Source organism: Triticum urartu, chromosome 6A (assembly GCF_056163025.1).
Source record: "Triticum urartu cultivar PI428250 chromosome 6A, HENAU_Tu73, whole genome shotgun sequence".
Lineage (NCBI taxonomy): Eukaryota > Viridiplantae > Streptophyta > Magnoliopsida > Poales > Poaceae > Triticum > Triticum urartu.
In genome coordinates, this window is record NC_141878.1 from 154,885,534 (window position 1) to 155,029,712 (window position 144,179).

Genomic DNA, 144,179 nt, shown 5'->3' on the forward strand with positions numbered 1-144,179 from the left:
ACTATATAAATTTTTCCTTACCAAATTCCACCTACCAAAGGCGCTTCACTCCCCGGCAACGGCGCCAGAAAAGAGTCTTGATTACCCACAAGTATAGGGGATCTATCGTAGTCCTTTCGATAAGTAAGAGTGTCGGACCCAACGAGGAGCAGAAGGAAATGATAAGCAGTTTTCAGTAAGGTATTCTCTGCAAGCAATGAAATTATCGGTAACAGGTAGTTTTGTGATAAGGTAATTTATAATGGGTATAAAGTAATAAAAGTAAATAAGGTGCAGCAAGATGGCCCAATCCTTTTTGTAGCAAAGGAAAAGCCTGGACAAACTCTTATATAAAAGAAAGAGCCCCCAAGGACACATGGGAATTATCGTCAAGCTAGTTTTCATCACGTTCATATGATTCGCGTTCGATACTTTGATAATTTGATATGTGGGTGGACCGGTGCTTGGGTACTGCCCTTCCTTGGAAAAGTATCCCACTTATGATTAACCCCCCTTGCAAGCATCCGCAACTACAAAAGAAGTATTAAGGTAAATGTAACCATAGCATGAAACATATGGATCCAAATCAGCCCCTTACGAAGCAACTCATAAACTAGGGTTTAAGCTTCTGTCACTCTAGCAACCCATCATCTACTTATTACTTCCCAATGCCTTACCCTAGGCCCAAACAATGGTGAAGTGTCATGTAGTCGATGTTCACATGACACCACTAGAGGAGAGACAACATACATCTCATCAAAATATCGAACGAGTACCAAATTCACATGACTACTTATAGCAAGACTTCTCCCATGTCCTCAGGAACAAACGTAACAACTCACAAATCATATTCATGTTCATAATCAGAGGGGTATTAATATGCATAAAGGATCTGAACATATGATCTTCCACCGAATAAACCAACTAGCATCAACTACAAGGAGTAACCAACACTACTAGCAACCCACGGGTACCAATCTGAGGTTTTGAGACAAAGATTGGATACAAGAGATGAACTAGGGTTTGAGATGAGACAGTGCTGGTGAAGATGTTAATGGAGATTGACCCCATCCTGATGAGAGGATCGATGGTGATGACGATGGTGATGATTTCCCTCTCCAAAAGGGATGTTTCCCTGGCAGAACAGCTCCGCCGGAGCCCTAGATTAGTTCCGCAAAGGTTCCGCCTCGTGGCGGCGGAGTTTCATCCTGTAAGCTTCCTTATGATTTTTTCTTGGACGAAAGACTTCATATAGCAGAAGATGGGCACCGGGGGCCTGCCAGAGGGCCCACGAGACAGGGGGCGCGCCCAGGGGGTAGGGCGTGCCCCCACCCTCGTGGCCAGGGTGTGGGCCCCCTCTGGTAACTTCTTTCGCCGGCATTTTTTATATATTCCAAAACGTGCTCCCGTGAAGTTTCAGGACTTTTGGAGTTGTGCAGAATAGGTCTCTAATATTTGCTCCTTTTCAAGCCCAGAATTCCAACTGCCGGCATTCTCCCTCTTCATGTAAACCTTGTAAAATAAGAGAGAATAGGCATAAGTATTGTGACATAATGTGTAATAACAGCCCATAAAGCAATAATTATCGATATAAAAGCATGATGCAAAATGGACGTATCAACTCCTCCAAGCTTAGACCTCGCTTGTCCTCAAGCGGAAGCTAATATCGAAAAATATGTCCACATGTTTATAGATAGAGGTGTCGATAAAACAAAATACAGACATGAGGGCATCATGATCATTCTTAGAACAGCAATATATATATTGTCATATGATTTCTTATGCTAAAAGAACAATTCATTCACAATTTCAAGTATGAATCAGAAACCTCATTGAAAACTAACAAACTCTAATCTCAATCATTGAAGCAATTGCAATTTATCATAACATCGGAAAGAGTCAATATAAGATCTTTTCAGCAAGTCCACATACTCAACTATCATTTAGTCTTTCACAATTGCTAACACTCACGCAATATTTATGGGTATGAAGTTTCAATCGGACACAGAGAAAGATAGGGGCTTATAGTTTGCCTCCCAACCTTTTACCTCAAGGGTAATGTCAACAATAATAGTTCATGAAAGCTTACATCCAATTAGCTATATATATCAGGATCTTTCCACCACATTGTGCTTCCCAAAGGATAAAATGTAAAAAGGAAAGGTGAAGATCACCATGACTCTTGTATGAAGTATACGACAAGAATAAAAGATGGGCCCTTCGCAGAGGGAAGCAGAGGTTGTCATGTGCTTTTATGGTTGGATGCACGAAATCTTAATGCAAAAGAACGTCACTTTATATTGCCACTTGTGATATGGACCTTTATTATGCAGTCCGTCGCTTTTATTTCTTCCACATCACAAGATCGTATAAAGCTTATTTTCTCCACACTAATAAATCATACATATTTAGAGAGCAATTTTTATTGCTTGCGACAATGACAACTTACTTGAAGGATCTTACTCAATCCATAGGTAGATATGGTGGACTCTCATGGCAAAACTGGGTTTTAGGATATTTGGAAGCACAAGTAGTATCTCTACTTGGTGCAAAGAATTTGGCTAGCATGAGGGGGAAAGGCAAGCTCAACATGTTGGATGATCCATGACAATATAATTTATTTCAGATGTAAGAAATCATAACCCATTACGTTGTCTTCCTTGTCCAGCATCAACTTTTTAGCATGTCATATTTTAATGAGTGCTCACAATCATAAAAGATGTCCAAGATAGTATATTTATATGTAAAAACCTCTCTTTCTTTATTACTTCATATTAATTGCAACGATGACCAAAACTATGTTTGTCAACTCTCAACAACTTTTATTCATCATACTCTTTATATGTGAAGTCATTACTCTCCATAAGATCCATATGATCTCTTTAATTCTTTTTATTCTTTCTCTTCTCTTTTATTTTTATTCCCTCCAGATCATGGCAAAATAATCAGGCCCTTGACTCATAACTAATCTTTATTATATATAGCTCACGGACTCGATTACATAGAAGGATCATAAAGCAAAACTCAAAACTAGATCATACTAAAACTATATTCTACTAGATCAAGATATTATCAAAAGGATCGAACTAAGAAAAACGGTAAAGATAAAAGTGTGATGGTCATATGATACCGGGGCACTCCCCCAAGCTTGGCAGTTGCCAAGGGGAGTGCCCATACTAGATACTCAGTTCTCCTTTGCTGGTGAAGAAGATGGTGGTGATGATGGACCGTCACACATCGAGCGTAGGAGATCCTCCAATTTGCGGATAATGCCCTTGAGTGCGGTGATATGCTCCTTCAACAAAATATTTTCACGCGTGAGATACTTATTTTGTATGCGAGCTATCTCAATCATCTTGAAAGCTTCAATCTCCGTTGGGGTAAGAAGATTGTGATGAGGTTGAAGGATGTCTTCGTCTTCTGCTGCCGGAACTTGATCCTCCATGGCCTTCTTGATCGCATCATCCTTGTTGATCTCCCCGGGTTCTTCTCTTTTTAGCTCTATCTTCATTAGCTAAGCATCGTTGCCCTCATTGTTGGAGTAGGGGGACGACATAATGCCTAACCTTGACAACTCTGGCAGAAAACAGCTCGAAACAAAAATAGAGGATATTTGCGTGGTACGGTGGTCAAAATCTTCGGGAGATTATATAATGAATTTTTACCAACCAAAAGAAGTATCATGCAAGAAAACAGAGTCCGGAGAGCACACGAGGTGCCCATGAGGCAGGGGGCGCGCCCTCCACCCTTGTGGAAGCCTTGTGTCCTTCCCGTACTGCTTCTTATTTTCCTATTTTCTTAAATATTCCAAAACGGAGAAAAAATGCTTTTAGAACTGTTTTGGAGTCGGTTTACTTACCGTACCACATACCTCTTCCTTTCCGGAGTCTGAAACGTTTTGGAAAGTGTCACTTATGTATTCCTTCGGGGTTACGGTTTCAATAACATTAGTTTCAACATTTATGAGATTACCTGAGATATAATGTTTGATTCTTTGACCGTTCACCACCCTCGGATTTGTGCCTTCGAAGTTGTTGATTTTTATGGCACTAGAACGATAAACCTCCTCGATAACGTAAGGACCTTCCCATTTAGAGAGGAGTTTTCCTGCAAAAAATCTTAAACGAGAGTTGTATAACAATACATAATCACCTACATTAAACTCACGTTTTTGTATCCTTTTGTCATGCCATCTTTTAACTTTTTCTTTAAACAGTTTGGCATTCTCATAGGCCCGGGTTCTCCATTCATCAGGTGAGCTAATGTCAAATAGTCTCTTCTCACCGGCAAGTTTGAAGTCATAGTTGAGCTCTTTAATGGCCCAACATGCCTTATGTTCTAGTTCAAGAGGTAAGTGACATGCTTTTCCATAAACCATTTTATATGGAGACATACCCATAGGATTTTTGTATGCAGTTCTATAGGCCCACAATGCTTCATCAAGTTTCCTGGATCAGTTCTTTCTAGATCTATTAACAGTCTTTTGCAAAATTAATTCAAGCTCTCTATTACTCAGTTCTACTTGACCACTAGACTGTGGATGATATGGAGATGCAATTCTATGATTAACATCATACTTAGCAAGCATTTTAGAAAAGCACCGTGAATAAAATGCGAACCACCATCAGTCATTAAATATCTAGGGACTCCAAACCTCAGAAAAATAACTTCTTTAAGCATCTTAATAGAGGTGTTATGATCAGCACTACTAGTTGGAATAGCTTCTACCCACTTAGTAACGTAATCAACAACAACTAGAATATGTGTATACCCATTAGAGGAAGGAAACAGTCCCATATAATCAAAGCCCCAAACATCAAATGGTTCAATAACAAGTGAATGATTCATGGGAATTTCTTGATGTCTACTAATATTACCAATTCTTTGACATTCATCACAAGACAAGACAAACTTACAGGCATCTTTGAAGAGAGTAGGCCAATAAAAACCAGATTGCAATACCTTATGCATAGTTCCGTCTCCAGCATGGTGTCCTCCATAAGCCTCGGAGTGACACCTCTGTAGGATATGTTCCTGTTCATGCTCAGGTACACAACGTCTAATAACACCATCTACTCCTTTATAAACTTGTGGGTCATCCCAGAAGTAATGTCTTAAATCACAGAAAACCTTTTTCTTTTGCTGGTATGTGAAACTAGGTGGTATAAATTTAGCAACAATATAATTAGCATAATCAGCAACCATGGAGCAGTATGAGAAGCATTTATGACAGCTAATTTTTCATCAGCGAAGCTATCATCAATAGGTAGTGGGTCATCAAGAACATTCTCTAACCTAGACAAGTTGTCTGCAACGGGGTTCTCAGCTCCCTTTCTATCAAATAATATGCAAATCAAATTCTTGTAACAAGAGAACCCATCTAATAAGTCTAGGTTTAGCATCTTTCTTTTCCATAAGATGTTTAATAGCAGCATGATTAGTGTGAACAGTTACTTTAGAATCAACAATATAAGGTCTAAACTTATCACAAGCAAATACAACTGCTAAAAATTCATTTTCAGTAGTAGCATAATTTCTTTGGGCACTGTCGAGAGTTTTACTAGCATATTGGATAACATTTAATTTCTTATCAACCCTTTGTCCTAGAACAACACCTAAAGCATAACCACTAGCATCACACATAATTTCAAATGGTAAATTCCAATTAGGAGGCTGAACAATGGGTGCAGAAATCAAGGCTTTCTTAAGTATTTCAAATGCTTCTACACAATCATCATCAAATACAAAAGGAACATATTTTGGTAAAAGATTAGTCAGAGGCCTGAATTTTTTTGAGAAGTCTTTAATGAACCTCCTATAAAAACCGGCATGACCAAGGAAACTTCTTATACCTTTAATGTCCTTAGGACATGGCATCTTTCAATAGCATCAACTTTAGCTTTATCAACTTCAATACCTCTTTCAGAAATTTTATGCCCCAAGACAATACCTTCATTAACCATAAAGTGGCACTTCTCCCAATTCAAGACAAGATTAGTTTCTTCACATCTCTGCAAAACTCGATCAAGGTTGCTTAAGCAATCATCAAAAGAAGTTCCATATACGGAGAAATCATCCATGAAAACCTCAACAATCTTTTCACAAAAGTCAGAGAATATAGCAGTCATACATCTTTGAAAGGTCGCAGGTGCATTACATAAACCAAAAGGGATACGTCTATAAGAAAAGGTACCGAAAGGGCAAGTAAAAGTTGTCTTTTCTTGATCTTCTTTTGACACAGGAATTTGAGAGAAACCAGAATAACCATCTAGAAAGCCGAAATGTGTATGTTTAGATAACCTTTCTAGTATTTGATCAATAAAAGGAAAAGGGTAATGATCCTTTTTAGTAGCTTTATTTAATTTGCGGAAATCAATTACCATTCTATAACCTGTAACAATTCTTTGTGGGATAAATTCATTATCATTAGGAACGACAGTAATACCTCCCTTCTTAGGGACACAATGGACAGGACTTACCCACTGACTATTGATGTCTACTACACAACCTTCTTCTTGTAGACATTGTTGGGCCTCCAAGTGCAGAGGTTTGTAGGACAGTAGAAAATTTCCCTCAAGTGGATGACCTAAGGTTTATCAATCCGTAGGAGGTGTAGGATGAAAATGGTCTCTCTCAAGCAACCCTGTAACCAAATAACAAAGAGTCTCTTGTGTCCCCAACACACCCAATACAATGGTAAATTGTATAGGTGCACTAGTTCGGCGAAGAGATGGTGATACAAGTGCAATATGGATGGTAGATAATAGCTTTTGTAATCTGAAAATATAAAAACAGCAAGGTAACCAATGATAAAAGTGAGCATAAACGGTATTGCAATGATAGGAAATAAGGCCTAGGGTTCATACTTTCACTAGTGCAAGTCCTCTCAACAATAATAACATAATTGGATCACATAACCATCCCTCAACATGCAACAAAGAGTCACTCCAAAGTCACTAATAGCAGAGAACAAACGAAGAGATTATGGTAGGGTACGAAACCACCTCAAAGTTATTCTTTCCAATCAATCCGTTGGGCTCTTCCTATAAGTGTCACAAACAGCCCTAGAGTTCGTACTAGAATAACACCTTAAGACACAAATCAACCAAAACCCTAATGTCACCTAGATACTCCAATGTCACCTCAAGTATCCATGGGTACGATTATACGATATGCATCACACAATCTTAGATTCATCTATTCAACCAACACATAGAACCTCAAAGAGTGCCCCAAAGTTTCTACCGGAGAATCACGACGAAAACGTGTGCCAACCCCTATGCATAGGTTCATGGGCGGAACCCGCAAGTTGATCACCAAAACATACATCAAATGAATCACATGATATCCCATTGTCACCACAGATATGCACGGCAAGACATACATCAAGTGCTCTCAAATCTTTAAAGACTCAATCCAATAAGATAACTTCAAAGGGGAAACTCAATCCATTACAAGAGAGTATAGGGGGATAGAAACATCATAGGATCCAAATATAATAGCAAAGCTCGTGATACATCAAGATCGTATCATCTCAAGAACACGAGAGAGAGATCAAACACATAGCTACTGGTACATACCCTCAGCCCCGAGGGAGAACTACACCCTCCTCGTCATGGAGAGCACCGGGATGATGAAGATAGCCATTGGAGAGGGATTGCCCCCTCCGGCAGGGTGCCGGAACGGGTCTAGATTGGCTTTCGGTGGCTACGAAGGCTTCTAGCGGCGGAACTCCCGATCTATTGTGCTCCCGGATGTTTTTAGGGTATATGGAGATATATAGGCAAAAGAAGTACGTCAGGGGAGCCACGAGGGCCCACGAGGATGGAGGGCGCGCCCCCTACCTCGTGGCCTCCTTGAAGTTTCCTTGACGTGGACTCCAAGTCTCACGGGTTGCTTTCCTTCCAAAAATAGGTTCCATGAACTTTCAGGTCAATTGGACTCCGTTTGATTTTCCTTTTCTGCGATACTCTAAAACAAGGAAAAAACAGAAACTGGCACTGGGCTCTGGGTTAATAGGTTAGTCCCAAAAATCATATAAAATAGCATATAAATGCATATAAAACATCCAAGGTTGATAATATAATAGCATGGAACAATCAAAAATTATAGATACGTTGGAGACGTATCAGCATCCCCTAGCTTAATTCCTGCTCGTCCTCTAGTAGGTAAATGATAAAAACAGAATTTTTGACGTGGAATGCTACCTAACATATTTCTCTAAGTAATGAATGTTTAGATCCATAAGATTCAAGACAAAAGTTTAATATTGACATAAAAACAATAATACTTCAAGCATACTAACTAAGCAATCATGTCTTCTCAAAGTAACATGGCCAAAGAAAGTTATCCCTGCAAAATCATATAGTCTGGCTATGCTCTATCTTCACCACACAAAATATTTAAATCATGCACAACCTCGATGACAAGACAAGCAATTGTTTCATACTTTTGATGTTCTCAAACCTTTTCAATCTTCACGCAATACATGAGCGTGAGCCATGGACATAGCACTATAGGTGGAATAGAATGGTGGTTGTGGAGAAGACAAAAAGGAGAAGATAGTCTCACATCAACTAGGCGTATCAACGGGCTATGGAGATGCCCATTAATAGATATCAATGTGAGTGAGTAGGGATTGCCATGCAACGGATGCACTAGAGCTATAAATTTATAAAATCTCAACAAAAGAAACTAGTGGGTGTGCATCCAACTCGCTTGCTCACGAAGACCTAGGGCACTTTGAGGAAGCCCATCATTGGAATGTAAAAGCCAATTTCTATAATGAAAATTTCACACTAGTATATGAAAGTGACAACATAGGAGACTCTCTATCATGAAGATCATGGTGCTACTTTGAACCACAAGTGTGGTAAAAGGATAGTTGCATTGTCCCTTCTCTCTTTTTCTCTCATTTTTTTTATTTTTTTAGGCCTTCTCTTTTTTTATGGCCTCTTATTTTATTTGGGCTTCTTTGGCCTCTCTTTTTTCGTCCGAAGTCTCATCCCGACTTGTGGGGGAATCATAGTCTCCATCATCCTTTCCTCACTGGGACAATGCTCTAATAATGATGATCATCACACTTTTATTTAGTTACAACTCAAGAATTACAACTTGATACTTAGAACAAGATATGACTCTATATGAATGCCTCCGGCGGTGTACCGGGATGTGCAATGATGCATGAGTGACATGTATGAGAGAATTATGAGAGGTGGCTTTCACTACTAAAAAATACACTTCCGTGATGATACGTGTTTGTCACAGTAGGTCGCGTTTTTTGTCATGCATGTACATCCATGACAAATTTATGACAGAATCAAGATGGTCATACATGTGCTGTCATAGAAGTGTTCCATGACATTACAAAAATTACCATCACGGAAGTGTCCACTTCCATGATGATAAATCACGCATCACAGAAGTGCTGTCATCAAGGGTGACCGACACGTGGCATCCACCGTAACGGAACGCCGTTAAGCTATCGGGTCGGGTTTTGGATCTCATAACCCGTTAATAGCCCCGACCAATGGAGATTTTCCACGTTAAAATCATCATTGGCTGGAGGAGACACGTGTCAGGTCCACATTGGCACAGGTGTCACTCATCCAATGGGCGAGACGCACCTACGATGTGTTGACACGTGGACCAGCCCATCAAGTTTAAATGGGCCGGCCACCTGAAGGCCCACAAGATTTTGCGGACCATAATTGGTCGGCCCAGCTAAAGGCCCACGAGATTTTGCAGACCATAATGGGCTGGCCCAGCTAAAGGCCCACAAGATTTTGCGGGCTATAATGGGACGGCCCAGGTAAAGGCCCACAAGATTTTTGTGTGCCATAATGGGCCGGCCCAAGTAAAGGCCCACAAGATTTTTGCGGGTCATAATGGGCCGTTCCAGCTAAAGGCCCACGAGATTTCGCCAACATTAATGGGCCAGCACAGCTGTAGGCCCACAAGATTTTGAGGACCCTAGTAGGCCGGCGCATTAACTGGCTGCCATGTTTTGGGCCAAATGCCGGCCCATATTTGATCCGGTCCATTAATGGTCTCCCACACTCCGGGCCTAATAGTGGCCCATATGAGATCCGGCCCCTTAAAAGCCTACCACGTTCTGGGCCAAGTTACAGCCCAGATCAGGTCCGACCCTTTAAGAGGCTTTGGGCTCAATTATGGCTCATATCAGATTCGGCTCGTCATCTGGACACTATGCTTTTGGGCCCACTTGCTAAAGGCCCACTTAGTAATTCGGCCTGGTATTAGTTTTGGACTGTTAAGGGCCCGTTTAACATTTCGGCACTATATTAATTTCGTCCTGTTAAAGGCCCGTCATATAGTTGGGCCTAACTACGGCCCGGTTTGCATCCGGCCTGCTCGCAGCCGATATTTGATTGGGCCAAACAAGGACCGAGACAATTTTGGCATGTTAAAAGCCCGTGATTTGATTCGCACAATCATGGGCCGGGGTTCATTTCGGGCTGCTGCCGACTCGTGAGCTGTTCGGCACGTTTCAGGCCCAACCTACATCATGATTGCATGACGGCCCGATTATGTACATTAATTTTACGGTTTGGCCGGTTTACTACAAAGACAGGATATATATACTGTAAAATAACTGCAGCATCGTGAATAAGAAAAAACCTAGACTATACAATAAAGAAATTACGGCATATTACATCCACTAGGCATCAAAGTTCGCCACTATGATAATAAAGCACAAGCATACAGCATATTACATACACGGGGCATCAAAGATCGCCACCAGTGCAAATAAACACGCCGACAAAATAATATACAAAACCGATAGCACTTCAATAGAGTTCAAGAAAGGTTAGCCCTGCTGGGGAGCTGCAGCGCAAGAAGCTAAGCAAGATGATGAGACTGCGCTTGTTCAACACTTATATCTTCCTCACTCTGAAAGATAAACAAGCAGACAAATGACAGGTTTTGCATATAAAAGTATCAATGCTGACAATTCATCACATTTCTTACTGACGAATAAAGTGACACAGTTTAAAATTGCATTAACACAATATGATTTTGTTCAGGTCAAGACATGGCAGGAAATGACATTGTGAAGGAGTTGGCAGCTTCACAACACCACTGGATTACAGATCAATAACTCATAAGTATCAATGGTTAGTGTGCTGTCAATTTATACCATTTCAGATTGGCAAATAAAGAGACAATTTAAATAATAGTAGAATGATATGACATTGTTCATAGTTAAGACATTGCAGAATATGACATTGTGCTGTAGTGGGTACGTTCACCACACCACTGGATTACGGATGAAGAACAGAAGCATACATGCAGTGCAAAAGAAGATCACTTACTCTGTATAGTTTAATTTACATGATATGAAGAAGGAACTTGGTTGTACAACTGAAAACTTAAATTGAGAAAGGACAAACTTTTGTTTATGAACTACATAATAAACTTTAAACAAGCAATTTAATGCAAACACCAAATATAAACAGCTGTTGCAGTCATGCCTAACCAAATATATACAACAAAGTTTGAAGTCTTGAGATGGACAAACTTACATTATTGGTGAAGACGGGCTCTATAAAGGCCTTGTCCATGCTGATGGGGGGGGGGGCAATTCAAGAAGTTTACCACAGAATCTTCTTCAAAAGCATTGCCTTTATTCTACATTTTGTTAAGAGTAAATATAGATGTGATAATATACAAAAAAATGGAGAATATTTAAGATAAGATGAAGAGTGATGCTACATAACCAAGTAGCTATAAATGTAAGTGAAGCGATATAGGCAAAAGGTACAGCCAAGAGCAATGCATAGCTAAACTTCTTCAGTACCAACTTTATGGTGTAAGTGCATCTAGTGCCACCCCTAGTTGGTTTTGGAGTATTGACGACAAACCTAGTTGAGGGACTAATGTGTTTGTGAGAATTGCAGGAAAACACAGGTAGAAGTCCCTCATTGATTCGGTTTTACTACCAGAGATGACCCCTAAAAAGGTATGAAGACATTGAAGACAAAGGTGGTACATGAAGATATTCACTTTGAAGACTATGACAAAAGAAGACACGTTATGAAGCATATGGAGCTCGAAGACTTAGATCTTTCGTAGTTCTTTTTCTTTTGTGCTGAGTCATAGGAACCACCGTACTGTTAAGTGGGCTCCAGGAGAACTAGTCAGAATGACTGAAGTGATGCCTAAATCAAAAACCTGTGTCTTCGAGTGAAGACAATGAGAGCGGATCTTGTCCAGAGCCGGACAAGTCAGCTTTGCTTGTAGCCCAAGTAAAGTTGCCATGAGAGTTCGAAATCTGACCGTTGAGACACGTGTCAGTTCCTTAGTGACCCAGGGTCATTTCGGACAAATCAGGTCGGGTTGCCAAGTGGCTATAAATAGCCCACCCCCTACAACCATAAACAGTCGGCTGCTCAGATTTCAGTGCACGGCTTTTGTCATTTGAGAGCAACCCACCTCGAAGCCTTTGAGAGAAAATTCCTAGCGAGGAGAAAATCCCTAACCACCCAGAGCCAGAGTAAATTGGGCATCACTTAAGTCTTCTTGTCTGTGTGATCTGAAGACTTATTATACTTGAGGACTGTGAATCCTCCAGACGGTTAGGCGTCGCGTTCAGAGCATCCAAGAGACATTGTGGACTGCCAGTGAACGAAGTTTGTGAAGGTTTGGGAGTCTACCTTGAAGACTTACCAGAGTGATTGGGCGAGGACTAAGTGACCTTAGCTCAAGGAGAATACGGTGAGGACTTGGTGTCCTGAACTGTGTGTTCAGGACTGGGTGTCCGGGACTGTGTGTCCAAAGGTTTAAATACCTAGCCGCTCCAACCAGACGTACAGTTGTCACAGCAACTGGAACTGGTCCAACATATCATTGTCTTCAACGAGTCACTGGTTTCATCTTCACTTCCTTTTCTTACTGTTACTCATTGTGAAGCCATTGCATGCTTGCTTTATCTATTGTCTTCACAACGTGAATGTATGATTTGTTCGGCTTCATAACTTCTTCCTACCTGATCCTTATTACACTGAAGCTGTTTGTCATTGTGCTTTCGCTCTATTGAATACATGACCATGGCTGGCCTAGTGTAATCTAACTTCCGCTGCATAGTAATAGGCATAATCTTCGCTGTTTGTCTTCATAACTCTCACGTTTTGAAGACTTTCATAAAAATCGCCTATTCACCCCCCCTCTAGTCGATATAACACACTTTCAATTGGTATCAGAGCAAGATGCTCCCTTGTTCTGTGTGATTCGGTTTAACCACCTGGAGTTTTAGCTATGTCAACTGCAGGGATAATCAAAGTCTCCGCTGCGTGCCCCATCTTCGATGGAACTGAATATCCCTACTGGAAGAATAAGATGCGCATGCATCTTGAAGCCATTGACGTCGATCTATGGTATGTCGTCGAGAATGGCGTTCCCAAGGCTGGAGAAGGTGTCACTGCTGCTGATGTCAAGAAGTTCACTCAACTGGACTCTACTGATAAAAATATCATCTGTGGTCATCTGACAAAAGGACAGTATGGCCGTGTGAGTGCCTTGAAGACATCCAAGCTGGTCTGGGACTGGCTCTCCAAAGTCAATGAAGGCGTCTCAACCCAGAGAGATCAAAGAATCAGTGTTCTTCGCAACCTCTTCAACCGCTTCAAGCGAAATGACAATGAGAATGTCCAGCACACATTTGACCGGCTCACTGACATCACAAATGAGCTTCAAGCCCTCGGCGCCACTGAGATCACCAAACATGAAATCGTCAAGACGCTGCTGAGATCACTTGATAGTTCGTTTGACATCCTGGCCCTAATGATTCAAGAACGTCCTGATTTCAAGACACTCGATCCGTCTGACATACTTGAGAGGCTCAACACACATGAGTTTCAGCTTTCTGAGAAAAGAGATATCTACGGTCCAAACTATGGGTGAACTCGTGCCTTGAAGGCAAAAGCTGTTTCCTCATATGAAGAAGAATCTGACTGCAGTTCTGATGATCCTGAAGACATTGGAAGAGAACTTGCAATGCTAGTGAAGAAGTTCCTAAAATTCACCAAGAAGAAAGGCTTCAGAAAATCTTCACGATCAAGCTCAAGGAATGATGAAGCTTCTGCTCATGACTACAAGAAGAAAACATGTCACAAGTGCAAGAAAACTGGACACTTCATCTCTGAGTGTCCACAGTGGGACAATGAGAATAGAAGGAAGAAGAAGGGCAAGGAATATGATTCTGACGAGAAGAAGAAGAAGAAATACTCAAAGTCTTCTTCCAAGTCTTCCTCAAAGTCTTCATCACACAAGAAGAGCTCATCTGGTAAGGCACGTGCGTTTGTTGGCAAGGAGATGGATTCAGAGGAGGAGTCCGCATCTGAGGAGGCAGAGGTGGAGTCTAAGGAGGAGTCTGATTCTGGCATTGCGAGTCTGGCTACAGCATACGTCGCCAAGTCCATCTTCAACACTGAAGACAATGACTGCATCACCGACACCGACGCAAATGACAAGAACGACTCCACTCCTACCTATTGCTTCATGGCACGCGGTGCCAAGGTAAACACATGCACTACTCGCTATCAAACATCTAGTGACGATGACTCTGACTGTGATTCAAAGCCCATCTACAAAACACTTGCTAAAATTGCAACTGAACAACAGAAAGCTATGGAACATATTCAAAAACTGTTAGACAGAAGCGCTGATCTGTTAAGTATCAGGAACTTGAAGATCGTCTTGATGCTCTCTCAACAACTCATGAAAAGCTTTCTTATGATTATCTTCAAAGGAAGCAAGAACTTGAGAAATTGAGAGCGGCTCATGAAGATCTTCAAAAGGAAAACGAGTCCCTTCGCGCCGAACAGATCAGTCCCGCTCAGGAAGGATTTGAACCACCATGTCTTAAATGCATTGAGCGTGATAATGCTACTTCTGTTGCTGAATGTTCCACTGCTACTACTGTTGCAATATCTTCAACTGTTGATGTGGTAACTAACCCCTCTGCTGAGGATACCACTGCTATTGCTGATGAGAATGCTAGGTTGAAGACATTGCTTGAAACAGGGATGTACAAAAGTCTTAAAGGACATCAGACATTATGTGATGTCCTCAAGAAGCAGATTCTGAACCGAAACCCTAGGAAAGAGGGTGTTGGGTTTGTGAGGAAAATAAATGCAGATAGCTCTAACTTGAAACCTGAGCAGTACCCCAAAACCACATGGGTTGCTGCAAAGGAACTTTCAGCAGATCCATCCAATTTATCTGGCTTCACTTGTGCTAACCCCATTATCATTGATGAATCCTTTGATGCAAACTATAACCTGTTTAAGAATCAGAATGGTGAAGTGTTTGCCAGGTACATTGGTACTAACAGCAGGAATGGACCGCCTATGAAGAAGATCTGGGTTCCGAAAAAGTGTCTGGAAAATCTTCCTGTGAATGTCTTCATGACACCTCACTTGAAGAAGACAAACCTCAGACCAAAGGCTTCATATGGTCCAAAGGCTTCATACAAACAGAGGACTCACCTGAGTCACACTAACACAAATGTTTTGCAGGGAAACCATACTCAGGCATATGAATATTAGAGCGGTTCTTCGAATCGTCATGTTCATATGAACAAAAATTATTCTGCTTATTCCTATGAGTATTATTGTCCACCTGCTAGACTGTTTGTTGAGGCTTCAAAGCCAAAATTCTCAGATGCTGCACTTAGACTTATTGCTTCTAAGCCACCCTTGAAGATGTGGGTGGTTAAGAAAGCTTAACTCTCTTTTGCAGGGAAAGGTCTCCAGCAGAAAAACAAAATCTTCTGACGCTATTGCTGGGGACCTTAAAAATCTTGTAGGGCGCAAGATAAAATGCCCGAATGGCATCATTATGTACCTCATTCCTGAATCGCATGCTACTCTCCCTATTAGTCCTAATATGGATCTAAGTTTTCATAACCCACTGTTTCGTCAAATGTTTTTGCTTCACAATTCCCTTCGTGAAGCCTATCCCCCTAACTGCACTGTAGGGTACGACACCAGCGACTTCAAAGTCTTCAGAAGGGATTATTGACAGTGGGTGTACAAATCACATGACTGGCAAAAGAAGCCTTCTTATGGACTCAACCTTACGTCCATCTGACAAGAGCCACATCACATTTGCTGACACTGGTAAAAGTAAGGTATTGGGTCTAGGTAGAGTTGCAATCTCAAAGGATCAACACATGGATAAAGTCATGCTTGTTGAATCCCTTGGCTTCAACTTAATGTCTGTCTCAATGCTTTGCGATTTGAACATGATCGTAATGTTTGGAAAATATCGTTGCCTAGTACTAATGGAATCTGACAAGTCTCTAGTGTTTGAAGGGTATCGAAAAGATGATTTGTATGTGGTAGATTTCTCAGCAGGACCACAACTTGCAGTATGTCTTCTTGCAAAAGCTTCAGAATGCTGGCTTTGGCATCGAAGGCTTGGGCATGCTGGCATGAGGAACCTCCACACCCTTGTGAAGAAGAAGCATGTCATAGACATCGAGGGCGTCAAGTTCAAGAAAGATCACTTATGCGGTGCCTGTGAAGCAGGGAAGATGACAAGGGGAAAACATCCTTCGAAGACAATCATGACTACTACTCAACCCTTCGAACTGCTCCACATGGATCTTTTCGGTCCCACTCACTATTCAACCTTTGCTACCACTGCTTGCCTCTATGGCTTCATCATTGTTGATGATTACTCTAGATATACTTGGGTGCACATAATCCTTTACAAGACTGAAGTGCAGGATGTCTTCAGACGCTTCGCCAATCGAGTAATGAACAATTTTGGCGCCAAGATAAAGCACATCAGAAGTGACAATGGCACTGAATTCAAGAACACTGGCCTTGATACATATCTTGATACCTTGGGCATCACACATGAATTCTCAGCTCCGTACATGCCATAGCAGAATGGCGTCGTCGAACGCAAGAACAGAACACTCATTGAGATGGCCAGAACAATGCTAGATGAGTAAAAGACTCCAAGAAAATTCTGGACAGAAGCCATTGACACTGCATGCCATACAATCAATCGTGTTTATCTTCACAAGCTTCTGAACAAGACATCTTATGAACTCCTAACTGGCAAGAAGCCAAATGTCAGTTACTTCAGAGTATTTGGGGCAAGGTGCTGGATCAAGGACCCACACCACACCTCAAAGTTTGCACCAAAAGCACATGAGGGCTTTATGCTTGGATATGGAAAGGATTCACACTCCTACAGAGTCTTCAATCTCTTCCATTACAAAGTGGTTGAAACAGTGGATGTGCGGTTGGATGAGACAAATGGTTCACAAAGAGAGCAACTGCCAAATGTGCTAGATGAAGTTCCAGCTAGTGAATCAATCAAGCTTATGGGAACTGGAGAGATTATACCTTCTGAAGATCATCCCAAAGAAGAACATATCATCTCAGCACCTGATCAACATGAAGACAATGCTCAGCCTGAAGACATTCCTCCCAACAACAACGCAAATCAGCAAGAGCAAAGTCTTCGCCCTGTACATCCTCGTGTTGCCAATGAAGTGCAGATTGACAGAATAATTGACAGCATCAATGCACCTGGTCCACTCACTCGTTCAAGGGCAACTCAGCTAGCAAATTTCTGTGGGCACTTCGCATTCGTATCAATATCAGAACCCAAGAAAGTTGAAGAAGCCTTCATGGAACCTGAATGGATTCAAGCTATGCAAGAAGAGCTTCAACAGTTTGAGCTGAATAATGTATGAGAACTGGTTAAGCGTCCTGATCCACGGAAGCACAACATTATAGGCACTAAATGGATATACCGCAACAAACAAGATGAGCATGGTCAAGTTGTCAGAAACAAAGCTTGTCTCGTTGCTCAAGGATATACTCAAGTGGAGGGCATTGACTTCGATGAAACATTTGCTCCTGTGGCTAGGCTTGAAGCCATACGCATTCTGCTAGTCTATGCAAATCATCATAACATACTTCTATATCAAATGGATGTGAAAAGTGCCTTTCTCAATGGCAAGATTGAAGAAGAAGTGTATGTTGCACAACCGCCTGGCTTTGAAAATCCAAAACATCCTGACATGGTATACAAGCTCAACAAGGCACTGTATGGCCTCAAACAAGCCCCAAGGGCCTGGTATGACACACTCAAGTATTTCCTGAAGAGCAAAGGCTTCATACCTGGTTCCCTGGATCCCACTCTTTTCACGAAGACATATGATGGTGAACTGTTTGTGTGCCAAATATATGTGGATGACATTATCTTCGGCTGCACAAATCAGAAGTACAGTGAAGAGTTTGGATATATGATGCAAGAGCAATATCAGATGTCCATGATGGGGGAGCTGAAGTTCTTCCTTGTCCTTCAAATACGACAACAACGCAATGGCATCTTCATATCTCAAGAGAAGTATCTCAAAGATTGCCTGAAGAAGTTCGGTATGCAAGACTGCAAAGGCTTCACAACACCAATGCCAGCCAAACATCATCTAAGTCCTGACGACAATGGTAAAGAGTTCGATCAAAAGGTATACCGCTCCATGATTGGTTCTTTGCTTTATTTATGTGCATCTAGGCCAGATATTATGCTTAGTATTTGCATGTGTGCTCGATTTCAAGAGGCACCAAAGGAGTCGCATCACTTAGCTGTGAAGCGAATTCTTCGATATTTGGCTCACACCCCAACTCTAGGATTATGGTATCCAAAGGGCTCAGAGTTTGATTTGGTTGGATTTTCGGATGCTTATTATGCTGGTGACAAGGTTGATCACAATTCTACATCAGGCACATGTCACTTTCTGGGACGATCACTTGTATGTTGGTCTTCAAAGAAGCAGAACTGTGTATCTCTCTCCACTGCTGAATCTGAATACATTGCTACTGGATCTTGCTGCGCTCAGCTTCTGTGGATGAAGAAAACACTCAAGGACTATGGCATTCATCTGAAGCAAGTGCCACTTTACTGCGACAACGAAAGCGCCATCAAGATTGCCAACAATCCAGTTCAGCACTCGAAGACAAAGCACATTGAAATTCATCATCACTTTCTCAGAGATCATGTTGTGAAGGAAGACATTGATATCATACACGTCAACACTGAAGAGCAATTGGCGGATATCTCCACCAAGCCCTTGGATGAGAAGAGATTTTGCAAGTTATGGTGTGAGCTAAATATCCTGGAATCCTCAAATGTCCTGTGATCAGGCACACATCCTAACACTTATGCATATTGATGACTTAGATGTGCAACACACAAAGTAAAGTATATCTTCAATCAATGAAGACATACATTCTAAGTGTGAATACATTAATGTGGAATTTGACTTTGGAGCGCCACGATAATTGTGCGCCGTGTCTGGGTCTAATACTTCCTATACGGTGGGTAACGCCACCACCAAACGTTCCATTTTGAAGTGTTTCACTCATGGCGTTACCTTGCAATATCTTCACATTTGATTTGGCTTCGAACTCAACATGTCTTCATGATTATCTTCACTATGTTGATTATATAGATATATACATACTAGTGTTCTGTCCTCTACAGCATTCACTTATAGCTATGTCTTCTTGGTTGAATCTTTTGAACTAAGTGAATGTGATCGGACCCCAATCTCTCTATGCTTTCTATCTCAAATTCTCTCTCTCCAAGTCATATGCATTCCATTGAAACTGTCGAATGTCTTCACTGCGTCCTTGTCAGCAGAAGATACAGAGACAACCATAAAGTCCATTTTCAATACTCATTCCTCCACATAAAATCCGGAGAAGCAGGAACGACCGCCTGACAATTCAGGCGTGCGTGGGACGTGGAACAAACGCCCGCAAACTGGCCACGCGTTCCTCAGATGCGAACCGCCGGGGGCACCTGTGTAATAGCACAGTGCCGCCCCTGAGCCTATAAATTCATGTTGGATCGTGAAGACGTTCGACTACATCAACCGCGTTACTTGACGCTTCCACTTTCGGTATATGAGGGTACGTAGACACACTCTGCCCTCTTGTTGCTACGCATCTCCTAGATAGATCTTGCGTGATTGTAGGAATTTTTTTGAAATACTGCGTTCCCCAATAGTGGCATCCGAGCCAGGTCTATGCGTAGATGTTATATGCACGAGTAGAACACAAAGAGTTGTGGGCGATAATAGTCATACTACTTACCAGCATGTCATACTTTGATTCGGCGGTATTGTTGGATGAAGCGGCCCAGACAAACATTACATGACCGCGTTCATGAGACTGGTTCTACCGACGTGCTTCGCACACAGGTGGCTAGTGGGTGCCTGTTTCTCCAACTTTAGTTGAATCGAGTGTGACTATGCCCGGTCCTTCTTGAAGGTTAAAATAGCCAACTTGACGAAAAATCATTGTGGTTTTTGATGCGTAGGAAAGAACGGTTCTTGCTAAGCCCATAGCAGCCACATAAAACTTGCAACAACAAAGTAGAGGACGTCTAACTTGTTTTTGCAGGGCATGCTGTGATGTGATATGGTCAAGGCATAATTATATAAATTGTTGTATGAAATGATCATGTTTTGTAACAAAGTTATTGGCAACTGGCAGGAGCCATATGGTTGTTGCTCTATTGTATGAAATGCAATCGCCATGTAATTGCTTTACTTTATCTCTAAGCGGTAGCGATAGTCGTGGAAGCAATAGTTGGAGAGACGACAACGATGCTACGATGGAGATCAAGGTGTCAAGCCGGTGACGATGGTGATCATGACGGTGCTTTGGAGATGGAGATCAAAGGCATGATCATGATGATGGCCATATCATATCAATTATATTGATTGCATGTGATGTTTATCCTTTACGCATCTTATTTTTCTTAGTTCGGCGGTAGCATTATAAGATGATCTATCACTAAATTTCAAGGTATAAGTGTTCTCCCTAAGTATGCGTCATTGCTACAGTTCGTCGTGCCGAGACACCACATGATGATCGGGTGTGATAAGCTCTACGTTCACATACAACGGGTGCATGCCAGTTTTGCACACGTAGAATACTCGGGTTAAACTTGACGAGCCTAGCATATGAAGATATGGCCTCGGAACACAGAGACCGAAAGGTCGAGCATCAATCATATAGTAGATATTATCAACATAGTAATGTTCACCATTGAAAACTACTCCATCTCACGTGATGATCGGACATGGTTTAGTTAATATGGATCATGTGATCACTTAAATGATTAGAGGGATGTCTATCTAAGTGGGAGTTCTTAAGAGCATCTCCAGCCGCGCCCCCAACAGGCCCCCCAGGGCACTTTTTCGACGCCGACGCCGAAAAAATGGCCCAGTCGCGCCCCCAGGAGCCCGTTTTCCGCCGGATTGGGCCGAAATTGACGCCGGCGTACCCAACTCGAACCCGGTGCGCTGGGGGTCGCCGGATGGACCGTTTTTGGTGCGAACTGTGATGGGCCCGCCCTGTCAGCGACGCGCCGCTTCATCATCCACGTCGCCTCGATTCCCGCGGGAATCAATGCCAAAGCTGCCGCACTGCCGCGCCGTCGCCTCCATTGATGCCGTGATGCAGCGCGCCGGTCAGCATGCCCATTGATGCCGCGTAGTGAAGCGTCGCGTCGCCTGGCATGCGCCTCCTGCCGCCTGAGCTCCGGCTATAAAAGACGCCCGCCTCGCCGGTGAACGCCACACCGCAGCACATCGCCTCTCCCCCCCCCCCCCCCCCCCCGCGCTCGCACACTCCACTCCCCCCCCGCCGGCGACGAGCAATGGCAGCGCGGTACCCAGGCTATTCCGCGGCGAAGAACGGCCTCAGCCGCCGCCACCTCCACGAGTGGGAGGTGCGCCTCCTTTTTGAGGCCGACTACCCGACTCCCCCGGACATGAGGGTGCCGGGCGCGTGGCGTTTGAGCGCCGGCGGCGTGCCGGTGCCACCCGCTCCCACCGGGGCGGACCGGCAGGCAGAGATCGCCCGCATTAGGTCGTCGCTGGTGGAGGAGCAGCGGCGATCGCCGGCGTCCTCCCCCGACAACATCATGTTCTCAACGATCTACTTTGAACGCCGCCGCGACGGCCTAATCGCCTCCAACAACGGCGTCGTGCCTCGCGGCCGCCACAACGCCAAAGGGAGGTGCTAGTGGTGGGGGATGCCCGGCCGCACCCTCAAGCACGTCCTCGACTACATCGAGGCCGGCAACACGCCACACCTCGAGTACCCCGCCCCCGCACCCCCGTCCTTGTCTCGCCGCCGTGGCAGCTCATGGATGCCGCGGCGGTTGTAGGATGCGACGACCTCCTCCTCCTCGGGCGGCTCGCCGGCGGCCTTCACCGTCAAGCCCGATTCGCGGGACACGGCGGGGGAGTCCCCGCTAGGTCGCCGCACCCGCAGCGGCGCCCTGACCATCCCCGAGGAAGGCCGCGGCGGTCGCATGCGCCTCGTCCTGCCGAAAACCGAGCCAGAGCCTCCCCTACTCCCGGTAAAGCCAGAGCACCTCGCGATGGCCGCCGCCGACGAGACGGCCATGAGGTGGGCGAGGGAGGACTACGTCTGCGAGCAGGTGGCTCGCCAGCGTCGCTCCCTCGAGGAACTCAAGGCGCTCCACTGCCGCCCCTTTCGCGAGGTGGACGGCGTCCTCTACCTCGACAGCGACGAGGAGGAGGCCGGGCCATCCCGCGTCGGCGACCCTGGACAGGGCTGCAGCAAGGACGGTGGTGGGTGGCAGGGCGAGGACGAGGACGACGACGACGACGGCGGAGACTACACCGACTTCTACAAGCGCCTAGGCATGTAGAAGTCAGATGGCGGCAAGGCCCGGCGAGGACGGTGTAGCTAGGCCGTGTTTGTTTTTTTATTTGTTTTTGTACAAATTTGAATGAATGTCGCCGAGTTTGGATGAAGTTCGACGAGTTTGTGCCAAAAAAACGCCGAATTCGTTTTGCCCTGGGGCCGACCTGGGGGCGACAACTGGGAACGCAGTCGCCCCCACGCCGAAAATCTCGCCGGCTCGCCCCCAGGACGCGTTTTTTCGGCATCCTGGGGGGCCGAACAGCTGGAGATGCTCTAAGTAATATGATTAATTGAACTTGAATTTATCATGAACTTAGTCCTGATAGTATTTGCATATCTATGTTGTAGATCAATTGCTCGCGTATAGCTTCCCCGTTTTATTTATGATATGCTCCTAGAGAAAACTATGTTGAAAGATGTTATTAGCAATGATGTGGACTAGGTCCGTGATCTGAGGATTATCGTCATTGCTGCACAGAAGAATTATGTCCTTGATACACCGCTCAGTATTACGTCCTTGATACAATGTGACGGACCTATTGCAGGAGCACATGTAGACGTTATGAACGTTTGACAAAGCTCAGTATGATGACTACTTGATAGTTTAGTGCACCATGCTTTACGGCTTAGAACCGGGACTTCAAAAACATTTTGAATGCCACAGAGCATACAATGTTCCAAGAGCTGAAATTGGTATTTCAGACTCATGCCCGAGTCAAGAGGTATGAGACCTCTGACAATTATTTTGCCTACAAGATGGAGGAGAATAGGTCAACCAGTGAGCATGTGCTCAGAATGTTTGAGTACTACAATCGCTTGAATCAAGTGGGAGTTAATCTTCCAGATAAGATGGTGATTGACAGAGTTCTCTAGTCACTATTACTAAGTTACTGGAACTCCGTGATGAACTATAATAGGCAAGGTATGACGACAACGATTCCCGAGCTCTTCACGATGCTAAAATCGGCGAAGGTAGAAATCAAGAAAAGCATCAAATGTTGATGGTTGACAAGACCGCTAGTTTCAAGTAAAAGGGCAAGGGAAAGAAAGGGAACTTCAAGAAAGAATGGCAAGCAAGTTGCCACTCCCATGAAGAAGCCCAAAGCTAGACCCAAGCCTGAAACTGAGTGCTTCTATTTTAAAGTAAATGGTCACTGGAAGCGGAACTGCCCCAAATACTTGGCGGATAAGAAGGATGGCAGAGTGAACAAAAGTATATATGATATACATGTTATTTATGTGTACTTTACTAGTGTTCATAGTAGCCCCTGGGTATTTGATGCTAGTTCAGTTGCCATGATTAGTAACTTGACAAGAGTTACAAAATGAACAGAGACTAGTTGAGGGTGAGGTGACGATGTGTGTTGGAAGTGATTCCAAGGTTGATAAGATCACCATCACACACTCCCTTTACCTTAGGGATTCGTGTTGAACCTAAAATAAATGTTATTTGGTGTTTGCGTTGAGCTTAATATAATTGGATCATGTTTATTGTAATACGATTATTCATTTAAGTCAAAGAATAATTGTTATTTTGTTTACATGAATAAAACCTTATGTGGTCATACACCCATGGTGAATGGTTTATTGAATCTCGATCGTAGTGATACACATATCATAATATTAATGCCAAAAGATGCAAAGTTGATAATGATAGTGCAACATATTTGTGGCACTGCTGTTTAGGTCATATTGGTGTAAAGCGCATGAAGAAAATCCATGCTGATGGTCCTTTGGAATCACTTGATTATGAATCACTTGATGCTTGTGAACCATGCCTCATGGGCACGATGACTAAGACTCCATTCTTCGGAACAATGGAGCGAGCCACTGACTTATTGGAAATAATATATACCGATGTATGCGGTCCGATGAGTGTTGAGGCTCGTGGCAGGTATCGTTATTTTCTGACCTTCACAGATGATTTGAGCAGATATGGGTATATCTACTTAATGAAACACAAGTCTGAAACGTTTGAAAAGTTCAAAGAATTTCAGAGTAAAGTGGAGGATCATCGTAACAAGAAAATAAAGTTTCTACGATATGATCGCGGAGATGAAATATTTGAGTTACGAGTTTGGCCTTCAGTTGAAACAATGTCGAATAGTTTAGCAACTCACGTCACCTGGAACACCACAACATAATGGTGTGTCCGAACATCGTAACCATACTTTATTAGATATGGTGCGATCTATGATGTCTCTTAAAGATTTATCACTATCGTTTTGGGGTTATGCATTAGAGACAGCTGCATTCACGTTAAATAGGGCACCGTCTAAAAATCCGTTGAGATGAAACCGTATGAACTGTGGTTTAGCAAGAAACCTAAGCTGTCGTTTCTTAAAGTTTGGGGTTGTGATGCTTATGTGAAAAAAGTATCAGCCTGATAAGTGACAACCCACAAGTATAAGGGATCGCAACAGTTTTCGAGGGTAGAGTATTCAACCCAAATTTAGAGATTCGACACAAGGGGAGCCAGAGAATATTTGAAGGTATTAGCAGCTGAGTTGTCAATTCAGCCACACCTGGAGATTAATTATCTGCAGCAAAGTGATCAGTAGCAAAGTAGTTTGATAGTTTTGATAGTAGTGACAGTAGCAACGGTAACAGTAACAGTGATAGCAGTAGTTTGTAGCAAGTGTAACAGTGATGATAGCATTAGTAACTTAGCAGAAACAATATAAGATAAATTCGTAGGAATTGGATCGGTGACTTGTTGGATGATATTCATCATGTGACAGTTATGACCTAGGGCGATACGGCACTAGCTCGAGTTCATCGATATAATGTAGGCATGTATTCTGTAAATTGCCATACATGCTTTATTAAAAGAACTTGCATGACATCTTTTGTCCTACCCTCCCGTGGCAGTGGGGTCCATATTAGAAACTAAGGGATATTAAGGCCTCCTTTTAATAAAGAACCAGAACAAAGCATTAACACATAGTGAATACATGAACTCCTCAAACTATGGTCATCACCGGGAATGGGCCCAGTTGTTGTCACTCTGGGGTTGCCGGATCATAACCGTAGTAGGTGACTATAACTTGCAAGATCGGATCTAAAACATGGATATAATGATGAATTCATAAACGGTTCAGATCTGAAATCATGGCACCCGGGCCCAAAGTGACAAGCATTAAGCATAGCAAAGTCATAGAAACATCAATCTAAGAACATAGTGGATACTAGGGATCAGGCCCTAACAAAACAAACTCGATTATATGATGAATCTCATCCAACTACTCACCAACCAGCGATCCTACGAAGGAATTACTCACTCCTGGTGGGGAGCATCATGGAATTGACGACGGAGAAGGGTTGGTGTTGACGAAGAATGAAGATCCCCTCTCCGGAGCCCCAAACGGGCTCCAGATCTGCCCTCCCGAGGAAGAACAAGGCCTGGCGGTGGCTCCGTCTCGTGGATCGCGATAATTCTTTCTCCCTGATTTTTTTCTGCAATGATGTGATTTTATAGTATCAGGGGGTCATCAACGGGGCCACCAGGTGGGTACAACCCACCTGGGCGTTCCAGGAGAGGGTGGCACGCCCTGGTGGGTTGTGCCCACACAGGGGCCCCTCTCCGGTGGGTCTTGGCTCTAGAAATTCTTACTATTGGTATAAAAAATCCTCAAAAAGTTTCGTTCCCTTCCGAGAACTTTTATTTCCGCACAAAAACAACACCATGGTAGTTCAGCTGAAAACATCGTCAGTTCGGGGTTAGTTTCATTCAAATCATGGAAATTAGAGTCTAAAACAAGAGGAAAAGTGTGAGAAAAAGTAGATACGTTGGAGACGTATCAACTCTCCAAAGATTAAACATTTGCTTGTCCTCAAGAAATTCAGTTGATAAAGTGAAAGTGAGAAAGAAAAACTTTTACGAACTCTTTTGCTCTTGTTTGCATAAATAAGCTTAAACAGCACCCAGGTTTTCAGCCAACATTATAACTAACCATGTCAACAATAACTCTTAAAGATTATAATCATTCATATCAATGTCATAATCAGCTAGCGAGTAATAATAAGATATCTCAAACAGCAACACGTTGTCAAAACAACCATGATATCATATGACAATAATGGTATCTCGCTAGCCCTTTTTGAGACTGCAAAACATAAATGCAGAGCACCTCCGAAGTTCAAGTAGTGAAAAAACATTCTAATTCATGGTAGAAAAGATCCAGTCATGATGCACCCAACATTATATATGCACAATGCATAAATCATGACCGCTCTGCTCTACTCAGTTTCTGGCGCTTGTTAATAGAAGGTGATGACACAACATAAAAGTAAATAAATAGTCCCTTCGCAGAGGGAAGCAGTGATTTGCAAAGGTGCCAGAGCTCAATTTTTAAAACAGAGATAAATGATATTTTGAGACATGCACCCTTCTTATTCACTTCACGATCATCAGTTATCAACATCTTCCATGCTAAGCACTCTAGTGGCGGTTCCCAAGTGATAAAATTAAAGGTTTACTCCCCCTCCACCATCAATCACACTCCTCCTTGGGGTACTAGTCACATGAAGATGTGAACTAATCACATAAAGATGTGAACTATTGGTGTGAAATCACATGATGATGTGAACTAGATTATTGACTCTAGTGCAAGTGGGAGACTGAAGGAAATATGCCCAAGAGGCAATAATAAAGTTGTTATTTATATTTCCTTATATCATGATAAATGTTTATTATTCATGCTAGAATTGTATTAACCAGAAACTTAGTACATGTGTGAATACATAGACAAATAGAGTGTCCCTAGTATGCCTCTACCTGACTAGCTCGTTAATCAAAGATGGTTAAGTTTCCTAGCCATGTACATGTGTTGTCATTTGATGAACGGGATCACATCATTAGAGAATGATATGATGGACTAGACCTATCCATTAGCTTAGCACTATGATTGTTTAATTTATTGCTATTGCTTTCTTCATGACTTATACATGTTCCTATGACTATGAGATTATGCAACTCCCGGATACTGGAGGAACACTTAGTGTGCTATCAAACGTCACAACGTAACTGGGTGATTATAAAGATGCTCTACAGGTGTCTCCGATGGTGTTTGTTGAGTTGGCATAGATCGAGATTAGGATTTTTTTGGCCAACAAGCCTTCATGATGTAGCCGAAATGGAGCGAAGCTATGAAGCCTGCCAGATCCACGCCAAGAAAATCCACCAGCCTGCCCAGGTGAAGGAAATATACCCTAGAGGCAATAATAAAGTTGTTATTTATATTTCCTTATATCATGATAAATGTTTATTATTCATGCTAGAATTGTATTAACCGGAAACTTAGTACATGTGTGAATACATAGACAAACAGAGTGTCACTAGTATGCCTCTACGTGACTAGCTCGTTAATCAAAGATGGTTAATTTTCCTAGCCATGGACAAAGAGTTGTCATTTGATGAACGGGATCACATCATTAGAAAATGATGTGATTGACTTGACCCATCTGTTAGCTTAGCACTTTGATCGTTTAGTTTACTGCTATTGCATTCTCCATAACTTATACATGTTCCTATGACTATGAGATTACGCAACTCCCGAATACCGAAGGAACACTTAGTGTGCTATCAAACGTCGCAACGTAACTGGGTGATTATAAAGATGATCTACAGGTGTCTCCGATGGTGTTTGTTGAGTTGGCATAGATCGAGATTAGGATTTTTCACTCCGATTGTCGGAGAGGTATGTGAAGGAAATATGCTCTAAAGGCAATAATAAAGTTGTTATTTATATTTCCTTATATCATGATAAATTTTTATTATTCATGCTAGAATTTTATTAACCGGAAACTTAGTACATGTGTGAATACGTAGACAAACAGAGTGTCACTAGTATGCCTCTACGTGACTAGCTCGTTAATCAAAGATGGTTAAGTTTCCTAGCCATGGACTTGTGTTGTCATTTGATGAACGGGATCACATCATTAGAAAATGATATGATGGACCAGACCCATCCGTTAGCTTAGCACTATGATCCTTACCTTTGTCGAGATCCCAATCTTCAGAGTTGCGTTTAATTATTTCCAATAAATCCCATTTGAATTCAATAGTCTTCATCATAAAAGAACAAGTACAAGAAGTATCGAGCATGGAGCGATTATTGAGAGAAAGCCGAGCATAAATTTTTTGAATAATAATTTCTCTTGAGAGCTCATGATTGGGGCATGAATATAACATTGACTTAAGCCTCCCCCAAGCTTGAGCAATGCTTTCTCCTTCGTGAGGCAAAAAATTATAAATATAATCACGATCACGATGAACTAGATGCATAGGATAAAACTTCTGATGAAATTCCAATTTCAATCGATTGTAGTTCCATGATCCCATATCATCACATAGCCTAAACCATGTCAATGCATTTCCCTTCAAAGATAAAGGGATGATCTTCTTCTTGATAACATCCTCGGGCATACCTGCAAGCTTAAATAATCCACAAACTTCCTCCACATAGATTAGGTGCAAATCGGGATGTAATGTTCCATCACCTGTGAAAGGATTAGCTAGCAGTTTCTCTGTCATACATGAAGGAATTTCAAAGTAAACATTTTCAGTAGGTTTAGTAGGTTGAGGAGCAACTCTTTGCTCTACTGGTCAGGGTGAAGATACCCTGAACAAGACCCTCAAAGGATTATGTTCCATAGTAACAAGTGACAATAAATTTCAGCACACTATATAAATTTTTCCTTACCAAATTCCACCTACCAAAGGCGCTTCACTCCCCGGCAACGGCGCCAGAAAAGAGTCTTGATTACCCACAAGTATAGGGGATCTATCGTAGTCCTTTCGATAAGTAAGAGTGTCGGACCCAACGAGGAGCAGAAGGAAATGATAAGCAGTTTTCAGTAAGGTATTCTCTGCAAGCACTGAAATTATCGGTAACAGGTAGTTTTGTGATAAGGTAATTTATAATGGGTATAAAGTAATAAAAGTAAATAAGGTGCAGCAAGATGGCCCAATCCTTTTTGTAGCAAAGGAAAAGCCTGGACAAACTCTTATATAAAAGAAAGAGCCCCCAAGGACACATGCGAATTATCGTCAAGCTAGTTTTCATCACGTTCATATGATTCGCGTTTGATACTTTGATAATTTGATATGTGGGTGGACCGGTGCTTGGGTACTGCCCTTCCTTGGAAAAGTATCCCACTTATGATTAACCCCCCTTGCAAGCATCCGCAACTACAAAAGAAGTATTAAGGTAAACGTAACCATAGCATGAAACATATGGATCCAAATCAGCCCCTTACGAAGCAACTCATAAACTAGGGTTTAAGCTTCTATCACTCTAGCAACCCATCATCTACTTATTACTTCCCAATGCCTTCCCCTAGGCCCAAACAATGGTGAAGTGTCATGTAGTCGATGTTCACATGACACCACTAGAGGAGAGACAACATACATCTCATCAAAATATCGAACGAGTACCAAATTCACATGACTACTTATAGCAAGACTTCTCCCATGTCCTCAGGAACAAACGTAACAACTCACAAATCATATTCATGTTCATAATCAGAGGGGTATTAATATGCATAAAGGATCTGAACATATGATCTTCCACCGAATAAACCAACTAGCATCAACTACAAGGAGTAACCAACACTACTAGCAACCCACGGGTACCAATCTGAGGTTTTGAGACAAAGATTGGATACAAGAGATGAACTAGGGTTTGAGATGAGACGGTGCTGGTGAAGATGTTAATGGAGATTGACCCCATCCTGATGAGAGGATCGATGGTGATGACGATGGTGATGATTTCCCTCTCCAAAAGGGATGTTTCCCTGGCAGAACAGCTCCGCCGGAGTCCTAGATTAGTTCCGCAAAGGTTCCGCCTCGTGGCGGCGGAGTTTCATCCTGTAAGCTTCCTTATGATTTTTTCTTGGATGAAAGACTTCATATAGCAGAAGATGGGCACCGGGGGCCTGCCAGAGGGCCCACGAGACAGGGGGCGCGCCCAGGGGGTAGGGCGTGCCCCCACCCTCGTGGCCAGGGTGTGGGCCCCCTCTGGTAACTTCTTTCGCCAGCATTTTTTATATATTCCAAAACGTGCTCCCGTGAAGTTTCAGGACTTTTGGAGTTGTGCAGAATAGGTCTCTAATATTTGCTCCTTTTCTAGCCCAGAATTCCAACTGCCGGCATTCTCCCTCTTCATGTAAACCTTGTAAAATAAGAGAGAATAGGCATAAGTATTGTGACATAATGTGTAATAACAGCCCATAAAGCAATAATTATCGATATAAAAGCATGATGCAAAATGGACGTATCAACTCCCCAAAGCTTAGACCTCGCTTGTCCTCAAGCGGAAACTAATATTGAAAAATATGTCCACATGTTTATAGATAGAGGTGTCGATAAAACAAAATACAGACATGAGGGCATCATGATCATTCTTAGAACAGCAATATATATATTGTCATATGATTTCTTATGCTAAAATAACAATTCATTCACAATTTCAAGTATGAATCAGAAACCTCATTGAAAACTAACAAACTATAATCTCAATCATTGAAGCAATTGCAATTTATCATAACATCGGAAAGAGTCAATATAAGATCTTTTCAGCAAGTCCACATACTCAACTATCATTTAGTCTTTCACAATTGCTAACACTCACGCAATATTTATGGGTATGAAGTTTCAATCGGACACAGAGAAAGATAGGGGCTTATAGTTTGCCTCCCAACCTTTTACCTCAAGGGTAATGTCAACAATAATAGTTCATGAAAGCTTACATCCAATTAGCTATATATATCAGGATCTTTCCACCACATTGTGCTTCCCAAAGGATAAAATGTAAAAAGGAAAGGTGAAGATCACCATGACTCTTGTATGAAGTATACGACAAGAATAAAAGATGGGCCCTTCGCAGAGGGAAGCAGAGGTTGTCATGTGCTTTTATGGTTGGATGCACGAAATCTTAATGCAAAAGAACGTCACTTTATATTGCCACTTGTGATATGGACCTTTATTATGTAGTCCGTCGCTTTTATTTCTTCCACATCACAAGATCGTATAAAGCTTATTTTCTCCACACTAATAAATCATACATATTTAGAGAGCAATTTTTATTGCTTGCGACAATGACAACTTACTTGAAGGATCTTACTCAATCCATAGGTAGATATGGTGGACTCTCATGGCAAAACTGGGTTTTAGGATATTTGGAAGCACAAGTAGTATCTCTACTTGGTGCAAAGAATTTGGCTAGCATGAGGGGGAAAGGCAAGATCAACATGTTGGATGATCCATGACAATATAATTTATTTCAGATGTAAGAAAGCATAACCCATTACGTTGTCTTCCTTGTCCAGCATCAACTTTTTAGCATGTCATATTTTAATGAGTGCTCACAATCATAAAAGATGTCCAAGATAGTATATTTATATGTAAAAACCTCTCTTTCTTTATTACTTCATATTAATTGCAACGATGACCAAAACTATGTTTGTCAACTCTCAACAACTTTTATTCATCATACTCTTTATATGTGAAGTCATTACTCTCCATAAGATCCATATGATCTCTTTAATTCTTTTTATTCTTTCTCTTCTCTTTTATTTTTATTCCCTCCAGATCATGGCAAAATAATCAGGCCCTTGACTCATAACTAATCTTTATTATATATAGCTCACGGACTCGATTACATAGAAGGATCATAAAGCAAAACTCAAAACTAGATCATACTAAAACTATATTCTACTAGATCAAGATATTATCAAAAGGATCGAACTAAGAAAAACGGTAAAGATAAAAGTGTGATGGTCATATGATACCGGGGCACTCCCCCAAGCTTGGCAGTTGCCAAGGGGAGTGCCCATACTAGATACTCAGTTCTCCTTTGCTGGTGAAGAAGATGGTGGTGATGATGGACAGTCACACATCGAGCGTAGGAGATCCTCCAATTTGCGGATAATGCCCTTGAGTGCGGTGATATGCTCCTTCAACAAAATATTTTCACGTGTGAGATACTTATTTTGTATGCGAGCTAACTCAATCATCTTGAAAGCTTCAATCTCCGTTGGGGTAAGAAGATTGTGATGAGGTTGAAGGATGTCTTCGTCTTCTGCTGCCGGAACTTGATCCTCCATGGCCTTCTTGATCGCATCATCCTTGTTGATCTCCCCGGGTTCTTCTCTTTTTAGCTCTATCTTCATTAGCTAAGCATCGTTGCCCTCATTGTTGGAGGAGGGGGACGACATAATGCCTAACCTTGACAACTCTGGCAGAAAACAGCTCGAAACAAAAATAGAGGATATTTGCGTGGTACGGTGGTCAAAATCTTCGGGAGATTATATAATGAATTTTTACCAACCAAAAGAAGTATCATGCAAGAAAACAGAGTCCGGAGAGCACACGGGGTGCCCATGAGGCAGGGGGCGCGCCCTCCACCCTTGTGGAAGCCTTGTGTCCTTCCCGTACTGCTTCTTATTTTCCTATTTTCTTAAATATTCCAAAACGGAGAAAAAATGCTTTTAGAACTGTTTTGGAGTCGGTTTACTTACCGTACCACATACCTCTTCCTTTCCGGAGTCTGAAACGTTTTGGAAAGTGTCACTTATGTATTCCTCCGGGGTTACGGTTTCAATAACATTAGTTTCAACATTTATGAGATTACCTGAGATATAATGTTTGATTCTTTGACCGTTCACCACCCTCGGATTTGTGCCTTCGAAGTTGTTGATTTTTATGGCACTAGAACGATAAACCTCCTCGATAACGTAAGGACCTTCCCATTTAGAGAGGAGTTTTCCTGCAAAAAATCTTAAACGAGAGTTGTATAACAATACATAATCACCTACATTAAACTCACGTTTTTGTATCCTTTTGTCATGCCATCTTTTAACTTTTTCTTTAAACAGTTTGGCATTCTCATAGGCCCGGGTTCTCCATTCATCAGGTGAGCTAATGTCAAATAGTCTCTTCTCACCGGCAAGTTTGAAGTCATAGTTGAGCTCTTTAATGGCCCAACATGCCTTATGTTCTAGTTCAAGAGGTAAGTGACATGCTTTTCCATAAACCATTTTATATGGAGACATACCCATAGGATTTTTGTATGCAGTTCTATAGGCCCACAATGCTTCATCAAGTTTCCTGGATCAGTTCTTTCTAGATCTATTAACAGTCTTTTGCAAAATTAATTCAAGCTCTCTATTACTCAGTTCTACTTGACCACTAGACTGTAGATGATATGGAGATGCAATTCTATGATTAACATCATACTTAGCAAGCATTTTAGAAAAGCACCGTGAATAAAATGCGAACCACCATCAGTCATTAAATATCTAGGGACTCCAAACCTCAGAAAAATAACTTCTTTAAGCATCTTAATAGAGGTGTTATGATCAGCACTACTAGTTGGAATAGCTTCTACCCACTTAGTAACGTAATCAACAACAACTAGAATATGTGTATACCCATTAGAGGAAGGAAACAGTCCCATATAATCAAAGCCCCAAACATCAAATGGTTCAATAACAAGTGAATGATTCATGGGAATTTCTTGATGTCTACTAATATTACCAATTCTTTGACATTCATCACAAGACAAGACAAACTTACAGGCATCTTTGAAGAGAGTAGGCCAATAAAAACCAGATTGCAATACCTTATGCATAGTTCCGTCTCCAGCATGGTGTCCTCCATAAGCCTCGGAGTGACACCTCTGTAGGATATGTTCCTGTTCATGCTCAGGTACACAACGTCTAATAACACCATCTACTCCTTTATAAACTTGTGGGTCATCCCAGAAGTAATGTCTTAAATCACAGAAAACCTTTTTCTTTTGCTGGTATGTGAAACTAGGTGGTATAAATTTAGCAACAATATAATTAGCATAATCAGCAACCATGGAGCAGTATGAGAAGCATTTATGACAGCTAATTTTTCATCAGCGAAGCTATCATCAATAGGTAGTGGGTCATCAAGAACATTCTCTAACCTAGACAAGTTGTCTGCAACGGGGTTCTCAGCTCCCTTTCTATCAAATAATATGCAAATCAAATTCTTGTAACAAGAGAACCCATCTAATAAGTCTAGGTTTAGCATCTTTCTTTTCCATAAGATGTTTAATAGCAGCATGATTAGTGTGAACAGTTACTTTAGAATCAACAATATAAGGTCTAAACTTATCACAAGCAAATACAACTGCTAAAAATTCATTTTCAGTAGTAGCATAATTTCTTTGGGCACTGTCGAGAGTTTTACTAGCATATTGGATAACATTTAATTTCTTATCAACCCTTTGTCCTAGAACAACACCTAAAGCATAACCACTAGCATCACACATAATTTCAAATGGTAAATTCCAATTAGGAGGCTGAACAATGGGTGCAGAAATCAAGGCTTTCTTAAGTATTTCAAATGCTTCTACACAATCATCATCAAATACAAAAGGAACATATTTTGGTAAAAGATTAGTCAGAGGCCTGAATTTTTTTGAGAAGTCTTTAATGAACCTCCTATAAAAAACGACATGACCAAGGAAACTTCTTATACCTTTAATGTCCTTAGGACATGGCATCTTTCAATAGCATCAACTTTAGCTTTATCAACTTCAATACCTCTTTCAGAAATTTTATGCCCCAAGACAATACCTTCATTAACCATAAAGTGGCACTTCTCCCAATTCAAGACAAGATTAGTTTCTTCACATCTCTGCAAAACTCGATCAAGGTTGCTTAAGCAATGATCAAAAGAAGTTCCATATACGGAGAAATCATCCATGAAAACCTCAACAATCTTTTCACAAAAGTCAGAGAATATAGCAGTCATACATCTTTGAAAGGTCGCAGGTGCATTACATAAACCAAAAGGGATACATCTATAAGAAAAGGTACCGAAAGGGCAAGTAAAAGTTGTCTTTTCTTGATCTTCTTTTGACACAGGAATTTGAGAGAAACCAGAATAACCATCTAGAAAGCCGAAATGTGTATGTTTAGATAACCTTTCTAGTATTTGATCAATAAAAGGAAAAGGGTAATGATCCTTTTTAGTAGCTTTATTTAATTTGCGGAAATCAATTACCATTCTATAACCTGTAACAATTCTTTGTGGGATAAATTCATTATCATTAGGAACGACAGTAATACCTCCCTTCTTAGGGACACAATGGACATGACTTACCCACTGACTATTGATGTCTACTACACAACCTTCTTCTTGTAGACATTGTTGGGCCTCCAAGTGCAGAGGTTTGTAGGACAGTAGAAAATTTCCCTCAAGTGGATGACCTAAGGTTTATCAATCCGTAGGAGGTGTAGGATGAAAATGGTCTCTCTCAAGCAACCCTGTAACCAAATAACAAAGAGTCTCTTGTGTCCCCAACACACCCAATACAATGGTAAATTGTATAGGTGCACTAGTTCGGCGAAGAGATGGTGATACAAGTGCAATATGGATGGTAGATAATAGTTTTTGTAATCTGAAAATATAAAAACAGCAAGGTAACTAATGATAAAAGTGAGCATAAACGGTATTGCAATGATAGGAAATAAGGCCTAGGGTTCATACTTTCACTAGTGCAAGTCCTCTCAACAATAATAACATAATTGGATCACATAACCATCCCTCAACATGCAACAAAGAGTCACTCCAAAGTCACTAATAGCAGAGAACAAACGAAGAGATTATGGTAGGGTACGAAACCACCTCAAAGTTATTCTTTCCAATCAATCCGTTGGGCTCTTCCTATAAGTGTCACAAACAGCCCTAGAGTTCGTACTAGAATAACACCTTAAGACACAAATCAACCAAAACCCTAATGTCACCTAGATACTCCAATGTCACCTCAAGTATCCATGGGTACGATTATACGATATGCATCACACAATCTTAGATTCATCTATTCAACCAACACATAGAACCTCAAAGAGTGCCCCAAAGTTTCTACCGGAGAATCACGACGAAAACGTGTGCCAACCCCTATGCATAGGTTCATGGGCGGAACCCGCAAGTTGATCACCAAAACATACATCAAATGAATCACATGATATCCCATTGTCACCACAGATATGCACGGCAAGACATACATCAAGTGCTCTCAAATCTTTAAAGACTCAATCCAATAAGATAACTTCAAAGGGGAAACTCAATCCATTACAAGAGAGTAGAGGGGGATAGAAACATCATAGGATCCAAATATAATAGCAAAGCTCGTGATACATCAAGATCGTATCATCTCAAGAACACGAGAGAGAGATCAAACACATAGCTACTGGTACATACCCTCAGCCCCGAGGGAGAACTACACCCTCCTCGTCATGGAGAGCACCGGGATGATGAAGATAGCCATTGGAGAGGGATTGCCCCCTCCGGCAGGGTGCCGGAACGGGTCTAGATTGGCTTTCGGTGGCTACGAAGGCTTCTAGCGGCGGAACTCCCGATCTATTGTGCTCCCGGATGTTTTTAGGGTATATGGAGATATATAGGCAAAAGAAGTACGTCAGGGGAGCCACGAGGGCCCACGAGGATGGAGGGCGCGCCCCCTACCTCGTGGCCTCCTTGAAGTTTCCTTGACGTGGACTCCAAGTCTCACGGGTTGCTTTCCTTCCAAAAATAGGTTCCATGAACTTTCAGGTCAATTGGACTCCGTTTGATTTTCCTTTTCTGCGATACTCTAAAACAAGGAAAAAACAGAAACTGGCACTGGGCTCTGGGTTAATAGGTTAGTCCCAAAAATCATATAAAATAGCATATAAATGCATATAAAACATCCAAGGTTGATAATATAATAGCATGGAACAATCAAAAATTATAGATACGTTGGAGACGTATCAGCATCCCCTAGCTTAATTCCTGCTCGTCCTCTAGTAGGTAAATGATAAAAACAGAATTTTTGACGTGGAATGCTACCTAACATATTTCTCTAAGTAATGAATGTTTAGATCCATAAGATTCAAGACAAAAGTTTAATATTGACATAAAAACAATAATACTTCAAGCATACTAACTAAGCAATCATGTCTTCTCAAAGTAACATGGCCAAAGAAAGTTATCCCTGCAAAATCATATAGTCTGGCTATGCTCTATCTTCACCACACAAAATATTTAAATCATGCACAACCTCGATGACAAGACAAGCAATTGTTTCATACTTTTGATGTTCTCAAACCTTTTCAATCTTCACGCAATACATGAGCGTGAGCCATGGACATAGCACTATAGGTGGAATAGAATGGTGGTTGTGGAGAAGACAAAAAGGAGAAGATAGTCTCACATCAACTAGGCGTATCAACGGGCTATGGAGATGCCCATTAATAGATATCAATGTGAGTGAGTAGGGATTGCCATGCAACGGATGCACTAGAGCTATAAATTTATAAAATCTCAACAAAAGAAACTAGTGGGTGTGCATCCAACTCGCTTGCTCACGAAGACCTAGGGCACTTTGAGGAAGCCCATCATTGGAATGTAAAAGCCAATTTCTATAATGAAAATTTCACACTAGTATATGAAAGTGACAACATAGGAGACTCTCTATCATGAAGATCATGGTGCTACTTTGAACCACAAGTGTGGTAAAAGGATAGTTGCATTGTCCCTTCTCTCTTTTTCTCTCATTTTTTTTATTTTTTTAGGCCTTCTCTTTTTTTATGGCCTCTTATTTTATTTGGGCTTCTTTGGCCTCTCTTTTTTCGTCCGAAGTCTCATCCCGACTTGTGGGGGAATCATAGTCTCCATCATCCTTTCCTCACTGGGACAATGCTCTAATAATGATGATCATCACACTTTTATTTAGTTACAACTCAAGAATTACAACTTGATACTTAGAACAAGATATGACTCTATATGAATGCCTCCGGCGGTGTACCGGGATGTGCAATGATGCATGAGTGACATGTATGAGAGAATTATGAGAGGTGGCTTTCACTACTAAAAAATACACTTCCGTGATGATACGTGTTTGTCACAGTAGGTCGCGTTTTTTGTCATGCATGTACATCCATGACAAATTTATGACAGAATCAAGATGGTCATACATGTGCTGTCATAGAAGTGTTCCATGACATTACCAAAATTACCATCACGGAAGTGTCCACTTCCATGATGATAAATCACGCATCACAGAAGTGCTGTCATCAAGGGTGACCGACACGTGGCATCCACCGTAACGGAACGCCATTAAGCTATCGGGTCGGGTTTTGGATCTCATAACCCGTTAATAGCCCCGACCAATGGAGATTTTCCACGTTAAAATCATCCAATGGGCGAGACGCACCTACGATGGGCGAGGAGACACGTGTCAGGTCCACATTGGCACAGGTGTCACTCATCCAATGGGCGAGACGCACCTACGATGTGTTGACACGTGGACCAGCCCATCAAGTTTAAATGGGCCGGCCCAACTGAAGGCCCACAAGATTTTGCGGACCATAATTGGTCGGCCCAGCTAAAGGCCCACGAGATTTTGCAGACCATAATGGGCTGGCCCAGCTAAAGGCCCACAAGATTTTGCGGGCTATAATGGGACGGCCCAGGTAAAGGCCCACAAGATTTTTGTGTGCCATAATGGGCCGGCCCAAGTAAAGGCCCACAAGATTTTTGCGGGTCATAATGGGCCGGCCCAGCTAAAGGCCCACGAGATTTCGCCGACATTAATGGGCCAGCACAGCTGTAGGCCCACAAGATTTTGAGGACCCTAGTAGGCCGGCGCATTAACTGGCTGCCATGTTTTGGGCCAAATGCCGGCCCATATTTGATCCGGTCCATTAATGGTCTCCCACACTCCGGGCCTAATAGTGGCCCATATGAGATCCGGCCCCTTAAAAGCCTACCACGTTCTGGGCCAAGTTACAGCCCAGATCAGGTCCGACCCTTTAAGAGGCTTTGGGCTCAATTATGGCTCATATCAGATTCGGCCCGTCATCTGGACACTATGCTTTTGGGCCCACTTGCTAAAGGCCCACTTAGTAATTCGGCCTGGTATTAGTTTTGGACTGTTAAGGGCCCGTTTAACATTTCGGCACTATATTAATTTCGGCCTGTTAAAGGCCCGTCATATAGTTGGGCCTAACTACGGCCCGGTTTGCATCCGGCCTGCTCGCAGCCGATATTTGATTGGGCCAAACAAGGACCGAGACAATTTTGGCATGTTAAAAGCCCGTGATTTGATTTGCACAATCATGGGCCGGGGTTCATTTCGGGCTGCTGCCGACTCGTGAGCTGTTCGGCACGTTTCAGGCCCAACCTACATCATGATTGCATGACGGCCCGATTATGTACATTAATTTTACGGTTTGGCCGGTTTACTACAAAGACAGGATATATATACTGTAAAATAACTGCAGCATCGTGAATAAGAAAAAACCTAGACTATACAATAAAGAAATTACGGCATATTACATCCACTAGGCATCAAAGTTTGCCACTATGATAATAAAGCACAAGCATACAGCAGATTACATACACGGGGCATCAAAGATCGCCACCAGTGCAAATAAACACGCCGACAAAATAATATACAAAACCGATAGCACTTCAATAGAGTTCAAGAAAGGTTAGCCCTGCTGGGGAGCTGCAGCGCAAGAAGCTAAGCAAGATGATGAGACTGCGCTTGTTCAACACTTATATCTTCCTCACTCTGAAAGATAAACAAGCAGACAAATGACAGGTTTTGCATATAAAAGTATCAATGCTGACAATTCATCACATTTCTTACTGACGAATAAAGTGACACAGTTTAAAATTGCATTAACACAATATGATTTTGTTCAGGTCAAGACATGGCAGGAAATGACATTGTGAAGGAGTTGGCAGCTTCCCGACACCACTGGATTATAGATCAATAACTCATAAGTATCAATGGTTAGTGTGCTGTCAATTTATACCATTTCAGATTGGCAAATAAAGAGATAATTTAAATAATAGTAGAATGATATGACATTGTTCATAGTTAAGACATTGCAGAATATGACATTGTGCTGTAGTGGGTACGTTCACCACACCACTGGATTACGGATGAAGAACAGAAGCATACATGCAGTGCAAAAGAAGATCACTTACTCTGTATAGTTTAATTTACATGATATGAAGAAGGAACTTGGTTGTATAACTGAAAACTTAAATTGAGAAAGGACAAACTATTGTTTATGAACTACATAATAAACTTTAAACAAGCAATTTAATGCAAACACCAAATATAAACAGCTGTTGCAGTCATGCCTAACCAAATATATACAACAAAGTTTGAAGGCTTGAGATGGACAAACTTACATTATTGGTGAAGACGGGCTCTATAAAGGCCTTGTCCATGCTGATGGGGGGGGCAATTCAAGAAGTTTACCACAGAATCTTCTTCAAAAGCATTGCCTTTATTCTACATTTTGTTAAGAGTAAATATAGATGTGATAATATACGAAAAATGGAGAATATTTAAGATAAGATGAAGAGTGATGCTACCTAACCAAGTAGCTATAAATGTAAGTGAAGCGATACAGGCAAAAGGTACAGCCAAGAGCAATGCATAGCTAAACTTCTTCAGTACCAACTTTATGGTGTAAGTGCATCTAGTGCCACCCCTAGTTGGTTTTGGAGTATTGACGACAAACCTAGTTGAGGGACTAATGTGTTTGTGAGAATTGCAGGAAAACACAGGTAGGAGTCCCTCATTGATTCGGTTTTACTACTAGAGATGACCCCTAAAAAGGTATTAAGACATTGAAGACAAAGGTGGTACATGAAGATATTCACTTTGAAGACTATGACAAAAGAAGACACGTTATGAAGCATATGGAGCTCGAAGACTTAGATCTTTCGTAGTTCTTTTTCTTTTGTGCTGAGTCATAGGAACCACCGTACTGTTAAGTGGGGTCCAGGAGAACCAGTCAGAATGACTGAAGTGATGCCTAAATCAAAAACCTGTGTCTTCGAGTGAAGACAATGAGAGCGGATCTTGTCCAGAGCCGGACAAGTCAGCTTTGCTTGTAGCCCAAGTAAAGTTGCCATGAGAGTTCGAAATCTGACCGTTGAGACATGTGTCAGTTCCTTAGTGACCCAAGGTCATTTCGGACAAATCAGGTCGGGTTGCCAAGTGGCTATAAATAGCCCACCCCCTACAACCATAAACAGTCGGCTGCTCAGATTTCAGTGCACGGCTTTTGTCATTTGAGAGCAACCCACCTCGAAGCCTTTGAGAGAAAATTCCTAGCGAGGAGAAAAGCCCTAACCACCCAGAGCCAGAGTAAATTGGGCATCACTTAAGTCTTCTTGTCTGTGTGATCTGAAGACTTATTACACTTGAGGACTGTGAATCCTCCAGACGGTTAGGCGTCGCGTTCAGAGCATCCAAGAGACATTGTGGACTGCCAGTGAACGAAGTTTGTGAAGGTTTGGGAGTCTACCTTGAAGACTTACCAGAGTGATTGGGCGAGGACTAAGTGACCTTAGCTCAAGGAGAATACGGTGAGGACTTGGTGTCCTGAACTGTGTGTTCAGGACTGGGTGTCCGGGACTGTGTGTCCAAAGGTTTAAATACCTAGCCGCTCCAACCAGACGTACAGTTGTCACAGCAACTGGAACTGGTCCAACATATCATTGTCTTCAACGAGTCACTGGTTTCATCTTCACTTCCTTTTCTTACTGTTACTCATTGTGAAGCCATTGCATGCTTGCTTTATCTATTGTCTTCACAACGTGAATGTATGATCTGTTCGGCTTCATAACTTCTTCCTACCTGATCCTTATTACACTGAAGCTGTTTGTCATTGTGCTTTCGCTCTATTGAATACATGACCATGGCTGGCCTAGTGTAATCTAACTTCCGCTGCATAGTAATAGGCATAATCTTCGCTGTTTGTCTTCATAACTCTCACGTTTTGAAGACTTTCATAAAAATCGCCTATTCACCCCCCCTCTAGTCGATATAACACACTTTCAATTGGTATCAGAGCAAGGTGCTCCCTTGTTCTGTGTGATTCGGTTTAACCACCTGGAGTTTTAGCTATGTCGACTGCAGGGATAATCAAAGTCTCCGCTGCGTGCCCCGTCTTCGATGGAACTGAATATCCCTACTGGAAGAATAAGATGCGCATGCATCTTGAAGCCATTGACGTCGATCTATGGTATGTCGTCGAGAATGGTGTTCCCAAGGCTGGAGAAGGTGTCACTGCTGCTGATGTCAAGAAGTTCACTCAACTGGACTCTACTGACAAAAATATCATCTGTGGTCATCTGACAAAAGGACAGTATGGCCGTGTGAGTGCCTTGAAGACATCCAAGCTGGTCTGGGACTGGCTCTCCAAGGTCAATGAAGGCGTCTCAACCCAGAGAGATCAAAGAATCAGTGTTCTTCGCAACCTCTTCAACCGCTTCAAGCGAAATGACAATGAGAATGTCCAGCACACATTTGACTGGCTCACTGACATCACAAATGAGCTTCAAGCCCTCGGCGCCACTGAGATCACCAAACATGAAATCGTCAAGACGCTGCTGAGATCACTTGATAGTTCGTTTGACATCCTGGCCCTAATGATTCAAGAACGTCCTGATTTCAAGACACTCGATCCGTCTGACATACTTGAGAGGCTCAACACACATGAGTTTCAGCTTTCTGAGAAAAGAGATATCTACGGTCCAAACTATGGGCGAACTCGTGCCTTGAAGGCAAAAGCTGTTTCCTCATATGAAGAAGAATCTGACTGCAGTTCTGATGATCCTGAAGACATTGGAAGAGAACTTGCAATGCTAGTGAAGAAGTTCCTAAAATTCACCAAGAAGAACGGCTTCAGAAAATCTTCACGATCAAGCTCAAGGAATGATGAAGCTTCTGCTCATGACTACAAGAAGAAAACATGTCACAAGTGCAAGAAAACTGGACACTTCATCTCTGAGTGTCCAAATTGGGACAATGAGAACAGAAGGAAGAAGAAGGGCAAGGAATATGATTCTGACGACAAGAAGAAGAAGAAATACTCAAAGTCTTCTTCCAAGTCTTCCTCAAAGTCTTCATCACACAAGAAGAGCTCATCTAGTAAGGCACATGCGTTTGTTGGCAAGGAGATGGATTCAGAGGAGGAGTCCGCATCTGAGGAGGCAGAGGTGGAGTCTAAGGAGGAGTCTGATTCGGGCATTGCGAGTCTGGCTACAGCATACGTCGCCAAGTCCATCTTCAACACTGAAGACAATGACTGCATCACCGACACCGACGCAAATGACAAGAACGACTCCACTCCTACCTATTGCTTCATGGCACGCGGTGCCAAGGTAAACACATGCACTACTCGCTATCAAACATCTAGTGACGATGACTCTGACTGTGATTCAAAGCCCATCTACAAAACACTTGCTAAAATTGCAACTGAACAACAGAAAGCTATGGAACATATTCAAAAACTGTTAGACAAAAGCGATGATCTGTTAAGTATCAGGAACTTGAAGATCGTCTTGATACTCTCTCAACAACTCATGAAAAGCTTTCTTATGATTATCTTCAAAGGAAGCAAGAACTTGAGAAATTGAGAGCGGCTCATGAAGATCTTCAAAAGGAAAACGAGTCCCTTCGCGCCGAACAGATCAGTCCCGCACAGGAAGGATTTGAACCACCATGTCTTAAATGCATTGAGCGTGATAATGCTACTTCTGTTGCTGAATGTTCCACTGCTACTACTCCTGCAATATCTTCAACTGTTGATGTGGTAACTAACCCCTCTGCTGAGGATACCACTGCTATTGCTGATGAGAATGCTAGGTTGAAGACATTGCTTGAAACAGGGATGTACAAAAGTCTTAAAGGACATCAGACATTATGTGATGTCCTCAAGAAGCAGATTCTGAACCGAAACCCTAGGAAAGAGGGTGTTGGGTTCGTGAGGAAAATAAATGCAGATAGCTCTAACTGGAAACCTGAGCAGTACCCCAAAACCACATGGGTTGCTGCAAAGGAACTTTCAGCAGATCCATCCAATTTATCTGGCTTCACTTGTGCTAACCCAATTATCATTGATGAATCCTTTGATGCAAACTATAAGCTGTTTAAGAATCAGAATGGTGAAGTGTTTGCTAGGTACATTGGTACTAACAGCAGGAATGGACCGCCTATGAAGAAGATCTGGGTTCCGAAAAAGTGTCTGGAAAATCTTCCTGTGAATGTCTTCATGACACCTCACTTGAAGAAGACAAACCTCAGACCAAAGGCTTCATATGGTCCAAAGGCTTCATACAAACAGAGGACTCACCTGAGTCACACTAACGCAAATGTTTTGCAGGGAAACCATACTCAGGCATATGAATATTAGAGCGGTTCTTCGAATCGTCATGTTCATATGAACAAAAATTATTCTGCTTATTCCTATGAGTATTATTGTCCACCTGCTAGACTGTTTGTTGAGGCTTCAAAGCCAAAATTCTCAGATGCTGCACTTAGACTTATTGCTTCTAAGCCACCCTTGAAGATGTGGGTGGTTAAGAAAGCTTAACTCTCTTTTGCAGGGAAAGGTCTCCAGCAGAAAAACAAAATCTTCTGACGCTATTGCTGGGGACCTTAAAAATCTTGTAGGGCGCAAGATAAAATGCCCGAATGGCATCATTATGTACCTCGTTCCTGAATCGCATGCTACTCTCCCTATTAGTCCTAATATGGATCTAAGTTTTCATAACCCACTGTTTCGTCAAATGTTTTTGCTTCACAATTCCCTTCGTGAAGCCTATCCCCCTAACTGCACTGTAGGGTACGACACCAGCGACTTCAAAGTCTTCAGAAGGGATTATTGACAGTGGGTGTACAAATCACATGACTGGCAAAAGAAGCCTTCTTATGGACTCAACCTTACGTCCATCTGACAAGAGCCACATCACATTTGCTGACACTGGTAAAAGTAAGGTATTGGGTCTAGGTAGAGTTGCAATCTCAAAGGATCAACACATGGATAAAGTCATGCTTGTTGAATCCCTTGGCTTCAACTTAATGTCTGTCTCAATGCTTTGCGATTTGAACATGATCGTAATGTTTGGAAAATATCGTTGCCTAGTACTAATGGAATCTGACAAGTCTCTAGTGTTTGAAGGGTATCGAAAAGATGATTTGTATGTGGTAGATTTCTCAGCAGGACCACAACTTGCAGTATGTCTTCTTGCAAAAGCTTCAGAATGCTGGATTTGGCATCGAAGGCTTGGGCATGCTGGCATGAGGAACCTCCACACCCTTGTGAAGAAGAAGCATGTCATAGACATTGAGGGCGTCAAGTTCAAGAAAGATCACTTATGCGGTGCCTGTGAAGCAGGGAAGATGACAAGGGGAAAACATCCTTCGAAGACAATCATGACTACTACTCAACCCTTCGAACTGCTCCACATGGATCTTTTCGGTCCCACTCACTATTCAACCTTTGCTACCACTGCTTGCCTCTATGGCTTCGTCATTGTTGATGATTACTCTAGATATACTTGGGTGCACATAATCCTTTACAAGACTGAAGTGCAGGATGTCTTCAGACGCTTCGCCAATCGAGTAATGAACAATTTTGGCGCCAAGATAAAGCACATCAGAAGTGACAATGGCACTGAATTCAAGAACACTGGCCTTGATACATATCTTGATACCTTGGGCATCACACATGAATTCTCAGCTCCGTACACGCCATAGCAGAATGGCGTCGTCGAACGCAAGAACAGAACACTCATTGAGATGGCCAGAACAATGCTAGATGAGTAAAAGACTCCAAGAAAATTCTGGACAGAAGCCATTGACACTGCATGCCATACAATCAATCATGTTTATCTTCACAAGCTTCTGAACAAGACATCTTATGAACTCCTAACTGGCAAGAAGCCAAATGTCAGTTACTTCAGAGTATTTGGGGCAAGGTGCTGGATCAAGGACCCACACCACACCTCAAAGTTTGCACCAAAAGCACATGAGGGATTTATGCTTGGATATGGAAAGGATTCACACTCCTACAGAGTCTTCATTATCTTCCATTACAAAGTGGTTGAAACAGTGGATGTGCGGTTGGATGAGACAAATGGTTCACAAAGAGAGCAACTGCCAAATGTGCTAGATGAAGTTCCAGCTAGTGAATCAATCAAGCTTATGGGAACTGGAGAGATTATACCTTCTGAAGCTCATCCCAAAGAAGAACTTATCATCTCAGCACCTGATCAACATGAAGACAATGCTCAGCCTGAAGACATTCCTCCCAACAACAACGCAAATCAGCAAGAGCAAAGTCTTCGCCCTGTACATCCTCGTGTTGCCAATGAAGTGCAGATTGACAGAATAATTGACAGCATCAATGCACCTGGTCCACTCACTCGTTCAAGGGCAACTCAGCTAGCAAATTTCTGTGGGCACTTCGCATTCGTATCAATATCAGAACCCAAGAAAGTTGAAGAAGCCTTCATGGAACCTGAATGGATTCAAGCTATGCAAGAAGAGCTTCAACAGTTTGAGCTGAATAATGTATGAGAACTGGTTAAGCGTCCTGATCCACGGAAGCACAACATTATAGGCACTAAATGGATATACCGCAACAAACAAGATGAGCATGGTCAAGTTGTCAGAAACAAAGCTCGTCTCGTTGCTCAAGGATATACTCAAGTGGAGGGCATTGACTTCGATGAAACATTTGCTCCTGTGGCTAGGCTTGAAGCCATACGCATTCTGCTGGCCTATGCAAATCATCATAACATACTTCTATATCAAATGGATGTGAAAAGTGCCTTTCTCAATGGCAAGATTGAAGAAGAAGTGTATGTTGCACAACCGCCTGGCTTTGAAAATCCAAAACATCCTGACATGGTATACAAGCTCAACAAGGCACTGTATGGCCTCAAACAAGCCCCAAGGGCCTGGTATGACACACTCAAGTACTTCCTGAAGAGCAAAGGCTTCATACCTGGTTCCCTGGATCCCACTCTTTTCACGAAGACATATGATGGTGAACTATTTGTGTGCCAAATATATGTGGATGACATTATCTTCGGCTGCACAAATCAGAAGTACAGTGAAGAGTTTGGATATATGATGCAAGAGCAATATCAGATGTCCATGATGGGGGAGCTGAAGTTCTTCCTTGGCCTTCAAATACGACAACAACGCAATGGCATCTTCATATCTCAAGAGAAGTATCTCAAAGATTGCCTGAAGAAGTTCGGTATGCAAGACTGCAAAGGCTTCACAACACCAATGCCAGCCAAACATCATCTAAGTCCTGACGACAATGGTAAAGAGTTCGATCAAAAGGTATACCGCTCCATGATTGGTTCTTTGCTTTATTTATGTGCATCTAGGCCAGATATTATGCTTAGTATTTGCATGTGTGCTCGATTTCAAGAGGCACCAAAGGAGTCGCATCACTTAGCTGTGAAGCGAATTCTTCGATATTTGGCTCACACCCCAACTCTAGGATTATGGTATCCAAAGGGCTCAAAGTTTGATTTGGTTGGATTTTCGGATGCTTATTATGCTAGTGACAAGGTTGATCGCAAGTCTACATCAGGCACATGTCACTTTCTGGGACGATCACTTGTATGTTGGTCTTCAAAGAAGCAGAACTGTGTATCTCTCTCCACTGCTGAATCTGAATACATTGCTACTGGATCTTGCTGCGCTCAGCTTCTGTGGATGAAGAAAACACTCAAGGACTATGGCATTCATCTGAAGCAAGTGCCACTTTACTGCGACAACGAAAGCACCATCAAGATTGCCAACAACCCAGTTCAGCACTCGAAGACAAAGCACATTGAAATTCATCATCACTTTCTCAGAGATCATGTTGTGAAGGAAGACATTGATATCATACACGTCAACACTGAAGAGCAATTGGCGGATATCTCCACCAAGCCCTTGGATGAGAAGAGATTTTGCAAGTTATGGTGTGAGCTAAATATCCTGGAATCCTCAAATGTCCTATGATCAGGCACACATCCTAAAACTTATGCATATTGATGACTTAGATGTGCAACACACAAAGTAAAGTATATCTTCAATCAATGAAGACATACATTCTAAGTGTGAATACATTAATGTGGAATTTGACTTTGGAGCGCCACGATAATTATGCGCCGTGTCTGGGTCTAATACTTCCTATACGGTGGGTAACGCCACCACCAAACGTTCCATTTTGAAGTGTTTCACTCATGGCGTTACCTTGCAATATCTTCACATTTGATTTGGCTTCAAACTCAACATGTCTTCATGATTATCTTCACTACGTTGATTATATAGATATATACATACTAGTGTTCTGTCCTCTACATCATTCACTTATAGCTATGTCTTCTTGGTTGAATCTTTTGAACTAAGTGAATGTGATCGGACCCCAATCTCTCTATGCTTTCTATCTCAAATTCTCTCTCTCCAAGTCATATGCATTCTATTGAAACTGTCGAATGTCTTCACTGTGTCCTTGTCAGCAGAAGATACAGAGACAACCATAAAGTTCATTTTCAATACTCATTCCTCCACATAAAATCCGGAGAAGCAGGAACGACCGCCTGACAATTCAGGCGTGCGTGGGACGTGGAACAAACCCCCGCAAACTGGCCACACGTTCCTCAGATGCGAACCGCCAGGGGCACCTGTGTAATAGCACAGTGCCGCCCCTGAGCCTATAAATTCACACTTACCGCGGTCATTATCTCCTTCTTCCTCCCTCGCACGAATCCTAGCGCCACCGCTAGCACTCGACGACGCCGGAGACGAAGCGCTTCGCTGCCACAACCTCTCCAACGCCGTCCTCACGCCAACCGCGGACATCATCCTCTCTGCCGTCGCCGTAGGTGTTTTCCGTGGCCAAGTTAGGGCACGGAGGACTGAACTGCTCGGCATCAACTCCCTTCCGTCTAGCAGTTCCAAGTGTGGTAAATAAAACCTCTTTTTACAGCCCCTTTTTGATCTCATGGTTCTGTCACTTTGTACCATAAGAAGTTTATCTTCACACAAGTTAGATCTCTCAATCTGCATCTCATAACATGCCTAGTATATTCACTTGTGCTTCATAAAGTAGTTAGATTCCTCACTTGTACTGATCTGTGGGTTCGTACAAATCTGGAACCAACTGCTTATCTATGAGTGAATGTCTTCGCACGATGAGGTCAATGTCTTCTAAACTGATTAATCTTCAAAACCTTCTGAGAAAGCATATGACCTCTTCCCCTTCCCTCGCACCTTAATGCTGTCACAGGTACATGTCCGTGGGAGAATCCTTTGGTTCTCATAGTCTGCATTCATTTGCAGAATTCCTACAGCATCACATAAACTCTCCTGAAGCCAGTTCCTGTTGGTCCAGAAAAGGAAAGCCTTTGAAGCATTTGAAAACTTTGAAGCCTTTCAAGTTAAAGTTTATGGCTTCAGAAGCAGCAGCAAGAAAGGGGGGCAGACAGAGACGTGAAGGAACTTCCAAAGATCTGCCTGAAGATTTGGTAGAAATGTACAAAACAGATCCAGAAGAGAGCTATGGGTAGCGCAAGACCCGAATCCAATGGATTCGACGCTATTGGGAAGAACAGTGGTTCAAATACCGCTTCGTCACTTAGGAGTATGCTGAGAAATGTGCCATCAAGAAGCCATGGGGGGACATCCTTTACAAGAATCTCATACCCAAGACAAGAGGTGAAGCCATTGCTCAAGGCTTCTACCCATGCATGGTCCGAGGACCACAGCCTGATGAAGCGCATCCATCGTCACTCCTCTGGTGTCGTGACGACAATCTCTTCAAGCGCAACTTTCAGTTTGCCCAACAGTCAGCGAAGCTAAACAAGAAGAAATTTGGGTTAGACTTCAACCCTGGTCCCTCCGCACCAAGGGCAGATGGCACACGCGACGCAGAACCCAATGTCATCGGTCCGTTTGCCAATCTTGAGGGCCTGATCACCCACATCTTAGTCCAAGGGACTGCCGTGAATGACCCTCCAGCTGACTCTAAGTCTGATGAAGCCCCTGCTATGCCGAAGCCAAAGTAGTCAAAGAAGACAAAAGCTTCAAAGCCGGCCCCTTCGTCAAAGATCTCAAGGGCGAAGCCATTGAAAACTGCACCTCCTGAAGTCAGTGTGCAGTCTGAAGACGTATCCCGCGTCTCCAAGCCCCAGAAGGAAAAGGAGCCCCAGCAACAAACTGGCAAAGAGCTCACTGCTGCTGCCATTCTGCGCAGCGAAGCCATTGATCTATCAAGCGATGAAGATCTGGGAGATGACGCTCTAGAGCAGCTTATCAAAAGCAAAGAAGAAGCTAAAATCTTCAACAATCTGCCTCTCTTTGATGTCGCCATCATCCACAACTTCATCGATGAATGGTTTGCCTCACCAGACATCAACTTTGAAGATCTGCAGCTGCCCGTTGGCCTCAGCGTCGCCTTCCAAGGCGCAATTGCTTCAGAATTGGCCATTGCTCAGCGCATTGTTGAGCTGAAGCAGAAAATTGATCATGAAAAGGCTCAGTTCAAGAAGCACATGGCCAGGCTCAGCGTGTAGGAAGTGAAGAGCTTCAAAACCATGCTGCATGAGCTCAAGGAAATTTTTTTGAAGAAGCGTGCTGAAGCTCAGGGCTCACGTGAGCGGATGAAGTCTCTGGTAGAACGATGTGTCCAGGCCTACAATGAGGCCGAGAAGCGCAAGGCACTTGGGCGTCCTGGCATCGACCCCAAGATGGCTGAAGAAGAAGAAGCAGCCTGCTGTGAATGAACCAGAGGCACCAAGGCAAGAAGCTGTTCCGATTGTCTTCCCCACCGCCACGACTGGCTCGAAGCCAAAGAGCCGGTCAACCGCTTCTGAGCTCAAGAAGACACGGAATGCAGAGGCTGAAGCTAGAAAGAGGAAACACTCTGTAGCCTCTCCTTTTGACCCAACCAAGAAGAAGCACAAGATCAAGAAAGCTCGGGCTGCTCCCACAGAGCCCTTGATGGTTGAACCCCTCTCTGTCATTCACCCCAATGCAGAAAGACGACTGACAGTTCATGAGCCTGCTCCCACAGAGGCTCCTGAAGCTGAAGATATTCCAGCAGCCGACCCCATAGCTGCTGAAGACATTGGTCACCAAGACAATGTACAAGATGATGCAGCTCTTCCTCAGCTTGAAACAAGCGAACTCATCAGTATTGGTCGTCCTCTGACGCCAATGGCACAAGATGAGTCATGGGCGGATCGCCCTCAGGAGAAAGAAGACTTTGAGGCCCAGCCCACTCTGACCCCACAAGCGTCGCCTGCGTTCCGTAGGCTTCGCAAAGGTCTACGGCCTCAAGTCCATACTGAAGAAATTCTGGCTGCATCAGCCGAAGACAATGAAGAAGCACCACCAGAACCCACTCCCCCGCTCCATCAAGATGCAGTTCTCCAGGAGAACGTGCCTGAAGTTGTCCCTCCAACTACACAAGTGGAGGAAGAAAATGTTGAGGCTGCCACCACAAACACTGAAGCCAATGTGGAGCCCGCCCCACCAAATGCTTCAGCAGACAGCGAAGCTACTGAGCCAGACACTTCTGTTCCTGAGTCTGCTGCAGGTCCTCAATTCGATTATCATATTGAGCACAGGCCTCATGTCCAAAAGCCAGTCCCAAGGCTTCCAAGGTTCCCAGGTCTTGCATCAGCACCTGGCTCCTTTGACATAAATAGCTTCAAGGCAGACAATACATTTTTCAATAGCTCCAAGAACCCCTATTCAAGGGAAAGAATTGTATCAGATAGGTTCTGGAGCTATCCTCAGCGCAGCTACTACTCAAGCATCCTATACAACCAAGGTCGCATCTTCCCGCACAAGCGCCTTGAGGTTGAAGCCATTGCTGGTCTGCCATGTCTTGAGGAAGCCTTGGATTGCTTCAAGCAAGTGGGTCTGCTGCCGTTTGTGACTGATGAAGAGCACTGGAATGAAGAGCTTCTGCTTCAGTTCTATGCCACTCTCCATATAAAAGGATACAACAGAGATTCGAAGACTTGGGTCCTGGAGTGGATGACCGGCAATGTCCATCATGAAGCCAATGCATTTGATATCATTGAGCTCACCGGCCTGCCCACTCCTGGCGAATTCTTCGAGAAAGGCTGTCAACTACATTCTGAAGCTACTGAGAGCATATTCCAGAGGCCTGAACCAAATATGAGTCAGATGCTCTCAATGATGAAGCCATTGCCTCATGATGCACCCTATCCAACTGAGTTCTTCGTTGAAGACTTTGAGTATCTGCCCAGGACCATATATCACATCATCCGGCGGACTCTCTGGCCCATTAAGGGACACTCACCACATGCCAAGATTGAGGGTGCAATGAAGACTCTCATATTCTATATCCTGCATGGCAAATGCTTCAACGCACAGGATCTCTTCATATGCCAACTTGCAGCGTCAGGCTCAGAATTATTTGGTTTGAAGTTCTATGCTCCTTGGGTGATGAGGCTGATCAAACTGCACTCTGCGATCTCGTATCAGCCCTCTGCCCGAAACCATCGGATCTTCTTGCCAGATGTGGATACCTCTGCTGAAGCAATATATCCTGAGCCTGCCAAGCAACCGATAAGTCTTCAGAATGCAGAACACCAGAGCTTCACGCAGAATGTTGAAGGTGTTGAAGCCATATCCAGGGCATATCCGTTGGCTGGCACTACACGTGCACCAGCATCTACTGAAGCCACAGACAGCACAAATGCTCCAAGACCCAAGAAGCGTGCTCGTGTCCTCAATGACCGAGAGCTTCTTGTGGCCCTTCACCAAAAGCAAGATAGGCATCACGACAGGCTAAAGCGTCAGATGAAGAGCCTCTTGGTGGATGTCAATCATCTTCGAAACCTAGCCACCAAGAATGCTTTCGTTACACATGAAACGTGCCGTCGTACATGGAAAGGGCTCTCAGTGATATGCACTGAAGCTGAACTTGAAGAGGATGGCTTCACAGAGCGCTTCAAGTTTGACACCACACCTCCTAGAAGGGCTGTGATGCGCAACACACCATCACTTGAAGACTCTGAGTTTTCTTCATCTGCTACCACAGTCACTGCCAGAATCATTGATGAAGACGACGATGCTACATCACCGCCACCTGCTTCAGCACCTACAAGCTCTGCACCGCCAAACAACTCCACCGACCCTGCTGCGCCTGGGAACGCGTAGAAAACTCTATGTCTTCAAACCTTTTTGGTCATTACTGACAAAAGGGGGAGAAGCATATGATGTTTATAGTCTTCAAGCGGGTCAATATGGGCGGGTGCCTTATGTTTTATTATATTTTGCTTCGTGTTTACAACTCTTGTTTTTGCTTCATTTGGTTCTTTGAGTTGTAAACACTAAAACTCGATGGTCGTCTGCTACTTGTTTGCCACTCTGTTTGCGAAGATAAATTCCGCATGTGCGACGATAAATTCCACACTTATCTCATTCTGCAGACGTCCATTTTCCATTATGCATGTCATTATCTTCATATACATTCACATGCATAGTGGATTGTCATCATAAGCTGAAGTGGATCTCCACAAGTACAACCTGCCATGTGCATTTGCATTCTAAAAGCAAATTAACTTATATGCACATCTTCAGGGGGAGCCCTTGCAACTTATGAAGACAATTCCTTTACAATTTCAAAGACTATATTCCCCGTTGAAAACTTTAACTAGTTTGTCATCAATCACCAAAAAGGGGGAGATTGTAAGTGCATCTAGTGCCACCCCTAGTTGGTTTTGGAGTATTGACGACAAACCTAGTTGAGGGACTAATGTGTTTGTGAGAATTGCAGGAAAACATAGGTAGAAGTCCCTCATTGATTCGGTTTTACTACCAGAGATGACCCCTAAAAAGGTATGAAGACATTGAAGACAAAGGTGGTACATGAAGATATTCACTTTGAAGACTATGACAAAAGAAGACACGTTATGAAGCATATGGAGCTCGAAGACTTAGATCTTTCGTAGTTCTTTTTCTTTTGTGCTGAGTCATAGGAACCACCATACTGTTAAGTGGGGTCCAGGAGAACCAGTCAGAATGACTGAAGTGATGCCTAAATTAAAAACCTGTGTCTTCGAGTGAAGACAATGAGAGCGAATCTTGTCCAGAGCCGGACAAGTTAGCTTTGCTTGTAGCCCAAGTAAAGTTGCCATGAGAGTTCGAAATCTGACCGTTGAGACACGTGTCAGTTCCTTAGTGACCTAGGGTCATTTCGGACAAATCAGGTCGGGTTGCCAAGTGGCTATAAATAGCCCACCCCCTACAACCATAAAAAGTCGGCTGCTCAGATTTCAGTGCACGACTTTTGTCGTTTGAGAGCAACCCACCTCGAAGCCTTTGAGAGAAAATTCCTAGCGAGGAGAAAAGACCTAACCACCCAGAGCCAGAGTAAATTGGGCATCACTTAAGTCTTCTTGTCTGTGTGATCTGAAGACTTATTACACTTGAGGACTGTGAATCCTCCAGACGGTTAGGCGTCGCGTTCAGAGCATCCAAGAGACATTGTGGACTGCCAGTGAACGAAGTTTGTGAAGGTTTGGGAGTCTACCTTGAAGACTTACCAGAGTGATTGGGCAAGGACTAAGTGACCTTAGCTCAAGGAGAATACGGTGAGGACTTGGTGTCCTGAACTGTGTGTTCAGGACTGGGTGTCCGGGACTGTGTGTCCAAAGGTTTAAATACCTAGCCGCTCCAACCAGACGTACAGTTGTCACAGCAACTGGAACTGGTCCAACATATCATTGTCTTCAACGAGTCACTGGTTTCATCTTCACTTCCTTTTCTTACTGTTACTCATTGTGAAGCCATTGCATGCTTGCTTTATCTATTGTCTTCACAACGTGAATGTATAATCTGTTTGGCTTCATAACTTCTTCCTACCTGATCCTTATTACACTGAAGCTATTTGTCATTGTGCTTTCACTCTATTGAATACATGACCATGGCTGGCCTAGTGTAATCTAAGTTCCGCTGCATAGTAATAGGCATAATCTTCGCTGTTTGTCTTCATAACTCTCACGTTTTGAAGACTTTCATAAAAATCGCCTATTCACCCCCCTCTAGTTGATATAACGCACTTTCATATGGTCAGAGTAAATATAGATCTGATGTGTAGAAAATGGAGGGCAAAGGAAAATAAGCTGCAGAGTGATGGTACATGAACAACTACCTGTCATTATAAGTACACTGATAAAGGACAGCATGTACTTACAAGAAAAATGCAGAGCTAAAAAAACATTGGCATTGGATATATTCCACACTAATGTAACCATTCATACAGATCAGATAATTTCGAGCGAACAATTGATAAGTAAGCTATCATGCATACTGATGTCACATAATGAACCAGGTATGTATGCAAGTACAGTGATACAGGACAACAGGTACTAACAAGAGCAAAGCAGCGGGCAGCATATTTGCCATATACTGTCGTTCTTGTCAAACCGGAATTCTTCTTCGAGCAGATTTCCTGCAAAAAAGATCCGTAAGGCACATGTGGAAAAGTAGAAGTTCAAATTGTCATGTGATTTCATAGATAGTACCTCATCCTGGGAAAGAGACCAGTGCATAACAAGGTTTTTCCATTCAATGTCTTCTAAATTTAGCACAGGAGACTTCACCGGAAATTCGTTTATAGACTTGCCATCAAAGTGTGATTTCCTCAGGTAACACCGATACTGCTGCAACGCTTCCTTGAAAAGCACAAGAAAGCTTTGCTCGTCATGACTATCCAGATTGACCCTCGCGTAGTTACAACAATGTAATGTAAATCATTGATGTGTTCAATCAGCAGAAAACAGGAAAATAATAACCATGAATAATAGCACTTACACGTAAGTTGGACAGGAAGATGTGAAAATGGTGTTTGTCTTCACAATAATCTTCCCATGATGGGAATATATGCACGTAGTCCCAAACAACATTGAAAGCATTGTCTTTTAAACTGGGAATAAATGGAATGGGGTTCCAATCTGCAAGAATTGGTCGTCTCTGCAGTTGGGATAGGTCTTCGGCCGGTGGACTTGCTGTACTTTTTGCTGGAGTGGGATTTTTCTGTGGTACAGCTGGTGCTCTAGCAAATGAAATCGGTATACCTTTTGCTGGAGTGCAGGTCCTGTGTGGTGGGGCTAGAGGTGTGGCTAGTGAAGTATGGGTACAGTCTGCTAGAGTCGGTCCTACGTTTTGTGTCACTGGTTGTACATCCAATATAAGTGGGGTGCTGTATCATTTCTCCGGCACCGCCACGTTTTCAAGGACTTTGCTGGTGCTCCTTCAGGTTCAGCAATCACCCTCTTCCTTTTTGATGTCTGATGCACAAGAACAGCATTTGAGTGGAAAAAATGGTATGATGACAGATGGAATATGTATTGATAATGGATGGGCATGGCATCTCGACATATATGATGAATAAACTAAGTAGATGGTGGTGCAACAAAGTAGAAGAGATGCAAGACAACATATGCAAGATACCCGCAATCAATAAAACATTGCCAAATTAGAACATGCACCTTGATGGGTGAACAGGACAGGCCATCTGGCTTTGACTCCTCGAGGTTAGAATAGTCATTAGGATCATAATCTGAACAAGAATCAACAGGTGAGGAGCGTATGAGTTTCATTGCATCCAGAATGGCACTCAATGCCTTGGTGCCAATTTTGTAAGTCATTGCAGTGTTTAGCTTCAAGAGTGGACTGCTGTTAGTGCGACACAAAGTAGCTACACAGACCATAGTGTAGATATAACGGGAAAACCTTAAGCATCAGAGTGAAATCAGCAAAGTGGAACTTGCTGGAATATATGTGCTAGTATTGTCGGTATGGCTAGAAAGGCTTTGGATACCAGCTCTCTTCATGTGAAGGTGCGGTACTATTAAAATCAGTGTAACTCTCAAAGGCGACACAGCTCCCCGCATTTCCTTGCTATTCTTATAGGATTCAAGTGGGTAGGCCACTACAAATCCTATTCCTATGTTTACAAGATCCTACGAATCAAAGAGGCTCAAAGTGTCCGTCACAACCGTCCGTATAGACCTCTACATTGCAAATGTCCCTGCTCATCTTCAGTACAAGGAACATACTATACTACTATCATACTCCCTCTGTTCCAAAATATAGGTCTTGGTAGAGATTTCCACTATGGATCACATACAGATGTATCCAGATACATTTTAGAGTGTAGATTCACTCATTTTGCTCCATATGTAGTCCATGGTGGAATCTATACAAAGACATGTAATTAGGAACGGAGAGAGTACATATTAAAGAAGAATGGAAGAGGAACATGGTAAAGAAGAGCAAGCAAATTTTGGATATATCGGGACCCCGATTCTAAGTCACACCGATCTAGCATGTAACACCTCATATCACTTTTCGGCCTCACGCACGGTATTCCCACGGGTGTCTCCTTACCATGGCCCAGGACCGTTTGCGCCTTCTGGCTCACGTATATGATAGTGTCGCTAGCATCCATATGACAGAGAACCCGGGCCGACATGACTAGTCGTGAACCCAAAGCGGCACTAACCCATGGGGACAGGCATACATGAATCAACCTCGAGCATGTCGGTCAGCAGCGTGTGAATCCAGACTATAGCACTGGGCTAACAGGACTCCGGTAACCCGGGCTGTAGCAGGCTAGGCAGGACTCCGGATGTCACCGCGTGACATTTCCCCGAAGGGACAGACACAGGAACGAAGTGAAACACATGCCGGCCAGTCAAGTGTCCTGAACAGTAGTGCTGGGCTAGCAGGACTCCAGTGAACCAGGCTGTAGCGGACTACTATGGCTCAAGGAAGCACTAGACTACATTTCCCCATAAGAGAGGCTGCCAAGGACAAACAACTAGATTTTCGGATCCCACACATAGCAATACACGTCACACGTACGCATAACATGCAAGTATGTGAGGTACAACATGGCATCACAACATAACGCAACTCATATAGATAAAGGCTCAAAAGAGCCACATAGCATAAATACAAACAGGGGTCACATGACCCATCATTCAGAGCATACAAGCAACGGAAGCATTACATGTCTGAGTACAGACAACTACAAAAGAAAAAGGCCGAGAAGCCTGACTATCTACAAGTCCCTCCAAGGTACAAGATCGTAGCTGAGGTAACAAGCTATTCGTCGAAGTCCAAGCGGTACTACTAGTGAGACAGATGTCTCATCTGCAAAACATAAATAAAGCAAACGTGAGTACAAGGGTACTCAGCAAGACTTACGTCAGATCCTATCATACATGCATTTTAGAGTATCCACTTTAAGTTGTCTATGTACCACGTAAGCATCCAAGAAGTCCATAACCGAGGACACGGCTATTCGAATAGATCATGATAACCCTTCAGGGGTGTACTTCATCACACACGCTCTCACCACTTATCACCATATACCCGTCATGTATCTCGGAAACCTTCAAGCGGAAGCCTGACGAGGGTGTCGGCCACGACCTAACTAACCACGCAAGACTCTAGTCCAGGTTTATCACCTATTTGGTTTCCATCTGCAGGGTTCCCGAGCCCACCCCACGCAAGACTCTAGTCAACGGGGTGTCGCTCACGGCCCCAAATGATGTGAGCAGGGTTCCCAAGCCCACCATCCGGGTGCCACTTGGTACACCGTGCCACCTGTGCCTAGTCTGTCCCGAGCCCACCCTGCCGGGTGCCACTCGGTAGAAAATTAGCACTACCTACAAACACCAGAAACTATTTGCAACTCCTGGACAGAGATCAAGGCGGTTAATAAGCCGACAGAGCTTGGAGCGCCCGGAGCCCAATGTGTGGTAGTAGCTAGTCATTGGACAACTTACACAAAACTCAGTTCTTAAGGACGGTCCCAATGAGACAATCCACCATGTACTCCTACATGGCCTCTCACCGCTACCTTTACCAAATTGTGTTCAGACGCTTAACTCTCACTACCAGAACATATCATAACATACCAATTCATTCCCGATGAATCAGACCTAACACAACTCTAAGCAATAGCAGGCATGGCATAGCAAGAACACAACATGGCTCAATCAACTCCTACACATGCTAGTGGGTTTTAACTATTTACTGTGGCAATGACAGGTCATGCAGAGGAATGGGTTCAACTACCGCATCATAAAGTAGCAGTTGAATCGTTGTTGTCCTAATGCAATAACTGAGAGCAAGAGCGAGAGAGTAGGATTGTATCGGAATGAACAAGGGGGGTTGCTTGCCTGGTAGATCAATAGGGGGGGCACTGCTCCACTGATAGGTGCTCCCGAACACTTTCCGGAGCAGGACCTATCGAGAAGGAACGGTGTCGAAAATCAAACACAAGTATATGCAACAATATGATGCATGATCATGGCATTAATATGTGATGTTGTTTGAGTTAATGCATCTGGCATTTATCTAGTTGAGGTCCATTTGAACCAAGGGTTCAAATGCAACTCCAAAATAAGCCCTTAAATATGCCATAAGTGTGTTTTCATATATACAGCATGTATAGGTGGGTTTGTCATGCATGAAAATGTTACAGATGGATAGATTGAATTTTTCTGATCATTTTTCATATATAAATTATTTCAATCTGAGCTACGGTTGAATTTCTATAAATTTTTGAAGTTTTGAACATTTTCTGGAATTTCCTGTTTAAAAATAATTCCAGAAAAAGAATAACCGCGTCAGCATTGTGTCATGCCTGCGTCAGCAGGTCAACGGAGCTGACCAGGTCAAACCTGACGTGTTGGGTCCACACGTCAGTGACTCAGTTAGTTCACACGGGGTTTATTTAGCCTAATTAGGATTAGTGGGCGCCGGGACCACTGGTCAGTAACTAACCTAGGTTAATTAGTGTTAATCTAATACTAACTAAATGTCAGGGGGGTGGCCCACGCGTCAGTGACACAAGGGGGAGGGTCAACCCCGGTCAGCGGGTCAAAGCCACCGGCGGCTTGACGCCGGCGAGCCAGACGCGGCGGAGGGCCTCGGATTTCGCCCTCCGACGACCATTTGGACGGCGGAGACCACTCGCGAGGAGCCAGCGCTCGTCCGCGTCATCTGGAGCAAGTGGGAGAGGCGGGGACGGCCGGAGCTCGCCGGAGCGGAGCTCGGGGGGCGGCCGGAGCACGGGCTTCAAGCGGGAGCGGGCTGTGGGGCACGGGGAGGCCACTCGAGGGGCTCTGCGGCACCCTCGTGGCACCAGGAGCACGGTGACGTGCTCGGTTGCGGGCTGCGGTGGCCAGGGCGACGGCAACGACATAGACGGCGGCGAGGAGCTACTGCCACGGCGGGGAAAGGGGCTACAACGTGCAGGCAGGTAAACGGAGAGAGGGAAATGGCGTAGAAGCTCATGGCGGTTTGGACGAGGGGTCGGCGAGCTCGGGGACGCGTTGAAGATGAAGGGGCGGCGAAGAGGATCTCCGGCGACCGGAGATGAAGACGGCGGCGATGGAGGCGCTCCAGGGCCTCCCGAGGCGCATGGCTGGATGGAGAGCTTCAGGGCGAGGTGGCAGAGCTCGCAGACACGGAGAGAGGGCGAGCGGGAGGCGGTGGCTGCGGAAACGGTGGCCGGTGGCGACGGCAGCGCTCGGCCGTGAGCGAGGAAGGGTGAGAGAGAGGAGGGGAGGCCACTAGAGAGAGGGAGAGAGATTCAGGGAAGTGCGTGGCATCGTTGGGTGCCTCCAGCGGCGAGCGGGGAAGCAGGAGGTGGCCGGCGTGTGCTCGCGCGCGTCGGGCACACGCGCGCCGTCCTGCTGGCAGGAGGTAGGCGACGACTGGCGTCGGCCAGCTGGCTGGGCTGGCCGGCTGGGCCACTGGGCTGCCAGGTAGGAGGCCTAGGTAAGGGTTTTTCCTTTATTTATTTTCTTTTCTATTTTTCTGACATTTGTTTTGATTTAATAAAAATACTAAATCATTTTATTTTATTCTGTAAATTTTAGTAGGGACTAGTTGGACCACTCCAAAGCCCCTCACCAAAATTCAGAATTATTGGACAATATTTTATATATAATAAAATATTTATCCAACGCAAATAATTACTGGATTAATTCCAAATGCCCAAAATAATACTTATGAGCTCCTAAAGATATTGGTTTGATTTTTATCTCTGTCCAATATTTTCAGAGAGCATCATGAACATTTTCTTGGACCTTTTTGGAGAAATTTTTATCTGGGTCATTTCCAGAAATGACTTCTGAGGGTTTCACAATCCCCATTTCAAAGTTAAATGAAATTTAAACATGATGCACACATGACTAGCTAGCCTAGGTCATACCAGAACTAGGGATGTGACAACTCGCCCCCACTCGAAGAAATCTCGTCCCGAGATTCAGGAGTCGGCGGGAAGAAAGCGGGGTTCTCAAGTCGAAGACGATCTTCACGCTCCCAAGTAGCTTCTCTCTCGGAATGATGAGACCACTGAACCTTGAGAAACTTGATGTTATGACGTCGAGTGACACGCTCTGCTTGTTCAAGGATGCGAACATGGTACTCTCGATATGTGAGGTTATCTTGGAGATCAAGCGTTTCGTGGTCCACTCCGCGGATGGGATCCGAGAAGCAACGCCTGAGTTGAGAGACGTGGAAGACATCATGAACTCGAGAAAGATGTGGGGTAGTTCCATCTAGTAGGCAACCTCTCCTCGTTTAGCGAGAATGAGAAAGGGACCAATGTAACGAGGAGCCAACTTGCCCTTGATACCAAATCGATGGGTACCCTTCAAAGGGGTAACCCGAAGGTAAGCTTTGTCGCCAATTTCATAAGCCACTTCCTTATGACGATGGTCATACTGGCTCTTTTGACGAGATTGGGCTGTTTTCAAATTCTCACGAATGACGCGAACTTGCTCTTCTGCCTCCTGGATCATATCCGGTCCAAAGAATTGTCTTTCACCGGTTTCTGACCAGTTCAAAGGTGTTCGACATCTTCGTCCATACAGAATCTCAAAAGGAGCTTTCTTGAGGCTGGTTTGGTAGCTGTTGTTATAAGCAAACTCGGTGAAGGGAAGACACTTCTCCCAATCCATACCAAATGAGATAACACAAGCTCTAAGCATGTCTTCAAGAATCTGGTTGACCCTTTCCACCTGACCACTTGATTGAGGGTGGAAAGCGGTACTGAAGGAAAGATGGGTGCCCATGGCAGTTTGGAAACTCTCCCAGAAATGTGAAGTGAAAAGACTACCACGGTCTGAATTGATCTCTAGTGGAACACCATGAAGTGATACTATTCGAGAAATATATAAGTCAGCGAGCTGACTAGCAGTGATACTCTCTCGAACGGGTAGGAAGTGAGCCACTTTGGAAAGACGATCAATGACTACGAAGATAGCATTATTCCCTCTCTTGGTCCTGGGAAAGCCGGTGATGAAGTCCATACCAACTTTATCCCATTTCCACTAAGGAATAGCTAAAGGTTGAAGGGTGCCAGCAGGTCTCTGATGCTCTGTCTTCACGCGACGACAAACGTCACAGTTAGCAATAAATTGAGCAATTTCTCTCTTCATCCTAGTCCACCAGAACCTCTGGCGTAGGTCCTGATACATCTTAGTACTACCGGGATGAATCGTGAGAGGAGATTCATGCGCCTCCTTAAGGATTAATTGTCGAAGATGTTGATTCTTGGGAACCACCAAGCGACTCTCAAAGAAAACAACACCACGATCATCTATAGAGAAACTACCACCAACTCCCTTGTTAATGTTTCTCTTGATCTGGGAAATTCCCGTATCCTGCTGCTGAGCAGAGATGATTTGATCCACAAGAGTAGGTTTCGCCACCAAGGTAGAAAGGAATCCGTGAGGAGCAAGGTGGAGGTTAAGCTTACATAATTCCTCATGGAGAAGTGGTTGGCCCTGCTGCAACAAGAGATTGTTGCAATAGGACTTACGCCTTAGCGCATCAGCCATGACATTCCCCTTACCTGGGGTGTAGGTAATCCCTAAATCATAATGTGAGATCAACTCCAACCAACGTCTTTGCCTCAGGTTCAAATCTGGTTGGGTGAAGATATATTTGAGACTCTGGTGGTCGGTGTAAATATCGCAACGTTTACCAAGAAGGTAATGTCGCCATGTCTTAAGGGCATAGACTACGGCTGCAAGCTCTAGATCATGTGTAGGATAATTCTCCTCATGTCGATGCAACTGTCGAGATGCATAGGCAATCACATGGCGATCTTGCATAAGAATGCAACCTAGTCCCTGTCGTGAGGCGTCGCAGTAGATAACAAAGTCCTTAGTGAAATCCGGTGGCACAAGTATGGGAGCAGAAGTCAGGCGTCTTTTCAGTTCCTGAAAACTATGCTCACACTGTGGGGACCACTCAAACTTTTTATCTTTCTTGAGAAGTTCTGTGAGAGGTTTGGCCACTTTGGAGAAGTTCTCAACGAATCGGCGACAATAACTGGCTAGACCAAGGAAACTCCTAACTTGCTTAACTGTTTCAGGCGGAGTCCAATCAAGAATGGCCTGAACTCTTTCGGGATTGACAGCAATGCCCTTACCAGAGATTACGTGGCCGAGATAGGTCACTTCTGGCAACCAAAATCCGCACTTGGAGAACTTGGCATAAAGGCGGTGCTCTCTGAGTTTTTCTAGCACAAGTCTAAGATGTTCGGCATGATCTTCCTCGTTCTTCGAGTAAATAAGAATATCATCGAGGTAAACCACGACGAACTTATCTAAGTACTCCATGAAGATCGAGTTCATCAAGCGGGAGAAAGTAGCTGGAGCGTTGGTTAGACCAAAAGACATGACGGTGTACTCGTACTGACCATAACGAGTGAAAAAAGCCGTCTTAGGAATATCCCCATTTCTGATCTTGATTTGGTGGTAGCCTAACCTCAAATCCATCTTGGAAAAGACTGAGGATCCAGCGAGCTGATCATACAAGTCGTTGATCCTGGGGAGCGGATACTTGTTCTTTATCGTGACCAAATTAACGGGACGATAATCTACAACCATCCGGTCCGTACCATCCTTCTTCTTGACGAAGAGGACGGGGCAAGCCTAGGGAGAAGAACTAGGATGGATGAAACCCTTCTGCAAGGATTCATCGAGTTGTTTCTTAAGCTCAGCTAGTTCTAAGGGTGCCATCTTGTAAGGTCTCCTAGAGATTGGAGCGGTTCCTGGGATAAGATCTATGACAAATTCTACATCTCTGTCAGGTGGAATACCTGGCAGTTCCTCTGGAAAGACATCCGGAAAGTCACGGACTATCGGGATATCTTCAAGGTCAGGAAGAGGGTTGGCATTAAGAGAATAGAGCTGACGCTTTGCAACCCTAGTGAAGACGGTGACTATCTTGCCAGATGGGTGTGTAAGCTGAACAGACCTAGTGTAACAATCAATCTTGGCATAATGAGCTTTCATCCAGTCCATACCCAAAATGATGTTAATATCCGTAGACTTGAGGGCTATAAGTGATGCAAGGAATACAAGTCTGTCAACAAGGATTTCATTACCATGGCTTACACTAGAAGTTTGCCATTTGGATCCAGGAGTTTGAATTACTAGTGGAGAGGGCATATCACAAAAGGATATGTTGTGCAAGCTGACATAACTTTCGGAAATGAAGGAATGAGATGCTCCGGTATCAAACAGAACCCAAGCTGGATGACAGTTGACAAGGAGTGTACCAAGAACGACATTCGGATCATCATGAGTGTCTTTAGCTGAGACGTGATGCACACATCCACATTCAGTGGGAGCTGACTTGACACTAATCATCTTGTGTGATGGCTTGCCACGGCCAACAGACTTCTCAGGCTGGGGTGGAGCATAGTTGGTTTGAGAGCAGTCACGTGCATAGTGTCCTGGCTCTCCGCATGTGAAACAAGTCCTTGAAGTAGGACGTGGACCCGCATTGACAAGTGGTCTACCAATAGGCCTGCGTGGAGCATGTAACTGAACTGGGTGAGGTGCCACACAAGATGGCCTCAGTGAATATCTGGGTGGAAGAGCGGAGTTCGGAACCCAAATCCGGCGCTTCTGCGAACTAGAACCGGAGAAAGAAACCAAATCACGGGTGTGCTTACGAGACTCCTCGTAAGTGAGCTGAGCTTTCTCTGCATTAATGGCCTTGTTCACAAGAGCCTGGAATGTATTACAATGATGCAAGTGGAGATCACGACGCAACTTGGGGTTGAGACCCTTCCGGAACCTAGCCTGCTTCTTGGCGTCTGTGGACACTTCTTCTGTAGCATAGCGGGCAAGGTTCTCAAACTCTCTACTGTAAGCATCAACAACCATCTTACTCTGGGAGAAACTACAAAACTCTTCTCTCTTGCGATCAATGAGAGCCTCAGGAATGTGATGCTCGCGAAAAGCCTCAGTGAAATCTCTCCAGGTAGGAATTTGACCAGCTGGAAGCATAGCCTCATAGTTCTGCCACCAGAGACTAGCAGGACCTTCCAGGTGATATGCAGCATAAGTGACCTTGTCACTTTCAGCTACGTTCGCAGAATGCAGCTTGTGTGTGATACTATGGAGCCAGTCATCTGCATCGAGTGGCTCAATGGAATGATGGAAGGTGGGTGGTTTCAGATCAATGAAATCCTGGATGGTCGCTGACTCTTTGCACTGATGGGAGGTGTTCTCCTCAATACGTGCTAGCAAGCGGTTAGACTCACGCTTGTTCCTCTCAACCTCTAACATGAACTCTGCCAATGAAGACTGGTCGGGAGGATCCTCATCCCTACCATCTCCGTGGTTCTGGCTATGAGCAACAGAACTTCGGTTAACTGACGACATCCTGAAGAACCAACCAAGGAAACAAGGATGGATTCAGCATCATGATAAGGATGTAGAATATAGTACGAGGAAAAATACTATCTCTTGAACTCCTAGGACAATTCCGGCAGCATAACGGCAGTAAAATGCTCGAAATGAGACATTCTGCAAAAGATGGAGGAGCACCATACTCAACATCATCACTCAAGGTTCTGAGATATTGCTAAATAGGTTACACCGGAGGTACTCAAACTGGGACATGACTCAGATCAACCAAACCTTAGAGACTACGGAGTAGTAACACATGATCCTGATAGACGGAAGAGAAAGCCTAGTTCCTTAACCCCGTAGGAAAGATAGGATGACTCAGATCAGAAGGCATGAGGTATAAGGAGTAAAAAGAGCCCTACGTTCCCTTCCACAATCAATTCCCCTATATAGCTAAAGAATTTCTAGACTCAACTTCGACCAGGTTGGCTTGGCAATCCTACAGGCAGTCAGGCTCTGATACCAAAGCTGTCGGGACCCCGATTCTAAGTCACACCGATCTAGCATGTAACACGTCATATCACTTTGCGGCCTCACGCACGGTATTAGCACGGGTGTCGCCTTACCATGGCCCGGGACCGTTTGCGCCTTTTGGCTCACGTATATGATAGTGTCGCTAGCATCCATATGACAGAGAACCCGGGCCTACATGACTAGTCGTGAACCCAAAGCGGCACTAACCCATGGGGACAGGCATACATGAATCAACCTCGAGCATGTCGGTCAGCAGCGTGTGAATCCAGACTATAGCACTGGGCTAACAGGACTCCGGTAACCCGGGCTGTAGCAGGCTAGGCAGGACTCCGGATGTCACCGCGTGACATTTCCCCGAAGGGACAGACACAGGAACGAAGTGAAACACATGCCGGCCAGTCAAGTGTCCTGAACAGTAGTGCTGGGCTAGCAGGACTCCAGTGAACCAGGCTGTAGCGGACTACTATGGCTCAAGGAAGCACTAGACTACATTTCCCCATAAGAGAGGCTGCCAAGGACAAACAACTAGATTTTCGGATCCCACACATAGCAATACACGTCACACGTACGCATAACATGCAAGTATGTGAGGTACAACATGGCATCACAACATAACGCAACTCATATAGATAAAGGCTCAAAAGAGCCACATAGCATAAATACAAACAGGGGTCACATGACCCATCATTCAGAGCATACAAGCAACGGAAGCATTACATGTCTGAGTACAGACAACTACAAAAGAAAAAGGCCGAGAAGCCTGACTATCTACAAGTCCCTCCAAGGTACAAGATCGTAGCTGAGGTAACAAGCTATTCGTCGAAGTCCAAGCGGTACTACTAGTGAGACAGATGTCTCATCTGCAAAACATAAATAAAGCAAACGTGAGTACAAGGGTACTCAGCAAGACTTACGTCAGATCCTATCATACATGCATTTGTATCAAGAAGGTAATGTGGGGTTTAGTTGCAACAAGCCAGCTTTGACTCAGTGGCTATCTTGTTCTACGACTATGAGAAACTCCTTTGAGGTGAGGCAGCGCACACGAGTCCACTAATCACCACATCAATACACTAGTATGGATTCATCCCCGTCTCTCCTACGAGAAGGCCATCCATAGCACTCACACTTGTCTTGAGCATTTTAGAGTATCCACTTTAAGTTGTCTATGTACCACGTAAGCATCCAAGAAGTCCATAACCGAGGACACGGCTATTCGAATAGATCATGATAACCCTACAGGGGTGTACTTCATCACACATGCTCTCACCACTTATCACCATATACCCATCATGTATCTCTGCAACCTTCAAGCGGAAGCCTGGCAAGGGTGTCAGCCACGACCTAACTAACCACGCAAGACTCTACTCCAGGTTTATCACCTATTTGGGTTCCATCTGCAAGGAGATCCGGCCGGGGTGTCGCTCACGGCCCCAAACGATGTGAGCAGCGTTCCCAAGCCCACCATCCGGGTGCCACTTGGTACACCGTGCCACCTGTGCCTAGTCTGTCCCGAGCCCACCCTGCCGGGTGCCACTCGGTAGAAAATTAGCACTACCTACAAACACCAGAAACTATTTGCAACTCCTGGACAGAGATCAAGGCGGTTAATAAGCCGACAGAGCTTGGAGCGCCCGGAGCCCAATGTGTGGTAGTAGCTAGTCATTGGACAACTTACACAGAACTCAGTTCTTTAGGACGGTCCCAATGAGACAACCCACCATGTACTCCTACATGGCCTCTCACCGCTACCTTTACCAAATCGTGTTCAGACGCTTAACTCTCATTACCAGAACATACCATAACATTCCAATTCATTCCCGATGAATCAGACCTGACACAACTCTAAGCAATAGCAGGCATGGCATGGCAAGAACACAACATGGCTCAATCAACTCCTACACATGCTAGTGGGTTTTAACTATTTACTGTGGCAATGACAGGTCATGCAGAGGAATGGGTTCAACTACCGCAGCATAAAGTAGCAGTTGAATCGTTGTTGTCCTAATGCAATAACTGAGAGCAGGAGCGAGAGAGTAGGATTGTATCGGAATGAACAAGGGGGGTTGCTTGCCTGGTAGATCAATAGGGGGGGCACTGCTCCACTGATAGGTGCTCCCGAACACTTTCCGGAGCAGGACCTATCGAGAAGGAACGGTGTCGAAAATCAAACACAAGTATATGCAACAATATGATGCATGATCATGGCATGAATATGTGATGTTGTTTGAGTTAATGCATCTGGCATTTATCTAGTTGAGGTCCATTTGAACCAAGGGTTCAAATGCAACTCCAAAATAAGTCCTTAAATATGCCATAAGTGTGTTTTCATATATACAGCATGTATAGGTGGTTTTGTCATGCATGAAAATGTTACAGATGGATAGATTGAATTTTTTTGATCATTTTTCATATATAAATTATTTCAATCTGAGCTACGGTTGAATTTCTATGAATTTTTGAAGTTTTGAACATTTTCTGGAATTTCCTGTTTAAAAATAATTCCAGAAAAAGAATAACTGCGTCAGCATTGCGTCATGCCTGCGTCAGTAGGTCAATGGAGCTGGCCAGGTCAAACCTGACGTGTGGGGTCCACACGTCAGTGACTCAGTTAGTTCACAGGGGGTTTATTTAGCCTAATTAGGATTAGTGGGCACCGGGCCCACTGGTCGGTGACTAACTAGGTAACTAACCTAGGTTAATTTGTGTTAATCTAATACTAACTAAATGTCAGGGGGGTGGCCCATGCGTCAGTGACACAAGGGAGAGGGTGAACCCCGGTCAGCGGGTCAAAGCCATCGGCGGCTTGACGCCGGCGAGCCAGACGCAGCGGAGGGCCTCGGATTTCGCCCTCCGGCGACCATTTGGACGGCGGAGACCATTGGCGAGGAGCCAGTGCTCGTCCGCGTCATCTGGAGCCAGTGGGAGAGGCGGGGACGGCCGGAGCTCGCCGGAGCGGAGCTCGGGGCGGCGGCCGGAGCACGGGCTTCAAGCGGGAGCGGGCTGTGGGGCACGGGGAGGCCACCCGAGGGGCTCTGCGGCACCCTCGTGGCACCAGGAGCATGGTGACATGCTCGGTTGCGGACTGTGGTGGCCAGGGCGACGGCAGCGACATAGACGGTGGCGAGGAGCTATGGCCACGGCGGGGAAAGGGGCTACGACGTGTAGGCGGCTAAACGGAGAGAGGGAAATGGCGTAGAAGCTCACGGCGGTTCGGACGAGGCGGTCGGCGAGCTCGGGGATGCGTTGAAGACGACGGGGCAGCGAAGACGATCTCCGGCAACCGGAGATGAAGATGGCGGCGATGGAGGCGCTCCAGGGCCTCCCGAGGCGCGTGGCTCGACGGAGAGCTTCAGGGCGAGGTGGCGGAGCTCGCAGACACGGAGAGAGGGCGAGGGGGAGGTGGTGGCTGCGGCAACGGTGGCCGGTGGCGATGGCAGCGCTCGGCCGTGAGCGAGGAAGGGCGAGAGAGAGGAGGGGTGTCCACTGGAGAGAGGGAGAGAGATTCGAGGAAGTGCGTGGCGTCGTTGGGTTCCTCCAGCGGCGAGCAGGGAAGCAGGAGGTGGCCGGCGTGTGCTCGCGCGCATCGGGCACACGCGCGCCGTCCTCCTGGCAGGAGGTAGGCGACGACTGGCGTCGGCGAGCTGGCCGGGCTGGGCTGCCGGGCCGCTGGGCTGCCAAGTAGGAGGCCCAGGTAAGGATTTTTCCTTTATTTGTTTTCTTTTCTATTTTTCTGACATTTGTTTTGATTTAATAAAAATACTAAATCATTTTATTTTATTTTGTAAAGTTTAGTAGGGAATAGTTGGACCACTCCAAAGCCCCTCACCAAAATTTAGAATTATTGGACAATATTTTATATATAAGAAAATATTTATCCAACGCAAATAATTACTGGATTAATTCCAAATGCCCAAAATAATACTTATGAGCTCCTAAAGATATTGGCTTGATTTTTATCTCTGTCCAATATTTTCAGAGAGCATCATGAACATTTTCTTGTACCTTTTTGGAGAAATTTTTATCTGGGTCATTTCCAGAAATGACTTCTGAGGGTTTCACAATCCCCATTTCAAAGTTAAATGAAATTTAAACATGATGCACACATGACTAGCTAGCCTAGGTCATACCAAAACTAGGGATGTGACAGGATAATACAATGTTGGTTGCGCTGTGCCCACACATGATGAACTAGAGCGCATTAAGAATGCAACTCCCAGCTGTCTCTCGACCATTTCAGGCGGTTGGATGAAGATCCTACGTCTCCTAACCCTTCTTCTTCCTCGTCTCTGATTCTTCCCATACAGAACACCGCACGGGCCGCCGGCCGGACCACCGGCCCCCACCGCCTGTGTTCCTCCGCCACCCCCACCCCCACCCCCGCCCCAACCCCCACCCATGTCGAGTTTTCTTTGTTCGGCGAGGCCCCACAACCACCCGAGACCCTTCGATCACACTGGTGAACTCCGGCGAGCTCTGAAAAATCGACTGACCCAATTTTGAAATTTAGTCTACTGTGATTTAACTAGTGTGGAATATAAAAGGGGAAAACCATAAGCATTGGCAGTATAGTGTTGAGCGTGCCATGGCGGATCTGAAGGTGCAAACCGGACAAAGGCAACTTAGAAACCAAGACAAGAAATCAGAGTAAAGCAGTGGCGATCTATTTTCTTGCTACGATAAATAAGTTGAGCAAATACGAAAGAGTACCGCCTCTAATGTGGTGTCGTGTACGCATCTGCTGAGAATTTGACGGTGCTGCGGTAGCGATGGCTGTCGGTGGCGTGGAAGCAGATCTAGGAGGGTAGACGGTGGTGGCGGGGCGCGGTGGATGAGACGGTCGTAGGAGCGGCGCCGGCAAGGTGGACGACGGTGGGGATGAAGCGAGAGGACGGGATGCAAGGATCCCGGTCCGAAGCCGTGGATGAGAGAGGTCAATCTCTTGTAATGGACGGCGGCATCAGGGTATCAGCTCCAGCATGGTGGAGGAGGACGGTGGTGGATGCAGTGGTGGATGGCGGCGAACGGAGGAGGGTGGGGTGGAGAGGGTGTTTTGGCGCCCACGGAGTACGAATGGGTAAAGGGAGGTAGAGAGGAAGGGGGAACCATGTATTCAGTGCGTGCTTGTCTCAAATGCGAGGAAATTTACAAACTTAGCCCTCGTTTCAAATTTCTACTACATCACAGCAACATTAGTCGGTTGGGGATAGGACGGTAATCTCGCATACACCGAATATTTGCCGATGAGAGTTTGTTTTTGGCGCCCACCGTGTATGAATATGAATCGGGGAGGGAGTCGATTTTGGTCGAGGTCACACTGTGCTTTGGCGCCCACCGTGTATGAATCCGGGTGAGAGGCGGTTACGTCACGTTTGGGTGAAATTACAAACCTACCCTTATCGAAACCTATAGAAATCCAGCAGATAGGCTTTGCGTGGCAGGGATAGGCAGTAGTGATTTCCATCTCACGGATTTTGGTTTCGGGCGGTTACTGCGACTTTCCCCGCTTCGTTCAAATTTTGCAGAGTGCACGTTTACCGTGCCAACTCAATTCGAATCCCGTTTGTATTCTATTTTTTCGGGCGGGATCCATTTTCAATTGGAATTACATTCTATATACATCATTTTTTATATATACTTTCAAAAGCACAACAAATAATTCTGCTCCTTTATATGTATAATATGATTTACAAATACAACGATCTCGAAATCTTAAGATTGAATTCAAAAAAATTTAACCAAATTATGTTCTACTAAAATGTATGGATCAGTAATATCTACATATTAAATAACATAGATGTGCGTGAATTCATATGAGTATGCATGTTTGATAGATCAATTTTGGTTCGAGTATGGATTACATGTATCATCATCTCGAATTCAAATATTTGAATCCCTTTTTTGTTCACTCCTTTAATGCCCATCTCTCTCGCATGCATGCTCCTTTAGGTAGCTATCACTCTCTTTTCTCCAGCTCACCCGCATGCTCACTTCATGTTTCTCCTATCCTCGCAAACATGGTCTCTCGACGTCTCCGTTGAGAAGTGTCACACTCTCCCTATCATTATACATTACACGGTTTTCATTATCTCTCACGTCTCTACTGTTCTCTGGTATCACTCGGTACCTAAGCTTTCTTTTTCACCGCCACACACACAGTCTCCACTCGTCTTTCACTTTGTCTTTCTCTATGGGATTCTCTCACACACCCTATATGTCTCTACATATGACTCATACCACTAAAATTACTCTCTCTCTCTCTCTCTCCTGTAGACACAACATTTGTTGCGGTCTCCTTTTCGTCTCCATCCCAGACTGACATTATTCATTTATTTACCGATCAGACAACCCCGACTACCGTCTCCTCTCTCTCTCATAGACACACACACACACACACACACAACTCCTGCTTCCACTCCCCTTCTCGACTACCGTCTCTCTCTCACACACACAAAACTCTCGCTTTCGCACCCCGACTCGTATTTCTCTCACAAACATTTATCGACTAGCTAGCCTCTAGATAGGTTTATACACCCGCACACTCGTGCTTCCACCATCGCATACATGTCTCTCTCCCGCTCCTTGTATCTATGTAGATTTTTCTTCCCTTCTTGAGACACGCCCTCTCGATCGTTCACACACACACTATCGCCTCATTTTAAGTTGATACCTATCGCACACACACTCCTTGTGTCTTTGTCACACATGCACTCCGTCCTCCTCCACCCTCCCTCTCTCTCACACACACATGGGCTTTTTGCAACAACTAGCAAGATGCCCATGCGTTGCACGGAACATCAATATGCATTTGTATGAGTAGTTTATCTTGTGGGGGAAAAGGATGAACGAGGGAAGGCCTTATTTGCAAATGTGGAGAGGGTGTGGGTATCTTTTTGCAAAATTGCCATAGTTTCCTTCCTATCCGTCAAATATAGATTGGACGACCTATATTGCAGGATGGCAGGCACACGATCATCACCGACAATGATTTTTATAAGAGTAGGGATAAAAAATAGAGTTGGCGATGATGGTGGGCCTGCCATCCTGCAATGTAGGTCGTCCGATTTATATCTGACGGATAGGAAGGAAAATATGGCAATTTACCCGCACTCTTCACCACATTTGCAGATAAGGCCTTCCCTCGTTCATCCTTTTCTCCCACAAGATCTTGATGTTCCGTGCAACGCATGGGCATCTTGCTAGTAAGAGTAGAAATTAGACATATACCACTTCTCGAATCTTGAAACCAACAACATTGCTCCCTTATCTCATCAAAACTGCCAAAGGAATATATTTTGAGTGAAACATAACATATTTTTAGTGATATACGTATTTCAAAACTAGACTTTTTTCTATCAAATCGGTGAATATGTATTAATCTACTTTGATCGTGTGGCAACGCATTGGCACATTGCTAGTAGTTATTACAATTTTTTGGACACCAGACAAACGGTGGAGTACATATACGAAGAGAAGAGGCGCACACACGCAGTCGGCCTCTCGCTGTGTCGCACACATGAGTGTTACGTAAAGGCGACGTTAACAAATAAACCCTAAAACCCTAGGTGCACGATTGCTACATTCGCGGGTATCGGGTACGTGGTGGAGCACCTTTGTAGGAATAGTCAGCTGAGCACGCCTCCTCGCCGCGTAATTTCTCTGACACGGACGCGACCTCTCATAACGCAGGCATTGAACCGGTGCGCCGGCCAAGAGGGCCGCACTCGCTGCAGGCCCAGCTGAGCACGCCTCCTCGCCATGTGCAACCAGCTTAAGACTGCCCCGCCTGCCTTCATTGAATCCGCGCGTGTGCCGGCAACACATCCTTCCGCGAGCCGGCAGGCATTTTAGAACACAAAAAATGACTAAAATATAATTAATTTACGCATGGTCTTGACTTGTTGTGCTCGCACTGGTAGCTGGGACTAGTAGAGGATTTCTTTATTTATAACTCTCCTCACATTTTTTTGGCTTTGAAGTGAATCATGGTTGTGGACATTATGTATGAATGTGCAGATATCTGTGAACATGAGTTTGATGTGGAAGTTGAACTTGGAATGTCGGGCTTGCGCGTGAACTATACCATGTCCAATGCTTCGCCTGTTATTGTTTGGAAAGTAATTGTTGTTATTACATGACCCGAAAAAATACATTTTGTGCCACATCAGTAGATGCACGGACATCACAACAGACATGTTGACTGGATAAACATTTGAACCTAGCTATTATGAAGGAAATTTTGTATTGACAACAGTTTTAGATAGCAGGAGACGCCTAGCCTGCTCTGCCTCTGCTAGCTTATTTCTGGCTTCTTCCATCTCTTCTTTGGCTTGGGTGAAGAGAGCATCTAATTGCTCTTTTCGCTTCTTCAAGCACTCAGCTATCTTCTCAAGGGCTGCTGCATGCTTTCTTTCAGCCTTCACTAATGCCACGAGCACACGAACAGCTGACGACTCCACCTAGCTTGTGTGTAATCCAGCATCATCTAGGAATTTGCACCTTGTGTCTAATCCAGCATCATTAGGGAACTGGCACCTTGTGTGTAATCCAGCCTCATTTTGGAAACATGATCTTGAGGTTGACCATACTTCCCTCCTCGCAGGAACTGCATCCTGACATGAAGTTACTTCTTTTTTAGATCAATACTCAGAGCAACCCAGATCCATTTAGTAGAATCCAGATAAACAGAACTCGGAGAAGTGAATTCAAAAGGAAAAAAATAAAACAAAACTACAAGGTGAGAACACCCACATCCTACATCAAGTTAAAAACGAAAGCGTTAGGATGATTAAGACTCTTCTTATTACACATCGAAGAACACCACGCTTAAGAGAAACAGAAACTACAACATATACACATCGAAGAACACGAGGCTACACGGAAGTAATTGAAAGGGTGTTACTTACCAAAGCTCGTTTTACAGGTTCGGTGCAGATCCTCTTTAACTTGCCACGCTCCCTGAAGATGTCCCGAATATCCCGTGTTTGGTCTTCATTGCTCCTCTGCATGTTCACACTCGTGGTTTTAAAATCTCAACATGGCAAGAGAAATATACTACTAGTAATACTCGCGCATCTCGTGGGCAACATTAAAGCACTCGTCTGCCATGTTAGAGCATCTCCAATAGAATCGCAACGCGCGGCGCTTTAAAAATCTCAACATGCTATCTCTACTCTCTCCTCTACTGTTCTATTTATTTAATATTTAATATTTAATATTTATCTCTACTTCCTTTACTGTCTACTTTTTTCTCTATACTTTTTTTCTTGCAATATAGGCCGTCCGATTTATATCTGACAGATAGGAAGGAAACAAATGGGAATTTTGCAAAAAGTTACCCATACCCCTCTCCAGATTTGCAAATAAGGCCTTCCCTCGTTCATCCTTTCTCCGACAAGATAAACTACTCATACAAATGCATCTTGATGCGTGCAACGCATGGGCATCTTGCTAGTTCTAAAAACCTTTCCATCATTTTCCACACTACTGGTTGCAGATGAAAAACCTACCCAAGCACAGTGCGATATAGGAGCAATGCACAATTACAAGATGATATTCTGTTGGACAATTGAGACTATAACCAATTACTTTTATGGGAACAATAGCACCTAGGAAATTTGAAGGGTAGGTATGAACAAAATTGGAACTGCACATGTACTGCTAAGTGATTCAATACACACATTACCAATCGAGGAGGAGAACGATGGTCGCGATGGCCTCTGTGAGTCATGGTCGGCAATGGGAGTCAGTTCATTGTCCACGACGGTGGTACTTCTGCGCTTGGCGTCAGCTTCCGGGAAGCAGATCCGAGACCGTGGAAGATGATGTCCGGGAAGAGGCTCCATGTACGAAGACGATGATGGACCGGCTCCAGTGCGGCGTACGAGGTCGTCGATGAGGCAGATGCACTGCGGTGGACGAGTGCGCCGATGTAAAGGGGAGGAGCACGAAGGCTGCGGTGCCGTGGAGAAGTCTATTTTGCGGTGGGGATAGAAAATGGGGAGTATTCAGGTGTACTACTCTGGGTGTCGGGGTGGGGTTGGCTGGGTAGGGTGAACCTGAAGTTACGAAAATAGCCCCCTACCAACCGTCATCCGTAGGCCTGTTCTGAAGGCTACGATGGTAACTTCCCACTGCTCGAATCAGGGTCGCGGGAGATTTTCCCGCCGACCTCAAAATTTTGTGACACTGGACCCCTCGTGTGGCGTGTTGAGTGATTCGGCTAAGCAACTAGCGAGTAGTAGTAGTAAACTCTACATATTAGGTTTAACCGAAGTCAAACTTCCTAAAGTTTGACCAAGTTTATAGAAAAATATAAACATTTACCATAACAAATATGTATGATGTGAAAGTACATTCAATAATGAATCTAATGGTATTTATTTGTTATTGTATATGTTAATATTTTTTGTTATAAGCTTTCTGAGAGTTCACAAAACTTGACTTTGACCAATGCTAATATGTGGACTTAAATAAAAACGGAGGGAGTACACATTTGTTTTCTTAGTTTGTAGTGAACTAATCATTTGTTGAAATTGTGCAATAAATATATTAGGCTATTGGCTTCGAATGTAGTGGTCTATACAATTCAATAGTTACAATCATTTTCGAACCCCAAGATGTATACAAGGTCTATAGTACTTCACAACATGCTCAAACTCACATAATCCCAGTCAAATGAGAATCTAAATGCATTTCATAGTTATTACTTTGTAGGATGCAACAAAAACAACCATAACTCTACATCAGCCATTATAGAAGCAACATTTTGACATATCCCAATGTGTGAATGAAACATGCAGAGAGAGCTTTTGAAGATGGAGCAGATAGGGTGGGAAAGATTGTATGTATGTGGACGAGAGAGTCGGAGACAAACCTAACGAGACAGAAAGAGATAGAGAGAGAAAGAGAGAGGAAGAAGTTAGGTCTGTGAGAAAGATGGATACATGTAATATACATGAGATGCGTGTGCATCTGGATTCTGTATACGTGGAAGGAGAAGAGACAACATGTTTGATGAGAGAGCTGGAAAAACATGGACGAGAGGGGAAGGATCTCGTGGGTTGAGGGATTGACAATTTTGTGCGGGGGAGAGAGGGATTGGTAATTTTGTGCAAGAGAGAGAGGGTGGGGGAGGAGTCAGTCAGCCGTCGTCACATCACCCTGCTTCCAAATGACCCCGCATTCTCTAGCGTGGTGTGGTCGCCGTCTTCGATCTGCTCGACGCCCTCTTTGAAGATTGAGGTGTTGTGCATGTTGGGGTGCAAAGAAGCATAAGCGAGAGTGGTCGCGGTATAACCTTGGATGGGGATGAATTGTGTGTTCGGGGGAGTGTATGTGTGTGTGTGTTGTGTTGCGTGTGTCTATGTGTGTGTGTCAGATATTGAGAGAAAACAAACCTAAGGAGAGAAATGGGCATTCATGAAGAGATTGTGCGGGCCTTGAGGTGGGCAGGGGCCGGGTGAGGGTGTCAAAATGTGCGCGTTGATGCATGTGTTGCATGCGACCGTGTGAGGGGCGGACGAATTGAGAGAGATGGTTGTTGTGTTACGGATGCTCCTCTCTCTCTCTCTCACACACACACATACAAGTAAGGCCATGTTTGGTTCCAAATAAGTCACCAACTTATAAGTCGAAAAGTGCAAAAAGTGACTTATTTTGCCAAACGGACCCAACTTATAAGTCACCTCAACTTATAAGTCATAAGTTGCTCCACCCCAACTTAAAACTTATAAGGCCCTGTTTGGTTCCAAATAAGTCACCAACTTATAAGTCAAAAAGTGCAAAAAGTGACTTATTTTGTCAAACGGACCCAACTTATAAGTCACCCCAACTTATAAGTCATAAGTTGCTCAACCGTAACTTAAAACTTATAAGTCACCCCCTTTTACGTGGGTCCCATCACCTTTACATTAAAAAGCAAGGTGGGAATGTGTGGTCAGATGACTTATAAGTCAGATGACAACCAAACAGGCGTGACTTATAAGTCACTGATTTTAAGTCACCTGACTTATAAGTCAGGTGACTTATTGGAACCAAACAGGACCTAAGTCACCCCTTTTTACGTGGGTCCCATCACCTTTACATTAAAAAACAAGGTGGGAAGGTGTGGTTAGGTGACTTATAAGTCAGATGACAACCAAACAGGCGTGACTTATAAGTCACTGATTTTAAGTCACCTGACTTATAAGTCAGGTGACTTATTGGAACCAAACAGGCCCTAAACTAGAAGACCGTTCTCTCATGTATACACAACGTATCGGCATCTATCTATGTCTCACTCATGCATGATCATTTGCACATTCACACCTCTCTATGTATGTATCACACGCACACCGTCTCCACATTGCCCTTCCGCCACAACACACATATGGACACATACACACGTTCTCTCTCAGTCACACACACAAAATAAGTATTAAAAAAACTAGGGCGCACCTAAAACGTCCAAATCCAAATAAACACGAACTGGAGGTAAGTTCAAATATATGGAAATATTGCAGCGTCAAGAACTTTCACAGGAAAAAAAAGTTGAGTAATATTCGAGGATTGTTTTCACACACACAAAAAGGTTCGGTGGATGTCCTTCGAGCGCGACACCGTTCGATCGACCGCACGGCCACGGTTCACGCGCTTGCACAGGATTCCGTATTGTGGCTGTGGTACTAACTAATAAAAGCGTTGCCTAAGTCTAATGTTTACGTGTACTAGTACGGTTTTATTTTAAGTTTGACCAACCTTATATATATATAACTAAAGTAAGCTCCCACACGCGCACACATCAATATGCCACCACTGCCGTTGCGCATGCCGGCGCCCGCCTGCTCCGGACAACAATTTCTCGCCCATCACCGTCGTGTCGCCGCCATTCCTATGCCATGAAGCCGACGGCTCGCCCGCTCACATCGTCTGCAGTCCCTCCTCGCGATGCCGCCGCGCTGCCAAGCACGCGAGCAGTTGGTGGAGCCGCGTGTATGCACGCAGCGTATGAAGAGGAGGATGAGCGCGTGCTCCAGCACCCCGGTGAGGAGGAACTACCATGTCATTGTCGTCTTCGGCCGCGCGGAGGAGGCGTGCATGGTGGCTGTCGCGGCGGAAGCCGGTCGCGCGCGCCTCGAGCCCGCAAACCGTGTGCGGACGCGGAATCTACCTTCGAGACCTTGAATGCCATGTGGATCCTGCAATCTGAAGGAGCAATTTGGGTCAGTCGACTCATGTGAGCCGTTTGATGCAACATGGATGTCTAGAAGGGCGTCTTCCACCTCTTCTGCCGTCTTCTTCCTTCGCTTCGTCGAACTTCTTTCACAAATCGACTGACCCAAATTATACTACTAGTACGAACGTATTAAATACAGTAGGAACACGAAGATAGGAGCAGTAGTACCAACTGCAAGAAGAACAGTAGTAAGACATAGTACTAGTACTACTGTACGTACTAAAGAGTTCAAATAAAGAGAAAGAACATAAACATAGTTCTGGTGGGGCCTCAGCACAACACACCCTTGAAAATAAACTAAGCAACTAGTCCGCTTGACACTGCAGTAGAACCAGCATGAGCGACGGCACTGCCACCTACTCGGAGTCCGAGTCCACGTCCTCGACTTCGTCCTCGTCCCTCTTCCTCTTCCTCTTCGTCGACGCTTCTTTGCTTGAACCGGACACTGGGCTCTGCTTCTTCATCCAACCCTTGTGGATATTTAAACAAAGGTAGGCATCCATTGCTGCATATAGGATGTGATCTTCATCTAATGTCTTCTACTCCCATGCATGATGAAACTCGTGATGAGGTTTCTTCAGTTTAGCGTATGAAGGATCAATCATGGCTGCTGCCAGGGTCAGCATTGAAGGTTGAGAGGAGGAAACCAGGCTTGCCCTCTGGAGATCGAAGGGCTGGCCTACAACGGGACCTATCCGACGCAGGACATCCCTGTCATTCTTAAAGCCTATAGTAACGAATTTCACTCGTTTGTCCTTGAGGAAGTTCTTAAAATCCTGGCACTCAACGTCGGCATGGCATATGTGGTTGACCAAGCAAACGTTATGTACGCAAACCTGGATCACAGCGGGCTTCTTCCTCTCTTCGTCCTTTAGATCCTTCTCTCATCCTAGGACTGTGGTGTACTCAACATCTAGCCCAGCGACCCACTCATCCGTTGAACTGTTGAACATGCGTAGGAAGCGAGCAAGCCATGCTTTCACCGTCTCAGATCCATGTGTGTAGATGACGATGAACTGATCACCGGTGATGGCTCTAACCTGGTACTCAGCGGCGACCATGGAGGTTTGGGAGGCCATGGATTTTGGAGGAGGGTTAGGAGAAGTTGAACTGTTGTACCCCGTAAAAAAACTGGGAGCGAACTAATGTGAAAGGACGGGACGACTGGGAGCGAACTGTTGTAAGGTAGTAGAAGACGGGGACGAGTAGGGCGTGCGAACGGCGTGGGGTTGCTGGCTTGCCCGGTGGATAAATGGCTGCAAGCCCCCAAAGAGTTCTCGAGAACTATGCGGGACCCACTAGATGTCATGTCTACTAGACCCATATCGTAGGCCTGACGGTATAGCTTCTGCCTGTTCGCATGCCATGCCGGTGCGTGGATGTAACTTCACTTAATTCCATCAAACGTCGTGCCTCCCACGACCTTCGCCTCCCTTGCACGGTCGCGCCCTTTGAGACTTCGACCGGCTATAAATGAGCAATTTTTTTTGCCTTTTTTTAGACAAGCAATTTTTTTTGCCTAGTCCGCATGCATGATACTCCCTCTGGTCCTTTTTACTCCCGTCAACCGTCTGCAAAGTGTTTGACCAAATTTATACTTATTTTGAACACCACCTTATATTAATTAACCAGCCACACCAGTACACTCATTCGATACAATATTCACCACACAGGGCGGTACGTTATTTAGAAGAATACCATCTAATCTGTTGTCAAAGCTATACTTAGTGATTGAAAATCTTTGACAATTGAAGATTGTCGATCAACTTCGAGATGCTCAACGCTTTCATCTTCAGGTCACACATAGCAGACCTGTCATAGTCCCCCGACGCAAGAGACGCTACCACAAAAGCGCAATCAGTCTCTAAAATTACAAGATTATGAAGAGAAATACCTATGTAGAGACCGGCAATGCAAGCCCTAAGCTCCGCTTCCTCCATGTTTTGACAGGCATCAATGAAATCCCACGACCAAATTTATACTAAAAATATCAATATCTACAATACTGATTATAATGAGTATAAGAACTACGTTTTATAATGAGTGTAAAAATATTGATTTGACATTGTGAATGTTGACACCTTTTTCTATAAGTCTGGTGAAAGTAGAGGTACATTGACTTCAAACAAAACTTAAATGCACAATGCAGACTAGTTCCTCCGTCCAGGTGCGTGCCATGTCCTATCTTGTCATCACAACAAGGTTAGCTATTAGAGTACCACTACCTCCCTTCTAGTTTAAAGGGCCCGATTCAAAATTTTCACCTACTCTTAGCAAGATAGTAGAGGCGGTGGAATAGTTTTTGAAGTCTGCAAAAGTACTCAACTAGCGTTGTCGTTCTTCACAAAAAAATGTGTTTACCAATGCATGCATGAACACTAGTTACTCTAACCCCCCTCTCTTCTTTAATTCTTTGCCACATCAGCATGTTTGCTATTCTCGTGTGCATGATACCAGCTAAGATACCACCATTATGGCCAGCCTTAATCATCGCATGCAATAATTTAGTGCACCTTGAAATATGAACATGTGTGGGGCATGTATGTTTTTAATGACTTGAGACTATACCTAGACCGGCATGCAAGATGACTTATTATGCACCGTTCCCCATACCTGCAGGAAGCCCGTTCGTCTCCAGATATTTTCCTCTCCATGTGTGGAAACAATATGCCTGCCAAACTCTACTTCTCCCTCCAGCGGTCCCACCACTCCACCCCGTGTGAAAAAATCTGCATGCATGACTCTCCTCCCCCCATGCTCGTCCAATCCGTTGTGACCAGCAATATTTCCACCCCTTCGCTCCCCCGTAATTTACTCCAACAAATATGCCCACGTAGCTGTTACTTAACTGCAGGTGCATTGGGTCACTGACATATGGGCCCAACAGGGGTCTGGCCCGCATGTCAGTGACGCAACTGGACCTGCAGTTAAGTCAGTGCAGCTCAGTCCATATCTTATGTAGGTGTGCCATTGCTCGCTATAAATACTGCGCCTCCCACGACATTGCTATCTCCTCCCCCTCACGTTCACATTCATCACTATCTCCTCCCCCTCCCTCTCACGTCGATCCTCCAGCGACTCCAGCATGGTGAACGGGTAGCACGTCTCGTACTTGATGTTCTCCGCCAAGGGCCAGCAGTGACTGCTGCACGCATCCGTGAGATGATGCACCATGTCCACTGGCGAGCCACAAAACGGCATCGGGCACTCATAGAAGTGGACGAACGGCTCCTTGGAGGCATCGACTAGGCCGTCCATGAAACGGGAGTGGCTATAGGGGACGTTGCGCCATTTTAATATATGAGCAAGTTACTACGAGATTTAATCCGAATAAGCACAAAATAAATCATGAATTCTACCACAATTTCGAACAGGAAGGACAGAAACACATACGGTGCAAGGGAGTAGCACCGTTGGCGTTGAGGTTGTTGCCCATGTCCAAACACCACGTAGACACGGTCTTTGAGCATGGTTCGTGGTCGTTCCACGCTCGGGCATTGAAGTTTGTAACTATTTTAGATTAGAATATACTACTCCTCCGGTGCTAGTAGTAGAGCAGAGTCCTACTCTACTACTCTACTCAAGCAAGTTAGGGCATAGCACTGTAGCGAGTACGAGTACTATGATCACTCAAGCAAGTTGTCTGGCATCGACATGACCCTGCGCTGCTGGTATGTGTCTCGTAAGTCAAGAGGCATGCTGTAGTCATCATCACCTGTCCACTTCCAGCAGCACATATTCGCTTCTCCATCTTTGTCCGCACATAATCTCATCCAATCTTCCATCCCCACTAAGGCGCCTCCCCCCCTCATCCGAAACCCAAGCACTAACAATGGCAGAACCGAGAAGCGTCCGCCGAAAGAGTGGTTGGAATTCGCTCCCCACAGAGGTAATCAAGCTCATTGTTTCGCGTGTGGACAATCTTAGTACCATGCCGCTCGCCGCGTGCTAGTCAGGGATGTACCATTTACTCAAAGCCCTCAGGCCGGAGCTTTTTAAGCCAGCTCCTTACTTGCTGATGCCGCCTGATCTTCAGAAATGGCGTGTCATGCAGCATAACGATCGTAGGGTGGCGAGCATCATCCCCCTTGACTGCGATCCGATCCCCGTCAGCCTCAACTACATTAACGGTATGTACTGGGTCGGCATGAACACATCTTGGATGGTGCTCGTCGACGGTCGCGGCAGCTGGATGCTCGTGGAGGTCTACACCCAGCGATTGATCCCCCTTCCTTCGATTAACACTGCACTGCTTTGGCACCGCGGCCCAAAATACTCGGAATCTTACAGTAGCCAACATGATACCAAGTTTGATTTGCTCAAGGTTGTAATCTGCCAAGTGCCCACAAGATCTGTGAACTATAAAGACTTCAGGCTAATTGCGTTCTTCAACCGCGGTCTCGCCTATCTGACAGGTCACTGCGGTAAGTGGATAAATCTACACGTCCATCGCAGGATCATACATCCTCCATGGTTCTCTGATGCCATTGAATACAAGGGCTTCATTTACGCTGTCGACTCCTTCTATGGCTTGACGTATTGCTGGCCAACTACAGTCATCGCTACAAACGGCTGCTACAGCAGTATGTTACTTTCCTATGATATCATGATGGCTTGCTTATATTACTATCAACATTTGCTGAAAAAATATTCATGCTCATAACATGCTGTTCTTAAGATTGACTAAATCAAGAGCCCTTTTTATTTGACTCCAACTTGATATGATGTTGTAGGCCGCCTGGTGTCCCTACCCTTCCTAATCCCAGAACCTTCCAAAGAAAAGCGGCATGGCAGTTGTAGGTGGTTCCTGGCTCGATCAGACGACGGCGAAAGATTGATGATCATTCGCACGTACCGGATGTGTTGTTTCGCAGAATACAATCACAGTCACTGCAAGGTCTTTGAGAAGGATCCCATCTTCTCTGGGCCTTCAGGAATTTTTGACTGGAGGCTGGTAAGTAGCCTTGGTACACGCTCTCTGTTTGTCGGACTGAATTATCCTATTAACCAGGAGATAACCGACGGCAAGGATCACGATGGCCGCGCGGTTTCGTTCATCAGGCAAAATTGTGTGTACACAGCGTACCATGCGTCTCTGCATGCACCATACCCTGATATGTGCCGCCACGCTCTGCAGCCCAAAGTAGGAGAGAGAGTCGCAAGTATCAGACTTCGACCTGCTGGCTGGAGTTTCCCCCGTCAGGCACCCATCTGGTTCAAGCCGTCAGCCAATCTCCACAGTTTAATAAATAGTAATGTCTAACTGAGCCAGTTAGTTAGATGCGTACACTTGGTGTAGTAAGATCTTTATTTAGTTTGATGCATAAACTTGTTCTTTTTTGGTAGCTGCCGGTGTCAAAACCGGAGGATCTCGGGTAGGGGGTCCCGAACTGTGCGTCTAAGGCGGATGGTAACAGGAGGCAGGGGACACGATGTTTTACCCAGGTTCGGGCCCTCTTGATGGAGGTAAAACCCTATGCCCTGCTTGATTTATTCTTGATGATATGAGTATTACAAGAGTTGATCTACCATGAGATCGGAGAGGCTAAACCCTAAAAGCTAGCCTATGGTATGATTGTCTATTGTCCTATAGACTAAAACCCTCTGGTTTATATAGACATCGGAGGGGGCTAGGGTTACATAAGGTTGGTTACAAAGGAGGAGATATCCATATCCGTACTGCCTAGCTTGCCTTCCACGCCAAGTAGAGTCCTATCCGGACACGGGACGAAGTCTTCAATCTTGTATCTTCATAGTCCAACAGTCCAGCCAAAGGATATAGTCCGGCTGTCCGGAGACCCCCTAATCCAGGACTCCCTCAGTGGCCCCTGAACCGGGCTTCAATGACGATGAGTCCGGCGCGCAGTGTTGTCTTCGGCATTGCAAGGCGGGTTCCTCCTCCGGATACACCACCGAAGAGTTTAAATAAAAGGATAGTGTCCGACCCTGCAAAATAAGTTCCACATACCACCATAGAGAGAATAATATTTCCACAATTCTAATCTGCTGACACGTTTTGGCAACATGACATCATGCCATGGCTCGGTGATTATTCGAACCGTTTTTCTTTAACTAGCCCCGCACATAACGCGAGACAGTTTCTTGACACGTCTTGTCAAAGCAGAGATCGTGTCCCCCTTATTACGGGATTCTCATCAATACGGGCATGGGTAACCCAACCGTGCCTAGGACTCCTAGATTTTAGGCAAGTCCCAAACGGCCACGAGGAGGACGCTTGATATTCACCCTCTTTATAAAGGGACAAGGCTTTTACTTTTTTCCTCCCGTGCTCAATCGAATCCTTCCCCCGCCTGAGTTCTAACACCCAAAGCCCAGGTTCAGTGCTTCGGACCTTCAATCATGTCCGGATCCAGCCTCTAGGGCCGGTGGATGCCCTCCTCCATCACGGAAGAGGATATCAAGAAGTTGAGGGAGGCAAGATACCTGACCGCCGAAGTTTCGCATCGGCTGCCTGCCCGAGGGCAGGTCGTCCCTACTCCTGAACCCAATGAAGACGTCGTGTTCATCTCCCACTTCCTTCGAGGACTAGGCCTCACTCTGCATCCCTTCGTTAGGGGTTTGATGTTCTATTATAGGCTTGATTTCCACGATCAAGCCCCGGATTCCTTTCTCCACATCTCGGCATTCATTGTCGTATGTGAGGCCTTCCTCCGCATTACCCCTCACTTCGGCCTGTGGCTCAAGACCTTTGATGTGAAGCCGAAGACGGTCGAGGGGCAGCATGCAGCGTGCGGAGGTGCATTAATAAGCAAGATTGCTGGAGCTCCATGGCCAAAGGGTTCCTTTCCAGAGGTGTCCGGATTATGGCAACGGGAGTGGTTCTACGTCACCGCTCCCAGAAGTGCCAAGTGGGTAGCTTCCCCCACCTTTCGCTCGGGCCCTCCACCAAAACTGATGTCATGGATCAGCAGGGGGCTGAGCTAGGGTCCAGCCAAGGATGTACGCATACTGCAGAGCCGCATCTGAGATCTCTTCGAGGGAGATTTTAGTTTGGTTATGGTAGTGCAAGTTATGCTGGTTCGTCGAGTCCAGCCTTGCAAACACCGGCCCCTCCGCTTGTGGGAATTCAACCCAGAAGGACCGCGCGCTATTCAGAATTTCCTCGGCCTGATGCATGAGGAGATGTACAAGTCGTTCTTCGAACCCCAAATAGAGTGTCCAGACACCACGGGGGACGTGGGCCTGAGCAGCAACCACACCGCGGCCCAAGTAAGTAATCCTCTAGTCGAACACACGGTCTTTCTTTTATCATGACATCATTCTAAAGAATTGCTCTCTGACCAGGACTGGATAACAAAGGCGAAGATGATCCGGTGTTCAGCTCCCCTTCCTGAAGGCTTGGACAATCCGGTGCTGGAGAAGATGTCAAGCCAGCACCTTGCCTGGTGCCCTCAAGGGAAGATGAAGAGGGGAATAAAGGGGGAGAAAGCGGGCCTCCACCGCTACCTATTCCAACCGAGGGAACGAGCGCCTCCATGAGGGAGGATAACCAAGGGAAGGATCTGACATTCCCTCGCCCCGGGGGAGGAAGAGGACTACCTCTGATGATCTGGAAACCAAGGTTTCCAAATGGGAGAAGAAAACTCCACCAGAGGGTCCTGCCTCGGAGGGTGCTCCTGCCGCACAAAGTCCGTGCGGGGATCAGCCCTCTAAAGAGCTGTAAGTAATCAAAAGGTACTTAATAGTGATGATATACTACCTTACCTCTAAGGGAGATAACCAAAGCATTTATCTTGCAGTTCGGATCTGAGCCCTTCTCAGCAGAGCTCGTTTTCGGGGGATCTTCTTCCGGAGATGATGGAGAGTGAAACGCCTCCCCCGAACTCCCCAGCTCAAGAAGCGGGCGACCTTGAAGTGTCATCACGGAGAGTTTCTCCGAATCCGGCAAGGTCAGAAGGTAATCCCTTGGTCACCCGAAGCCCTCAGTATCCGGCTCTTGAAGAGAGCAATCAAAAGAGTCCGGCAGCATCTGCTATGCGGTGGGACGTACTGAAGGGTCTGCTAGAGCAAGTGACTATCTTAGAAGAGCACCGTACATTAATGTGTACGGTGATTGAAAGGATTTCGTCCACCGAAAACGGGTTGCATGATGCCTTTATGAGTCTACTGACGGGCTTTGAGGTACGTGAAATGATATACATTTGTGATGGTACCGCACATTTTTAGGTGTGCCCTGTGTAGATAGTAGCCCCTGAGACTCTGGTTGTCGTTGAGAACGGCGGTGAATAGAGGATCATAGTCCCCGGTAATAACCAGTCCGCCTTTATGTGCAGGTGTCCGAAGCTCCGGTGGCAAGCCGGACTGATGGGGTTGCCGAACTGAAGCGGCGCCTGGATGCGGCGGATGCCGACATCGAGCTTGTTAACAAGCGGCTTGACGAGGCACATGGTAGGTGATGTTTATAATGAATGTCACATAGTAAGAGCAGTGTGATGGCAGTATCTTTAATATGTTGTGACTGCAGATGGAGCTGCCACCATGGAGGCCCTGCGGGCGGAGGTTGCCCGAGCCAAGGAGCAAGCAAGGAGTAGTAATGCGGTCGCTTTGAAGGTGGCCGAAGAGTTGAGAGCCGAGAAGGTTGCGCATAGAGAGAGCAAAGAGAAAATGGCCAAAATGGCTGTGAAGTTAAAAGACACTGTCGGCCGCTGCCAGTTTCTTGAAGAAGAAAACCGGGCGAAGGCTACGGACCTCGAAAAGGCCACAATGGCGACCAAAGACACCCGCTCTGTAATGAGAGCGAAGAGGGAGGAACTGCGTGAAGCCGGGGACATTGTGGCTGGGAAGCCCTTTATGCTGCGGAGGATGTTCGGCGATCCGCGGTATGCCCCTCTGGATCGGCTGTGGAGTTCGGCTGACGCATATCTAGATTTAGCAGCGGGCGCTGTCGATGCGGCCGAATACTTCCGAGATCAAACAGATCGTGAAGTGAACAAGTTGTTCTGGTCGCAATTTAACATTCCAGAGCGTCCGCTTCCATTGACTGATCAGCTTGCCAAATGGGACGAACTCAATAGATTGTCCGAACTCGCCATGAGGACTGTTGTGGATCATCTGTGGCTGGAAAGGCCAAAGCCGAACAGCTATTTTAGCTTGGTGCAGCAGTTCCTTGGTGCGGTGCCACGTATTAATGTGATGAAGAGGTCGGCATGCATAAAAGGCTCGCGGATGGCCCTTGCCCGTGTCAAAACATACTGGGCGGAGATGGATGCCACCACTGTCGCGGCGCAGGGTTCGGCCATAGGCCGAGTGGCTGCCGAGCACTATTTTGAAGAAGTTCTTGAGGGCGCTCGTTCAATAGAGGCCCAGTGCTCGAAGAATGTTATGTTTGAGTGACATGTATTCCCATTGTAAAAACAACATTTTATTGAATTTATCAAGGCTGTATTTATACTTTTGCCCGAAAGTATTGTGATGCCTCCTGTGCGGCCATTTATGTATACATGTATATAACCTGAAAGATTGCAGTCGTCGGCTTCAGCCCCCATGCATATAATGCGGGGGTGTTCGTAGAAGATGCGTATTCACACTTAATCCAACGTCTTGGTCCTATTAAGGAGGTGATAGTGCAGCAAACTAGGCAACCAGACTATAATGCTTTAACACTTTCACTTAGCCAGAGGAGTTTGACAGTGGGGCTACTATATAGCCCCTCGTGGATCCGCACTCATCCGGATTCGGGGTGCGTACATGCCTGGCTGGGAAACGGCCCTTCGTTAATGCGGAGGAATCCCGAAGATTCCAATAGGTCATCGAGTGGTTGACCAGTCTCACGCTATATCATGACAGTCAGTTTTCGGCTTTCTCTACTGAGGTGCTCGTCCGGATGAACCAGGGCATAATCACAGTAGTTCTCCTGGTGCCGCCTTAGCCGATAGAGCGGAACGGAAGGCAGCAAAACACATGAGCTGGGCAAACCCAACATTTGACCAAAGACATGATTCGGAGCTGATGCATATAAGGCCAAACTCGCGACGCCGAACACTCCCTAAGGTATTCGGTCTTTATGGTGTAAACCGGGTCTAAACAGTACCCTTTGTAAGAAGCCCCTGGTCTCCAGGTACGTGCATTATTCTGGCGTGGCCACATGCCAAGACGACAACATCCTTCTCGATTATACTGAAAATCCGAGGGATGTAAATCAACAAGAGACAGCAAAAAAGGTTTACGCAGGGTCTTAATCTACAAAGAATCCTTGGAACGGGTCACTCTTGCACGTCTGCGCCTGTGTCTCCGTTGTGCCGTATTCTGGACGGGTGTAGCATGATGGTCATCTGTATTAATTACGTATAGTTGTGCCGGACTCGTCTAACCACATCTGTGGTCTTAACAACCTATCAAATGCTTGAGTTGGTGAGGCCGTTTAGTGTGCGGCGGCCAAGGCGGCCGCACCGTCTTCGGCGCGCAAGGAGCGCTCAATATTTCCATTTACTATAATGATGCCGCGTGGACCGGGCATCTTGAGCTTGAGGGAAGCGTAATGCGGTATTGCGTTAAAGCGAGCGAAAGCTTCGCGTCCGAGTAGTGCTTGATAGCCACTTTGGAATGGAGCGACGTGGAAAGTTAAATTTTCGCTACAGAAGTTATCGGGGAAGCCGAATATAACCTCTAGTAGCAGGGAGCCCCTGCAATGAGCCTCCGGGTCTGGCGTTATTCCTTTAAAGGTAGCATTGCTGCGGCAAATTTTTGTTGGGTCTATCCCCATTTTGCGGACTGTGTCCAGATATATCATATTTAAACTGTTGTCGTCGTCCATCGGGACTCGTGTGAAGTGGTATCCGTCAATTATTGGATCTAATACCAAGGCAGCCCATCCTGCATGCTGGATACTTGCCGAGTAATCCCGATGGTCGAAGGTGATCGGTTGGGACGACTAGTGGCGGAGCTCCGCGGTGATAGGCCCTAGGGCATGTTTCTCTAAAGGTGCCGCTTTGTTTCTCCCTTTTATCACGTGTAACACGTTGACTATTTTGACTTCTGGTGGGAATTTCTTCTGTTCCCCCGTGCTTTGCTTGCGAGGCTCGTCCTCGTCTTCACTTGGTGTATCCTGCCCCTTGTGTTCGGTGTTGACACTACAAAAAAAATACACTTCCGTGATGATACGTGTTTGTCACAGTAGGTCGCTTTTTTTGTCATCCATGTACATCCATGAAAATTTTATGACAGAATCAAGATAGTCATACCTGTGCTGTCGTAGAAGTGTTCCATGACATTACCAAAATTATCATCACGGAAGTGTCCACTTCCATGACAATAAATCGCGCGTCACAGAAGTGCTTTCGTCAAGGGTGACCGACACGTGGCATCCACCATAACGGAATGCCGTTAAGCTATCGGGTCGGGTTTTGGATCTGATAACCCGTTAACAGCCCCGACCAATGGGGATTTTCCATGTGTAAAATCATCATTGGCTAGACGAAACACGTGTCGGCTCATCGTTGGGACAGATGTCAACCACTCATTGGACGGAAGGCGCCTATGATACGTTGACACGTGGCACGGCCCAACAGAGGCCCATTCCTGTGAAAAGGCCGGCCCGTTTGACTTGGTCAAAAGCTGGCGGGCCGGCCCAAGGAAAGCCTGTTAACGGCCTGTTCGAATATAGCCCATTTACAACCCGCTAACCCAAGGCCTGTTACGCCCTATCTGAATTAGGCCCAGTAGCATCATCTGGGCCATCCAATATGATTCCAGCACGTTTTCACTTCTGGCCCATGTATGGCCCATGACGTCTTTCGGCCCATATGAGGCCCTATGTAACTCTTGGCCTACTAACGGCCCGTGGTGAAACTGGCCCATAATGAACAGTGTATCACTTTACACCCATTAACGGCCCGTGGTGAAACTGGCCCGTAATGAACAGTGTATCACTTTATACCCATTAATGGCCCGTTATTCCGTTGGGCTGTTTCCAGCCCATGTTATCTTTCGGCCTTCTCAGAGCCCATTTATTCTTGGGCTCATTTCCAGAATTCGTTTACTTACGACCCGTTACTATCATTTTCTACTTGTGGGCCAAATTCGGCCCGTGGTTACAGTCGGCCCGTTTGTGGTCCGTTAATATGTTGGGCCGATATCATAGCGTCATCAAATACGGCCTGTTAACGATGGCCCGTTATGGTTGGCCCATGAATGGACGATTCCAACTCTAGCCCATTTACGGCCATAATGCGGTATGTTTGGCCCATGTTTGGCCAATCGATTATACGGCCCGTATAAGGCCCATTGATAATACGGCCCATAGAAGGCCCATTGTTTCTACGGCCCGTAGAAGGCCCACTATTTCTACGGCCAGTAGGAGGCCCAGTGTCACTACAGTAAATATTAGCCCATGGTTATTGTGGCCTAGTTTTAAAAAATAGGTTATTGCAGCCACTAGCTAACCGTGGAAAAAGAACTGCAATGACTACAAGCAAACAAATAAACAAGACAACAAGGAAATAAATAAGCAAGCAACTAACGCTAGGCTATCACGGCTATTACACATATTACATCCACTGGGCATCAAAGTTTGCCACCAGTGCAAATATAGGGAACAAAGCAGCATATCATATACACTGGTTGTCAAAGTTGGCGACAAGCGCAAATAAACGCCGCAGCAAAACAAATCCAGAAGTGAAACCACTTCAGAAGATCTCAAGAAACAATATCTTGGGTACCCATAATGCTGGCAAGATGCTTAGCAAGCTTATTAACTTTCTCTTGGTTGGCGCTTAAATCCTCCAGCGTGCTGTTGCACCAGAAAATATGCATCTGAATTCTGCAAGGACTTCCTCAGTCCTTCAGCTTCCTGTCGCAACACATGATCGATATCTTTCAACTTGAAGTTGAGACTCAAGAAGATGAATTGATTCAGGCAGCGAGTTCGAAGAGTTTGTGCCAGCAGTAGTGGCCAGTAACTCGAACACTACATCAAGACAGGACTTTTGGGTTCCCTCACTATCATCAAGATAGTTTTTATCAGCTTTCTTGGAGACCAACAGGGATGTCTCACTATCTTGAACCTTGTCTGCATTACTTCCTTTACCATTGGATAACGCAGTACTGTTCTCCAATATTTTGTCCGCATTCTAAAAGAGAAACAAGCAGACACATCACATGTTTACCATGTTGTATATGAAACTCATTTTGGAATGAGTTCAGTAGTAAAGTGGACAAGATAACAGCATGAAACAAACATATATCTATGTACCATGGTCACTTTATGGTCTATATCATTCTAGTTTTTTTTGCCAAATCAAGATAGAGACACAGTTCAAATAATATTTGTTCAAGACAAAGCAGAATAGACAGAATATAAGTGTGGGTAACTATAGAGCAATAACAACACTTGTAATGTGCATGACATGAGAACATAACTGTTTATTCAATTGAAACTAAAATCAACATAGAGCAGGTTACAACAGCAAACCAATTAAAGAAACAGGTTTAAAACATACCTGTTGCGCCATTGGAGTTTCAATTCCATCCTTCAAATTTGAAAATAGTTGGTATGAGTAAATACAGTTATGCAAGAGCAAACGAGTATGAACCATAGCTACAGAACCTGACCTGAGAACAAATATTCTTCTCCTTTAAGCGTTGAGTTGGGATTCGGAGTGGTGGTCCTCGTGCTTTGGGCACTGCAGTCCCCTTACTAACTGCTCGTGTTTGGGTGCTCTGTGGTGGAGACGGTGCTGTGTCAACTGGAACTGGGTTACTATCTGCCGGGGTTGAGGTTAGAAGGGGTGTAGCTGGTTCTCTGTCCAACTGGGTAGGGGTACAATCTGCGAGAGTCTGGGTTATGTGTGGTGGATCTGGTCCTTGGGCAAGTACAACAGTGGTTCTATCTGCATCAACTGGTAGCACTATCTTTTCTGAAGACCGTGTTGTTACTCCCTTAGATACTGCCATCACGCTCTCCAATTCAAATGGTTGATAAACAAGAAAAGTAATTGAAAGTATAGACATTGTATGATAGACATGTGCAATGGATAGTGGGGAATAAAAGAGGGCATGAAATAATTCATATTTATGTTGTCTAACCAAACAGGATAGCATGACACAATTTCACATATATGATGGCTAACTAAACAGGATAGCATGACACAATTTCACATTATGATGGCTAACTAAAAAAGATGGAAAGACATAGTTCAAAATATGAGACTATGTAAACATGATGACATGACATAACTATATAATGTGTTTATTAAATAGGTTGGCATGCCATAATTCACATACATTCACGGATAGAATGCCATAATTCAAAATATGATGACTATAAACACTAAACAGGATGAGATGATATAACTATATGATGTCTTTATTAAATGGGTTGCCATGCCATAATTCTCAGATAGATGATGAGTATGTACTATGTAAACATGATGGCATGATATAATTCAAATATATGATTTATATAGTAAGCAAGTAAGCAGATGGCAATCCATATATGATGTAAAAACTAAGCAATGCAAGACAACATGCATGACATGGGTAATATAACCCTGCCAAGTTTGAGCATAGACCTCAGGGGGAAAATAGGATTGGTCATCAGTCTCTGAGTCCTCCTCTAAGGAGCTCTCTATAACCAGCAAGATGTCTGCTTCGCAGGTAGCATTGTCTGCTCTGAATACCTTGTTTTCACTCCAGATACTTCCATCACCGCTTCAAATGGCTGATGCATAGGAAGAGTAGTTGAATATACAAACGTTGTCGCCAAATGGAACACGTAATACAAAAAAATGATAGCATGATATAATTCACATACATGATGATTGGCTAAATAGCATGGCATTGCATAATTCACATATATAATGCCTTTGCAACAAGATAGCATTGTATAATTCACATATATAATGTCTTGCAACAAGATGGCAATGCATAATTCACATATATGGTAATTAGACACTGAACAGGTGGCATTCACACAAAGCATGTCTAAACTAATCAAATGACATAGCAATGCGAGACACCATATGCACGATATGAGCAACATAACCCTGCCAAGTTAGAGCATACACCTCGGGGGGGGGGGATAGGACTGGTCATCTGTCTCTGAATCCTCCTCTGAGGAGCTATCCGTAACCAGCGAGATATGCGCTTCGTCAGATAGCATAGTCTGCTCTGAAGACCTTGTTTTCACTCCAGAATTTGCCATCACTGTGTCAAATGGCTGATGCACACGAAGAGCAGTTGAATGTAATAACATTGTTGACAAATGTAATATGTAACGAAAAAAAGGATGGCCTCATATAATTTACATATAAGATGACTGGCTAAGCAGGATGGCATTGCAAAATTCACATATATGATGCCTGGCTAAACAAGATGGTGTTGCATAATTCACATAAATGATGAATAAACTAAACAGATGGCATTCGCACAAAGGATGTCTAAACTAAGTAGATGACATATTTGATGTATAAAGTAAGCAATGCAAGACACCATATGCATGATATAACCAACATCAGCATGCCAAGTTAGAGCGAAGACCTCAGGGGGTAAATAGGAGTTGTCTTGTCCTTCTAAATCCCCCTCAGAACAGATATCTTCCTCTTGATTACAATCCGAAATGCATGGAGGGGGGCTGCCTTTGCGCCTACCATGGAGCGACATCTGCATGAAATTTTATTGCCACACAAGGCTCGTCTCTTTTTCTCTACATGTTCAGTTCCATTGTTTACAATAACTGTCATGCATAGGAATAAAACATAGTGAGATTATGTAAGGAGTGCATGCAGAAATCCAGAGTGATGGTAGCAACCTGTGGATAGACCCAAAACCAATAATAGCAGGCAGATAATGGCTTTAGTTAAAAAATACAGATAATGGCTTCTTTACTGTTTGTTTCCCACCCAACATGAAACTCATAGTAGACACTGTAGATTAACCAGATAGTAGATAGATACTATTGATAGCGGCCCCAATATGTACCCCACAACCATTTAAAAACTCAAGTTTGACCATTAGTTTGGAGCTGACTCATAGTCTAATCGGTGAACAGGATGATAAAGTAGCATGTAATATAAAGCGATGCATAATGTAAGCAGACACGAAAGAGTGCGACCTCTCTTGCGGACCCGTGTAGTCCTCGAGGTCATCTGCTGGTTGATGATGGTAGTGCAGTTTTCATGGCTGCCAGCGGCGGGGAAGAAGATCTGAGGCGGCGAAAGACAGTCTGGAGGCCGGATCCCTGCTCTGCTAGACCCTTCTGTCGTTGGTGCAGCTGAGCTGGAGTGGACGACGGCGCAGCAGGAGCGGGACAAACCACGCAAGGTTTTCTTTGACAACTATTTGTAAGAGAAGTAATTCTGTAAGGGCTCGTTTGAATTGGAGGATTCCAACAATGCAGGGATAGGAAATAGACAGGAATATGATAGGAATGCACGTGCAAAATAGAGAATTTAAAAACACAGGATTTCTGCCAATCTGGGTGTTTGATTCACAACAATTGGAAGATCACAGGATGCAAAGAAGCATGGTCAGATTAAGTCAAACCACAAGAAAATGTACGGTTATAATGCTATTATGCCACTATCTCTTAGTCTTGTGCTTCATGAATAGGAATTTGAAAAGGAGGACAAGTGAAAATTAAAATTCCTACGTTTTTTCTTTCAAGGAGACACTAAAGGAACAAATCCGTGTGCTCAGTGGACAATATATATATATATATATATATATATATATAACATGTAGAGTAAAAAGAGATGCAACAAGTGTACAACCTCTTTGGCGAAGCCATGTCGATCTCAGCGTGATTGGGTTGGCCAGTGAGGATGCTCCGGCTGACTTGGCTGTCGAAGGAGGGGAAGAAGATCTTAGTCATCTGGAGATGGAGCCCGACGTACTGCCCCACTGTGATGGAGGGTTTCGTCATTGGAGCAACTCCGGTGAGTTGTACGACGCCGAGGCTGAAGCAGGACAAGAGAGACAACGAACAACGTTAACCTGAGTGGAATTCTAATAGCATCTCCAATTCATGACGTAAAATACATAACCACAAAGTGCTAGATGTAAAATACATCAGCTGCTCATCTCTGAACTTAACTGTCGAAACTGAATTTAACTGTTGAAACTGAACTTAACTGTCGAAACTGAACTTAACTGTCGAAAATGAATTTTGCTGTCGAAACTGAATTTTGCTGTCGAAACTGAACGCACTAGAAAGGTGAGGCTACACGTCGGTTGACTGACTTTTTCATCTTTGGTCAGTCGATTTTGCAGCTGTTGGATACGAAATCAAGGGCCTGCGGTTCATCTTCAACCTCCACCCCCCTGAGTCGGCCAAACAGCAGCCCCCTGCCGCCCGCGGCCGGCGGTCCGCCGCCCTGCCCGCCCCGAAAACACTCCCCACCGCCGGTCCGCCGCCCCGGCCATCCCGCTAGGCCCCCCCCCATGCCGAGCTTTTTCTTCGGCGATCCCCACGCCACCGCCCACGAACGCCTTGCCATCTCCGGTGACCACCACCCCCATCTTGAACCCTAAGATAGATAGTGGGGTACCTCTCTAGCGAGCCCCCCTCCCCGCTGCGGCTGGTTCTTCCTTCACCCCGACGGCATCAAAGTGAAGTGTAGCTAAATCGGAGCAGCATCGCAAGCAAGAGCAAGAGCAAGAGCAGCAGCGCGAGCAGACCAGGCAGGGGACCGAGAGCAAGAGCAGAGCAGTAGCGCGAGCAAGAGCTAAAGCAGTAGCAGGTCCTACTGATGTGGGCCTCGCCGCCGAGGGAGCGACGCCGTGGAGGAAGTGGCCGGCGATGCCGCCGTGGATGGAGCCGCGTCGTGTCAGCTCGGGACCGAGCGCCAGCAGCACCGTGGGATCGAATCAAGAATAAAATGCGGCGATTAGTGTACAACCTCTTTGGTGGCGCCGATTAGGCCGCACCTTCATCCGAGGAAACGGTGATGATGATGCTCTTCCGGTGGTACAGGTGAAGACGGCGGTGTGGGAATGGAGGTGGCACGAAAGACGAGGGGAACATTGGGGCAGCTCCTTGGAGGTGGAGGGCGGGGTGGCTGAACCGGCGGGAGGATGAGATCGACGACGGATCCTCATCTGGTACGGTGGATGAGGGACGTCGAGGTGTTCTGTGGACGATGTTGTCGGGGAAGAGGCTCCGGCTGGGTGGCGGACGGAGCAGGGTGTGGGGTTTCGTCGCGGGTTTTCGTGGCCTCGGTGTACGAATGGGTGGGCGGATGGGATGTCAGTGGAGAACCATGGCTTAGAGACGCACTTGTCTGAAATGTGGCATAAGTTACGAAAGTACCCCCACCGATTTGAGGTGGTTCTTTCGGTTCAGGGGTACCACGGGCATTTCGCGTGTCGGGATTTCACAGGAGGTGGGAGTTTTCGCGCGCGTTATAATTTCGGAATAGCAAGGCGTGGGTTGAGATGGAGGGAGTTGTCGAAGCACAACGAGACAAAGATATATCTTAAATATTTCGGGCTAACAAGGCGCGGGTTGAAATTTCCGGACAAGCCTAACATGTACTGTACCAAATCAATGCGCCCTACAAATGTAATTCAAAACTTTGAATTCATGTTATGTTCAATTAAAATATTTCGCTACGTGTATAATGCATGCAACCTACTACTCAAATGAACGTTTAGTGCATTCCAAACGTATATACTACCGCTTCAATATGAACTAAATTTCAATTTGTTTCTCTATTTGAATAAGATCTACAGTAATGATTGTTGTGAAGTCAAAGCATTTGAATTTGTTTCTCTTTTTTATAAGATCTACAATCATCATTATTGTCAAGTTAAACCATCGTTTGTGTATTATGTTCACAGCACACCACATGATTACTCTCGAGTTACATATGAACTATGTGTACTATATGAACTCGAACTAGATTTTTTGAATCCACTTTATTTTGATTTCAAATCACATTACATTTCTAGCTCTAGCTAGATCTTCATAATCTAAACCATGTCTCATATGTATAATGTGTTTATCACATTATGTATGGTGCCCCGCCCCCTACGCCTACAAGTATTTAGATGTGAGTTGCAAACACCACACATTACCACAAATTCAAATAAAATGTAAGAATGTTCGATATATAGTATTTTTTAGATTGTTGTGATTGTTTGATGTATAGTATGGTTTAGATTATTCGGCATTTAGCTGTGAGTTGCAAACACCATGCATTATCACATTATGGTATAACATGTGCACAGCATGTGTATCACTGCTATATTCATGCATGCAATGTTTAAAACACTATGATCTCCTATTCAAATATATGAATCTGCTTTCATATCAAATTATGATCTTTGTTAGTCTCTTACACCCACACAATTATCTAACCTTTGTAGCTACCACTAACTTTCTCTCGTGCATGCACACACCCTCCTCGCCCTCCCCCTCCCTCGACATTCTGTCCACCGGGCACATTCATTTTTTTCTTTTGGTCGTTCTCCCAGAGTCTCCACAACTCCTTTCTGACACACACCGATCGATAAACCTCTCCAGCGATGCCTGCCTACAACATACAAACACACCTTCAATCTCCTCCTTTATGTGTCCTTGCCTCGTGTCTCTCATACGGTCAGACACACGTGTAAACTCTCGCCCCTCTTTTCATCGCTCTCACAACCGCACACTCCTCCCCCTATCTAACTAGTAGTTGGGCCTCTCGCACCACCTCCTAGCTCCATTCTCTCTGTCTATCCGTCTCGCTGGGCCTTATTTGCCTCTAACAAATGGACGTACACCGACCGATCTCTCACTATACATATAGCTAGCTAGGTCCTTATAACTCATTTTTACCCACACGTCAATTGATCTACCTCATTAGTTGTGTCTCTCCCTTCCTCCGACAAACAACAATTGATCTATCGATCTAGTTAGGTTTGCTTACCAAACACATGGTTCCCCTTCATCATCCATGGATGCGTCCCGACAGATCTATCACCCACAGGCACACACAGAAACACATCCCCACTCTTATTGATAACATTGCAGTTCCACCCTCAGTTTGTCTAGTAGGCCTCTCCCACCATCTTCGAGAAGCAACTCCATCACCCATCCAACACTCTACCCCTCTCCCTCCCTCTCTCTCTCCTCTCTCTCTCCCATCATATTTCCCGCCCTTCAGTTATGTATGGATGTCGACCGATCTCCCTCAAGACATAGCTGGGTCTCTCCTTCTCAACACATATACGAGTCGTTCTACCTCTGTAGTTAGGCCTCTGCCTACCCCTCCCACCACACCCTCTCCCCCACACACACTGATACATTGAGCGCTCTAGTCATGTCTCCCTGCCACACACAAACTTGACGTGTGCCCTCTAATGTTCCGGTAGGCCAGTCGCCCTATATCTTTGACTTGTACACACACACAACTTTGATGGCTCTCTTCATCGATCTCGCACCCACCCACTTGATCCTCTCTTCGACTCTAACGATAGCTATGACCCCTCCCTCTCTTCTCGTGGATTGCCCGACCCTCTATGTATGACATGGATAGGCCTCCATTTCACACACATTGCATGCAAAATTTTGTTTGAGATGTCATCGACACATATTCCCACAAATAATTCACAAAATCAACCCCCACCCCACCCCCACCCCAAAACAAAAAACACTCACGAATGTGGTTTGTATCTCTCACACAAACCCACTTAGGTGGGCGACGTGCACGAAGAGAAGAGGTGCATGCACGGCGCACGTACTCCCATCTCTTTCCCAACCACACCCGCGCGGGTACATGGTGGAGCTCATTTCTGTATGAAAAAGGCAGCCCACGTGGTAATTTGGCACGTGTACTGGTTGTCCACTTGGTGGAGGGAGGATCGTCTACCACGGGTGAACAAACAAATTGCGACTTGACGTGCTATGTTAAAAAAAGAGGCAAACCATGTGGGGTCTACCTTAGAGGCAAGGCTCTATACACTGGAGTACTTTTGATGTGTCCCATCAACTCGCAGAACGAGGAGAAGCTTGCTTAGTACACCGTCTCCCCCGCCCACGGGCGCGGTGGCTCACAGGATGAGGTGAAGCTTTCTTACTACGCCTTACGCCCGCTCCCTCTCCCATGCGCGCGGTGGCTCGCAGGACGAGGAGAAAAATTTACTACTCCCTCCGTTTACTCCTCGTCCATACTACCTTGTTTATAGAGATTATATCATATTGTTTGGAATATATATATGTCCTTTAGTAGATTCCAATATGAACTACTAGTACATACACCAAACACTGATGTATTTAGACGTATTTTAGAGTGTAGATTCACTCATTTTGCTCTGTATGTAGCACTCTCCCTCGCCCCTTGACCCTCGCCCACGTGGTGGACGTGCATCAATTCATTCGGCCTCATATAGCCAGAACGATATATACTGCACTACCATTATTGCTCGACTTCCCGAAGAGGCGAAGAGCCAATCGCAAGGTCAATATTTTGGAGATGCCAAGCGCAAGGTTATAGGAGAACGAGTAGTAGGTGCCGCGTCATTTATAAATAAAGTTTTTCTTCTTCAGTGGCACGTACGCAATATGATAGGTTCATATGGAGAGAAAAGGAAACCGCTCCACTATATACATAGTCAGGACGGGCCAGCCTACACGATTGCTTGCTGGGGTTGCTCTCTTCACACTCTCTCGCACAAAACGACTGTGGCCACATCTCTAACATCCCGGCGGATCACGTCCGCTTGGGGAAGGGGTGGATGCTTAGTGTAGATGCGGTCACCGTCGCCGACGGAGAAAACCCACTGTCGGCACGTCCCGATTAGGCGTCCCCACCATTCTCTCTCACAAAGCCGGTGAGTTTGCCTTCGTCCCTTGCTCACTGCCGCGACGTGGGCAGTTGCCGCCTCCCACCGCCCTCCTCAAGGTTGAGCTACGTCCCTCAGGTACAACTCCCTTTACAGCCGGCTTGCACCACTCCTCTAGCTGCCCACATCACTCCCTGTGGATATTTCTCTACTGGCTTCTACGTACTATATTTATGATGAGTTTATGTCTCATCAACTAGTCCCAGTAATCTTATTCTAATCACGCTTGTTCAATTTCTTTGCCACAGGGATGCTCATCTTGATTTTGGTGAAACTGCACAAAATGATCCGATGGTCAAAAGGTTGCAAACTTCATTTATTAGGAAGCTCGAACGTTGCCAGCAAATTGAAGCTTGGTCAGGGTTCACGGTTCAAGGGCTAGGACTGCATGGATCGTTTTTTTCTTTAGCTACCTCTGTTCCAAAATAAGTGTCAACTTCAGTAGTAGTACAACTTTTTACTAAAGTTTGCACAAAGATGAGAAACTTATTTTGGAACGGAGGGAGTACATATTTGCTATGATCTGTCAATCATTGAGATGCAACAGCATGCATGTTAGTCTCCTTTGTATTTGATGAAATGTTGCAACTGGCAACCTTGGACGCAAGATACATGTAACAGAAGCTGGAAGCTTCATAGCATTGTACAAATTTATCTCGCTGATAAATTACAGTATGTACTATACTAGTACTTCCTCCGTTCCTAAATATAGGTCTTTGTAGAGATTTCACCATGAACCACATGCGGATGTATATAGATGCATTTTAAGTGTAGATTCATTCATTTTGTTACGTATGTAGTGGAATCTCTACAAAGACTTATATCTACTAGTAATAGCTAGCCCCCACTACTAGGAATTCTCTATCCTCTCCTTGAGCCATGTCATCAAAATTGATGTAGCCGTTAGATGAAGTAAATCAGTCCATAATAGCCGTCTGATCTTGACGTTGAGAGGCTCCGCACTAAGCCACATGCAAGCATGTAGAAATACCGTGCACATGCATGTGAGTGGGTTTTAAATCACATCAACATGTCTGCATGCAAGCATGCACCGGTAGCATGCATGTAAGTGAGCTTTTAAGTCCCATTAACATGTCAAAAAGAAAAATATAATCCCATTATGCAGTAGGAGTTGGCTGATCTTTTTTTCCTTACGTGGGATGATCTAAATGATGATGCGAGCTTATTTAGTTTGGCTACCACATTTGTCATGCAGTTATAGAGTTTTTTTTGTTCTATGAAATCGATAATTTTGCGCAGAGAGATATACCGCTATTCCGCGCTATAAGTGCATCTAGTGCCACCCCTAGTTGGTTTTGGAGTATTGACGACAAACCTGGTTGAGGGACTAATGTGTTTGTGAGAATTGCAGGATAACACAGGTAGAAGTCCCTCATTGATTCGGTTTTCCTACCAGAGATGACCCCTAAAAATGAATGAAGACATTGAAGTCAAAGGTGGTATGTGAAGACATTCACATTGAAGACTATGACAAGAGAAGACATCGCATGAAGACTATGGAGCGCGAAGACTTAGTTGTTTCGTCATTCTTTTTCTTCTTTGTTGAGTCATAGGAACCAACGTACTATTAATTGGGGTCCAAGTGAACCAGTCAGAATGACTGAAGTGATGCTTAAGCAAAATCCTATGTCTTCGAGTGAAGACTATGAGAGCAAATCTTGTCCAGAGTTGGATAAGTCAGCTTTGCTTGTAGCCCAAGTAAAGTTGCCGTGTGTGTTTGAAATCTGACTGTTGGAACATGTGTCAGTTCCTTAGTGACCAAGGGTCATTTTGGACAAATCAGGTCGGGTTGCCTAGTGGCTATAAATAGCCCACCCCCTACAACCATAAACGGTTGGCTGCTCAGAGTTAGTGCACGGCTTTTGTCATTTGAGAGCAACCCACCTCGAAGCCTTTAAGAGAGAATTCCTTGCGAGGATAAATCCCTAAACACCCAGAGCCCAAGAGTGTTAGGCATCACTTAAGTCTTCATGTCTGTGTGATCTGAAGACTTATTACACTTGAGGACTATGAATCCTCCAGCCGGTTAGGCGTCGCGTTCTGAGCATCCAAGAGTCATTTTGGATCGCCGGTGAATGAAGTCTGTGAAGGTTTGGAAGTCTACCTTGAAGACTTACCAGAGTTATTGGGCGAGGACTGGGTGTCCTTAGCTCAAGGGGAATAAGGTGAAGACGAGGTCTTCTGAGTTGAATCTCAGCCTCCCTAACCAGACATACAGTTGTCACAGCAACTGGAACTGGTCCAATAAATCATTGTCTTCAACGATTCACTGGTTTCATCCTTCCCTTCCCTTTACTTACTGTTGGTCCTTGTGAAGTCATTGCATGATTGCTTTATCTTTTGTCTTCACTGAGTGACTGCTTGTTCTGATTGGCTTCACAATATCTTCCTACCTGATCTTTACTGCCTAGCTGCTATTAGTCATTGTGCTTTCACTCCATTGAATACTTGACTATGGTTTGCCTAGTGTAGTCTACCTTCCGCTGCATGGTAATAGGTTTATTTCTATCATTTGTCTTCGAAACTTCCATGTTTTGAAGACTTTCATAAAAATCTCCTATTCACCCCCCTCTAGTCGATCACTAGCACTTTCAATTGGTATCAGAGCAAGGTACTCCCTTGTTCTGTGTGATTCGGTTTAACCACCTGGAGTTTTAGCTATGTCGACTTCAGGGATAATCAAAGTCTCCGCTGCGTGCCCAGTCTTCGATGGAACTGAATATCCCTACTGGAAGAATAAGATGCACATGCATCTTGAAGCCATTGATGTCGACCTTTGGTATGTCATCAAGAATGGCGTTCCCAAGGCTGGCGAAGGTGTCACCGCTGCTGATGTCAAGAAGTTCGTTCAACTGGACTCCACTGCCAAGAACATCATCTGTGGTCATCTGACCAAAGGACAATATGGCCGTGTGAGTGCTTTGGAAACATCTAAGCTAGTCTGGGACTGGCTCTCCAAGGTCAACGAAGGCGTCTCAACCCAGAGAGATCAGAGAATCAGTGTCCTTCGCAACCTCTTCAACCGCTTCAAGATAAATGACAATGAGAATGTTCAGCTCACGTTTGATCGACTCACTGACATCACAAATGAGCTCCAAGCCCTCGGTGCCACTGAGATCACCAAGTCTGAAGTTGTCAAGACACTCCTGAGATCACTTGAGAGCTCATTTGACGCCCTAGCCCTGATGATTCAAGAACGTCCTGACTTCAAAACACTCGATCCGTCTGACATACTTGAAAGGCTCAACACACACGAGTTTCAGCTTTCTGAGAAAAGAGACATCTACGGTCCCAACTATGGGCGAACTTGTGCCTTGAAGGCAAAAGCTGTCTCCTCATCTGAAGAAGAATCTGACAGCAATTCTGATGATCCTGAAGACATTGGAAAGGAGCTTGCTATGCTTATGAAGAAGTTCCAAAAAGTCACCAAGAAGAGAGGCTTCAGAAAGTCTTCACGATCAAGCTCAAGGAATGATGAAGCTTCTGCTCATGACTACAAGAAGAGAACATGCCACAAGTGCAAGAAACCTGGCCACTACATCTCTGAGTGTCCGCAGTGGGACAATGAGAACAAGAAGAAAAAGAAGAGCAAGGAGTATGATTCTGACGACAAGAAGAAGAAGAAATACTCAAAGTCTTCTTCCAAGTCCTCCTCAAAGTCTTCTTCACACAAGAAGAGCTCATCTGGCAAGGCATGTGCGTTTGTTGGCAAGGAAATGGATTCAGAGGAGGAGTCCGCTTCTGAGGAGGCGGAGGTGGAGTCTGAGGAGGAGTCCGATTCTAGCGTTGCGAGTCTCGCTACAGCATACGTTGCCAAGTCCATCTTCAACACTGAAGACAATGACTCCATCACCGACACTGATGCAAATGACAAGGACTACTCCGCTCCTACCTACTGCTTCATGGCACGCGGTGCCAGGGTAAACACATGCACTACTCACTATCAAACTTCCAGTGAAGATGACTCTGATTGTGGTTCCAAACCCAGCTACAAAACACTTGCTAAAATTGCAACTGAACAACAGAAAGCTATGGAACATATTCAAAAACTGTTAGACAAAAGCGATGACCTGTTAGATGCTGAAATGACTCGATCTCAGTCCTTAACTGAAGACATACAAAATCTTCACGTTAAGTATGAGGAACTTGAAAGTCGTCATGAAACGCTCTCAACTACTCATGAAAAACTTTCCTATGATTATCTTCAAAGGAAGCAAGATCTTGAGAAATTGAGAGCGGCTCATGAAGATCTTCAAAAGGAAAACGAGTCACTTCACGCCAAACGGATCAGTTCCGCTCAGGAAGGATTTGAACCACCATGTCTTAAATGTATTGAGCGTGATAACGCCACTTCTGTTGTTGGTTGTTCTACTGCTGCTACCATTGAATATCTTCAACTACTGATGTGCCAACTAACCCCTCTGCTGAGGATGCCATTGCCATTGCTGATGAGAATGCTAGGTTGAAGACATTGCTTGAAACAGGGATGTTCAAAAGTCTCAAAGGGCATCAGACACTATGTGATGTCCTCAAAAGGCAGATCCTGAACCAAAACCCTAGGAAAGAGGGTGTTGGGTTCGAAAGGAAAAGGAATGCTGATGGCTCTTACTGGACACCTGAGCAGTACCCCAAAACCACATGGGTTGCTGCAAAGGGACCTTCAGTGGATCCATCCACCCTATCTGGCTTCACTTGTGCTAATCCCATTGTCATTGATGAATCCTTTGATGCAAACTATAGACTGTTTAAGAATCAGAAGGATGAAGTGTTTGCCAGGTATATTGGTACTAACTGCAGGAATGGACCGCCTATGAAGAAGGTCTGGGTGTCGAAAAGGTGTTTGGAGAATCTTCCTGTGAATGTCTTCATGACACCACAAGTGAAGAAGACAAACCCCAGACCACAGGCTTCATACGGTCCAAAGGCTTCATATATACAGAGGACTCACCTGAGTCGCACTAATGCAAATGTTTTGCAGGGAAGCCATACTCAGGCCTATGAATATGAGTGTGTTTCATCAAACCGCCATGTTCATAAGACCAAGAACTATTCTGCTTATTCTTATGAGTACTATTGTCCACCTGCATGATTTTTTTCTAGGGCTCCAAAGCCAAAGTTCTCAGATGCTGCACTTAGACTCATTGCTTCAAATCCACCCTTGAAGATGTGGGTGGCTAAGAAAGCTTAACTCTCTTTTGCAGGGAAAGGTCTCCAGCCAAAAACCAAAATCGTCTGAAGCTATTGCTGGGGACCTTAAACATCTTGTAGGGCGCAAGATCAAATGCCCAAATGGTCTTATTATGTATTTTGTTCCTGAGTCGCTTGCTACTTGCCCTATCAGTCCTAACCTTGATCTAAGATTTCATAATCCACTTGTCCGTCAAATGTTTTTGCTTCACAATTCTCTTCGTGAAGCCTATCCCCCTAACTGCACTGTAGGGTACGACACCAGCTGCTTCAGAATGAATTATTGATAGTGGGTGTACTAATCACATGACTGGGAAGCGAAGCCTTCTTATGGACTCAACCTTACGTCCATCTGACAAGAGTCACATCACATTTGCTGACACTGGTAAAAGTAAGGTATTGGGTCTAGGTAGAGTTGCAATCTCAAAGGATCAACACATGGATAAAGTCATGCTTGTTGAATCCCTTGGTTTCAACTTAATGTCTGTCTCAATGCTTTGCGATTTAAACATTATTGTGATATTTGGAAAATATCGTTGCCTTGTTCTAATGGAATCTGACAAGTCTCTAGTGTTTGAAGGGTATCGGAAAGATGATTCGTACGTGGTAGATTTCTCAGCAGGACCACAACTTGCCGTATGTCTTCTAGCAAAAGCTTCAGAATGCTGGCTATGGCATCGGAGGCTAGAGCATGCTGGCATGAGGAACTTGCACACTCTTGCAAGAAAGAAGCATGTCATAGGCATCGAGGGCGTCAAGTTCAAGAAGGATCACTTATGCGGTGTCTGTGAAGCAGGAAAGATAACAAGGGCCAAGCATCCCTCGAAGACAATCATGACAATGACTCAACCCTTCGAACTGCTCCACATGGATCTTTTCGGTCCCACTCATTACTCAACTCTTACTACTACTGCTTGTCTCTATGGCTTTGTCATTTTTGATGATTATTCAAGATATACTTGGGTGCATATAATCCTCTACAAGACTGAAGTGCAGGATGTCTTCAGGCGCTTCACCAATCGAGCCATGAACAATTATGGCGTCAAGATAAAGCTCATCAGAAGTGACAATGGCACTGAATTGAAGAACATTGGGCTAGATACATATCTTGATACTTTGGGCATCACACATGAATTCTCAACTCTGTACATGCCACAGTAGAATGGCGTCGTCGAACGTAAGAACAGAACACTTATTGAGATGGCTCGGACGATGCTTGATGAATACAAGACTCCAAGAAAATTCTGGCCTGAAGCCATTGATACTGCATGCCATGTCATCAACCGTGTTTATCTTCACAAGCTTCTGAACAAGACATCCTATGAGCTCCTTACTGGCAAGAAGCCAAATGTCAGTTACTTCAGAGTATTTGGTGCCAGGTGCTGGATCAAGGATCCACATCACACTTCAAAATTTGCACCAAAAGCACATGAAGGTTTTATGCTTGGATATGGAAAGGATTCACACTCCTACAGAGTCTTCAACCTCTTTCACTATAAAGTGGTTGAAACTGTGGATGTGCGGTTCGATGAGACTAACGGCTCGCAAAGAGAGCACCTGCCAAATGTGCTAGATGAAGTTCCATCCAGTGAATCAATCAAACTTATGGGGACTGGAGAAATCATACCATATGAAGCTCAGCTTGAAGAGGAACTTATCATCTCCGCACCTGCTCAACTTGAAGACAATGCTCAGCCTGAAGACAATCCTTCTAATGATGACACTGATCAGCAAGAGCAAAATCTTCGTCCTGTACATCCTCGTGTTGCAAATGAAGTACAAATTGAGAGAATAATTGATAGCATCAATGCACCAGGTCCACTCACTCGTTCAAGGGCAACACAACTAGCAAATTTCTGTGGGCACTTCGCATTTGTCTCAATATCTGAACCCAAGAAAGTTGATGAAGCCTTCATGGAACCTGAATGGATTCAAGCTATGCAAGAAGAGCTTCAACAGTTTGAGCTGAATAATGTATGGGAACTGGTTAAGCGTCCTGATCCTCGCAAGCACAATATAATAGGCACCAAATGGATATATCACAACAAGCAAGATGAGCATGGTCAAGTTGTAAGAAACAAAGCTCGTCTCGTTGCTCAAGGATACACTCAAGTTGAAGGGATTGACTTCGATGAAACATTTTCTCCTGTGGCTAGGCTTGAAGCCATACGCATACTGTTGGCGTATGCAAATCATCATAACATTCTTCTGTATCAAATGGATGTGAAGAGCGCGTTTCTCAATGGCAAGATTGAAGAAGAAGTGTATGTTGCACAACCGCCTGGCTTTGAAGATCCAAAACATCCTGACATGGTGTACAAGCTCAACAAGGCACTGTATGGCCTCAAACAAGCCTCCCAGGCTTAGTATGACACACTCAAAGACTTCCTGAAGAGCAAAGGCTTCAAACCTGGTTCCCTCAACCCCACTCTCTTCACGAAGACATATGATGGTGAACTGTTTGTGTGCCAAATATATGTGGATGACATTATCTTCGGCTGCACCAATCAGAAATACACTGACGAGTTTGGATATATGATGCAAGAGCAATATCAGATGTCCATGATGGATGAGCTGAAGTTCTTCCTTGGTCTTCAAATACGTCAGCAACGCAACGGCATCTTTATATCTCAAGAAAAATACCTCAAAGATTGCCTGAAGAAATTTGGAATGCAAGATTGCAAAGGCTTCACGACGCCAATGCCAGCCAAAAATCATCTGGGTCCCGACGACAATGGTAAAGAGTTCGATCAAAAGGTATATCGCTCCGTGATTGGTTCCTTGCTTTATTTATGTGCATCTAGGCCAGATATCATGCTTAGTGTTTGCATGTGTGCCTGGTTCCAAGCGGCACCAAAGGAATCGCATCACTTAGCTGTGAAGCGAATTCTCAGATATTTGGCTCACACCCCAACACTAGGATTATGGTACCCAAAGGGCTCAGAGTTTGATCTAGTTGGATTCTCGGATGCTGATTATGCTGGTGACAAGGTGGATCGCAAGTCTACATTAGGCACATGTCATTTTCTGGGACGATCATTTGTATGTTGGTCTTCAAAGAAGCAGAACTGTGTATCTCTCTCCACCACTGAATCTGAATACATTGCTGCTGGATCTTGCTGCGCTCAGCTTCTATGGATGAAGCAAACACTCAAAGACTATGGCATTCACCTGAAGCAAGTGCCACTCTACTGCGACAACGAAAGCGCCATCAAGATTGCCAACAACCCAGTTCAGCACTTGAAGACAAAGCACATTGAAATTCGTCATCACTTTCTCAGAGATCATGTTATGAAGGAAGATATTGATATCATACACGTCAACACTGAAGAGCAATTGGCAGATATCTTCACCAAGCCCTTGGATGAGAAGAGGTTTTGCAAGTTACGGTGTGAGCTAAATATCTTGGAATCCTCAAATCTCCTATGATCAGGCACACATCCTAACACTTATGCATGTTGATGACTTGATGTGCAACACACGAAGTAAAGTATATCTTCAATCAATGAAGACTTATGTTCTGAGTGTGAATACATTAACGGTGAATTTGACTTCGGAGCACCATGATAATTGTGCGCCGTGTCTGGGTCTAATACTTCCTATACGGTGGGTAACGCCACCACCAAATTCTTCTGTTTGAAGTGTTTTACCCATGGCGTTACATTTGCTATGTCTTCACATTTGGTTTGTCCTAAATTTCAACTTGTATTCATGATTATCTTCACTATGTTGATTTGATTATCTTCTGATATATACATACTAGTGTTCTGTCCTCTACAGCATTCACTTATAGCTACGTCTTCCTTGCTGAATCTTTTGAACTAAGTGAATGTGATCAGACCCTAATCGCTCTATGCTTTCTATCTCAAACTCTATCTGTCCAAATCATATGCATTCTATTGAAACTGTCGAATGTCTTCTCTGCATCCTTGTCAGCAGAAGATACAGAGACAAACATTAAGTCCGTTTTCAATGCTAATTCCTTCACCTGAAACCCGGAGAAGTGGGAACGACCACCCGACAATCCAGGCGTGCGTGGGAACATGGAACAACCTCTGATATGTTGCATGATAGCCACATGTCCTTCAGATGTGAATCGTCAGGGGCACCTGTGTAATAACACTGTGTCGTCCCTATCCCTATAAGTACACGCCTCACCACAGTCATTATCCTTTCTTCCACTCTCGCACAAACCCTAGCGCCACCGCTAGCCCTCGACGACGCCGGCGACGAAGCGCTTAGCTGCCGCGACCTCACCGATGTCGTCTTCACGCCGGCCGCGGACATCATCTTCTCCGCCGTCGCCGTAGGTGTCCTCCATCGCCAAGTTAGGGCATGGACGATCGAACTGCTCGGCCTCCTCTCCCACTCCGTCTAGCAGTTCTTCATGTGGTAAATAAAACTTCCTTTTTACGGCCCCTTTGATCCTATAGATTCATCACTTTCTACCACAAGCAGTTTCTGTTCACACAAGTTGGATCTATTTCATACTGCATCTCATAATATGCCTAGTATGTTCACTTATGCCTCACAAAGTAGTTAGATTCCTCACTTGTACTTATTCGTGGATTCGTACAAATCTGGAACCAACTCTCCATCTATGAGTGAATGTCTTTGCACTATGAGGTCAATGTCTTCTAAACTGATTTGTCTTCAAAATCTTCTGAGAATGCATATGACCTCTTCCCCTTCCCTCACACCTTAATGCTGTCACAGGTACATGTTCGTGGGAGAATCCCTTGGTTCTCATAGTCTGCATTCATTTGCAGAATTCTTACAGCATCATATAAATTCTCCCGAAGCCAGTTCCTGTTTGACCAGCAAGCGGAAGCCTTTGAAACCTTTGAACGTGTTGAAGCCATTCAGTTTGAAGTTCATGGCTACAGAGAAATCAACAAGGAAGGGTGGCAAACAGCGTCGAGGGGGAACATCAAGAGATCTGCCTGATGACCTCTCGAAGCTATACAAGACAGATCCAGAAGAGGATTACAATCAGCGCAAGACACGAATCCAATGGATTTGAAGATACTGGGCCGAGCAATGGTTCAAGTACAGGTTTGTGACCCAGGAATATGCTGAGAAGAATGCCATCAAGCGACCATGGGGAGACATCCTATACAGAAATCTTCAACCTAGGTCCAGAGCTGAAGCCATTGAACAAGACTTCTATCCTTGCATGCTTCGTGGACTGCAGCCTGAAGATGCAGACCCATCGTCATTGCTATGGTGTCGTGACGACAATTTGTTCAAGCGCAACTTCCAGTTTGCCAAGAATTCAGCTAAGAAAAATAAGAAGTCATTGGGACTAGACTTCAACCCTGGTCCTTCTGCTCCCCGTGCCGATGGCACCCGCGAAGCTGAACCCAATCTTGTTTGCCCCTTCTACAACCTGGAAGGTCTCATCACTCATATCGTGGTTCAAGGGGCAGCCGTGGATGAGCCTGCAGATGACGTTGAATCTGATGAAGCGCCTGCACCGCCGAAGCCAAAGAAATTGAAGAAGCCTAAAGCATCAAAGCCTGCTCCTGCACCAAAGGTCTTACAGGCGAAGCCTCTGGCCACTGCACCTCCTGAACACAGTGTGCAGTTTGAAGATTTGTCACGCATCTCCAAGCCCTCAAGAGTGAAGATGCCCTTGCAACCCACCAGCCAAGCACTGACTGCTGCTACTATTCTGCGCAATTACGCCATTGATCTGTCCAGCGATGAAGATCTTGCAGATGACGCTCTTGAGAAACTGATCAAGAGCAAAGAAGAAGCAGAAATCTTCAATGATTTGCCTCTCTTTGACGTGGCAATCATCCACAACTTCATTGATGAGTGGTTTGAAACCCCCAATCTCAGCTTTGACGATCTGCTACTTCCAATTGGCCTTAGCGTCGCTTTCACTGGCGCCATTGCTTCTGAGCTAGCTCTAGCTCAGCTCATCGTTGAACTGAACAAAAGATCGACTATGAGAAAGCTCAGTTCAAGAAGCACATGGCAAAGCTGAGCGTGCAAGATGTCAAGAACTTCAAGACTATGCTGCACGAGCTCAAGGAAGCCTTTCTCAAGAAACGCGAAGAAGCTAAAGGTTCTCGTGAGCGCATGAAGAGTCTGGCTGACAAGTGCATGCAAGCCTACAATGAAGCTGAAAAGCGCAAGGCTCTTGGGCGCCCTGGCATCAATCCCAGGATGGCTACAAAGAAGAAGAAGAAGAAGCCAGCTGTGGCCGAACCCGAAGCAACAAGGCAGGAAGCACATCCCATTGTCTTCCCAGCCAGTATGACAGGCTCGAAGCCTAAGGTCCCCACAGTGGCTTTAGAATTAAAGAAGACAAGGGCTGCCGAGGCTGAAGCCAGAAAGAGGAAACATCCTGAAGCTTCTGATGTCGCTCCCTCCAAGAAGAAGCGCAAAACCAAGAAAGATCGGGCTGCTCCCACAGAGCCCCTTATTGTTGAGCCCATCTCGGTTGTTCGTCCTACCTCTTCGCATCAAGAACAACGGATGGTAATTCATGAGCCTGCTTCCACAGAGGCTCCTGAAGCTGAAGACATTCCAGCAGCTGACCCCACCGCTGCTGAAGACATTGGTCACCATGACAATGTTGAAGATGATGAAGTCCTTCCTTAGATCGAGCACCAATTGGTATCATCGCCTGTGCTTACGCACAGCGAACTCATCAGCATTGGTCGTCCTCTGACGCCAACTACTCAGGATGCATCGTGGGCTGATCACCCACAGAGACAAGACACTCCAAGCTCTCCCCAGCCGCAAGCTACCCCATTAGTGCAAGATGCTGATGACTTTGAGGCCCAGCACACTCCATCTCCACAAGCGTCGCCCGCATTACGCAGGCTTCACAAAGGACTAAGGCCCCAAGTCACTCCCACCATGCACATGTCTGAACCCAAAGCCAAAATGGCTGAAGACATTCTGGCTGCATCAGCCAATGAAGAAGAAGATGAAGAAGAAGCCCCAAGAGTTTCAAGAGTTGCTACACCCCCGTCTCACCAAGATGTTGTTCTCGAGGAGAACGTGACCGACCCTCCAGCTTCTGAAGTGGGGGTTAACAACCCTGAGGTGGCCACCAACATCACTGCTGACGCCAATGACGTTGTCATGGTAGAAGCCAATGAGGCACCAGAAGCCAATGTGGCACCAGAAGTCAAAGCAGCACCTGAAGTCCAAGCACCTGAAGCACATGTGGCCCCTGAAGCCCATGAAGACAGTGCCAATGCCCCGGTTCCCACTCCAAGACCTCACACAATGGAGTTGGCATTTGATTGTGGTCAGCCAGTTATGGTTCGCTGGCCCATTTTGACTCCTCCACCTGCTGCTGGTCCACAATTTGAGTACCACGTCGAGCACAGGCCTCAAGTTCAAAAGCCCAAGCCAAGACTTCCACGATTCCCAAGCACTGCCACTTCACCTGGGTCTTCAATGCGAATGGCTTCATGGCACACAATACCTTCTTCAACAGCTCCAAGAACCCCTATACCAGACCGCGCATTTCCTCAGATCAGTTCTGGAGCTATCAGCATCGTGGCTACTATTCCTGTGTCCTATACAATCAAGGGCGCATATTTCCACATATGCGCCTCGACTCTGAAGCTATAGCTGGACTGCCCTGCCTTGAAGAAGCATTGGATTGTTTCAGAGATGCTGGTTTGTTGTAGTTCGTCACTGACAAGGAGCACTGGAACGTAGAATTGCTGCTTCAATTCTATGCCACTCTTCATATTCGAGGCTACAACAGGGATCCGAAGACTTGGGTCCTTGAGTGAATGACAGGCAATGTCCATCATGAAGCTAAAGCTCTTGATATCATTGAGCTCACAGGCCTGCACACTCCTGGTGAATACTATGAACCAGGTTGTCAACAACATCAAAATGCCTTGGAAAGCATCTTTCAGAAGCCAGAACCCAACATGAGTCAAATGTTGAGCATGATGAAGCCTCTGCCTCATGATGCTGAATACCCATCTGAGTTCTTTCTTGAAGACCTAGAGTACCTGCCTCGCACCATTTACCACATCATCAGGAAGACTCTATGGCCTGTCAAAGGACACTCATCTGCAGCGAAGCTTGAAGGAGCAATGAAGACTTTGGTTTTCTATATCTTCAATGGCATCAGCTTCAATGCTCAAGACTTCTTCATCAGGCAGTTGGCTGCGTCTGGCTCTGACATCTTTGGGTTGAAATTCTATGCTCCATGGGTCATGCGTCTGATAAAGCGTCACTCAGCCTTCAACTATCAGCCGTCTGCGTGCAATCATCTTATATTCTTGCCCGAGGTTGATCTGTCAGTTGAAGCCATTTACCCAGAGCCTGCTAAGGATCCCATTTATCTTCACAATGCTGATCACCAAAGCTTCACCCAGCCCATTGAAGGAATTCCAGCAGTGTCTCATGTTTATCCCCTTGCTGGAAACACACGTGCCCCTCGTGCTCAAACTGATGTCACTGGTAGCACCATTGCACAAAGGCTTCAAAGACGATCTCGTGTCCTCAATGACTGAGAGCTTCTAGTCGCGCTGCATCAGAAACAAGACAAACATCACGACTGGCTTAAGCGTCAGATGCAAAGCCTCTTGGTGGATGTCAACCGCATTCGCAATCTTTCCACCAAGAATGCCTTTATCACTCATGAAACCTGTCGGAGGTCGTGGAAAGAGTTTGACCCTACTCAGTGCTGAAGCTGATCTGCATGACGATGGCTTCACCGAACGCTTCAAGTTTGACTCAACTCCTCCTAGAAATGCTCACTTGCGTCGGATTCCCTCCCTTGAAGACTCTGAATACTCGTCCTCAGCTGCGACCGTAAATGCCAGAGTCATCGATGACCAAGATGATGCAACTTCACCTCCTCCAACTTCAGCGCGTGTCGACACTGCACCAAGTTCCTCTACACCACCGATTCTCAACGACGACCCTGCTACCTCACCTGCACCTCATGGGAACGAGTAGGCGCTCTATGTCTTCAAACCTTTTTGGTCCTCACTGACAAAAGGGGCAGAAGCATGTGAGTTGATAGTCTTCAAGCGGGTCCATATGGGTGGTTAATTTACTTTTTGCTACTTTTTCCAAGTGCTTACAACTCTCGTTTTCGATACATTTGGTTCTTTGAGTTGTAACACTTAAACTCGATGGTCGTCTGCTACTTATTTGCTATTCTGTGATGCGATGATAAATTCCGCATGTGCGACGATAAATTCCGCACTTAGATCATTTTGCAGACGTCCATTTTTCATTATGCATGTCATTATCTTTGTTACATCATATCTTGCATAATGACTTGTCATCATAAGTTGAAGAGGATCTCCACTAGTACAACCTGCCATGTGCATTTGCATTCCAAAAGCAAATTACTTATATGCACATCTTCAGGGGGAGCCCTTGCAACTTATGAAGACAATACCCTATCCTTTACAATTTCACATATTTTATTCCCCGTTGAAAACTTCAACCAGTTTGTCATCAATCACCAAAAAGGGGGAGATTGTAAGTGCATCTAGTGCCACCCCTAGTTGGTTTTGGAGTATTGACGACAAACCTAGTTGAGGGACTAATGTGTTTGTGAGAATTGCAGGATAACACAGGTAGAAGTCCCTCATTGATTCGGTTTTCCTACCAGAGATGACCCCTAAAAATGAATGAAGACATTGAAGTCAAAGGTGGTATGTGAAGACATTCACATTGAAGACTATGACAAGAGAAGACATCGCATGAAGACTATGGAGCGCGAAGACTTAGTTGTTTCATCGTTCTTTTTCTTCTTTGTTGAGTCATAGGAACCACCGTACTGTTAAGTGGGGTCCAAGTGAACCAGTCAGAATGACTGAAGTGATGCTTAAACCAAAATCCTATGTCTTCGAGTGAAGACTATGAGAGCAAATCTTGTCCAGAGTTGGATAAGTCAGCTTTGCTTGTAGCCCAAGTAAAGTTGATGTGTGTGTTTGAAATCTGACCATTGGAACACGTGTCAGTTCCTTAGTGACCAAGGGTCATTTCGGACAAATCAGGTCGGGTTGCCTAGTGGCTATAAATAGCCCACCCCCTACAACCATAAACGGTTGGCTGCTCAGAGTTAGTGCACGGCTTTTGTCGTTTGAGAGCAATCCACCTCGAAGCCTTTGAGAGAGAATTCCTTGCGAGGATAAATCCCTAAACACCCAGAGCCCAAGAGTGTTAGGCATCACTTAAGTCTTCATGTCTGTGTGATCTGAAGACTTATTACACTTGAGGACTATGAATCCTCCATCCGGTTAGGCGTCGCGTTCTGAGCATCCAAGAGTCATTGTGGATCGCCGGTGAACGAAGTCTGTGAAGGTTTGGAAGTCTACCTTGAAGACTTACCAGAGTGATTGGGCGAGGACTGGGTGTCCTAGCTCAAGGGGAATAAGGTGAAGACGAGGTCTTCTGAGTTGAATCTCAGCCTCCCTAACCAGACGTACAGTTGTCACAGCAACTGGAACTGGCCAACAAATCATTGTCTTCAACGATTCACTGGTTTCATCCTTCCCTTCCCTTTACTTACTGTTGGTCCTTGTGAAGTCATTCCATGATTGCTTTATCTTTTGTCTTCACTAAGTGACTGCTTGTTCTGATTGGCTTCACAATATCTTCCTACCTGATCTTTACTGCCTAGCTGCTATTAGTCATTTTGCTTTCACTCCATTGAATACTTGACTATGGTTTGCCTAGTGTAGTCTACCTTCCGCTGCATGGTAATAGGTTTATTTCTATCGTTTGTCTCCGAAACTTCCATGTTTTGAAGACTTTCATAAAAATCGCCTATTCACCCCCCTCTAGTCGATCACTAGCACTTTCACACGCCAACGCGCGGGGACTCATCTAGTAATATTTAGGAACGGAGGGAGTACTATGTAAAGAGTTAGGTGTCGCACGGTGATAGTGTGAGGTGGGCCATGTAATCACTGAGCCTGCGTGTTTTCATTGCTCTTGCACGCCTCCGCTGTAAGAATGGAGAAAATTATAATCTATTAGTAGTAGTAGTATACCTCCTTTCACCAAAAGCGTGGGACATCCAGCAGTCCTACCACCTCAATAATAAAGACCAATGAGCCGTCAAATCACATAGACCCAATAGTAAGTTGGACGGACGAAGCAACCATCACTCTTGCGCTAGTGAGAGGTCGCGTCCGCTCTGCCCGGGCATGAATGCGGCATCGATTCTTTGGAGCGGCGCTGACCGTTTCGGGCGGGAAGCACGTGCGGGCGATGGAGGGGCTTTGGGTGGGCTAGGCTCGTCAGGAGAGGGCGTGGCAGCTGTCCACATGTCCCTACCAGACACGCCCGAAAACGAGAGGACGCACCGACACTCGCGGCTAAAATCGTACACTACACAACATCTCTCTGTAGGAGTAGGTCGATCTGTCGCTCTCTCTAACACACACATGGTGTTAAACACACACACACACGCACACGCATGCACCTTGTTCCCGTTACACCTTCTAACGTGACTTATTACACCTAGACGGAGGGAGTAGTAAATATACGAGATACAGTGGCACACTGACTTAAGTCGAATACAAGTGCCCAAAATTTGTGTGCATGTTATAATAAGGATTCACTTAAAATAGTACATGAGCGAACAAAGGGATCAATTGGACAGTGTTCCCGAGCAGTAGCGAGATGTGTGAGGTAAGATACACCGCTGTCGCTTTTAATTTTTCTTATTAATTTGTTTGTTTCACCCTCTGACTGGTGGGACCCAATGTACTACGTGGAGAGAGGTAAGGTGACTAAGGCTGCATTATTTCTGCACCACTGTGGATAGTCTTACCACCAAAGCCACATGACACGATTATGATTGAAATCCCAATGACTCCCACACACACACACACAAAACACGGCATGCTTGTCACACGAATGCAGGAATGTATAAAAGGTTATTTCCCTCTCGTTGAACATAACGGGAGGGTTGTGTAGCTGGTTAGCATGTTCGCTCACTCTCTCGCCCTCTCCCGCTGGAGCCTCAATGCTTGTAGTTGCTCTCTTTACACTCTCTCGCCCTCTCCAGATCTAAACAAGACTTCGTTGGCCTCTCTCTCCCCTCACTGCTGCTCAAAGAGCCGGCAGGATCCGTCCGTCGGGAAGGGAAGGAGGCTTAACACTGTCGCCGTCAGCGAGGGACTACCGGCGCAACTGTTCACTTTCCACCCAGCGGCGGCGTGGGAGGGCCTCCGACCCCTTCTTCTTTGCCGTCGTCCCGTCGCCCACCGAACCACGCCCCAAGAACCTTAAGGTATAATTTACTTACTCCACATGCATTGCTCTAGCTGCATGTATACCATGAATCTAGGACGTGGTTCAAAGAGGAAAGGAGTGGGGGAAAGTAGTGGGCAAAGTTGTATGTAGCATGAATCTAGGACGTGGTTCAAAGAGGAAATGAAGGGGGAAAGTTGTATAGCATCAATCTAGGGCGTGGTTCAAAGAGGAAAGGAATGGGGGAAAGTAGTGGGGAAAATTGTATCGCATAAATCTAGGACGTGGTTCAAAGAGGAAAGGAAGGGGCGAAAGTACTAGTTCAAAAAGGAAAGGAAGGGACAAGGCTGTAGAGTTTGAGCAGGACTAGATTTGTTGCGCTCACATAGGGAAAGGCATCTAAAGATAACAAAACTGGGACCAACACAAACATGCTCCTTGGTTGCTTGTTCTTTGTTGCAACAGACTGTGCATGACCACAGTACATCGGTAGATGCACATGGTGCTGGTGCGTCCACTGTCCCGTGCAACTCATTAGCTGTTGTTAATCTAAGGCCATGTTTGGTTAAAAACTCCCTAGTCCCTACCTGCTGGGTTCCAGGGACTAAACATGGACTAGAGGTTATTAAATGACATGCTAAAAGACCATGTTACCCCTAGTAATGAACTAATAGAGACAAGGTGTGATGCATGGCAGGGGCAACTGTTGGAAAAAGTCCCAAAAAGACTCCCTCGGGGTCTTCTTTCTTTAGTCCCAAATGCCCACTTTTAGTCCCTAAAAGTCCCTCCTCTTTGGTTTAGATGGGAATGACACATAGTCCCTACACCAAAATGTCCCTGTAAACAAACACCCTCTAATAATGCGGCCGGAAAATTGATGCAATGCCACAGTTAAAAGCAAATTACATGTTTAACAAATTTTATTGTTAATATAATCTCTATGTTAATATTAATCAATGCCACTCTTTGAGAAATGCTAATGTCTTGCTTTCTTTCCCATTTAGAAAAGGTAGATGCTTCTTTTTGTTGGCTTCTGTGTCATCCACCGTTATTGACCACTAATTGTTTCCTTTGCATCTCTGTATAAACAGGGTTATCTGCTTCACCTTGTTGCCTTATGACCTTTTGTTGCACTACACAAAACACTTTTGTTTTAAGAGTGTTTTGTGTAGTTCAACCAAAATGTCACACCGACAACGTTGCTTGATTGCTTGATCTTAGTGGAACTGCACAAGAGGAGATCTTACTTGCTATCCGTTAAGGCGAATTTGGTTCAGATCTTCTTCTTGTGAGTTGTTTGGATTCCGCATCATGAGAGGTCAGTACTAGCCTTCTTTCACATGATTCTGCTGTGTGCATTCATATGTTGTGCTACTTGTACGATAATGTTGCTTGATTTTAGTGAACTGCACAAATGGAGACAAGACTTCCAATCTGTATGTGCACTGTAATATCCCATTGAGGTAAGATAAGGATATTTCACAACTGTTGGCCTGTATTTTGCCACTTTCATCAGAAAATTGAGTTTAGTACTATACTTGTGCTCCCTAATTGACATGACAAATCTTACATTGAAGGCGAAGCTTGTTTGTTATTGAACCAAGTGATGAAGGGGAAGAACAAGGGGAAGAAAAATAAAAATCAACTCCCGGTGCTGTAATGAAGCACTGGAACTGTGATGACACAAGTAATGATATAGTTTTGCATCTTAATTTATTGCTATGGCTAGAACGAGCAATTGTTTTGCCACTGATTTGATGCCACTCTTAATGTAATATGTAATTATCTCTACTTGTGCAAACAGGGATCTTCTTTGAAGATACCATATATTTTAGTGGAACTGCACAAGAAGATGTTGGAAACATTAAACTAATCGAGGAGTATATAGTAAGCATGGCCACCACCGTAGATTGCAACATATGGTTCCAGAGAATTGCTTCATCTGTATGCTCTACACAATAAGCCTCCTGACAAAGGTTGGTACTCGCCCACTGATTTCATCCATATGATTGAGCTTTGTCATCTCTATTGGTGTTGTTTTACTGTTTAGATATTCTCATGAAAAAGTGGTATTGTCCTTGAGAAGTGCTTCATCTGTGCTGTTTTAAATATTTCCTTTCCTTTTTTCGAGAAAACAGTGAGGCTAGCATTTAGTAGTCCTCTTGTCTTTGCACAACAGGATCATCTTCCTCTGAAGAAGAATATGGAGTACATGAAGTGACTAGTTCCGGTTATGCCAGGATGAAGAAGCCATATATATCTTATCATCATAAGGAGCGGTTGAAGGATGGTTACATTACTCCCCACAAGACCAAACTAACTTCAGCTCAGAAGGACTGACAAAATCTCCATTTTTTTGCTGTGATGCGTGAGTACAATGTTGTTCTAGGATTCTTTCTGGTGAGTTCTATTTTTCTAAAAGTGTGCTCTACATGGACCATGTATGTGCCTGTTGAGACTGTCAATTCATAGTACAGTTTGCTCTATACTAATCACTTTTTTGTATTTGTGCAAACAGGGGTGCTCAGCTTGATTTCAATGGGAACTGCACAAAATGTTCATGAATACATCGAATCATTTATTTCCACCACAAGAAAGGAGGTGCCGATAAGTTCAAGGCGTTGCAACATATAAGGGCGAAATCATACAAGCTACGTGTGAATTTGGTTGATTTTGGTGGAACTGCACAAAAAGAACGGCTGGTTTATTTAGCACGAGGTGCCATGTCAATGTCCGAGCTGATGGCAAACCCTGCCCATTCCACAATCATAGACATTTGATATTTTGGAATGGGACAACCTTGTCAAATTTTGCTCATTGATTTTAGCAAGACATGCGTTTGATATTTTCGAATGGGACGCCCTTGCTGTCAGCAGCGTCGATCAATTTTTTCTTTATTCTTTAGTTGTGAAGTAAATATTGCCTCTGACATGTGAGTCGCTGAGATGCATAATCATCGATTGTTTTGAATGTTCTCTATGAATTGCTAGGCCTGTGTGTTTGCTTGCAATGTACAGAAACGCTAAAAACCTGCTCAAACTCTTTGTACTCCTTCTGTTCCTTTTTACTTTGCACATTGTGAAAGTGCATACTTTTTTGTATAAGATTGGTCAAAGTAGAGATACTTTGACTGCAGACAAAACTTGTATGCAGACTAGAAAGGACCGGAGGGAGTACATGTGAAACAGCTGCAAACGAGGTGATCACCCTGGGAATAATGCTAGTACATATTGTTTTGCATGTTCATCCAATGCCAGTGATACAGGAATTCGAACTAATCGAAATAAATTCATTCATACACGGTCGGATTTCATATAAACATGCCAGATTTCATTACATTTCATACATTCTTCAACTAAAAGGGGTGCGCTGGAGCTATAATTAATTAACCGAAGGTACCCACCTGTGTCCCGCTAAGCCGAACAGAAGCTTCAGTGACTTAACTACAGGTGTAGTTGCGTAACTGACATGTGGCATGTTGGGCCCACGTGTCAGTCAGCCAACTGCACCAGCAGTTAAGTAGAAGCAGCGTTATTCTCCAGCAGAACTCCCCGACTCCACATCGCCGCCAAGAAGCTAACCGGCCGTTAATGGTCAACCCGCCTAGCTTGGCTTCAACAAGAGGGTAGCAGCGGTGGCCTTACTTGGACCCGAGCAGCGGCAACCTACCGTGCTCTACTCTTCCTCATTTTCTGTGTGGCGCGGCCTCGTTGGCAGCGGGGCGGGGCCTCGGCGGAGCCAGCGATGTCCTCTGTCTCGTTGCCGGCGGGCGGCATCTCAGCGAAGCGGTGGAAATCCTCCCCCGCATTGCCGGCAGGGTGGGGCCTCGACTGAGTCAGCGATGTCCTCTGCCTCGTTCTTGGCGGGGCGGGGCCTCGGCGGAGCTGGTGGTGTCCTCTGCCTCGTTGTTGGCACCCGGGGCCTCGGCGGAGCAGGGCCTCGTCGACGCCAGCGGAGCGGGGACTCGTCGGAGCCGGCATTGTCCTCTGCCTCGTCCTCGGTTTCAACAAATAGCGCCTCGCCCTCTTCATCGCCCTCTTTGCTAGCCTCTTTGTAGGCGGCCGCAGCCTCCGCCACCCGCATGCGGTCCCGCCAGCGCTCGAGGCGGCCCTTGCGAGCGGAGCGGTACGAGTCGAGCAGCGCCTCCTGCTCCGCCCACTCCGCGGCGATCTGCTCCTCCGCCTGCAGGTGCTCCTGGAGGAGATGGTGGTTGTAGGCGGCATCGGCCTGCGCCTCCCGGAACTGCTCCTGTCGCATCTGCCTCACACTGTCCATATATTGGGCACGGGCCTCGCCGATGGTCATGGTGCAATGCACCGGCGAGGATGGCGCGGAGGAGGGGGTTGGTGCCGGATCATCGACTACCATGTTCTCTATTGGGACATCGTCGTCCTCCGGCTGCGTGCCGGCCAGCCGGTCGGCAGCAATGGCTGCCATCTCCTTGTGGTCCATCGTCCGCTCATCCCGAAGAGCGCTGGAGCGCGAGGAAGCCATGGTGGGCAGTAGTGGTGTGGACAGGAGAAAGGGAACGGATGCAGATGATTGCGGCTATGGCTGGCGCATCAGTTTATATAGCAATGGTGGGCGGGCGGAGGGACGGAGGTGTGGCGCCGGAGTAGCCACCTCGGCAACCGCGTATCATTAATGTGGGCGGCAGATGGACGGACGGACGACACTTGTGTCATTTGAAGGCGGAGCAATCGCCTGCACCGGGAAGCGGGGCGGGCGGCGCTGACTGTTTCGGGCAGAAAGCGCGCGCGGGCGAGGAGATGACTTTACTTGGAGAGGATGACAATGGGGACCCACCAGGTCCATAGCCTCACGTACGCAAGTGCCTCCTTATTATATATATATGTGTGTAACTATACTCCCTCCGTCTAGGTGAATAAGTCGTATTAGAAGGTGCATCACGACCTAGGTGCAAGCAGATTGGTGGAAAAGAAGAATATTTCTCTCTTCTAAACACAACATTTAATCACAGCAGTTAAGAGGATGCCTTATTAGCTACCCATGCAGGCCATCGTAATTCATAGCATGCAAAGCGCTTTTATTTCTTGCCTAATAACCGCATGGATGTGCTGCATGCATTGGTCCTTGCCCGAGCAAAAAAAGGGAGGAAAGGGGTTTCCACGGGAGACAACAAGGCAGAGGTGGAAGCGCTCGCTGGAGTTATTTATTTTTCTTCCCCTGGTTTCCTGACATCACAGTCCCACACCATTGTCAACCTATGTAGTACTAGTCAATAAACGAGAGAATTGCACAAGAAGCGGCCGACAGCTGGGACCAAGCAGCTCGAGCAGTATTTGTGTTTTTGAGGTGTGAGCACTGCAGAGTTTTTCGTTGTTTAGCCCAGATATTAATTTTTCTCCTCTGAACAACAATGAAAACATCGCTGCATGTATTAACTGGGCGGGCTGTGGCCCGTCTAGCCCAGGCCAGATATCCAGCCCAGATATTAATTTTTTTTTCAAGCTGGAAATGGCTAGCCCAGCTATACTTTTTTTAGGAATACCCAGGCAAGGTCAAGTTCTTATTCTCCGCCCCGCTGGGCTGCAAATCTTTCCTAGGAGGGATGCATTAGGCTTAACAAGAAAATGGGCTTTAAGAAATAATAAATGGGATGTAATTATAAAAACTGGGCAGTAACTATAAAAAAATGCACCAAACACGTGATTACTTTATAAAATATTATTTTTGGATATTGAAAATTTTAATTTCATTAATTGTTGCGAGCACAATGTTTCGTTGGATTTTTACATAATATAAATTTATATTGAAATTGTATTTAATCTGACTAGAAATTTTAGGATAAAAATATTTCGGATCCCATCAAAATGTGGGAAATTTTATTGAATTCTGTTTTGAACGGTTGGTTGAAATGGGTTGTACTTTTAACAAACTGTAAATGGGCTGTAGTAAATTCCATTAGAATTCAAAAATGGGCTACATATTCTTACAAATAAGTTGACGCATCCCCTAAAAAAACAGAGTTGACGCGTATGCAAGGCTTTCTCAACTTATAGTCAACACACGGTTCTAGCAGCAGTGGCCGTTGGATGTCCATCCAACGTATGTCATGCTTCTTCTTCAATCTCGGATATTCTAGCTTCACCCGCCCAAAAAATGAGTCCTCCCCCTGACATCTGGGGTGCACCGTTTCGGAAGCTGACCTGTGGGCCTACTAAGTTGACGTACCAAGGGCTTTGTCAACTTAGTCAATATAAGCGATTCTAGCTGCAGTGACCATACGATGTCCATCCAACGGCCGTAGTGCTTCTTCAACCTCTGGTCTTCTTGCTCCAGCCGCCCAAAGCAGCACCGGTCGTGCCGCCTGCTCCTGCCTCCCGTGGCCGGCTGTGCTGCCGTGGAGGCCTCACCGCCCCCTACTATTCCCACCACTGGCCAGGCCCTGCGCCGACGGCAGCCTCACACCGCAGCCGAATGAGTGAACCCTCATACTCCTCTCCGTGTGGGCATCCACTGCCGCGTCTTCACCGGCTCCACGTCGTCCCCTTCCTAGGCCTCGCCGTCGTCCACCACCCTGGTGCTCTCGGCGCGGCGTGGTCAACGTGGAAGGAACGACTTCCATCGGACGTGGACTGTACGTGGAGAGGCTGACAGCTGGGTCCATGGCGGCAGCAAGGAAGTGCCTCCTTATTACACGGAAAATAATGATTCCTCTACCTGACAGCAAGGACCCACCGGATGGGCCACCAGTATTTTGCGAAAATAATCGTTTCCCCTGACTGCTAGGACCCACCGGACGGGCCACCATATTTCGCGAAAAAAATGTTCCCCCGCTGTCAGCTCGGACCCACCGGAAGTGCCTCCTTATTACGCACAAAAAAATGAATACTCCCCTGGCTAGCTGGGACCCACCTTGCTAGGAGGCTGACTTGTGGGCCTACTAAGTTGACGGGGACGAAGGGCTTTGTCAACTTAGTCAATATGAACGATTCTAGGTCCAGTGACCGTACGATGTCCATCCAACAGTCGTAGTGCTTCTTCAACCTCTGGTCTTCTTGCTACAGCCGCCCAAAGCAGCGCCGGTCGTGCCGCATGCTCCTGCCTCCCGTGGCCAGCTGTGCTGCCGCAGAGGCCTCACCGCTGCCTACTATTCCCATCGCAGGCCAGGCCCTGCGGCGACGGCAGCCTCACACCGCAGCCGAACCAGTGAACCCTCGTAGTCCTCTCCGCGCGGGCTTCCACTACCGCGTCGTCCCCTTCCTAGGCCTCGCTGTTGTCCACCGCCCTGGTGCTCTCCGCGCGACGTGGTCAACGTGGTCAAGGAACGACTTCCATCGGAAGTGTAGTGTACGTGGAGAGGCTGACAGCTGGGTCCACGGCCACAGCCCAGTTTTTTTGTGATTTGCCAAGTAAGACGCTTTGTCAGGCCTGTTGGGTTGCAAATCTTTCAAGACGAGGAGAGCTTTCATTCGGCTAGCCATGAAAATGGCCCATCAGTAATGATAAATGGGTTGTACATTTTTAAAACACATCAAAACGGCAATTAGTTTCAAATATCTTTTTTTCATTTGAAGATTTTAAATTACATTAATTTTTATGTGTGGAGAATTTGTTGGATTTTATATTGATATACATTTATTTTTAAAATCAGTTTGAATGTGAGTCGAAATTTTGGGATTAAAACAGTTTGGACCGCACCGAAATATGCAAAATTTCGTGTAATTTTTTAACCGTTGCCACAATATGGGCTATAATGCTAACAAAAAGAATATGGGCTCTAAAAAAACCTTAAGAATTAGCAAATGGGCTGTAAATTATTAGAAATAATGGCAGATGGGATGTATGATGTTTTCCACAGATTTGAGGCTTTCCTAAAAAAAGGTTGACGCGCAAGCACTGACTGTTGGATCTCCATCCAACGGCCGTCGTGCTTCTTCAATCTCTGCTCTTCCTGCTCCAGCCGCTCAAACAAGCGCCGGCGGGACTGCCTGCTCCCTCCTCCTCGCGGCCGGCTGTGCTGCCGCGCAGGCCTCATCGCCCGACCGTACTCCCATCGCTGGCCTAGCCATCCCTCTACTCAGCCACACCTGCTGTTATTCTCCGGCGACGGCAGACGAACTAGTAAACCCTCGTACAGTCGTACTCCCCTCCGCGTGGGATACAACTGCCGAGTCTTCCCTGCCTCCGTGTCATCCCCTTCCTTGGCCTCGCCGTCGTCCACCGCCCTGGTGCTCTCGGCACGGCATGGTCAACGTGGTCAAGGAACGACTTCCATCGGACGTGGACTATACGTGGAGAGGCTGACAGCTGGGTCCACGACCGCAGCAAGGAAGTGCCTCCTTATTACACAGAAAATAATGAATCCTCCACCTGACAGCTGGGACCCACCGGACGGGCCACTGTATTTCACGAAAAAAAACGTTTCCCCCTGACTGCTGGGACCCACCAGCTACATCTTCGCACGCAAGGAAGTGCGTCCGGGGAAAAAAATGATTCGCCCCCTGACTGCTGGGACCCACCAGCTACATCTTCACAGGCAAGGAAGTGCCTGACAGTCGGGACCCACCTGGTCGAAGCATACGTAGCGTTGTCATTCTGGTCGCGAACGTGTACGTACATACTGGTCGATGTAGAGGCGCGCACGTGTCGTAGTAGAGGCGCGTACATGTCGTAGTAGTGGCGCGCACCTAGCATGTACACGTATGTACAGCGGCCAGGGTGCAAGAAAGAAAATACGGCCACATATGTGTACATACGGGCAGGGTCTCGAATGCTTACTCGCGCATACGTATGGCCAGGGCTCGTGCACATGGCTGGGTCAGAACAGAGAAACAGCGTCGTCGTCGTGTTCATGGGGAGGCAACGGAATGCGTCGTGTTCATGGGGAGGCAACGGAATGCGTCGTGTTCATGGGGAGGCAATGGAACGCGTGGGAGCCAACCGGCTGAGTCGGAACGGAATGCGTGGTCGTGTTCATCGGGAGGGCTTGGACGGAACAGGCGATGGAAACGAGGCTTGGCGTACCGCACAACGGAAGAAACGGACCTCCTACGTTCGAAACGGGGTCCTATTGATCGGGAGGGGTCTGGCGTACCGCAAAACGGAGGAAACGGACCTCCTACGGTCGAAACGGGGGTCCTGTTCATCGGGAGGGGTGTGGCGTACCACAAAACGGACGAAACAGACTTGTGTTGGAGCGCTACGGTCGAAACGGGGGTCCTGTTCATCGGGAGGGGTGTGGCATACCACAAAACGGGACTCCACGGGATACTGTTCATCTCTACCGTCGACCCCCTCCAGCCTCCACGAGCTACTGTTCATGCACCGTCGACCTCCTCCAGCCTCCACCTGCGACTGTTCATCCACGAGCTCCTTTTCATCCAGCCTCCACCGCGCGCTACTCCACCTGCTACTGTTCAACCAGCCCTCTCCACGGGCTCCTGTTCAACCATCCCTCCACGGGCTACTGTCCATCCTGCCCTCCACCGTCTACTGTTCATCCTGCCCTCCACGGGCCGGTCCTGTTCATCCAGCCCTCCACGGGGTCTTGTTCATCCAGCCCCAACCGGCTCGATCGATCGGGGTCATGTTCATCCAGAGGCAACACCACGAGGTCATGTTCATCCACCCCCACCGGGAACTGTTCATCCAACCCCCCCCCCCACGCAATGCTCACTGTTCATCCAGAGGCAGCATCGATCGGTGTCAGTTAGCAGCAGTAGCGAAGGAATCGCTCGATCGGGTTCAGTTAACAGCCATCGATCGATCGCTCGGGTTCAGTAACGCGTAGCCTGCAGTGCAATCGCTCGGGTTCAGTTAGAGCCAACGCCTCGCACACAGGCGCGTACGTGTATGAGAGAAACGCGCATCGCTCGGCCCCCGACCTCCCACCATAACCGGGAACTCCCCGAAATTTTCCTCGCCCTCGCTTCTACCATGGTTTTTTCCGTCATGGATGGCCCAAAGAATGTCATGCGGCTGCGTCTCCGGCCCGCCCAGGATGAAAAGCCCATTTTCTGTCATGATTTTTTGTCATAGAAGTAGGAGCCCACCACATCTACGATGATACCAGGTTTTGTCACAATTATCGTCATAGAAGTGTCATATGTATGACAGAAAAAATTTCGTTCGGCCCAAAATGTCACAGATGTGTCTTTTTTTGTAGTGTGAGCTTGCCAGACTATTTGAAGACCCAAAATTCTCTGTGGGTATGATTTGCAGGTTTATCAGGGGTGCTATGGATCTGACATATTTGGTCCAGAATTTTGTTTAGGCTGGGCAGTTCATCTCTGCTGCCTTTTGAGGGCGGCTTCTGCTGACCTGGCCGAGAGCTTCTAAATCTGGCGTTTACCGCCATGCTCTTTGGGTTGTCTTCTTTATTCCAGCGCTTATTCTTGTTGCGTCTTGATTTCCCGTTTCCATCCCTGACTTCGGATGTACTTGGGTCGCTAGTGCTGCATCAGGCTAACCAGCTGACCTCGCCCGCGCAAAAACAGGTCATGAGGCTTGTTAATGCTGTCATTGTTCTCGGCTTTTCTTGACCGAGGTGTCTGGCAAGCCATTCGTCTCGAACGCTATGCTTGAAAGCTGCTAAGGCTTCGGCATCAGGACAGTCGACTATTTGGTTCTTTTTAATGAGGAACTTGTTCCAAAGTTTTCGGGCTAACTCACCGGGCTGTTGAGTTATATTACTTAAATCGTCTGCATCCGGTGGTCGGACATATGTCCCTTGAAAATTTTCCCGAAAGGCGTCTTCGAGCTCTTCCCAGCTTCCGATGGAGTTTTCGGGGAGGCTTTTAAGCCAGTGCTGAGCTGGCCCTTTGAGCTTCAGGGGTAAGTAGTTGATGGCGTGGAGATCATCTCCTCGAGCCATATGTATATGGAGGATGTAGTCCTCAATCCAGACCCCAGGGTCTGTTGTTCCGTCGTACGCCTCTATGCTTACGGGTTTGAATCTCTCTGGAAATTCATGGTCTAGCACCTCGTTGGTGAAACATAGGGGGTGTGCGGCACCCCTGTATTTGGGTGTACCGTGGTGTTCGGATGTTTGTTGTGTTGCACTGTATGTTGGAGAGCGCTTGCGTGGTCCATAGATGGATCTGGTTGCGTCGTCCTTTTGATGCGAGCCCTTATGCAGATCACGTACTGGTTTATGTGCGGCGTCGTTTGCCGCTTTATGTTGGCTATGAGGTCGTCTATCCGACCGGATGGTCGTTTTATTTTTCAATTGTGGAGGATCTAAGGCCTCCTCATCAAATTCAGGTAGCAACTTTCGCTTCGGATAGCTCTTGGTGTGGCGATTACTGTCGTAATTCGCTGCAGTGTTGAGTACTTCACTCCATTTGATTTTGAGTGTGTCTAGTGCAGCCTTGAGCCTTTGCTTCTGTTTTTTCAAACTCCTCGCCGTGGCAACAAGCCTTTGGTGGGCATTATGTTGCTCCTGGCGCCTATCCGGTGTTGTGTCGTCCGGACTATTATCTTCGACGGAGTCGGGTTGTTCGGTTTGATTCCCCGTGTTGCCCTGGTCGGGCGATGGTTCACCCTGCTCTATCGCTGGGTCTATATGATTGTTATTTCTGGTGAGGCGGGATTTGGAGCGGCGTTTATGCCGCCGCTTTGACTGCTTCTCGAGGGAACAACCCTTCGCTGCGTCCTTCCGTTCCTCGTCATTGTTTTCTTTAGGTGTGTCCACCATGTATACGTCGTGTGATGAAGTGGGCGTCCAGTGCCCTGTGGGCAGTGGTTCCTGTTCGTCTCCTGCATCGTCGTCCATACCTTCGATGTCTTCGGAGTCGAAGTCGAGCATGTCGGTTAAGCCGTCGACGGTGGCTACTAAGTGGGTGGTTGGTGGGCCGCAAATTTCTTCGTCATCCGCATCCCAATCCTACTGGACATAGTTCGGCCAGGACTCTCCTGACAAGGAGAGAGACCTTAACGAGTTCAGTATGTCGCCGAAGGGCGAGTGCTGAAAAATAGCCGCAGGGGTAGACGCCATGATCGGCGCCCAATCGGATTCGGCAGGAACGGCGCAGGCGTTTCAGAGTTCGTGGTCGGAGAAGGATCCGGCAGTTTGGCAACACGGTTCTCGTGAAGGGTAAGGTCAGTATTTCGCTCGATCGCCGCAGAGGATACGGCCTTCGTGGCAGGGTCTATCCACCCGTCCATGGATGGCGCAACAGGCTCCGAATTGAGGGTCGGAGCGGCTGCCAGTGCGATTTCTTGAACACTGTCTGATGGTAGAGCTAAATCGTACTCATCATGACCGCGTGGCGCACAAGGCAGGGGCTCGAATCCGTCAAAGATCAAGTCTCCGCGGATATCGGCCATGTAGTTTAAGCTTCCAAACCTGACCTGGTGGCCAGGGGCGTAACTTTCAATCTGCTCTAGATGGCCAAGCGAGTTGGCCCACAGTGCGAAGCCGCCGAACACAAAGATCTGTCTGGGGAGAAAAGTCTCACCCTGGACTGCATCATTATCGATGATCGTAGGAGCCATCAAGACTAACGGCGACGACACAGAGTAACTCTCAATGAAAGCACCAATGTCGGTGTCAAAACCGGCGGATCTCGGGTAGGGGGTCCCGAACTGTGCGTCTAAGGCGGATGGTAACAGGAGGTAGGGGACACGATGTTTTACCCAGGTTCGGGCCCTCTTGATGGAGGTAAAACCCTACGTCCTACTTGATTTATTCTTGATGATATGAGTATTACAAGAGTTGATCTACCACGAGATCGGAGAGGCCAAACCCTAAAAGTTAGCCTATGGTATGATTCTCTGTTGTCCTACGGACTAAAACCCTCCGGTTTATATAGACACCGGAGGGGGCTAGGTTACATAAGGTCGGTTACAAAGGACGAGATATCCATATCCGTACTGCCTAGCTTGCCTTCCACGCCAAGTAGAGTCCTATCCGGACACGGGACGCAGTCTTCAATCTTGTATCTTCATAGTCCAACAGTCCGGCCAAAGGATATAGTCCGGCTGTCCGGGGAACCCCTAATCCAGGACTCCCTCAGTAGCCCTTTTGTATGATGGCTAATGTTTGGTTTGGAAGAGAGAGCCGCGTCTTCACTCTTCTGGCCTGCTTACTGCTTCTATTGCACCCCCAGCCCTGGTTGATGTTGCTGCTGCTGTTTCCAATGTACAATCAATAGTATATTTCGTCTGTTGGTTGAATAAATGTGTTGTTAGAATGACAAACACAATGTTTTGGAAGTCATTGCATGGTTCGATCCTTTAGTGCCCCGTACCGTACGTAGCGCATACTATTTTTCGTACGGAACACATTTTCCACTTGTTGATAACATGCAGCCCACTGATGAAGGCCCAATAGAGAAGCCCATAATTAACTAGAAGGGAGGCTCTCACATGAATCCGGCCCAGGTACATGCTCATGGTCCCCTAAACATAAATAAGTAAATAAATAAATAAAGCTAAATGCTCATGCACCAGTTCTTTGGGAAAATAGGTAGCCCAGTATTTCTTTTTGAAGAATACCCAAGCTAGGCCTATTTGTTTTCTCCGAATTACTGGGCTGCAAATCTTTCAAGACGAGGAGGGATGCATTCTGGCCTGGCTTAAGAGTATGGTCAATGTCTGTTAAAAGAAATATCAAAAGGGGTTGAACATTCCAAAAATATATATATAGCAAATGGGATATAAGTTTCTTTTTTTTGTTTTTGTTCTTCACTGATATCTTATACGTATTTCATTGGATTTAACATGACATAGTACTAATTTATTTTTAAATTTGTTTTAGTATGGCTATTAATATTTGGATTAAGAATATTTCGTCCCCCGGCAAAAATTTGCGAATTTTCAAAATTTCCCACATATTTAGTTAATTTTTTGACCCTGGTACTGACCAGAAAATGGCCAGCAATTCTAAAAATGGAAAACGGTCTGCAATAAATTCCATATGAATTAGAATATGAGTAAAAATTATAAAAATAATAGCAAATGGGTTGTACACGCCACAGACTTCGAGGCTGACTTGTTTACGCAAGGCTTTGTCAGTGAACACACGATTCTAGCAGCAGTGACTGTTGGATGTCCATCCAACGGCCGACATGCTTCTTCAATCTCTGATCTTCCTGCTCTAGCCGCCTAAACTAGCACCGGCGGTACTGCCTGCTCCCTCCTCTTGTGGCCCACTGTGATGCCGCGCAGGCTTCCCCGACCCACCCTACTCCCTTCGCTGGCCTGGCCGCACGCAATCAATTGCCTCCTTATTACGTGAAAAAAATGATTCCTCCCACTGACATCTGGGGCGCACCGGTTGGGAGGCTGACCTGTGGGCCTACTAAGTTGATGCGTACGCAGGGCCTGTCAACTTAGTCAACAAACAATTCTAGCAGCAGTAACCATTGGATTTGAATCGGACGGTCCTGCTGCTTCTTCAATCGCGGCTCTTCTTGCACCAGCCGCACAAACCAGCTCCGGGGAGACCGCCTGCTCCTGCCTCCAGTGGCCGGCTGTGCTGCCGTTGAGGCCTCATCGCCCCCTACTACTCCCACCGCTTGCCAGGCCCTGCGGCGACGGCAGCCTCACACCGCAGCCTAACCAATGAACCCTTGTACTCCTCTCCGCGTGGGCATCCACTGCTGCGTCTTCCCCGGCTCTGCGTCGTCCCCTTCCTAGGCCTCGCCGTCATCCACCGCCTTGGTGCTCTCGGCGCGGCGTGGTCAACGTGGTCAACGACATTCCATCGGAAGAGTAATGTACGTGGAGAGGCTGACACCTAGGTCCACAGCCCAGTTTTTTTTGTGATTTGCCAAGTAAGTCCCTTTGTCAGGCCTGTTGGGCTGGAAATCTTTCAAGACGAGGAGAGCTTTCATTCGGCTGGCCGAGAAAATGGCCCATCAGTAATGAGAAATGGGTTGTACATTTTTAAAACACATCAAATCGGAAATTAGTTTCAAATATCTTTTTTTTTCATTTCGAGATTTTAAATTACATTATTTTTTATACGTGGAGAATTTGTTGGATTTTATATTGATATACATTTATTTTTAAAATCAGTTTGAATGTGAGTCGAAATTTCGGGATTAAAAACAGTTCGGACCACACTGAAATATGCAAAATTTCGTATAATTTTTTAATCGTGGCCACAAAATGGGCTGTAATGCTAACAAAAAGAATATGGGCTCCAAAAAAACCTTAATAATTAGCAAATGGGCTGTAAATTATTAGAAATAATGGCAGATGGGTTGTATGCTGTTTTCCACAGATTTGAGGCTTTCCTAAAAAAAGGTTGACGCACAAGCAATGACTTTGGATGGCCATCCAACGGTTGTCATGCTTCTTCAATCTCTGCTCTTCCTGCTCCAGCCGCTCAAACAAGCGCCGACGGGAATACCTGCTCCCTCCTCGTCGCAGCCGGCTGTACTGCCACGCAGGCCTCACCGCCCGACCGTACTCCCATCGCTGACCTAGCCATCCCTCTACTCACCCACACCTGCTGTTATTCTCCTGCGACGGCAGATGAACCAGTAAACCCTCGTACAGTCGTACTCCCCTCCGCGTGGGAAACAACTGTCGATTCTTCCTTGCCTCCATGTCATTCCCTTCCTAGGCCTCGCCGTCGTCCACCGCCCTGGTGCTCTCGGCGCGGCCTGGACAACATGGTCAACGGCCGACATGCATCCGAAGTGGACTGTACGTGGAGAGGCTGACAGCTGGGTCCACGGCCGCACCTAAGGAAATGCCTCCTTATTATGCGCAAAATAATGATTCCTCCACTTGACATCAGGGACCCACCGAAAGGGCCTCTGTATTTCGCGAAAAAAACGTTACCGCCGCCGACAGCTCGGACCCACCAGCTATATCTTCGCACGCAAGGAAGTGCCTCCTTATTTTGCACAAAAAAATGAATACTCCCCCTGTTAGCTGGGACCCAGTATAGTGGCAGGCTGACTTGTGGACCTACTAAGTTGACGGGGACGGAGGCTTTGTCAACTTAGTCAATATGCACAATTCTAGCTCAAGTGACCGTACGATTCCATCCAACGGCCGTAGTGCTTCTTCAACCTCTGGTCTTCTTGCTCCAGCCGCCCAAACCAGCGTCGGTCGTGCCTCATGCTCCTGCCTCCCGTGCCGGCTGCGATGCGGCGGAGGCCTCACCGCCCCCTACTACTCCCACCGATTGCCTGGCCATCCCTCTACTAACCCACACCCCTTGTTATTCTGCGGCGATGGCAGCCTCACACCGCAGCGAACCATTGAACCCTCGTACTCCTCTACGCGCGGGCATCCACTGCCGCGTCTTCCCTGGCTTCGCGTCGTCCCCTTCCCAGGCCTCGCCATCGTCCACCGCCCTGGTGCTCTCAGCGCGGCATGGTCAACATGGTCAAGAAATGGCTTCCATTGGACGTGGACTGTACGTGGAGAGGCTGACAGCTGGGTCCACGGCCGCAGCAAGGAAGTGCCTCCTTATTACATGCAAAATAATTATTCCTCCACCTGACAGCGGGGACCCACCGGACGGGCCACCGTATTTCATGAAAAAAACATTTCCCCCTGACTGCTGGGACCCACCAGCTACACCTTCGCATGCAAGGAAGTGCGTCCGGGCAAAAAAACAAAATGATCCGCCCCCCTGACTGCTGGGACCCACCAGCTACATCTTCGCACGCAAGGAAGTGCCTGACAGTCGGGACCCACCTGGTCGAAGCGTACGTAGCATTGTCATTCTGGTCGCGAACATGTACGTACATACTGGTCGATGTAGAGGCGTGCATGTGTCATAGTAGAGGCGCGCATGTAGCATGTACACGTACGTACAGCGGCCAGAGTGCAAGAAAGAAAATACGTCCACGTATGTGTACATATGGGCGGGGTCTCGAACGCCTACTCCCGCATACATACGGCCAGGGCTTGTGTACATGGTTGGGTCGGAACGGAGAAACAACGTCGTCGTCATGTTCATGGGGAGGCAACAGAATGCGTCGTGTTCATGGGGAGGCAACGGAATGGGTCGTGTTCATGGGGAGGCAACGAAATGCGTCGTGTTCATTGGGAGGCAACAGAATGCGTCGTGTTCATCGGGAGGCAATGGAACACGTGGGAGCCAACCGGCTGGGTCGGAATGGAATGCGTGGTCGTGTTCATCGGGAGGGCTTGGACAGAACAGGCGATGGAAACGAGGCAAGGCGTACCGTAGAACAGAGGAAACAGACCTCCTATGGTCGAAACGGGGGTCATGTTGATCAGGAGGGGTGTGGCGTACCGCAAAACGGAGGAAACGGGCCTCCTGCGGTCGAAACGGGGGTCCTGTTGATCGGGAGGGGTGTAGCGTACCGCAAAACGGACAAAACGAACCTCCTACAGTCGAAACGGGTGTCCTGTTCATCGGGAGGGGTGTGGCGTACCGCAAAACGAGACTCCACGGGATACTGTTCATCTCCACCGTCAACCTCCTCCAACCTCCACGGGCTCCTGTTCATCCAGCCTCCACCGCGCGCTACTCCACCGGCTACTGTTCAACCACCCCTCCAACGTCTACTATTCATCCAGCCCTCCACACCACGGGGTCCTGTTCAACCAGCCTCTACGGGCACCCCTCCATCATCTACTGTTCATCCAGCCCTCCACCACACCACGGGGTCCTGTTCATCCAGAGGCAACGCCACCGCTCACTGTTCATCCAACCCACCCCCCCTCGCAACGCTCACTGTTCATCCAATCGATCAGCTTCAGTTAGCAGCAGTAGCGAAGGAATCGCTCGATCGGGTTCAGTTAACAGCCATTGATCGATCGCTCGGGTTCAGTAACGCGTAGCCTGCAGTGCAATCTCTCGGGTTTAGTTAGAGCCCAATGCCTCGCTCGGGTTTAGTTAGAGACAACGCCTCGCACACACGCGCGTACGTGTACGAGAGAAACGCGCATCGCTCGGCCCCCGACTTCCCACCGTAACCGGGGACTCCCCGAAATTTTCCTCGCCCTCACTTCTAGCACGGTTTTTTCCGTCATGGACGGCCCAAAGAATGTCATGCAGTTGCGTCTCTGGCCCGCCCAAGATGAAAAGCCCATTTTCTGTCATGATTTTTTGTCATAGACGTAGGAGCCCACCACATCTATGATGATACCAGGTTTTGTCACAATTATCTTCATAGAAGTGTCATATGTATGACAGAAAAAAAATTCGTTCGGCCCAAAATGTCACGGATGTGTCTTTTTTTTGTAGTGTTTGCCACAAATACAATGTCAACTACATGATCATGCAAAGCAATATGACAATGATGGAGCGTGTCATAATAAACGTAACGGTGGAAAGTTGCATGGCAATATATCTCGGAATGGCTATGGAAATGCCATAATAGGTAGGTATGGTGGCTGTTTTGAGGAAGGTATATGGTGGGTTTATGATACCGGCGAAAGGTGCGCGGTATTAGAGAGGCTAGCAATGGTGGAAGGGTGAGAGTGCGTATAATCCATGGACTCAACATTAGTCATAAAGAACTCACATACTTATTGCAAAAATCTATTAGTTATCGAAACAAAGTACTACACGCATGCTCCTAGGGGGATAGATTGGTAGGAAAATACCATCGCTCGTCCCCGACCGCCACTCATAAGGAAGACAATCAATAAATAAATCATGCTCCAACTTAATCACATAATGGTTCACCATACGTGCTTGCTACGGGAATCACAAACTTTAACACAAGTATCTCTCAAATTCACAACTACTCAACTAGCATGACTTTAAGATCACCATCTTCATATCTCAAAACAATCATCAAGTATCAAACTTCTCATAGTATTCAATGCACTCTATATGAAAGTTTTTATTATATCCCTCTTGGATGCCCATCATATTTAGGACTAATTTCATAACCAAAGCAAATTACCATGCTGTTCTAAATACTCTCAAAATAATATAAGTGAAGCATGAGAGTTCATCTATTTCTATAAAATAAAACCACCACCGTGCTCTAAAAGATATAAGTGAAGCACTAGAGCAACAACAAACTACTCCGAAGGATATAAGTGAAGATCAATGGGTAGTCGAATAATTATGCAACTATGTGAAGACTCTCTAACATTTAATAATTTCAGATCTTGGTATTTTATTCAAACAGCAAGCAAAACTAAATAAAATAGCATTCTAAGAATGGCAAACATCATGTGAAGAAGCAAAAACATAGGATCAACCGAAACTAACCGATAGTTGTTGAAGAAGAAAGGTGGGATGCCAACCGGGGCATCCCCAAACTAAGAATGTTGTTAGTACGAATTCTTTGAACATCCATGATACTAATGATGATTGCACTAGTTAGGATGAAAATGCCTCCTATAAGCATGTCAATTTTTGTGGAGTAGACTGGGTTTGCAAGTACACACCAAATAGGGAAGATATATATTGCAAGAGGCATAAGTACTTAGAAACCAAATTGTTGCAAGAAGAGCTAGATGAATGTGCTGAAAAATTCAATATTTTTTGTGCCCCTTGTGAACTTTGCAATGGACATGGTCATTTAAAGCTCCAATGCTATTTGTTTCATGATCAAGTCGTGTCCAAACATTGTGATAATTTGATTACCCTTGAGAATCATAAAGAGCTTAGCCTTCTTTGGGGTTATGAAGAAATGAAACGTATAACTGAGGGTATTCCAAAGTTTAATCTTGATAAAAGTTCTTCATTTTGATCTAGAGAAGATTTATATGTATTGTGCGGTGAATTGCATTGAAAATCCTTATATTGCCAATTACATAAAGAAAAGAAAACAAATAGAAGATGAAGAGAATACTAATGAAAGGGAAGAGACTTCCCAATATCCTCCTATTATTTCTTATGATGAATCAGGTAATGAGGAGAAGCCTCCTATTCAACCAATCTCATTAATAAGGAGCTCCAAAAATAGGATTGAACCCACACATGATGTGGTGAAGAAGAAGAAAAGAAAAAGGAAGAGAGATAAAAAGATATCTCTCCCAAATAATGTTGCTCCTCTTACTATTGTGCCTCATGAAAATATAATTGAGGAAGATAATGATACTTCTTATGATCTTGAAAATCTTTTTGGCACTTGCTTGGAAGAATATGATAATTGCTATACTATTGGTGCTATCCATATTATTAATGATGAGAGTGATTATACTTATGATATGAAAAGGCCCAAGCTTGGGGAAGCTATGTTTGACGAGGATGACATATTTGAGAATATATTTGCTGCAATTAATGTTTGTCCCAAGCTTGGGGATGCTATGTTTAATGAAGATGATATTTTTAGCCTCTCAAGTTTTGATATGCAAAGTTGTTATGATGATAGCATGCCTCCTACTTATGATAATTATTGTGATAATACATATGCTATAAAAAGTACTAATGATTATATTTATAAAACTTGTCATGATTATGGTTACCCATTTTCTGAACATTACTCTTTTAAGGTGGAAGCAATTTATTGTATTCAAGTCTCTTATGATACTCCCACTATTCCGAATGGGAAGAATTTTGCTTATGTGGAGAGTAGTAAATTTTTTATGCTTGTAGATCATGAAAATAATGCTTTAGGTGCTGGTTATATTGTTGAATTCATTCATGATGCTACTGAAAATTATTATGAGGTAGGAATATATGCTTGTAGGAGTTGCAATAATATCAAGTTTCCTCTCTATGTGCTTAAAATTTTGAAGTTATGCTTGTTTTACCTTCCTATGCAAGTTGATTCTTGTTCCCACAAGTTGTTTGCTCACAAAATCCCTATGCATAGGAAGTGGGTTATACTTAAATGTACTAGTCATATTCTTCATGATGCTCTCTTTATGTTTCAATTCCTATCTTTTATGTGAGCATCATTGAAATCATCATGCCTAGCTAGGGGAATTAAACGATAGCGCTTGTTGGGAGGCAACCCAATTTTATTTTTGTCCCCTGCTTTTTGCTCCTGTTTAGTAATAAATAACTCATCTAGCCTCTGTTTAGATGTGGTTTTAGTTGTTTAATTAGTGTTTGTGCCAAGTAGAACCTTTGGGGAGACTTTGGGAAAGTCTTGTTGATCATGCTATAAAAAAACAGAAACTTTAGCGCTCACGAGAATTGCTGCCATTTTTATTTGGAGAGTTCTATTTAGTTAATTATTTTTGCAGATGATTAATAGATAAATTCCTCAGGTCCAGAAATTTATTTTAGAATTTTTGGGGTACCAGAAGTATATGTTTGATCCAGATTACTACAGACTGTTCTGTTTTTGACAGATTCTGCTTTTCGTGTGTTGTTTGCTTATTTTGATGAATCTATGGCTAGTAAAATAGTTTATAAACCATAGAGAAGTTGGAATACAGTAGGTTTAACACCAATATAAATAAAGAATGAGTTCATTACAGTACCTTGAAGTGGTGATTTATTTTCTTCTACTAACGGAGCTTACGAGTTTTCTGTTAAGTTTTGTGTTGTGAAGTTTTCAAATTTTGGGTAAGGATTCGATGGACTATGGAACAAGGATAGCCAAGAGCCTAAGCTTGGGGATGCCCCGGAAGGCATCCCCTCTTTCATCTTCGTTCATCGGTAACTTTACTTGGAGCTATATTTTTATTCGCCACATGATATGTGTTTTGCTTGGAGCGTCAATTTATTTTGTTAGGATTTTCTTGCTGTTTTTAGAACAATGTTTTGCATCTTTTATTTCAATAAAAGTGGCATTGATAGCCTTTACTATGCCTATGTTACAAGTATACATGTTGCTGTTTGAAAACAGAAAGTTTACCGCTGTTGCAATAATTCCCTAGAAAAGTCAGAATGTGATAAAATGTTGAAACCTTTTGCATATTAAGATCTGATAAATTTACTACAGTGAGAATTTTATTTCATAATTTTTGGAGCTAGGGAAGTATGGATGTTGCTGCATTCTTTACAGACTGTCCTGTTTAGGCAGATTGCGGTTATGTTTGCATTGTTTGCATATGTTTGCTTCTTCAATGATTCTATTTGACGATAGGACTATTAAATATGCAGAGGCATTTAGTATGCAATGTTGAATAATAATTTAGTGATTGCTACAGTAGAGTATGAAAAGGTTTTGGCAATGGTTTATACTAACTTATCTCACGAGTCCTTGTTGAGTTTTGTGTGGATGAAGCTTTCGAGATTTAAGGGAGACCATGATATGAGAGGAATTAAGGAGACACAAAATCTCAATCTTGGGGATGCCAAAGGCACCCCAAGATAATATTTCAAGAAGTCTCAAGCATCTAAGCTTGGGGATGCCCTGGTTGGCATCCCACCTTTCTTCTTCAACAACTATCGGTTAGTATCGGTTGATCCTAAGTTTTTGCTTCTTCACATGATGTTTGCTATTCTTAGAATGTCATTTTATTTTGCTTTGATTTCTGTTTGAATAGAATACCAAGATCTAAAATTATTAAATGTTAGAGAGTCTTCACATAGTTGCATAATTATTCGACTACTCATTGATCTTCACTTATATCTTTCGGAGTAGTTTGTCATTTGCTCTAGTGCTTCACTTATATCTTTTAGAGCATGGTGGTAGTTTTATGTTGAAGAAATAGATGAACTCTCATGCTTCACTTAGATTATTTTGAGAGTCTTAAATAGCATGGTAATTTGCTTAAAATCCTAATATGCTAGGTATACAAGATTAATAATAAAATTCTCTTATGAGTGTGTTGAATACTAAGAGAAGTTTGATACTTGATGATTGTTTTGAGATATGGAGATGGTGATATTAGAGTCATGCTAGTTGAGTAGTTGTGAATTTGAGAAATACTTGTGTTAAAGTTTGTGATTCCCGTAGCATGCACGTATGGTGAACCGTTATGTAACAAATTCGGAGCATGAGGTGTTTATTGATTGTCCTCCTTATGAGTGGCGGTCGGGGACGAGCGATGGTCTTTTCCTACCAATATCTCCCCCTAGGAGCAAGCGCGTAGTACTTTGTTTTGATAACTAATAGATTTTTGCAATAAGTATGTGAGTTCTTTATGACTAATGTTGAGTCCATGGATTATACGCACTCTCACCCTTCCACCTTTGCTAGCTTCTCTAGTACCGCGCAACTTTCGCCGGTACCATAAACCCACCATATACCTTCCTCAAAACAGCCACCATACCTACCTATTATGGCATTTCCATAGCCATTCCGAGATATATTGCCATGCAACTTTCCACCATTCCATTTATTATGACACACTTCATCATTGTCATATTTCTTAGCATGATCATGTAGTTGACATTGTATTTGTGGCAAAGCCACTATTCATAATTCTTTCATACTTGTCACTCTTGATTCATTGCATATCCCGGTACGCCGCCGGAGGCATCCATATAGAGTCATACTTTGTTCTAGTATCGAGTTGTATCATCGAGTTGTAAATAAATAGAAGTGTGATGATCATCATTCAATAGAGAATTGTCCCAATAAAAAAAGAGAAAGGCCAAATGAAAAAAAAGGGGGCCAAAAAAAAGAGAAAGGCCAAATAAAAAAAGAAGAAAATAAAATAAAAGGGACAATGCTACTATCCTTTTACCACACTTGTGCTTCAAAGTAGCACCATGTTCTTCATATAGAGAGTCTCTTGTTTTGTCATTTTCATATACTAGTGGGAATCTTTCATTATAGAACTTGGCTTGTATATTCCAATGATGGGCTTCCTCAAAATGCCCTAGGTCTTCATGAGCAAGCAAGTTGGATGCACACCCACTTAGTTTCTTTTGTTGAGCTTTCATACATTTATAGCTCTAGTGCATCCGTTGCATGGCAATCCCTACTCACTCACATTGATATCTATTGATAGGCATCTCCATAGCCTGTTGATACGCCTAGTCGATGTGAGACTATCTTCTCCCTTTTTGTCTTCTCCACAACCACCATTCTATTCCACCTATAGTGCTATATCCATGGCTCACGCTCATGTATTGCGTGAAGATTGAAAAAGTTTGAGAACATCAAAAGTATGAAACAATTGCTTGGCTTGTCACCGGGGTTGTGCATGATTTAAATATTTTGTGTGGTGAAGCTGGAGCATAGCCAGACTATATGATTTTGTAGGGAAAACTTTCTTTGGCCATGTTATTTTGAGAAGAGATAATTGCTTTATTAGTATGCTTGAAGTATTATTATTTCTATGTCAATATGAACTTTTGTCTTGAATCTTATGGATCTGAATATTCATATCACAAGTAAGAAGAATTACATTGAAATTATGCCAACTAGCATTCCACATCAAAAATTATCTTTTTATCAATTACCTACTAGAGGACGAGCAGGAATTAAGCTTGGGGATGCTTGATACGTCTCCAACGTATCTATAATTTTTGATTGCTCCATGCTATATTATCTACTGTTTTGGGCAATATTGGGCTTTATTTTCCACTTTTATATTATTTTTGGGACTAACCTATTAACCGGAGGCCCAGCACAGATTTTTTGTTTTATGCCTATTTCAGTGTTTTGAAGAAAAGGAATATCAGACGGAGTCGAGACGGAACGAAATCAACTGGAGAAGTTATTTTTGGAAGGAAACACACCTGATGGACTTGGACCCCACGTCAAGGAAGGAACGAGGTGCTCACGAGGGTGGGAGCACCCCCCTAGGGCGCGCCCCCTATCTCGTGGGGCCCTCGTAGCTCCCCTGACGTACCTCCTGCACCCATATATACCTACGTGACCTAAAACTTCTAGAACGCACAATAGATCAGGAGTTCCGCCGCCAGAAGCCTCCGTAGCCACCGAAAACCAATCTAGACCCGTTCCGGCACCCTGCCGGAGGGGGCAATCCTTCTCCGGTGGCCATCTTCATCATCCCGGTGCTCTCCATGAGGAGGAGGGAGTAGTTCTCCCTCAGGGCTGAGGGTATGTACCAGTAGCTATGTGTTTGATCTCTCTCTCTCTCGTGTTCTTGATTTGGCACGATCTTGATGTATCGCGAGCTTTGCTATTATAGTTGGATCCTATGTTTCTCCTCCCCCTCTTCTCTCTTGTAACGAATTGAGTTTCCCCTTTGAAGTAATATTATC